Genomic DNA, 144,179 nt, shown 5'->3' with positions numbered 1-144,179 from the left:
GAATCTTTTCCCTACTGAATGTTTTTAATTGGCTTGTCAAAAATCAAATAGCGGTAAGTAGCTGGATTCATCTCTTGGTTCTCTATTCTATTCCAGATATCTACTTCTCTGTTTTTGTGCCAATACCATGCTGTTTTAATCACTATCGATTTGTAGTAAAGTCTGAGGTCTGGTAGTGTGATTCCTCCTGTTTTGTTTTTATTTCTGAGTAATGTCTTGGCTATTCGAGGTTTTTTCTGATTCCATATAAAACGAAGTAATGTTTTTTCAAGATCTTTAAAATATGACAGTGGAGCTTTAATAGGGAGTGCGTTGAAATTATATATTGCTTTGGGTAGTATGGACATTTTGATAATGTTGATTCTTCCTAGCCATGAGCATGGTATGTTTTTCCATTTGTTAACATTTTCAGCTATTTCTTTTCTTAGAGTTTCATAGTTCTCTTTATAGAGATCTTTCACGTCTTTTGTTAGGTAAATTCCCAAATATTTCATCTTCTTTGGCACTACTGTGAATGGGATAGAGTCCTTAACTGCTTTTTCAATTTGACTGTTGTTGGTGTATATAAAGGCTACCGATTTATGAATGTTGATTTTGTAACCTGAGACTCTGCTGTATTCCTTGATCACTTCTAGGAGTTTTGTAGTAGAGTCCCTAGTGTTTTCCAGATACACAATCATATCATCTGCGAAGAGCGAGAGTTTGATCTCTTCTGACCCTATATGGATACTCTTGATCGCCTTTTCTTCCCTAATTGCGGTGGCTAAAACTTCGATTACAATGTTGAAAAGCAATGGAGACAATGGGCAGCCTTGTCTGGTTCCTGATCTGAGTGGAAATGATTCCAATTTAACTCCATTCAATATGATATTGGCTGTGGGTTTGTTGTAGATAGCCTCTATCAGTTTAAGAAAAGTCCCTTCTAGACCAATTTTCTTGAGTGTTCTGATCATGAAGGGATGCTGGATATTATCAAAAGCGTTTTCTGCATCGATTGAGAGAATCATATGGTCCTTGTTTTTTAATTTGTTTATGTGCTGAATTACATTTATAGATTTACGTATATTGAACCAGCCTTGAGACCCTGGGATAAAACCAACTTGGTCATGATGCATAATTTGTTTGATGTGTTGCTGGATTCTGTTTGTTAGGATCTTGTTGAATATTTTTGCATCTATATTCATTAGTGATATTGGTCTATAATTTTCTTTTCTTGTTGGGTCTTTTCCTGGTTTGGGGATCAGGGTGATGTTTGCTTCATAGAACGTGTTGGGTAGTCTTCCTTCTTTTTCTATATTTTGGAACAGGTTGAGTAATATAGGTACTAATTCCTCTTTAAAGGTTTGGTAGAATTCTGACGTGAAACCATCTGGTCCCGGGCTTTTCTTTTTAGGGAGGTTTTGTATAGTTGATGCTATTTCTGAACTTGATATGGGTCTGTTCAACATTTCCACTTGATTCTGGCTAAGTCTTGGAAGGTGGCGTGCTTCCAAGTATCGGTCTATTTCCTTCAGATTTTCATATTTCTGAGAATAAAGTTTCTTGTAATATTCATTAAGGATTTTTTGGATTTCTGATGAGTCTGTGGTTATTTCGTCTTTGTTGTTTCTGATTGATGATATTAGAGATTTTACTCTTTTTTTCCTGATTAGGTTGGCCAAAGGTTTATCTATTTTATTGACCTTTTCAAAAAACCAGCTTTTTGATTTATTGATCTGTTGTATTATTCTTTTGTTTTCAATTTCATTTAATTCTGCTCTAATTTTGGTTATTTCTTTTCTTCTACTGGGTTTGGGGTTGGAATGTTCTTCCTTTTCCAGTTGCGTGAGATGTCCCATTAAGTTGTTAACTTCCTCTCTTTCCGTTCTCTTGAGGAAGGCTTGCAGTGCTATAAATTTCCCTCTTAGAACTGCCTTTGCAGTGTCCCAGAGGTTCTGATAGTTTGTGTCTTCATTGTCATTTTGTTCCAAAAAATTGGTGATTTCTTTCTTAATCTCATCTCTGACCCAGCTATCATTCAGCATAAGATTATTTAACTTCCATGTTTTTGTATGGGTATGCAGATTCCTGTTGTTACTCAATTCAAGTTTTATTCCATGATGGTCCGAGAAGATGCATGGAATAATTTCTATTCCTTTAAATTTACTGAGGTTAGACTTGTGACCTAAAATGTGATCAATTTTGGAGTAAGTTCCGTGGGTTGATGAGAAGTATGTGTATTCAGTTTTGTTGGGATGAAATGTTCTGTAGATGTCTGCTAAATCTAAATATTGGATGGTTAGGTCTAAATCTAAGATTTCTTTGCTCAGCTTCTTTCTGGAGGATCGATCCAACACTGCCAAGGGAGTGTTGAAATCTCCAACGATTATGGAGCTGGAGGAAATCAAGTTACTCATGTCTGTTAGAGTTTCTCTTATAAATTGAGGTGCATTGTGGTTGGGTGCATAGATATTAATAATTGAGATCTCGTCATATTGAGTATTACCCTTAACAAATATGAAGTGACCATTCTTGTCCTTCCTTACTTTTGATGGTTTAAAGCCTACTGTATCTGCAAATAAAATTGCAACACCTGCTTTTTTCTGATTACCATTTGCCTGAAATATGGATGACCATCCTTTCACCCTGAGTCTGTATTTGTCTTTTAAGTTGAGATGTGACTCTTGTATGCAACAAATATCTGGCTTGAATTTTTGTATCCAGTCAGCTAACCTATGCCTCTTTAGAGGACAGTTTAAGCCATTCACATTGATGGAGAGTATTGAGAAGTCTGGTGGAATTTTGGGTATCGAGTTTTTCAAAGGTCCAGTGGACATTTTTAATCCTTTCGCCATTGTGGAAGTTGGAGTTTGATCCGAAGTTTCTGAGTGAGTTTACTTTTGTGGTATAGGATTGGGTTGGTCATTGTGGAGGATAGGTCTGAGAATATCCTGAAGAGCTGGTTTACTTATGGCAAATTTTTTCAACATATGAATGTCATTGAAGTATTTAATTTCTCCATCATAGATGAAAGTCAGTTTAGCTGGATACAAGATCCTGGGTTGAAAGTTTTTTTGCTTTAGGAGATTAAAAGTTGATGACCAGCCTCTTCTTGCTTGAAAAGTTTCAGCAGAGAGATCTGCAGTTATTCTAATATTCTTACCTTTGTACGTTATAGTTTTCTTTCGCCGGGCTGCTTTGAGAATCTTCTCTTTCATGTTAACTTTAGTGAAGCTAATTATGATATGTCTGGGAGATGGCTTATTGGGGTTGAATCGTGCTGGAGTTCTGAAGCTGTGTGCTATCTGAATTTCAGATTCTCTAGGCATGTCTGGAAAATTTTCTTTCATAATTTCATATAGAAGGGCCTCTGTGCCCTTGGCAGCTACTTCATCGTTCTCCAAAATTCCTATAACCCTATGTTGTTTTTATTCGAATTATCTGAGAGTTCTCTGAGTGAGTGATCCGTTTTTGCTCTCCATTTCTCTTCCTCTTTGAGAGATTGGGAGCGTTCGAAGACTTTATGTTCAATGTCAGAAATCCTTTCTTCTGCTTGCTCCATTCTGTTACTGAGGGATTCTACTGTATTTTTCATATCTTTGAGGGCTGTAAGTTCTTGTTTCAGTGTGTCTAAGTCTTTGGTGGTTTTGTCTTTAAATTCGTTAAATTCTTGAGACAATTTTTAAATTTCTCCTCGAATTCCTAATTCCATTTTATTAATCTTGTCTGCAAACCAAATTCTGAATTCGACATCTGACATCTCAGCCAGTTGTTTATGAATGGGATCTTTAATCACATCTGCCGTATCTTTTCTTGGGGGGGTTGATCTATTCTGGTTATTCATGTTACCAGAGTTTTTCCACTGATTCCACCCCATGGTTTACTCCCTTTGGTTTTTCCCCTGGGGTTTTATCGAGGGCCCGTACAGTGTTGTGGCCTGAGAAACTGGGTCCCTGTCTGGTGTGGTGGAGCAAAGTGGTTCTGTCTTGTTTTCAGCTGGTTTCTGTTCGATCCTATTGCAACTTCTACTCTGGCTTGAAGTCTCAGCTGTGAGGAAAAATCAGCAATTAAGTCACCCCGCTTGCCCACCTCTGGCCCCAGTTGGAAAAGGAGAATCAAACCTTCCTACAATCGCACACCCAGGGCACCGCCAGAAAAGTCCTCAGTCTATTAGCCCAGTTCAAAAGGTCCGAATCAACTGTCTCAATCGGCACTTGTCTCGGGTGGAAGGGTTCAAGAGGTCTCTGGGAACTGGATCACAGGGGCCTGGGGACTCCTCTGACACAGCTCACCCCAGTGCAGTGTGGAGTCAGGAGGAGCCACCCAGAAAACAGAGCAGTCTGGGAAGGTTGACGTCTCCTTCCCCACTTTGCCCCTCCATCGGACCCAGTCACTGGTATCTCTGCAGATGGCTAACCCAGTTGCCTGTAGTGAACAGACACTCCAGGGGTTTGCACCTGCCTGAATCGCAAGGAAGTCTGCCAGGCCCCCGCAGACTGCCGCTATCTAGCAGGAGGAAATGGGGCCTGACATCTTTGAGTGTTTGATGCAGGTGATGGGAAGGAGGTGTTCACTCAGGCTTAGCCCCGTCCCTGATGGATGCTGCTAACAGAACAGAACAGAACAGACAACTTTGTGAGGTTCTGTCTCTGTTCCTGTCGTCGCCTACAGAAGACGGGCTGTTTTGAGTTCAAACATCTTTACTGCTGGAGAATTGCGTCTGAACACCTCTCTGGGTCGGCCCCGCCCTGGAAGCTTCCGGGTTTGTGAGCCTTGTCACCGGTGACCTCCTCTGGTTGCCCAGGGAGACAGGGGGTGTGGCCTCAGGATATCCAGAAGTGAGCGTTCTGCCCTTAAAGAAAAAACGGCTGTTCATCTACCTCCAGGGAACTGCTGCTCTGGTGTGGGCACTCAGGCGACCCTTTTCTCCTCTGTCCCGCGCCCCAGAGTCAGCACTGAGCGGCTGCAGTTTGTGCTGGGTCCACACCCCTTAAGAGATCCCCCAAGAATCAGAACTCTTGGGGGATGGGCCCCCAGACCCCGATTGGGAGTGGGGCGGGGGGAAGCTAGAGTTTCATTCAGTGTTACGCAATACTGCGGTCCGGGGAGGGCTCCTGCACTGCACCGCAGGGAAGTGCTGCCAAGGCTTGATTTCCCCTCAGCAGAGTGCCCTCTCCTCGCTCACGTATCCCAGAGTCAGCGCTGACCTGACGCAGCTCAGGCACTGTGCACTCACCTCGAGAAATCACCCAAGGAGCCGAACTCCTGGGGGATAGGCCCTCAGACCCCGAGTGAGAGTAGGGGTTCTCAGCTCTCAGCGGGGAGGCCAGAGTCTTATTCAGTCTTGGGCCCCGTATGCCCGGGGAGGGTTGGTGCACTGCACCGCAGGGAAGTGCCGCCAAGGCTTGATTTCCCCTCAGCAGAGTGCCCTCTCCTCGCTCACGTATCCCAGAGTCAGCGCTGACCTGACGCAGCTCAGGCACTGTGCACTCACCTCGAGAAATCACCCAAGGAGCCGAACTCCTGGGGGATAGGCCCTCAGACCCCGAGTGAGAGTAGGGGTTCTCAGCTCTCAGCGGGGAGGCCAGAGTCTTATTCAGTCTTGGGCCCCGTATGCCCGGGGAGGGTTGGTGCACTGCACCGCAGGGAAGTGCCGCGAGGCGTGACTCCCCCTCAGCCCGGTGCCCTCTCCTCACTTGCGCGCCTCAGAGTCAATGCTGACCAGTTGCAACTCGGGGATTGTCCACTCCCCTTGAGAAATTACCCAAGGATCCGAAGTACTGGGGGACAGGCCTCCAGACCTCAGTGTGCTTGAGGGGAGCACCGGGGATTCAGGGTTGCTGGCAAAGGATTCCCAAAGTTTTATTCAGCCCTATGTCCGGCAGGAGAACGCCATGGCACCCCAGTAGGGGAGGTAGGTCCAGTTTTTAGAAGGTCTCTCCCATGGAGTGTAGTGGGAGGGCCTTTAATTTCTGCCCGCTTGTTCAATTGTGGGGCTCTAGAGCCGGTCTCATGGGGGAGGGGGACTCCCGTCCGCTTGGTGGTGGATTTTGTACAATTTGTTTGCGTCCTTGTGATCACAACTTGCCTCAGCGGTGTTGATGTGCATTCTTCAGCCTTCTCTCTTGGTGAGGCTCAAGTCCACCAGGATACTTACTAAATTCCTGTCCCTTAACTCTCCTTCTGGACGGGACCCTTTGTTGAAAGCTGGCTTCAGTCCGCCATCTTGTCTCACCCCCATAGTTTTCTTTATAGAGGTCCTTCACCTCCTTCGTTAGGTATATTCCTAGGTATTTCATTTTCTTTGAAACTATGGTGAAGGGAGTTGTGTCCTTAATTAGCTTCTCATCTTGACTGTTATTGGTGTATACAAAGGAAACTGACTTGTGGACATTGATTTTATATCCTGAAACATTACTGTATTTTTTGATGACTTCTAGGAGTCTTGTGGTTGAGTCTTTGGGGTTCTCTAAGTATAAGATCATGTCGTCAGCAAAGAGGGAGAGTTTGACCTCCTCTGCTCCCATTTGGATTCCCTTTATTTCCGTGTCTTGCCTAATTGTATTGGCTAGAACTTCCAGCACTATGTTGAATAGTAAAGGTGACAGAGGACAACCTTGTCTGGTTCCAGTTCTAAGAGGAAAAGCTTTCAGTTTTACTCCATTCAGTAAAATATTGGCTGTGGGTTTGTCATAGATAGCTTCAATCAGTTTTAGAAATGTGCCACCTATGCCTATACTCTTCAGTGTTCTAATTAGAAAAGGATGCTGGATTTTATCAAATGCTTTTTCTGCATCTATTGAGAGGATCGTATGATCTTTATTTTTGCCTCTGTTGATATGGTGGATAACGTTTATGGACTTGCGTATGTTAAACCAGCCTTGCATTCCTGGGATGAAGCCTACTTGATCATGATGAATGACTTTTTTGATGGTAAGCTGTAATCTATTGGCTAGGATTTTGTTGAGAATTTTTCCATCTATATTCATGAGTGAGATTGGTCTGAAATTCTCCTTTTTGTTTGGGTCTTTTCCTGGTTTTGTTATCAGGGTGATGTTTGCTTCATAGAATGTGTTGGGGAAGATTCCTTCTTCCTCAATTTTTTGGAATAATTTCTGCAGTATAGGAATAAGCTCTACCTTGAAGGTTTGATAGAATTCTGGAGTGAAGCCATCTGGACCAGGGCATTTTTTAGTTGGAAGCTTTTTTATTGTTTCTTTGATCTCAGTGCTTGAAATTGGTGTGTTCAGGAGGTCTATTTCTTTCTGGCTAAGTCTAGGGAGAGGGTGTGATTCCAAATATTGATCCATTTCCTTCACATTGTCAAATTTCTGGGCATAGAGTTTCTGGTAGTATTCAGAGATGATCTCTTGTATCTCTGTGGGATCAGTTGTTATTTCCCCTTTATCGTTTCTGATTGAGGTTACTAGAGATTTTACTTTTCTATTTCTCGTTAGTCTGGCCAATTGTTTATCTATTTTATTTATTTTTTCAAAAAACCAACTCCTTGTTTCATTAATTTTCTGAATGATTCTTTTGTTTTCGATTTCATTGATCTCTGATTTGATTTTGGATATTTGTTTTCTTCTACTGAGTTTAGGCTTAGATTATTCTTCTTTTTCCAATTCCATAAGATCTCTTGTGAGATTGTTGATGTGCTCTCTTTCTGTTTTTCGAATGTAGGCATCTAAAGTGATGAATTTTCCTCTCAAAACTGCTTTTGCAGTATCCCACAGGTTTTGGTAGCTTGTGTCTTCATTGTTGTTATGCTCAAGGAAGTGAATGATTTCCTGTTTTATTTCTTCCTGCACCCATCTGTTATTCAACAGAACATTGTCTAATTTCCATGCCTTTGGGTGGGGTCGAGCATTTTTGTTAGAGTTGAGTTCCACCTTTAGTGCCTTATGGTCTGAGAAGATACAAGGTAAAATTTCAATTCTTTTGATTCTGTTGATATTTGTTTTGTGTCCCAGGACATGATCAATTTTGGAGAATGTTCCATGGGGTGATGAGAAGAATGTATATTCTATATCTTTGGGACGGATTGTTCTATATGCGTCTATGAAGCACAGTTGTACTAGGGCCTCATTTAAGTCTCTTATATCCTTGTTTAATTTCTGTTTAGAGGATCTGTCCAGCTCTGTAAGAGGAGTGTTAAGGTCCCCTGTTATGATGGTATTATCAGATATCATATTGCTCAGACTGAGTAAGGTCTGTTTCAAGAATCTGGGAGCATTTAAATTGGGTGCATAGATATTTAGAATTGAAATGTCTTCTTGTTGTATTTTTCCCTTGACCAATATAAAGTGACCATCTTTGTCTTTTTTGACTTTAGTTGCTTTAAATCCACATGTATCTGAAAATAAGATTGCAACTCCTCTTTTCTTCTGAATTCCATTTGCCTGAAAAATTGTCTTCCAACCCTTGACTCGGAGCTTTAATTTGTCTTTTAAAGCCAGGTGTGTTTCTTGCAGACAGCAAATGGATGGCTTGTGTTTTTTAATCCAGTCAGCCAATCTATGTCTCTTCAGTGGGGAATTCAAGCCATTAACATTTATTGAGATAATTGATAAGTGTGGTAGTATTCTATTCATCTTATTTGGTGAGAGTCCATTGCTTAGTTTCATCTTTTGCATCAGTGTGGAGGTTAGGTTCTGTCCTTTGATTTCTGAGTTCTTACTTTGCTGCTGATCCATTGTGGTGGTCAGTGTGCAGAACAGGTTGAAGTATTTCCTGTAGTGCTGGTCTTGTTGTGGCGAATTTCCTCAATGTTTGTATATCCGTAAATGATTTGATTTCTCCGTCAATTTTGAAGCTTAGCTTAGCAGGGTACAGAATTCTGGGCTGAAAATTGTTCTGTTTAAGTAGATTAAAGGTAGATGACCATTGTCTTCTTGCTTGGAAAGTTTCATTAGAGAAGTCTGCAGTCACTCTGATGGATTTGCCCCTGTAGGTCAACTGGCGCTTACTCCTGGCAGCTTGCAGAATCTTTTCTTTTGTCTTGACTTTGGACAGGTTCATCACAATGTGTCTTGGAGAAGCTCGGTTAGAGTTGAGGCGACCTGGGGTCCGATATCCCTCTGAAAGCAGTGTGTCAGAATCTTTGGTGATGTTAGGGAAATTTTCTTTTATAATATTCTCTAGTATGGCTTCCATTCCTCTGGAGCATTCTTCTTCCCCTTCTGGAATTCCTATAACTCGTATGTTGGAACGCTTCATAAAGTCCCATAGTTCAGTTATCTCAAGAACTTTGTCTTCTACCTCTGAAATTCTTTCTTCTGCATGGTCTAACCTGTTGCTGATACTTTCCATTGCATCTTTAGGTTCCCTAATTGACTGTTTCAGTTCCTTCAGCTCTGCTATATCCTTTTTATATTCTTCATATTGTTCATCTCTTATTCGATTCTGTTTTTGGATTTCCTTTTGGTTATTTTCCACTTTATTAGCAATTTCCTTCATTGTTTCCATCATTTCTTTCATTGTTTTCAACATGTGTATTCTAAATTCCCTTTCTGTCATTCCTAACATTTCTTTACTGGTGGAATCATCTGCAGTAGCTACCTCATGGTCCCTTGCTGGGGTTGTTCTAGACTGGTTCCTCATGTTGCCTGGAGTTTTCTGCTGATTCTTCCTCATGAGTGATTTCTTTTATCTGTTTCCTTGCCCTAATTTTCCTTTCACTTCCTCTTGCTCTTTAAGGTCTCATGCCTGTGGACTAAAGGTTACAGGACCATAAGTGTGAGAAGGTTGAAGAGCAAAAAAGGGATGAAATAAAGGAGGACCGAGTGATAAGAAAAAAAAGAAAGATAGAGAAAGGAGAGGGGGTGGGTAAAAGGAATATTGACAAAAAGAAGAGAGGCACAGAAAGAGGGAGACAGGGCAATATACGTGTACAGTAGTGTACTTTGACACAACCTTAAAAAACCCCACCTTCTGGCGGTGCCCAGTTGGGTGGTTCCCTTGAGGTCAGCAGCTCTTTGCTAACCTGATCAGACACAGTACCCCACCTCCACCAAGTAGAGAGGAAAGACAAAAATGCTATAAATCAAACCAAAACAAGCAAACAGAAAACTTTATGGGGATAAAATTGGGTGAAAAACCAAATGAGAGCGGTAGAAACACTAGCAAAAATGAAGTTGTAGTTATTAAAAAAGGCAGCAATGGGAAATTATAATTAAACTAGAAAAATTGAAAAAGAAAAAGGGATCTCTATGGAAAAGATTGAAATTAAAAAACAAAAGAACATCAACAATGTCAAAATAAACAAACAAAAACAAACAAACAAACAAAAAATAGAAAAAAAATACACAACCAAAAACAAAGCAGTTTGTATATGTTATTGAATATTGTCTGGGCAACACGTGGTCTTCTGGGGTAAGAGATGTTAAACACGGTTCCGATACGACTGGAGGCTGCTGATTTCTCAAACCCCAGCAGGTAGACACCCTAAATCTCTCTTCAGCTCACTTAAAAGGCACTTTGAAATTGCAAACTTGCTGAGCAGAAGCTTTCCCAGCTTTCTCGCTGGAATCACTGCTGAAGTGGCTATCCACTTACCCAGTGTGCCAAAACCGGTCTCACTCTGCCCCTGAGGGTCAGGGCTGCAAGACGGCTCAGACCCCACCCTTAGGCTATTTGGTTGCTGGGTTACCAGCTCCCACCCGTTTCTAGCTCTGCGACCCTGAGGGCGGAGCTTGCCAGGGCAGATCACTGACAATGGTTCCTTGTGACCCACCGCCAAACACTATTAGCTCCGTCTGGCTCAGCGGCTCAGACTGGGGCCCTAGATAACGGCCAAAGTTCTCCGCACTCCCACTCAGGCCTTCCCCAAGGCAGTTCAACTCAGTGCCAAGTCCAAGGACATCAAAACAGTTCACAGGTAAGGCCTTTCTGGTTTGCAGTCTCGCTGCTACTGAACTTACAGTTGCGGGCGGGTTTAGACGGACTGAACACACGCAACCACTTGCCAGTTTTCCACTGTTTTAGTCCTCCTCTTGGGGTCCAGAAGTCTCCTGCTGACTCCCTGTATCCTCATAGGAGTGATGATAGGCAGTTCCCACCAGCCAGAGATGCCTGGAGTCCTATCTCCCCAGACTCATGGTGTCCAGATGCAAGGAAGCTGTTACTCAGCTGCCATCTTGCTCCGCCTCTCCCGCATTGGTCTTCTTTAGAGAAGTTTCTCTTCAAGTCCCTTGCCCACCCTGAGATGGGGTCACGTGTTCTTTTCTTGTTAATACGTTTGAGTTCTCTGTGGATTCTGGTTATTAGACCTTTATCGCAGGTATAACCTGCAAATATTTTCTCCCATTCTGAGGGCTGTCTGCTTGCTTTACTCACTATGTTCTTGGCCATGCACAAGCTTTTTAGTTTGATCAGGTCCCAGTAGTGTATTTTTGATACTGCTTCAATTGCCTGGGGAGTCCTCCTCATAAAATATTCACCCAGGCCGATTCCTTTAAGAGTTTTGCCTGCACTTTCTTCAAGCATTTTTATAGTTTCATGTCTTAAGTTTAAATCTTTTATCCAGTGAGAGTCTATCTTAGTTAATGGTGAAAGATGTGGGTCCAGTTTCAATCTTCTACAGGTTGCCAGCCAGTTCACCCAGCACCATTTGTTAAATAGGGACTCTTTTCCCCAGTGAATGTTTTTAATTGGCTTGTCAAAGATCAAATAACAGTAAGTAGCTGCATCCATCTCTTGGTTCTCTATTCTGTTCCAGACATCTACTTCTCTGCTTTTGTGCCAGTACCATGCTGTTTTGATCACTATGGATTTATAGTACAGTCTCAGGTCTGGTAGCATGATTCCTCCTGCTTTGTTTTTATTGCTCAGTAATCTTTTGGCTATTCGAGGTTTTTTCTGATTCCATATAAAATGAAGTATTATTTTTTCAAGATCTTTAAAGTATGACAATGGAGCTTTAATAGGAATTGCATTAAAATTATATATTGCTTTGGGCAGTATGAACATTTTAATAATGTTGATTCTTCCCAGCCATGACCATGGTATGTTTTTCCATCTGTTAACATCTTCTGCTATTTCTTTTCTAGAGTTTCATAGTTCTCTTTGCAGAGATCTTTCACACCCTTTGTTAGGGATACTCCCAAGTATTTCATCTTCTTTGGCACTACTGTGAAAGGAATAGAGCCCTTGACTGTTTGTTCGGCTGGTTATTGTTGGTATATATAAAGGCTACAGATTTATGGGTGTTGATTTTGTAGCCTGAGACATTGCTATATTCCTTGATCACTTCTAAAAGTTTTGTAGTGGAATCCCTAATGTTTTCCAGATATACGATCATATCATCTGCGAAGAATGAAAGTTTGATCTCTTCTGACCCTATGTGGATACCCTTGATCGCCTTTTCTTCCCTAATTGTAATGGCTAAAACTTCCATTACAATGGTAAAGAGCAATGGAGACAATGGGCAACCTTGCCTGGTACCTGATCTAAGTGGAAATGATTTCAATTTAACTCCATTCAATACGATATTGGCTGTGGGTTTGCTGTAGATGGCCTCTATTAGTTTAAGAAATGTCCCTTCTATACCAATTTTCTTAAGTGCTCTGATCATGAAGGGATGCTGGATATTATCAAAAGCTTTTTCTGCATCAATTGAAAGAATCATATGGTCTTTATTTTTAAGTTTGTTTATGTGTTGAATTACATTTATAGATTTACGTATATTGAACCAGCCTTGAGACCCTGGGATAAATCCGACTTGGTCATGATGTATAAATTTTGATGTGTTGCTGGATTCTGTTTGTTAGGATCTTATTGAGTATTTTAGCATCTATATTCATTAGTGATATTGGTCTATAATTTTCTTTTCTTGTTGGGTCTTTCTCTGGTTTGGGGATCAAGGTGATGTTTGCTTCGTAGAATGTGCTGGGTAATATTCCTTCTTTTTCTATATTTTGGAAGAGGTTTAGTAGTATAGGTACTAGTTCTTCTTTAAATGTTTGGTAGAATTCTGACATAAAGCCATCTGGTCCTGGGCTTTTCTTTTTAGGGAGATTTTGTATAGTTGATGCTATTTCAGAACTTGATTTATGTTGCGTGACCTGAGACATGAACGAGCAGCAGCTTTGCTGTAGGTGTAAACTCGCTTCTGTAATTATTAAGTCAAGAAACAGACTATACACCGTGGGATGGCATATAGCAAAGTTCTTTATTCCAAGTTTAAGTTTTATACTCTTCCAGTCACGTACACACCTAATCCATTATTTATTAGCTGAACTTTAACTTGAAAGGAAATATTTATCATATCAATGTAACCACTTGTGTAGTAAATCCCGTCCTCTAAACAGTGACTAGTTTTCCAAGCAGGGCACAAAGACGAAAACAGCTATAGGGGAACAGAGTTAATAGAAGAATATCTTCAAGCATTCACTCAGTTTATTCAGTATGAATTAACGACTGTGACCTTCCTTCAGGGCAGAGCACCTATAGACCTCTGACAATATATTGTTAACATATGTCAACCCTCTGGCCTGTATCTCTGAGGAAGGGCGGCATGCCCTTGGATCTCAGGCTTCACGGGGTGTACTGCTTCAGAGAAAAGGCCTATGGAATTTTTACAATTCCAAAAAAGCCTAACTCTGTGAGTAACCCAGGGGGGTCCAAGCCTCTTAAGCCTCTGGAAGAAAAGCATGTCAATTTAAAGTCACACTGAATTTACTTTGTGTGCTCGATGTAGGATAAGTTTATTTCTAAATATTACCCTACAGATTTAGGCCTGCTCAACATTTCCACTTCATTCTGGCTAAGTCTTGGTAGGTGGCGTGCTTCCAGGTATTTTTCAATTTCTTTCAGATTTTCATATTTGTGAGAGTAGAGTTTCTTGTAGTATTCATTAGGATTTTTTGAATTTCTGAGCGATCTGTTGTTATTTCATCATTACCATTTCTGATTGATGAAATTAGAGATTTTACTCTTTTTTTCCTGGTTAGGTTGGCCAAAGGTTTATCTATTTTATTGATCTTTTCAAAAAACCAGCTTTTGGATTTATTGATCTTTTGTATATTCTTTTGTTTTCAATTTCATTTAATTCTGCTCTGATTTTTGTTATTTCTTCTCTTCTTCTGCATTTGGGGTTGAAGTGTTCTTTCTCCAGTTGCTTGAGATGTTCCATTAAGTTATTGACTTCCTCTCTTTCTGTTTTCTTGAGGAAGGCTTGCAGTGCTATAAATTTCCCTCTTAGGACTGCCTTTGCAGTATCCCAGAGGTTCTGGTAATTCTTGTCTTGATTGTTGTTTTGTTCCGCAAATATGGTGATTTCCTTCTTAATCTTGTTTATAACCCATGTATCCTTCAGCATAAGGTTGTTTAGCTTCCACGTTTTTGTATGGGTATGCAGGTTCATGTTGTTATTTAGTTCAACTTTTATTCCATGATGGTCTGAGAAGATGCAAGTATTAATTTTTATTTTTTTAAATTTGCTGAGGTTAGATTTGTGGCCTAGAATGTGGTCGATTTTGGAGTATGTTCCGTGGGCTGATGAGAAGAATGAGTATTCAGTTTTTTGGGCATGAAATGTTCTGTAGATGTCTGTTAAGTCCAGATGTTGAATGGTTGAGTTTAAATCTAAAATTTCTTTGCTCATCTTCTTTTTGGAGGATCTATCCAGGAATGCTAAAGGGGTGTTAAAATCTCCAACTACTATGGAAGTGGAGGAAATTGAGTTGCTCATGTCTGTGAGAGTTTCTCTTATAAATTGAGGTGCGTTGTGGTTGGGTGCATAAATATTAATAATTGAGATCTCATCATATTGAGTATTACCTTTAACAAATATGAAGTGTCAATCCTTATCCTTAATTATTTTGTTTGGTTTAAAGCCTATTGCGTCTGCAAACAGGATTGCAACGCCTGCTTTTTTCTGCTTTCCATTTGCCTGGAATATAGATGACCATCCCTTCGCCTTGAGTCTATATCTGTCTTTTAATGTAAGATGTGATTCTTGTCTGCAGCAGATATCTGGCTTGAGTTTTTGTATCCAGTCCACCAACTATGCCTCTTTAGAGGACGATTTAAACCATTTACATTAATTGAGAGTATTGATAAGCCTTTCGAGAGACTGGTGGACATTTTTAATCCTTTTGCGACTGTGGAAGTTGGAATTTGATCAAAAATTTTTTGGATGGGTGTACTTTTGTGGTGGAGAATTATGCTGGTCTTTATGGAGGATAGGTCTAAGAATGTCCTGGAGAGCTGGTTTAGTTGTGGCAAATTTCTTCAACATGTGAATGTCGTTGAAGTATTTAATTTCTCCATCATAAATGAAGTTCAGTTTAGCTGAGTACAGGATCCTGGGTTGAAAGTTATTTTGTTTTAGGAGATTAAAAGTCGATGACCATCCTCTTCTAGCTTGAAAGGTTTCAGCAGAGAGATCTGCAGTTATTCTGATATTCTTCCCCTTGTAGGTAATGGTTTTCATTCATCTGGCAGCTTTCAGAATTTTCTCCTTCATATTAACTTTAGAGAAATTGATTATGATGTGTCTGGAGGATGTCTCATTTGGTTTGAGTCATGCTGGAGTTCTGAAACTGTCTGCTATCTGAATTTCGTAATCTCTTGGCATGTCTGGAAAGTTCTCCTTCATAATCTCATGGAGAAGAGACTCTGTGCCTTGTGAAGCCACTTCGTCACTTTTGGGGATCCCTATAAGATGAATATTGGTTTTCTTCAAATTATCCGAGAGCTCTCCGAGAGAGTGGTCTGTTTTTTCTCTCCATTTCTCTTCTTCTTTGAGGGTTTGGGAGCGTTCGAAAGTTTTGTCTTCAATGTCAGAAATCCTTTCTTCTGCTTGCTCCATTCTGTTACTGAGGGATTCTACTGTGTTTCTCAGATCTTTGAGGGATGCAACTTCTTGTCTCAGTGTGTCGAATTCTTTGGTCATTTGGTCTTTGAATCCATTGAATTCTTGAGATAACTTTTGGAATTCTAATTCGTTCTTATTTGCTATCCAGATTCTGAATTCAATTTCTGACATCTCAGCTCTTTGTTTGGGCATGGGGTCTTGTGCTCTTTCTGCCCCATTGATCCTTGGGGGAGTTGATCTACTCTGATTATTCATATTGCCAGAGTTTTTCTGTTGATTTCACCTCATGATTGTTTTTCACCATTGCCTCTGGCTGTCCTCAGAGTTGGGGGGGGTGTCTCTCCAAGATTAGACCCCAGCAGGATCACTCTATTGTTGCTGGATCTTTGTAGGGAGTGACCCTGTGTAGTTCCTCTGGGGTTGCTCTAGCTAGGGAGTTCTGGTTGTGGAAGGAGCTCTGGTTTTGACACACCCGGATCCAGCAACAGGGCTGGGGGTGGTGCGCATGGTTCTGGGAGTGCCAGGCCCCCATTAACTTTGGCACAGGGAGCCCAAGGCTTCAGCAGTCTCTGGCCAGGAGAAGAGCTCTGCGCAGAGGCAGGGAGGGCTCCAAAGGGTATGCAGTTACCAGATTCCCTGTCCAGATAAATGGGCTAGTGTGGAAGCTGGGAGGACACAGGAGGGAGGATGCAGGGTTGCGTGGCTCCCGAAGTTCCTGGTCAGGGAATGTGGAGGCCCGGTGGGTGAGGGTCACTAGTCGGGGGTCGCTGCACGGCTCTTATGCAGGTCTGGGCGGTGCCAAGCCCAGGAGTTTGAGGTTGCTATGAGCTGTGAGGTCACGGCACTCTACCCAGGGCAACAGCCCAAGGCTTCAGTGTGCCAAAACCATCTCACTCTGCCTCTAAGGATTAAGGCTGTAAGGCAGCTTATCCCCCGCCTGTAGGCTGCTCAGTCAGTAGGTTGCTTTGACCGGCCCAATCCTTGCTCTGAGACCCTGAGGGCGGAGCTTGCTGGGACAGTTCTTTCACAATGGCTTCCTGCGCCCAGCTCAGTGGATCAGTCTGGGGCCCCAGACAATGCCCGAAGTTCTCCACACTCCTGCTCAAGCTCTTCCCAAGGCAGTTCAACTGAGTGCCAAGTCCAAGAACACCGAAACAGTTCACAGGCAATGCCTTTCCGGTTTGCAGTCTCACTGCTACTTGTACTTACGGTTGCCGGCATGATTAGGTCGATCGAACACAAGCAACCACTTGCCAGTTTTTCACTGTTTTTGTCCTCCTCTTGGGGTCCAGAAGTCCCTTGCTGGCTCCCTGTATCCTCAAAGGGATAATTATAGGCAGATCCCACTGGCCAGAGATGCCTGGAGTCTTGTCTCCCCAGACTCACTGTTCCCAGTTGCAGGGAAGCTGTTACTCTGCTGCCATCTTTAATCTCTCCAACCACAGGCACTTCTAGTCACAATTCCCAGTTACTTTTTTTAGTGAGATAATTAAAGATACCTGCTATTTGCTTTTTCCTTTATTTTCCTAAGTGGCCTACTAAACCATTCTTCTTTTAAAAAATTTTAAATAACTAGGCATTATGCTAAGTGATGGCTTCAAAACCATAGTGAACTAGATAGTTGTAACCCCTGACCTCACTTTACACTGATTATTGGGAGAAAAAATTAGTAAGTGCAGTACAGAATAAAAACACAGAGTCATCTAAGACTACTGGCATGGTCATGGCTAACTTAGTTTAAATGTGTTGAAAACATCCACTAAAAGAATTATCATTAGTGTTATTTTTAGTTATAATATGAAGGAGACAGCTGAGAAGAAGCTAGGTAGGCCAATAGGGAAAGGAGTAATAGAAAGAGTGTCAAAGGCAGAGAAGAGACAGGGTGGGGAAACTGGCCAGTCTCACAGAGCTGAAGTCCAGTGTGTTGGAGAGAAGCCAAGAGGAGTCTAGAAATGTGCTGGAGTGAGAAGACTTTGTAGTTTATGTGAAAGATAGCAGAAGGCCACTGGAGAGTTTAAGACGATGTGATCCCTGTATGTTTTGTAAGGTCACTCTGGTTGGAGACCAAACAGTTGCATGACTGAACATTTTGATAATTCACCTTTGTTGGGAAGAAATGATAAGTACCTATCTCCAATTCATTTTAATATATTTATTTATAAATGATATGACTGTACTTTCTTGGCCAATAACTGAAGCCACTGGGCTGCTGGGGCAGAGCGTGTCCATGAAGCAGCTCTGGAGGAAAGAAGCATGCTGTTTGTCTCCAGGGTAAGAGGGAGAAAGAGACTGAAAAAAAAGAAGGAATTAAAAATGGGAGAATGTAAGAAGATAAACTGAGTGGCTCAAGGGCATTTAGAGGCAAGTTCTCCAGACTGGGCAATCAAAGTCTGGCCATTATGGCTTTCCACATGTCTTGTTTCTGAGCGTTTAGGTTTGGACTCCTTTCTACAAAATAACTGGTGTATCACTGTCTGCTTTTGTCTCCTGACAGTCCTTAGCCATGTTAATTTGTGAAATCCATCCCTCTGCTTCTAAATCTGTTACATTTACTCATTCTTCTTTACATGCATTCTCTTTCAGAGAAAAAATAAGGGGAAGATTTCTTTCCAGTAGTCCTCTTACCGCCTTAAAATCCCATTATACCTTCTTTACAGGTGTACTCCACTCAGCCTACAGCTGTACTTTTACTGTCTTTTTTTTTTTTTGGTAGAGACAGAGTCTCACTGTACCACCCTCAGGTAGAGTGCCGTGGCGTCACACGGCTCACAGCAACCTCTAACTCTTGGGCTTACGTGATTCTCTTGCCTCAGCCTCCTGAGCAGCTGGGACTATAGGCGCCCACCACAACGCCCGGATATTTTTCTGTTGCAGTTTGGCTGGGGCTGGGTTTGAACCCACCACCCTCGGCATATGGGGCCAGCGCCCTACTCACTGAGCCATAGGCGCCGCCCTTTTTTTTTTTTTTAATTAATATAAGAGTACATACAATTGGGCTACACCGTTTGCCTTTGTCGGGTAGCATTGAGCTGTAGTTGAGCCCTTCACCCAGGAGGTGTGCCAAATATCCCTACATTGTACCCTGTATCCTTTAGGTAGGTGATTATTGAGCCCCCAGTGTACCCCCCACCCACACAGACACACTTGAATTTACTTGTGTTTTTCTCTAGTCAGGGCCAGTAGTTGTTCATCTGCTAGTTTCAGATTAGTATTGAGTACATAGGCTGCTTTCTTTTTCATTCTTGAGATACTTAGGGGAACGTTCTTCAACTCCATCCAGATTAATACAGAAGATGGGAAGTCTCCATCTTTTTATGGCTGAATAGTACTCCATGGTATACATGCACCACAGTTTATTAATGCATTCCTGAATGGATGGGCACTTGGGCTGTTTTCACATCTTTGTGAATTGAGCTGCTAAAACCATTAGAATGCAAACATTTCTCTTTCTCTTTTCATGCTCATGCTTCCTAGGTTTCTTCTCTTGCACAATCAGTACAACAGTTCTGGAGCCAAGAGGGGAGGCCTTTGCTCCACTTTCTCACTTCTTTTCACTCCTAGACCCTGATTCTGATACACACCCTAGTCTATTAACACCACATCCTACCTCCCACTTCAAACGTATCCTTCTCCTGGCTCATCCTACAAGATTTCTTTTTCCCACTGGAGCCTGCTAACTACCCTTTGGGTTATGACACAGAGTTAATCACTTGTTCACATTTATTTTCTTTTCTCCTAGTGGCTTATTTTCTCTGTCCTGGCTTCTGTGTCTTCAAAGGCAGCAGCCCATGAAAGGTTCCACCCTCTATTCTCAACTCATTATTTCATACCACTGTTCTAGTATTCTCTCATCTATCCAAAAGCTTCAAAGTGTGTCCCAATCTGTACTGCCCAGCCTGTGTCCCCAGGCCTGCCTTCTCTCTGCCCTTCTTCCACCACCAGTGGTAAATCATGACACCCCACAATCCTCAACTATCCTAGGATATCACAAAATTTCACCTCTACCCTCCCTGCCTGTAATTACATTCTCCTCTTGCCTGAAATGTCCTTTTCTTGTCCCTGCTTAAATTCCTAGTTCTATTGTACTTTAGTGGAAACTTCTCTGGGGCATTTTATAGCAGGGCCTTTTCCTTGTTTTTAAAGAAAGAATGCAGCATCTATGTTCTTTTGCTTCCACATCCTCTATTTTTATTACCAGAATAGCACTAATATTACATTATAATTAACTATATGAGTATATTCTTTTTAGAATTTTGGGGGGGAGAGACAAGATGGCGGACTGAAGCCAGCTTTCCACAGAGGCCCCCGTCCAGAAGGAGAGTTAAGGGACAGGAATTTAGTAAGTATCCTGGTGGATTTGAGCTGCACCAAGAGAGAAGGTCAAAGAATGCACATCAACACCGCTGAGGCAAGCTGTGATCACAAGGACACAAACAAAAGCAAAACGGGTCACTTCTGGATATTCTGAAGCCACACCCCCTGTCTCCCTGGGCAACCAGAGGAGGCCACCAGTGAGCAAAGGATTTGCCTGACACTGCTCACAAACCCGGGAAGCTTCCAGGGCAGGGCCAACTCAGAGAGGTAATCGGACACAAACCCCCAGCAGCAAAGACATTTGAACTCAGAACAGTCCGTATTCTGTAGGAGATTTTAGCAGAAACAGAGACAGAACCCTGCAAAGTTATCTGTTCTGTTCTGTTAGCAACATCAATCAGGGACGGGGCTAAGCCTGAGTGAACACCTCCCTCCCACCACCTGCATCAAGCACTCAAAGATGTCAGGCCCCATCTCCTCCTGCTAGATAGCGGCAGACTGCGGGGCCTGGCAGACTTCCTTGCAATTCAGGCAGGTGCAAACCCCTGGAGTATCTGTTCACTACAGGCAACTGGGTTAGCCATCTGCAGAGATACCAGTGACTGGGTCTGCTGGAGGGGCAAAGTGGGGAAGGAGACATCAACCTTCCCAGACTGATCTATTTGCTAGGTGGCTCCTCCTGACTCCACGCAGCACTGGAGTAAGCCATATCAGTGGAGTCACCAGACCCCTGTGATCCAGTTCCCAGAGACCTCGTGAACTCTCCCACCCGAGACAGGTGCCGATTGAGACAATCAATTTGGACCTTTTGAACTGAACTAATAGACTGAGGACTTTTCAGGCAGTGCCCTGAGTATGCGGTTGTAGGAAGGTTTGATTTTCCTTTTCCAACTGGTGCCAGAGGTGGATGGGTGGGGTGACTTAATTGCTGGTTTTTCCACATAGCTGAGACTTCAAGCCAGAGTAAATGTTACAACAGGATCGAACAGAAACAGCTGAAAACAAGACAGAACCACTTAGCCCCACCACGCAAGACAGGGCCCCAGTTTCTCAGGCCACAACACTGTACAGGGCCTTGATAAAGCCCCAGGGGAAAAATCAAAGGGAGTAAAATAACCATGGGGTGGAATCAGCAGAAAAACTCTGGTAACATGAATAACCAGAATAGATCAACCCCCCCCCCCCCAAGAACAGATACAGCAGATGTGATTGAAGATCCCATTCATAAACAACTGGGTGAGATGTCAGAAATCAAATTCAGAATTTGGATTGCAGACAAGATTAATAAAATGGAATTAGGAATTCGAGGAGAAATTCAAAAGTTGTCTCAAGAATTTAACAAATTTAGAGACAAAACCACCAAAGAATTAGACACACTGAAGCAAGAATTTAGCCCTCAAAGATATGAAAAATACAGTAGAATCCTCAGTAACAGAATGGAGCAAGCAGAAGAAAGGATTTCTGACATTGAAGATAAAGTCTTCGAACGCTCCCAATCTCTCAAACAGAAAGAGAAATGGAGAGCAAAAACGGACCACTCACTCAGAGAACTCTCAGATATTTCGAAGAAAAGCAATATATGAATAATTGGGATTTCGGAGAATGATGAAGTGGCCTTGAAGATCACAGAGGCCCTTCTGCATGAATTTATGAAACAAAATTTTCCAGACATGCCTAGAGAATCTGAAATTCAGATAGCAGACAGCTTCAGAACCCCAGCACGATTCAACCCCAATAAATCATCCCCCAGGCATATCATAATTAGCTTCACTAAAGTTAACATGAAAGAGAAGATTCTCAAAGCAGCCCGGTGAAAGAAAACCATTATGTACAAAGGAAAAAATATTAGAATAACTGCAGATCTCTCTGCTGAAACTTTCAAGCCAGAAGAGGGTGGTCATTGACTTTTAATCTCCTAAAGCAAAATAACTTTCAACCCAGGATCTTGTATCCAGCTAAACTGAGTTTCATTTATGATGGAGAAATTAAATACTTCAATGACATTCATATGTTGAAAAAATTTGCCATAAGTAAACCAGCTCTTCAGGATATTCTCAGACCTATGCTCCACAATGACCAACCCAATCCTATACCACAAAAGTAAACTCACTCAGAAACTTCGGATCAAACTCCAAATTCCACACTGGCGAAAGGATTAAAAATGTCCATTGGACCTTTGAAAAACTCGATACCCAAAATTCCACCAGACTTATCAATACTCTCCATTAATGTGAATGGCTTAAACTGTCCCCTAAAGAGGCATAGGTTAGCTGACTGGATACAAAAACTCAAGCCAGATATTTGTTGCATACAAGAGTCACATCTTAACTTAAAAGATAAATACAGACTCAGGGTGAAAGGATGGTCATCCAAATTTCAGGCAAATAGTAATCAGAAAAAGGCAGGTGTTGCAATTTTATTTGCAGATACAGTAGGCTTTAAACCATCAAAAGTAAGGAAGGACAAAAATGGTCACTTCACATCTGTTAAGGGTTATACTCAATATGATGAGATCTCAATTATTAATATCTATGCACCCAACCAGAATGCACGACAATTTATACGACAAACTCTAAAAGACATGAGTAACTTGATTTCCTCCAGCTCCATAATCGTCGGAGATTTCAACACTCCTTTGCAGTGTTGGATCGATCCTCCAGCAAGAAGCTGATCAAAGAAATCTTAGATTTAAACCCAAGATTTAAATATTTAGATTTAGCAGACATCTACAGAACATTTCATCGCAACAAAACTGAATACACATACTTCTCATCAGCCCACAGAACTTACTCCAAAATTGACCACATTTTAGTTCACAAGTCTAACCTCAGTAAATTTTAAGGAATAGAAATTATTCCTTGCATCTTCTCAGACCATCATGGAATAAAACTTGAATTGAGTAACAACAGGAATCTGCATACTCATACAAAAACATGGAAGTTAAATAACCTTATGCTGAATGATAGCTGGGTCAGAGATGAGATTAAGAAAGAAATCGCCAATTTTTTGGAACAAAATGACAATGAAGACACAAACTATCAGAACCTCTGGGACACCACAAAGGCAGTTCTAAGAGGGAAATTTATAGCACTGCAAGCCTTCCTCAAGAGAACGGAAAGAGAGGAAGTTAACAACTTAATGCGAAATCTCAAGAAACTGGAAAAGCAACATTCTGACCCAAAACCCAGTAGAAGAAAAGAAATAACCAAAATTAGAGCAGAATTAAATGAAATTGAAAACAAAAGAATAATACAACAGATCAATAAATCAAAAAGCTGTTTTTTTGAAAAGGTCAATAAAATAGATAAACCTCTGGCCAACCTAATCAGAAAAAAAAAAAGAGTAAAATCTCTAATATCATCAATCAGAAACAGCAAAGATGAAATAACAACAGACTCATCAGAAATCTAATAAATCCTTAATGAATATTACAAGAAACTTTATTCTCAGAAATATGAAAATCTGAAGGAAATTGACCAATACTTGGAAGCATGCCACCTTCCAAGACTTAGCCAGAATTAAGTGGAAATGTTGAACACACCCATATCAAGTTCAGAAATAGCATCAACTATACAAAACCTCCCTAAAAAGAAAAGCCCGGGACCAGATGGTTTCATGTCAGAATTCTACCAAACCTTGAAAGAGGAATTAATACCTATATTACTCAACCTGTTCCAAAAGGTAGAAAAAGAAGGAAGACTACCCAACATGTTCTATGAAGCAAACATCACACTGATTCCCAAACCAGGAAAAGACCCAACAAGAAAAGAAAATTATAGACCAATATCACTAATGAATATAGATGCAAAAATACTCAACAAGATCCTAACAAACAGAATCCAGCAACACATCAAACAAATCATACATCATGACCAAGTCGGTTTTATCCCAGGGTCTCAAGGCTGGTTCAATATACATAAATCTATAAATGTAATTCAGCACATAAACAAATTAAAAAACAAAGACCATATGATTCTCTCAATCGATACAGAAAAAGCTTTTGATAATATACAGCATCCCTTCATGATCAGAACACTCAAGAAAATTGGTCTAGAAGGGACTTTTCTTAAACTGATAGAGGCCATCTACAGCAAACCCACAGCCAATATCATATTGAGTGGAGCTAAATTGGAATCATTTCCACTCAGATCAGGAACCAGACAAGGCTGCCCATTGTCTCCATTGCTTTTCAACATTTTAATGGAAGTTTTAGCCACCGCAATTAGGGAAGAAAAGGCGATCAAGGGTATCCATATAGGGTCAGAAGAGATCAAACTTTTGCTCATTGCAGATGATATGATTGTGTATCTGGAAAACAGTAGGGACTCTACTACAAAACTCCTAGAAGTGATCAAGGAATACAGCAGCATCTCAGGTTACAAAATCAACATCCATAAATCGGTAGCCTTTATATACACCAACAATGGTCAAGTTGAAAAAGCAGTTAAGGACTCTATCCCATTCACAGTAGTGCCAAAGAAGATGAAATATTTGGGAATTTATCTAGAAAAAGACATGAAAGATCTCTATAAAGAGAACTATGAAACTCTAAGAAAAGAAATAGCTGAAAATGTTAACAAATGGAAAAATGTACCATGCTCATGGCTGGGAAGAATCAACATTATTAAAATGTCCATACTACCCAAAGCAATATATAACTTCAATGCACTCCCTATTAAAGCTCCACTGTCATATTTTAAAGATCTTGAAAAAACATTACTTCGTTTTATATGGAATCAGAAAAAACCTCGAATAGCCAAGACATTACTCAGAAATAAAAACAAAACAGGAGGAATCACACTACCAGACCTCAGACTTTACTACAAATCGATAGTGATCCAAACAGCATGGTATTGGCACAAAAACAGAGAAGTAGATATCTGGAATAGAATAGAGAACCAAGAGATGAATCCAGCTACTTACCGCTATTTGATTTTTGACAAGCCAATTAAAAACATTCAGTGGGGAAAAGATTCCCTATTTAACAAATGGTGCTGGGTGAACTGGCTGGCAACCTGCAGAAGACTGAAATTGGACCCACACCTTTCACCATTAACTAAGATAGACTCTCACTGGATCAAAGATTTAAACTTAAGACATGAAACTATATAAATACTAGAGGAGAGTGCAGGGAAAACCCTTGAAGAAATCGGTCTGGGCGAGTATTTTATGAGGAGGACTCCCCAGGCAATTTAATCAGCTTCAAAAATAGACTATTGGGACTTGATCAAACTAAAAAGCTTCTGCACAGCCAAGAACACAGTAAGTAAAGCAAACAAACAGCCCTCAGAATGGGAGAAGATATTTGCAGGGTATATCTCTGACAAAGGTTTAATAACCAGAATCCACAGAGAACTCAAACGCATCAGCAAGAAAAAAACAAGGGATCCCATCGCAGGCTGGGCAAGGGATTTGAAGAGAAACTTCTCTGAAGAAGACAGGTGCACGGCCTTCAGACATATGAAAAAATGCTCATCATCTTTAATCATCAGAGAAATGCAAATCAAAACTACTTTGAGATATCATCTAACTCCAGTGAGACTAACCTATATCACAAAATCTCAAGACCAGAGATGTTGGCGTGGATGTGGAGAAAAGGGAACACTTTTGCACTGCTGGTGGGAATGCAAATTAATACATTCCTTTTGGAAAGATATATGGAGAACACTCAGAGATCTAAAAATAGATCTGCCATTCAGTCCTGTAATTCCTCTGCTGGGCAAATACCCAGAAGAACAAAAATCACAACATAATAAAGATATTTGTACCAGAATGTTTATTGCAGCCCAATTCATAATTGCTAAGTCATGGAAAAAGCCCAAGTGCCCATCTATCCACGAATGGATTAATAAATTGTTGTATATGTACACCATGGAATATTATGCAGCCTTAAAGAAAGATGGAGACTTTACCTCTTTCATGTTTACATGGATGGAGCTGGAACATATTCTTAGTAAAGTATCTCAAGAATGGAAGAAAAAGTACGCAATGTACTCAGCCCTACTATGAAACTAATTTGGGGCTCTCACATGAAATCCATAACCCAGTTACAACCTAACAATAGGGGGAAGTGGGAAAGGGAGGGGAGGGAGGGAGCTGGTGGGTAGAGGGAGGGGGATCTGTGGGATCATACCTGTGGTGCATCTTACAGGGGTATTTGTGAAACTTGGTAAATGTAGAATGTAAATGTTTTGGCACAGTAACTGAGATAATGCCAAGAAGGCTATGTTAACCATTGTGATGAAAATGTGTCAAATGTTCTATGAAGCGAGTTTATGATGCCCCATGATCATATCAATGTATATAGTTATGATTTAATAAAAAATAAAATAAAATAATAAAAAAAAATAGAATTTTGGTTCCTTGAGGATAAGGATTGTGTTTGAATAATTTTTACTCCTAAGAACTACAGTAGTACCTAACACAGTGTAGCTTTATCAAACATGTGTTTGCCTCTCTGTGTGTGGGAAATAAACACATTAATTTTTACCTATTATGTTTCCTAAATACAGGAGATACTATATAAATGAAATTTCTGGTGTTAGCCTATATTCAATGGATTTAATTCAATTCAACCAAATATTTACTACATAGTAACATTTAATTTGTAAGATCTCATTTATATTAGCTATAAAGGCAGAAATTTGAGGAAGACAAATACGATCTGCTTAAAGAAAGATACACTTTGAGAGATCAGATTTATAGGCTATTTCTATATTTCAAAGTTCATTAAATTATAAATTATATTAGATATAAACTTAGTTCTTTAGACTTCTAACCTGACACTTCAATAAGAAATGTCTACATAGGATAATCAGTTATATTTTAGTATCTTTTCTTTTATTAAAGTACAACAAAAACTTCTTTCTATATGTCATGCTTCTTTAAAAATATCATATAGATATATAGATAGATACATATCATCAAAGTTTTCTACAACTCACTTATTCTTCTAATGCAATTTGTTTTACATTCTCATTACTGAAATTATACTTTTAATTAAATATAAAAATAAAAAATGCACAAATCGTAAGTATACACCCTGATGAAACATTGTAAAGTAAACACACCAACATAAGTTGCAAGTAGGTTAAGAAATGGAACATTAGCAGCGCCACAGAAACCACTCTTCTGACCCTTCATAACCACTAATGTCTTTCTGTTTACCAAAGATAACTGCCATCACGACAACTCATACCGTAGAGTAGTTTTGAAATTTCTATAATTTAAAACTTAGAGGGTGAAAATCATGGAGAAGTCCTGCTTAAATACCACTTCCAGAAAGGACTCCCTGCCAGCTGCAAGAAATGAGGTTAGCTGCCGGCTTCCACTTGTGAGCTTCTACATGGCCTGTTTCAGCTTCTGAGCCAAGGCCACACTATTTTTGGCAATCCCCAGTCAATGACTAATTCAGGTGGCAGTAACTTAAAGACACATTCTTCTTGGACTATCCCCCAGGCAATTACTGAACAACTTGGTGGTACAAGGGCCCAGCTATTTCCACCCAAAGCAGGATTGTACTAACTGTCAGTCTTTACTCCAGAGCTCCCCATGTCAGATTTACATCAGCCTCTAAGGGCTTCCGTTGCCCAGTGGGGTTTTCTCTTTTTTCTTTTCCAGGGATTACCCTAGTAAGCCATTTACTGCTGCACAGAAACTGTATTTTGTTTTTTTATTTTGTTTGATATTGTATGAGTGATATTTATACTACTGACGGTAGACTTTTGTAGTTCTTTACATTTTGTACTACTGTAAGTAAAGATGCATACATATAAGATTCTGGGCACGTGTTTTCAGTTCTTTAGGTGCAAACTGTTGAGTCACGTGGATCCCCAATAAACAATATAGAGAGTTCCAGTAGCTTCGTGCCTTTACCAACATTTTGTGTTGTCAATCTTTTTAATTTTCCTTCCAGAGGATATACAGAGATATCTATGGTGGTCTTATTTTACATTTTTGTGCTGACGAATAACCTTCAGACCTTGCAATATGCTTATTTTTTGTTTTTAATCTTTTGTTCATGTACAGGGTGGTCATAAAGTTCATATGCAATTTAAAATAGTAGGCTACTATTTTAAATTGCACATGACCTTTATAGCAACCTTGTATTTCACATACTTTTATTATATTGTCCTTTGACTTGTAAAAGTTATTTATATATTCTGGGCACAAGAATTCTGTCAAGTCTATTGCATTGTGAATATTTTCACCAGTTTATGTTGTATGTTAATTTTCCAATGACTTTTTTTAATATGCAGAAGATTAAATTTTGGTAAAGTTCAAATTATCTATTTTCCTTTTTTTCTTGGAATTTGTGTGTGTTCTGTCTAAAATTATCTTTGAGAATCTAAAATAATGAAGATATTCTGGTTGCTCTTTAGATCCTATAAATCTTTAGCTTTTTACTAAGGTAACAAAGATTGTCTTCCAGGTTTTCTTTAAGAGCCGTACTGGATTTAGCTATTACCTTTAGATATCAACTATCTCTAATTAATATTTTTTGTGGGGAATAGGGGATTAAATATCTTATTTTTAAAGAAAAAGATTATGTGGATACAAACTTTTCCAGCATTTTTTCTTGGAATATTTTCCTATTATGGAGGAGATTATTATGGGAGGACAAATGTTTTAGATACATAGATTGCTTTTGTACTGCTTAAGTCAGGGTTATAAGTGTGCCTGTCGTCCAGAAAGTGTTCATTGTACCCATTAGGTATAATTTCACCCATTCCCTCCTCCTCCCCAATCTGCTTGATTTCTGTTGAGTTTTCTTCCATCTGTGCACAGGGGTGCCAATCAGTTAGTTTATTTTAATAGCAAGTACACATGGTGTTTGTTTTTCCATTATCAGATACTTCACTTGAGAAAATGGTCTCCAGTTCTATCCATATTGTTGCAATGGAGTTAAGTCACCTTTCTTCATGGCTGAGTGAGATTCTATGGTATAAACATATACCACATTTTGTTAATTTACTCCTCAATTTATGGACACTGTGTTGATTCCATGTGTTTGTGATTGTGAATGCCCTACAACAAACAGTCAAGTGTAGGTGACTTTTTGATGAAATGATTTCCTTCCTTTTGGGTAAATGCCCCAGTACACAGATTACTAGATAAAATTTTGGTGAACTTTCAGTTCTTTGAGGAATCTCTACATTGTTTTCCAAAGAAGCTGTACTACTTTGCGGCATTGCCAACAGCATACCAGTCCTCATTTCTCTATGCATCTTACATACATTATTGTTTTAAATTCCAGAACAATACTATGCAATACATATTCCTATTTTAATAATAAAAAAACACTGAGGCTCAGAAAAATTTAGCAACTTATTTGAAGATACAAGACAAAAATTTCAGACTTGAAATTTGATGCTTAGGTCATCTCTCATTGAAGCCTTTATGTTTACTACTAAGCTGTGCTACAGCCAAAATATTGTTCTCTTTCTTCTTTACCAATTATATTTTCTTAGTCTTGTTAAGAGTAATATAGCTTCTCTCAGCCTTTTTATTTTATTGATTTTTATTTTCTCTTCTTTAACCATGATTTTGGGGTAAAGGAATTTTAATTTCTTTTAATCTTCTAATTATGGGAGGCGGAGCAAGATGGCAGCCGAGTAACAGCTTCCTTGAATCTGGGCACAGTGAGTCTGGGGAGATAGGACTCCAGGCATCTCTGGCTGGTGGGATCTGCCTATCATCACCCTGGAGAGGATAGAGGGAGTCAGCGAGAGACTTCTGGACCCCAAGGGGAGGACTAAAACAGTGGAAAACTGGCAAGTGGTTGTGTGTGTTCAATCCGTCTAAACCCGCCCGCAACTTCCACAGGCATGAGAGCTTAAAGAGCAAGAGGAAGTGAAAGGAAAATTAGGGCAAGGAAACAGATAAAAGAAATCACTCATGAGGAAGAATCAGCAGAAAACTCCAGGCAACATGAAGAACCAGTCCAGAACAACTCCGCCAAGGGACCATGAGGTAGCTACTGCAGAGGATTCCACCTATAAAGAAATGTTAGGAATGACAGAAAGGGAATTTAGAATACACATGTTGAAAACAATGAAAGAAATGATGGAAACAATGAAGGAAACTGCTAATAAAGTGGAAAATAACCAAAAGGAAATCCAAAAACAGAATCAAATAAGAGGTGAACGATATGAAGAATATAAAAAGGATATAGCAGAGCTGAAGGAAGTGAAACAGTCAATTAGGGAACTTAAAGATGCAATGGAAAGTATCAGCAACAGGTTAGACCATGCAGAAGAAAGAATTTCAGAGGTAGAAGACAAAGTTTTTGAGATAACTCAGATAGTAAAAGATGCAGAAAAGAAGAGAGAGAAAGCAGAACGTTCACTGTCAGAATTATGGGACTTTATGAAGCGTTCCAACATACGAGTTATAGGAATTCCAGAAGGGGAAGAAGAATGCCCCAGAGGAATGGAAGCCATACTAGAGAATATTATAAAAGAAAATTTCCCAAATATCACCAAAGATTCTGACACACTGCTTTCAGAGGGCTATCGGATCCCAGGTCGCCGCAACTCTAACCGAGCTTCTCCAAGACACATTGTGATGAACCTGTCCAAAGTCAAGACAAAAGAAAAGATTCTGCAAGCTGCCAGGAGTAAGCGCCAGTTGACCTACAGGGGTAAATCCATCAGAGTGACCACAGACTTCTCTAATGAAACTTTCCAAGCAAGAAGACAATGGTCATCTACCTTTAATCTACTTAAACAGAACAATTTCCAGCCCAGAATTCTGTACCCTGCTAAGCTAAGCTTCAAAATTGACGGAGAAATCAAATCATTTACGGATATACAAACATTGAGGAAATTCGCCACAACAAGACCAGCTCTACATGAAATAATTCAACCTGTTCTGTACACTGACCACCACAATGGATCGGCAGCAAAGTAAGAACTCAGAAATTAAAGGACAGAACCTAACCTCCACACTGATGCAAAAGATAAAACTAAGCAATGGACTCTCACAAAATAAGACGAATAGAATACTACCACACTTATCAATTATCTCAATAAATGTTAATGGCTCGAATTCCCCACTGAAGAGACATAGATTGGCTGACTGGATTAAAAAACACAAGCCATCCATTTGCTGTCTGCAAGAAACACACCTGGCTTCAAAAGACAAATTAAAGCTCTGAGTCAAGGGTTGGAAGACAATTTTTCAGGCAAATGGAATTCAGAAGAAAAGAGGAGTTGCAATCTTATTTTCAGATACATGTGGATTTAAAGCAACTAAAGTCAAAAAAGACAAAGATGGTCACTTTATATTGGTCAAGGGAAAAATACAACAAGAAGACATTTCAATTCTAAATATTTATGAACCCAATTTAAATGCTCCCAGATTCTTGAAGCAGACCTTACTCAGTCTGAGCAATATGATATCTGATAATACCATCATAACAGGGGACCTTAACACTCCTCTTACAGAGCTGGACAGATCCTCTAAACAGAAATTAAACAAGGATATAAGAGATTTAAATGAGACCCTAGAACAACTGTGCTTCATAGATGCATATAGAACACTCCATCCCAAAGATAATCTTCTAATTATTTCCAACATATTAATATTTCCATCTGAAATCCTTATGTCAAATTCAACATAAACTCAGTTATCGATTTCTTCAATTGTTTAGTGCGACTAGTTAAATTTCAGGTGGGCAAAATTTAGATTGCACCCATGTCTGCGTCATATGTCTCAATTTAGAGGCCCTGCTAAGAAGGGTATCAAACCATGCTAATAAGGCATGCTCTTTCCATGGTGATCTTAGGATCTACAGTGTGCTTAGAAAGCATGTAACAACTGTGAAATTACTATCTGAGAACTTCCAAATGGTCTGTCCCATTTACATTCTATTGTCTAAAGAAAGTCACAAAGCCAAACCCAACATTCACTAAGCTGGGAAGTGTATTTGCTCTCAGAGAGAGGTTCTGAAAAAAGTAAATTGTATGAACTTCAATACTAAAGAGGAAAAAATTGAGGACAATGATCCCATCTTTTGTAACTTCTCTGTTCCCTTTGTCAAATTTTATTAGTGGGCCTCCACCTTACCTTCAGGTTCAAAGTCAAAATTTCAAAGATGTATTTTTCCTTGTCAGCAACCTGTTGCCCCACTTGATATTTATTCTGAAATACATACATATTTCTCATGCCCTTTCCATACCCCCCTTTTCTACCATGAATCAGGATCTTGTCTGTCATCTCAGCCTAGATTATTATAACATTCTTTACCTGGATTCTTAGTCTCTAATTTTTTTCTCTGAAAATAGCATGTACTTAACAATCTTAAATCAAAACCCTTAAGTGCTGAACTGAATATTTCATCCTTTTAATCATATACCTTCCTTTTGTTTACCTAATCACATTTACAGTTCTTTTCCTGGCAATCAAGGAATATCACGCCCTGCCCAACCTGACTTAAGAGCCACTACACGTATAGATTCAATATATTTTGCTATGTTAAAATATTCCCTATTTTTAAAACTCTGTTTTTTTCTATGCTGCTAATGCCATTTTTTTTTTTTTGTTTTTGCTTCTTGTAATTCTGTACCAATCTATCTACTTGTTATCCTCAAGACTTAAGAAAATATTTACACTGTTGTTTTTTCCCTGAAGACTGAAACACATCTATAAATCCTCAGGATATTTTATAGAATTCATATAAACGCTTTTAACACATTGCCTGGAATTTTTAATTTTTTTCTTGTAATTCTTATTTGCCTTAAATAATTGTATGGATTTGGCATACTTAAATAACTTTTTTCTTTTTTTTTTTTTTGAAACAGAGTCTCACTTTCTCGCCCTCGATAGAGTGCTGTGGTATCACAGCTCACAGCCACCTCCAACTCCTGGGCTTAGGCAATTCTCTTGCCTCCACCTCCAGAGTAGCTGGGACTACAGGTGCTCGCCACAATGCCTGGCTAATATTTTGTTTCCAGTTCTGCGGGGGCCAGGTTTGAACCTGCCACCCTCAGTATACAGGGCTAGCACCCTACCCACTGAGCCACAGGTGCTGCCCAAGAAATAACCTTTATTATTCAATTTGTAATGGCTGCTACAGTGTTTTACATAGACTATATATTGAGTGAATTATGCAGTTAAATTGTGTTTGTGGTTTTCTGAACTTCTCCTTGAAATTATAAATTATAATTTACACTTGACTTGAGGGAAGGGGTAAAATGAGTTGAGAGGTAAAGACAGCATTCCATAAATAAGAGAGTTATACACAAATACACCTTTAAACACTCACTGATATATACACACACTGAGAAAAAGGAACATAAATTAATTGAGTATAAGGCCAAATGTCTGATCTACAGTCAGCTGATGGAAGAAATGAGTTCCGTGATGAGAATGAAAAGGAGACTTGGAAAAGACAAGAGAGAAATGTAACTAACTCCACTAGTTCAGACAAAGTGAGAGGACACAGAGAAAAAGGACCTTAGAAATATCACTTCTTATGATACATGTAGCAGTGAGTTCCAAAGATCTTATTTATTTGCTGAATAAAAATATAGAATCAGGCTTCCAAGTGAGTAAGGATCCCCAAATAGGGGCTCAGACATACATTGTTGCTTAAAAGGGAGGAATTATTTTTTATTTAAAGGTTCAAAGATTAATAAAACAAAATCAGCCCTTATTTATTTTGGAATTGTGCATTTGGGAATTTTTAACTTTTTGCATAAATGTAATTTATTTATTTTCAGATTAGACCATTCAGAAAAGTCTTAAGGTCGATCCTCTCACCTTTCTCCTCAAAAATTCCCCTCCAGAGATCAAAGAAAGAATAATGCATTTCCTGCCTTTGATGAAAAACATGCTATTGCTTTGTCATCACAGAGACAAAGAACATTAGATCAAAATGATTGGGAGTAAATCCCTCGGGACAGCTGCCACGTCAAACCTGATATACTTTGGGTTTAATGAAAGAGACGAAAAGAGAGAGAGAGGAAGAAAGAAAGAGGTGAGGGGGGGAGAGAGAAAGTAGAAGGAGAAGAACAGAGGAAATCAAGTAAAAATCAATCATGATCCCTAAAAATTCTACATATTTAAAGCTGTTTTTAGATAAATAATGATTAATTATTATGAAGCAAAAGTGTACAAAATTAGTTTTTATATTTTGTGGATATGTAATAAAAATATTTTGAAAGAAATTAGACCTGCAATTTTCTCCTCCAAAATAGGATATTATTATATAGTAGTATGCTACCTTTAAATTCATATTATCTTTGTGAATGTTAGCTATTCAATCAATCAGTACGTTGTTTTGATAGTGTGTTGTCCAACAGCGCAAAATCAGGATGCAATGTGGAAGGTTGGCGCACAGCAGCATGGTATGTGGGTCGTTGGCTTCCAACGCATTTGCTTTCTGGCTTCTTTAACAAAGCTGGGAATTTTTTTTTTTTTTTTTTTTTTAAAGTAAAAGTGACTGAGATAGTTGGGCTGGCTTGTAAGTAACCTTTACTGTTTAATTTAATTGCCTTTGAAGTACATTTATTTTCTAGGTCTGAGCTTCAGAGACCAGAAGGGAAGTGGATGGACATGGTGTTGTGACAGAGCAATGAAAGTTATGTACTTAAAAAAAGAAATCAGAATCAATGAAAATTCATTTTATAATTTTCTCCGTGAATGAGCATCACTTTTCAGTTTGTTGTTTTTTTTTTTTTCCTCCTTTTTTGGTCTGCTTTTTTCTACAAGGAGATCAAATTAAAACAAAAAAAACACCATATACCTATTTTGTATTTTAAGTGTATGAAATAATAACCTGAGAAGTAAAAGGACTTTGGTGCAAAGATGGGGGGATTTAGGGTATGAGGAATTAGCAGGACAAGTACAATAAAGTGGGATAATTAGGGTACGCTGGCAATTAAGGGCTGCTGAGGACTGAAGGGAAGAGAAAGGCAGGCAGAGCTTGGCTTTTAGGCAGCTGCAGGGCACAGCACAGCTCACATCAGAGCTGAAAATCAGACACTTACTCATCCTAAGAACACATTCTGGTAAATACAGGGTGTCCCAAAACTCGCCCATGAAATTGCCATATAAGAGGAAATGGGGAATTATAGCCACAAGTATCTTTATTTACAAAATATTAATTATTAAATTTTACAAAGAGGTGGCCAAAGCATAGAGGATATTTTGTAAATATTTTGTAATGTGTATTTTGTAAATAAAGGTAGATTTAGCTACAATTTTCCATTTTCCTCTTACTGGAGATTTTATAGGAGAGTTTGGGGCCACCTTGTAGTGCTTGGAACCGTTATAGTGCATAAATGAAATGCTTTTTTTAAAATCAAGTTTCCATATTGCGTAATTTGACATTCTCACAAAGTTTATAAAGGCAAATGGATCTCTTAAAATATATTTTCTAATTTATATCTTTATTATTATTCTAAGTCACATATCACTAGTATTTATCACATTTCCTTAGAAACTATTACATATAAATAGAGTGCTACAATTTGTTCATATTATGTGAAGCCTAAATTGTCATCAGGGCACCACGACACAGGGTGTCCCATTCAACTGGAGCTAGGTGCTCAGTTTGCAGGACTAGAGTTGAGAGGAAAAAGATCCAGACTTTCAGATCCAACCCTGTTAATGGTTGGCTTCCATCAAGATGAACTCGTGATACATTTGGAGAAGTTAACAAAAGTAACTGAAAAGACTGATGATATTAGAAGGGAAATTATTGTCAGTTCCATGTCTTTGTTCAGCAGATATTTACTGAAAGCATTATTGAATGCACCAGGGAACATTCAACTCTGTAGGGACAGTACTGAAGCAAAGAAGGATTTTAGTAAACCTATACCCTCAGGGAGCAACCATTCTACATGGTAAACAATGTGCTTTCAATGTTAATGGAGAATTTCAGAGAAGTAGGAGGCCTGGGAGAACTGGAAGAAGTCGGTAAGGTTTTAGAAGACAAAGGAGAAAGTATTTTAGTAAAGAATTCTAGAAAGATGAGTGATAGGTGAGGTTGTGAGGAAATGGTGCAAGTGATTACCAGAGACAGGTAGAAAAGGGAGGCAGGAGAAGAGACTAGAAGTTAAGTTAAGCCAAGGGGTTGCAGTGGTGATACAAATTAAACCACAGTGGGATTGGGGGATTAATTTTACACAATTAGAAAATATAATTTATATCATTTTTAGAAAAACCCTGCTTAGAATGATTGCATTGACTATAACAGTGAAACTAAACAACAATATATTTTAAACCTAAACATATCCTAAACACTAAGTAAAAGTGCACATTTATAAGACACTTAGCATTAAGTTTGTGAGAAAGGACACAAAGGAAGGGGCTTCAAGGGGGGCTGGGAGGAAAGCTTGGGCTGCTGAGCAAGGAAGTCTGGGAGGACCTATAGGAACCCACCAGAACAGCTCAAGTCGAGAAGAACAGCTCTAGTCAAGAAAACAGAACTCAACAGAACAGCTCTTGTCAAGAAAAGGGAAAAGAATGTGGGTATGAGATGACCTGGGTAACCAAGGACCAATAGAAACAGACAATAGTCAATGACCAGTAGAAAAGGGCAATAATTCCTGGAGTCCCAAAGAGGCCAATGAAAGAGTTGCAGCCAGTTTCAAATGGAGAGAAAGAGGGTGTTTACACCTCTGCAGTTTCTTTGCATCTCTGTCTCTCTCACCTCTTTGGATTCATGAGAGCGACCACTTACAACTCTCTTTGAAAGTGATCTAAGCTATCTCTTTGTTCTTAAATAAAAATTTTCTTTGTTATAATGGAACTTGTGCAGGTTACCTTTGCTCTCTAGTTATCCTGCCTCTGCTGCTTCAGTTTTATTTTGGGTTTCCACCCACTTTTGCTTTTGATTTCCACCATGTCTTGGTTGAACTTTGTAGTTCAGCCCAGTAATTGAACCAGGTCAGTTGGATTCAGGGAACTGGGACCCTGACCCTCAACAATTTGCATTATCATTTTAGTACAAATTATTGAATTATACTGTTTCAGTCAAAAATTCAAAGTAAATAGTATATAAAAGGTGGATAATTTAAATAAACATGAAAGATGAAGAATAAAATATTTCTTTTTTTTTAAATCAGAAAATATCTATTAAAAAAAACAAAGTAAATCAGTAGAATCCTTGTTCTGAGTTTTGTGTAAATTTCTCTGGCTGCTTAAAAAAGTTATTTTTGACCTTATAGTGGTCAGAGGAATACAGAGAAGATGGTTTTGTGCAAGTCCAAATAATTTTATTTGACTTTTATTCTTTAGACAATTATCTTTTTTTATGACTTTGAACAGGTATTTTGTGAATAGGCATCTCCCCTTGCAATATTTTTATTAAATAGCAAACTTATATTTTGTTTCCATGAAAGCATTACTACTTTTCTTCATCTTTGAATTAATTATGCATGAAAGCAGATTCTCATGCACAAAATCATAATATTTATATTTCTCTCATTTGGAACATCTTTGAAAAAAATTAAAATTCCTCTTGCAATTGATGCGTTGCATAATCAACTCTCATTTTTTTCTTTCCCTTAAAATTCATATCTAGAAAGAAATACTTTATCCTTTTTTTTAAACTTCAGATTAATGTGAGGGTACATATGATTAGGTTACATTGTATTCATAAGGTAAAGTCCCAGTTGTAGTTGTGACCTTCACCCAGGAAGTGCACCAATTATCCATACATTATACCCATTAGTTGTGAGCTTACCAAATGCTTTCCTACCCCTTCTTGAATTTAATTGTTTTTTTTTCTCTCATAAGTGCATGTTGTTGTTAATCTGTAAGTTTCAACTTAGTATTGAGTGCATGGGGTCTGAAATTTCATTATATGATACTTTCCCTAAATCCATCCAAATTGTAACAAATGATGCAAACCTCCATCTTTTTATAGCTGAATAGTATTCCACAGTATACATATACCACAGTTTATTAATCCATTAATGGGTTGATTGGCACTTGCATTGATTCCACACGTTTGTGATTATGAATTAAGCTGCTATAAACATTTGAGTGCAAATGCCCTCAAGATAAAATGACTTTTTTTTTCCTTTGGGTAAATACCTACTAAAGAGATTTCAGGATCAAACAAAAGGTCTACTTTTAGTCCTATGAGGATTTTTCATACTTCTTTCCAGAGAGGCTAGTTTGCAGTCCCACCAACAGTGCAGGAGTAACCCTTCTCTATGCAACCATCAAGCATCTATTGCTTTGGAACCTTGTGATGTGGACCATTCTCACTGGGATTAGGTGGTATCTCAAAGTGGGTTGATTTGCATTTCTCTAGTAATCAGAGATGATGAGCATTTTTTCATGAGTTTGCTGGCCATTCATTTGTCCTCATGAGAAAAGATTCTGTTCATGTTTCTCTCCCAGATTTTAATGGAGTTCTTTGCTCTTGATTGATTTGCTTGGGTTCTTTGTATATTCTGGTGATTACCTTTTTGTCAGATTCATAGCATGAAAATATCTTCTCCAATATGGAAGGTTGTCTTTTTGTTTTGTTGATTGTGTCTTTAGCTGTGCAGACACTTTTTAACCTGATCAGGTCTCATTTATTTATTTTTGTTGTGGCCGTGTTGGAGTCTTCTTCATATATTTTTTCCCAAAGCTGATATTGTTAGGAGTTTCTCCTATATTTTCTTCTAGAGTTTTTATAGTTTTGTGTCATAGGTTTAAATCTTTAATCTGTTGTGAGTTAATACTGTTTAAGTTGGTTTACTTTTGCTCAATCCAAATGTTGATACAGTTAACTATGGAGTATGTCTCAACATTAAAGCAGTTCATAATTTTAAAATGCCAATTTTTCTGTATAATATAACATGGTAATAAGAGTGCCAATAATAATTAATGAAATAATTAGCCTTAATAAAATTTAGGAATTTGGTGCTATTGGAAATAAAGTGGAACTGAAAACAAGGTGATTAAGGAAACAATAAAATCCTTTTTTATAAGTGCTTGAAGACAGGTAACTCTGCAGTAGCATGTTGGGCAAATTGTAGAAAGGAAAGGAAAACCTGAAAAACAAATCTGACTGTAAATATGGGCGGAGATCTATGCATTGGCAAATATAAATATGCTTTAAACAGGGTTTAGTTGTAATGTTGAAGGCTTCTGACAATCTTTTTGGTAAGCATATGAGTATGCCCAAGAAAATTTTGGAATCTTATTAGCATTAAGACATTATACATTTAAATGTAGAAATCCTCTCAGGTTAAAGGTAACATATTGTGTACTTTGATCATTACATTTTTGTATTCATTCTTTTAGGTAATTTCTAATATGAATTATGAATATACATGATGATGAGAGTTACGTAAATACCTTTACCCTTGGTATTTGCCACTTTCCATTTTCAAGGTGCTATGTAATTCACACAATGCTTTTAATTCGCTCAGTAGTTTTCACCGGTTTTTTGTATGTCAAACACTGGGATATGATAATAGGCAAATAAGAGACAGCAAGCAGATTGCTCCTGGTCCTCTCTGGAGGCATAGATAAATATAAATATACAGTTGAATTTGTGTATAAAATTGTTGTAAGGGTGATCAAGGCAGTGGTAGGATCTTACAAAAGAGAATGATCAGAGAGACATTTTCAGAAAGTGAATATTGAGCTGAAATCTGAAGTTTGAATAGGAGTTAGGCAGGGAGCGGCAGGGGGTACTGAATGGGAGAGAGTTATAAGTCAAGGGAACAGTGTCTGGGAAGCCGAGAAGCCTATTAGTTATTTGAGCTGAAAGAAATCCAGCCTGATCTGCACATGCTTAGCGAGACGAATCTTCAGGGCAGGGGTTGAAGAGGTGGCCAGACCAAATCATGCAGACCATAGTAAAGAATATGGGATTTATAGGAAGTTATATACATTTTTTCAGTGGAAGAATGATTTGCAATTAGTGATTTCCTTTACTATGAAAAGATTGGGTTGGTGGATGAAAAGATGAGCTGTGAGAAGACTGTTTAGTACTCAGTGTTAGTTTTTAAGTATTTAATAGAACATTTTAGCAAAGTTGTGTGGCAAACTGTTCATAAATAAAAATTATGTTAAACATTTCATGATGCCTAAAATATCACATTGCAAAAATTTTATTTTGTGGGCATCAAAACATATAAAACAAAGAGGTCTTTTTATGTATGGAAATTGTAAGAATTTTTTTTTTTTTTTATATTTTATTATATATATATATTTTTTTAATTTTTTTATTAAATCATAAGTGTATACAATGATATGATTATGGGGCATCATACACTCACTTCATAAACCATTTGACACATTTTTATCCCAGTGGTTAACATAGCCTTTCCGGCGTTATCTCAGTTACTGTGCCAAAACATTTATATTCTACATTTACCAAGTTTCGCAAATACCCCTGTAATATGCACCACAGGTGTGATCCCACCGATTCCCCTCCCTCTACCCACCCCCCCCTTTCCCACTTCCCCCTATTGTTAAGTTGTAGCTGGGTTATAGCTTTCATGTGAGAGTCCCAAATTAGTTTCATAGTAGGGCTGTGTACATTGGGTATTTTTTCTTCCATTCTTGGGATACTTTACTAAGAAGAATATGTTCCAGCTCCATCCATGTAAACATGAAAGAGGTAAAGTCTCCATCTTTCTTTAAGGCTGCATAGTATTCCATGGTATACATATACCACAATTTATTAATCCATTCGTGGATCGATGGGCACTTCGGCTTTTTCCATGACTTAGCAATTATGAATTGGGCTGCAATAAACATTCTGGTACAAATATCTTTGTTATGTTGTGATTTTTGGTCTTCTGGGTATATGCCCAGCAGAGGAATTACAGGATTGAATGGCAGATCTATTTTTAGATCTCTGAGTGTTCTCCATATATCCCTCCAAAAGGAATGTATTAATTTGCATTCCCACCAGCAGTGCAGAAGTGTTCCCTTTTCTCCGCATCCACGCCAACATCTCTGGTCTTGAGATTTTGTGATATAGGCTAGTCTCATTGGAGTTAGATGATATCTCAAAGTAGTTTTGATTTGCATTTCTCTGATGATTAAAGATGATGAGCATTTTTTCATATGTCTGAAGGCCATGCGCCTGTCTTCTTCAGAGAAGTTTCTCTTCAAATCCCTTGCCCAGCCTGCGATGGGATCCCTTGTTTTTTTCTTGCTGATGCGTTTGAGTTCTCTGTGGATTCTGGTTATTAAACCTTTGTCAGAGTTATACCCTGCGAATATCTTCTCCCATTCTGAGGGCTGTCTGCTTGCTCTGCTTACTGTGTTCTTAGCTGTGCAGAAGCTTTTTAGTTTGATCAAGTCCCAGTAGTGTATTTTTGAAGCTGCTTCAATTGCCCGGGGGGTTCTCCTCATGAAATACTCACCCAGACCAATTTCTTCAAGGGTTTTCCCTGCATTCTCCTCTAGTATTTTTATAGTTTCATGTCTTAAGTTTAAATCTTTAATCCAATGAGAGTCTATCTTAGTTAATGGTGAAAGGTGTGGGTCCAATTTCAGTCTTCTGCAGGTTGCCAGCCAGTTCACCCAGCACCATTTGTTAAAAAGAATTTTTAAACATCATCTTAATTTAATTCCTGAAAAATTTTTTGGGTAAACAAAATATTTTTTGTATCATCATTTTTCTGTATTGTCAAAACAAATATCCTCTATATATTTCTCATGTTCACAATTAAGGGTTACAATATTGGATTGCAAAATAAATTGATCAGCAATGTGGAAGTTGAATGTCTTAGGAGAAAATTTACTCAGGTGTGAAACATTAATTACAGCCCTGGTAAATTTCACATGTGAGAACTAGAGATGAAAGTGCTGCCCTTCATCTCTGTGGGTTTGGGCTTTTGTTGGTATTTTCTGTATTATTTCAGCCTTTGCATACAAAGCACAAAACACCTGGCAAAATGGGCAATTAATTCATTATGTCATTAATAATTGACATGGAAAAACTCAGCATGCAGTCCCAAAATCTACTTTGAGGATTTGTATTATGTGGATATTTTTTACATGCTCATATTAAGCAAAATGTTACCACTGGCAATGATCATCAAACTTCAGTTTTGCTTGGGGATAGCCTAATAGAATTTTGAAAATATCTGGATTTCTTTGCATTCCTTTAAGTTGATCTCTAACGTTTATTATATTTAACAAATACAAAGAATATGATTTCAGATATCTTATACATACTGAGATTTTCATATAAAGCTGTTAAAGCTCCTTTATAAATGTATACAGTGGAGTTTAAGAGTCAACAATTCTACTTTAAATTTGAGTTTAAATTAACTCTACTTCAAATCAATTGTTGTTGATTTGGTATTCTATAACATTTACTTTAAAAATGGCATCTAGTTTGAAATCTCTTCCTCAGCAACTGAAAGATTTATTAATACATTTGTTCTTTGTTCCCTTGAAGTTACATTTAGGTAAAACTTCCTAGTCTTTTGCATTAACATATATATTTTTATCATTGCTAATCTTGTATTGGCTGGCTGTGGTGGCTCACGCCTATAATCTTAGCACTCTGGGAAGCTGAGGCAGATGGGTTGCCTGAACTCACTGGTTCGAGACCAGCCTCAGCCACATCTCTAAAAATAGCCGGGCATAGTGGTGGGCACCTGTAATCTTAGCTACTCTGGAGGCTGAGGCAAGAAAATCACTTGAGCCCAAGAATTTGAGCTTGCTTGTGAGCTGTGACACCACAACACTCTACCGAAAGATACAAAGTGAGACTCTGTCTCAAAAGAAAAAAAAAAAAAATGAAAATCTTGTATTGATTACCTGTAGAACTATCTGCAGCAAAAACAATATACGTGTTTTCAAATTTTAAAATAGCATATTTTTATAAGACTGTAACTTTTTTATGATTGAATTATAATTACTAGTTGCATATAATATTTCCCTTTTATTATAAACAATAAGCAGTATTACTGGAAATCTCTAAATGAAACTGATTGGAAAAGGTTTTGTGTTGGTTTGTGGACACCATTAATTCAATTTTCTCTATATTTTATGACCGGGAGCTCTTTATACCTTTGGAGGATGCCATATGGTGAGATGGGTAGGAAGTATATACTTCCTTTCTATTATGAAGGGAAAGAAAGGGCCACTATCAGCAATGAGGGGGGAAAGGAGACCCAGGGGAGATCAGATTTCAACCAGGCCAATTTTAGTAAAGTCCACAGATGGAAGTTGGGTGCTGTGAACTGGAGTCCTTAAACTCCCCTTTCCCTTAGGAAGTTCTGCTATCTACAGAGTTCCTTACCCTTGACTATTAAATTAAATAGTCATTGACTATTGACAATTAAAGTGACATTAAATTAACCATTTGATGTTCACATTCCCTATTTCTATTATGGTTGTTAGTCACAAGAAATGATTTGCAAAACAGCAAATCCTATGACATTACAGAGGAACAATTATGCCTATTTTAAAATGTAATGATTTTCATTCAACATAGCTGGTTCATTTTTTAGAGTCTAAAATGGATTAATATTTTTCTTACATGTGGCAATGGAAATATATTTGTTTTAGTAGAAATTCAAAACATTTATTAAGCCAGCTACAGTTTTGCCTGCAGAATTATTATGCTATTTTTTATATTTAATGTTAGAAATTTTATCTAGTATACAGCTGTGTCACTGTGGCTGTGGACTTTTCCTCTTTGTATGATAGTTTTGTTCCTTGCCTTATTTTACTGGCCTGTATTGCCCCTAAGTCCACCACTGCTATTTTACCATAGCTATACAAATGTTAATAATGTGGACTCATTTTGCAGAAACACTGTGAAGAGTCATTTATTTTTCTCAGTCCCTCAAATACGTTCAATATCTTGGAAAAATATTTTATTTAAATGTTTGTGGTTTGTTTTTCCTTCTTGTGCCTTTTCCCAAAGGTCAGCCTGAGTAACATCCCTCTTGAATATGCACAGATTTGCAATATATTAGTTGAAATGTTAAAGAAAATATACACACTATTGCTGATAGGGAGAAATACATAGAAATTCCAAAGGCTTTTAAATGTATATGACTATAGTGCTACCATTTCTGAAATCGGTGCTTTTTATAAGGTAGAATATAGAAATGTTAAATTCCAATTAATTTAGTACATAGTGAATAACTTTAAAACATTCTTTCCTTTTATATGGCTTTTGCTTTATCCCATTCCTCCCAATACCCTAATATAAAAGTCTATTATTAAGCAGGTAATAAAGTTGGAAAAAGCTTCTTTACTTAATTGGCAATCTATCTTACATTCTCTTGTCTTTTTTACTTTTCTGGGCCAAGACAAAACAAGTTTTATCAAGTACAACTTCATTTTACCTCTTTTAAGGAATAACTGTATCTGCAATTCAGCAAGCAGGCACTCTTGCGTATTATAGTTCTTTGAAATTTAAAGTTCACTCTTACTTATGTGTGCATAATTATAGATTTATTTGTAGAAAAAAAATTTCCTGTAGAACTCTTACTAAAGGAGAAAAAGGCAACCATAAAGATAGAACAAAATCAAGCATAATACTCCGTATTATTTTCAGGAAAGTATGCCAACATACCATTTAAGAGAAAGTCAAGATATATGGTCATAATAATAGTCCCTACTATGTGACAACTAATATCCCTACAAATAAGAGGAAAATTTAATCAAGTTGGCAACATTAAACCCAAACAAGACAAAAAGAGCAAAATAGCCCAATAATAAACATCTATTAAGGCAATATAGAAAAATTCTCTCCTGAGAGATTTCCAGTAGCTAAAATTATTGCATAAATAAACATGCATCCAAAGCAATCTACAGATTTAATGCAATACCAATACTTTGAAGAACTCAAAAATTTATTTCTTTGTTTTGTACGCAACCAAAAAAAAAAAAATCCTATATAGCTAAGGCAACTCTTAGTAACAATAAAAAATCCAGAGACATCACTCTATAAGACTTCAGGTTATCTTGTAAGTCCACAGTGATCAAAACAGCATGGTATTGGCCCCCATGTAGAGACATAGACATAGGGAACAGAATAGAAAACCAAGAGATGAAACCAGCCACTTCTAGCCATCTGATCTTCAATAAACAAACAAACAAACAAACAAAAAAAGAGAATACACTGGGGAAAAGAATTCCTATTCAATAAGTGATGCTGGGAAAACTGAATAACCACATGTAAAACATTGAAATAAGACCTTACCTTTCACAGCTTACAAAAGTTGACTCACAGGGTGGTGCCTGTGGCTCAGTTGGTAAGGCGCCGGCCCCATATATCGAGGGTGGCGGGTTCAAACCTGGCCCCGGACAAACTGCAACCAAAAAATAGCCGGGCGCTGTGGTGGGCGCCTGTAGTCCCAGCTACTCGGGAGGCTGAGGCAAGAGAATCGCTTAAGCCCAGGAGTTGGAGGTTGCTGTGAGCTGTGTGACGCCACGGCACTCTACTGAGGGCCATAAAGTGAGACTCTGTCTCTACAAAAAAACAAAAGTTGACTCACAATGGATAAAAGATTTAAATCTAATACATGAAACAATAACAATTCTAGAAGAAAGCATGGAAAAACCTCATGATGATACTGGACTCGGGAAAGATTTTATGAAGAAGAGTTCTGTGGCAATTGTAAAAACAACAAAAATAACAAATAGGACTTAATTAACTGAAAATCTTCTGCACAGCTAAGGACACAACAAGTAAATCAAATAGACAACCTTTAGAATAGGAAAAGATATTTGCCTGGTATGAATCTGGCAAAGACTTGATATCTAGAATTTATAGAGAACTTAAATTAATCAACAGAAAAAGAGCAAACAATCCCATCTATCACTGAGCAAGAGACATGAACAGAAACTTCTCTGAAGAAGACAGCCATATGGCCAACAAACACATGAAAAAATGCTAATTGTCCCTAATCATCAAACAAATGCAAATCAAAATCAATTTGAGATATAACCTAACCTAAGTGAGTATAGCACATCATAATATCGTAAACCTGCAGATGCTGGTGAGGGTGTGGAGAAGGTCGACCACTTTTACCCTGTTGGTGGGACTGCAAACTAATACAGTCTCTTTCAAAAAAAGTAATGAGAGTCCTTAAAGAATTTGAAATAGATCTTCTATTCGAACCCTTAATCCTATTTCTAGGGCTCTACATAGAAGAAAAAAACATCATTTTATCATAAGAACATTTGCATTAGATTGTTTATTGCAGCTCAGTTTACAATTGCTAACATGTAGAAACAACCCAAGTGCCCATCAATCCATGAATGGATTAATAAACTGAGAATATGTATACCATCATGGAATACTATTCAGCCATAAAAAACAGAGACTTTACATCTTTTGTATTAATCTGGATACAGTTGGAGAGTGGTCTGTTTAGTAAAGTATCATGTGAATGGAAAAGCAAGTAGCCAATGTACTCAATATTGATATGAAGCCAGTACCCAAACTAATACACTCTGACATAAGAAAAAAAATTCAATTCAAGTTGGGGGGAGGGGGCGGAGAGGAGTGATTGGTGTGCTCCCACTTAGTGGGCACAATCTAAGGCTATATGGCACACCTCCTGGGTGTGGGGCACAACTACAATAGGGACCTTACCTGACAAATGCAAACATTGAAACCTACTTGTTGGTACCCTCATATTAATCTGAATAAAAAAAATATTTTAAAAAGTAAATGCACAGATGAAAAGAATAAAATAAGCTGTAATAAGAGATGACAAGTTTTACACATTTTGTTACTGACTAGTCAGCAATGACCATTTTTCACCTTTTTTATCCCATCTTTTTACTAGTGAAGGAATTTTATTTCTGTCTCCACTGAGAAGTATAAACACTTATTACTTTAAGGAAAGATGATTATATTTGTTATATTTTTAGCTGCAGTCATTGCCAATGGCACCAGAAACTTGTTGTGAAAAATCCTAATATAATGTTTGATGCCAGGGCTTCTTGTTCCCCTCCTAGGGAAAAAGTCATGAGTGCTAACCCCAACCTTTGAGATATTCTTTGAAGTCTTTGAGATGGAAATGAGTGGATTACAAATATCGCTTGTCTGTTATGATCTTGATTATGCCTATTGAACAGGCATAATAATTAATAGGTCCTCCTTTCTCTCTTCACAGGTATCCTAATTTGAGCAATAAATAACACAATGATCCTACTTATAGGTGGTAAGAGGAATGATATCTATTCCAATAAAATTTCAATTGCTTAGAAATAAAATTTTTATATATTATAAAATATGCACATTAGTTGAGGAATAAAAAATACTACTTATTTTCTACTTCGTTAGCGTAATCTATTCTAATAATTTTCCTAGTTATTTATCATATACATATGTATATAAACCCAAAATGGTTGTTTATCTCAGATCATGAAGTAAGCCCCCACAGATTAAGAAACATAATATTGTAATACAGAGAATGGAAATTGTCCCATTCTTCATATTCAAGAAAAGTAATAACCAGGAAATGTATTCTTTGACAGCTTTTCAAGATGTATAAATTTACATGTCTAAACATGTATAATTTACATGTCTAAACATGTAGGGGATGTATAAATTTACATTCCCTAAACAGCACCAAGCTCAGAAATGATAAACATGTTCATCTATTAAAAGGAACTTCTATTACTTATCTCTTTGATCTACAATTGCTCCTGCTTTTTCTCATGGCATGTTACACATGTTTGTGTGCTGAAAAAAGTAAGAATTGAGTAGATAGTGTTTACCATTTTGTTTTCTTCATAGGATAGTACCTGACACAGAGATGGTCTTTAAATGTTATTTAAAGGAAGATTGAAGGGAAGTATCGTGAATGTCATATTTCCATGGACCCTGTATCTCTCCCTCTATCTCTATGTGTCAAAAGCTCTCCCGGACACTGAACCTCTATCTTTCCAGCACTGCACTTTGCATATGCCCATATGGTAGTGTCAGCCTATTTTAAAATCTCGGTTGTGTCACTTCCTAGAAATGCAGCCTCTGGCAAATTGTCCTCCTTAAGCCTTGATTTCCCTAGCTGAGAAGCAGAGTAGTTGGAAGGCGTATGTACTGAAACACATGTTAAAGCTAAGCATTGTGTCTAGCACGGTGTAAATTTGTAACAGTGTCTGTCTTGGTACAGATCTTATTTTATCCTCTGATTTCATTCTAGGGGGAATATCTTACATCCTCACTAGGAAAAAGCTGACTTGGTTTTAGTTCTTGCTCCTCTTAATTCCCCAGGGGTGAGTTAACATTAGGAGCTTTTCAGAAGTAGAAATGCCATATTTAGCAATAAAAGTAGAAATGTCAAGTTAAATTTGAATTTAGGATAAACAAAATAATTTTTTGGTATAAGTTCTGTATTTTATCTGGCTACTCTTTTTCTAAGGGCTACTTCAACCTGCTACAAAATACTTTAGTTATATTCTCCATGAGAACTTGGAACTTGGGAGAAGAAAGTTTAGTTATTTATCTCACACTATGTTATATATAAAAATAAGTGATTTTTTTTTTTTATATAACTATCTTTTTTTTTTGCAGTTTTTGGCCAGGGCTGGGTTTGAACCCACCACTTCTAAGCGCCCTACCCCTTTGAGCCACAGGTACCACCTTATATAACTGTTAAGATATTATCAATACATTATGAAATGCAACACTGTTACATACTATGGCATTAAAATTTTGAAAAAATGGAAAAGATATAAGAGTTATCATTATAATACATTGATTGCCAAAGAAAAAAGACAGGAAGACTTACTATGTATAATAAGACATGAGGAATAAAGACTTTCTATGATAAGCAAATACTGAGCGACTCCATCAATGCTAGATCTGCCTTAAAAGAGATGCCAAAAGGAGTCCTTCAAGTTAAAATGAAAAAGAGCACATAGTAACATGAAAATATATGAAAGTCTAAAGCTCCTGGCTAAAGGTAAATAGGTAGACAAATACACAATAATACTATAATGGTTCTACATAATCACTTTTAATTCTGATAGAAGTTAAAAACCAAAAGTATAAAAAATAAATGTTAAGATAACTATAAAATATGTCAGTGTTGCAGAATATTAAAAGATGTGATTTGTGACTTCAATAACATAAAGTGTGTAGGGGAAGTAAAAGAATAGTTTTTATGTGCAATTGGAGTTCATTATTCTCAGCTTAAAATAACTGTGTCTTGTTTTCTGTAAGTCCCATAGTAATCACAAATAAAATTTCTTTATAATATACATAAAATAAAATGATAAAGGAATGAAAAATTAAATAATTAAAAATAATTCCCATGTTATTTTATTAAAATAAAGTCAATGAAGATAACATGGGAAAAACAGGGACAGAGGAACTGCAAAACAGACAGCCATTAAAAATTGATAATAGTAAGTCTCTTTCTGTCAGTAATTACTTTAAAGGCTAATAGTCCCCCAATCAAAAGACATAGAGCAGCCAAATGAATAAAAAGCCCAAAATACAGTATATACAGTTCACAAATGACTTACTTTAGATTAAAAGATGCAAGTGCATTGAAGGGGAAAGAATAGAGGAAGATATTCCTTGCAAATACCACGTTTTGCCATACATAATGTGTATTCCCCCCCCCCAAGTGTTTGATGGAAAAATAAGAATGTACATTATACATTATACATGGACGGTCCTAATTCCAGGTGTATATATAAATGTTTCTAATTCTTGTATTTATGCTTATAATATGTTAAAAGTGTAACTTTTTTGTACATAATATGTTAAAATATTAGTGCTAAAATTAATTCATAATCCAAATGTAAGTACCTAAATATAAACAAAGAAAAATTTGAATGAAAAAAATTTAACAAAATATTTTTTTCCTGAAAGTTTGGGCCAAAAACATAATGCATATTATACATGGGAGTACATTATACGTGGGAAAATACAGTAATAACAAAACAAAACAAAAGCAGAAGTGACCATACTTACACCATAAAAAAATAAACTTTGAGTCAAAAATGATTGAAAGAGACAAAAGAAGGACATTATATAATAATAAAAAGTTTAATGCACCAGCAATATCAAAACAATTATAATTATGTTCCTATAAAACATCAGAACAATCCAAATATGTGAAGCAAATATTGATAGAACTGAAGGCAGAAATAGAGAGTAATACAATAATAGCAGGATATTTTAATATCCTACTTTTATTAAGAGACAGAACATCCAGACATAACATTAATAAGCAAAAATAGGGCTTCAACAACATGAAAGACCAAATGGATTTAACAGATGTATACAGAACATCACATCCAACAAAAACAGCACACACATTCTCCAGTGAACACAGACTGTTCTTTAGAACAGAGCACATGTTGGGTCACAAAACAAACCTTAAGAAATTGAAGAAGAGGAAATTATACAAAGTATCTTTTTATGTCAGGAAGGAATGAAACTAAACCCAATAGAAGGAAAAACAGGAATGCACAAATAAGTGGAAATTAAACAACACACTCTTAAACAACCAATGGATCAAGGAAGAAATCAAGGGGAAATTAGAAAATATCTTCAGATAAATGAAAAAGAAAACACACCATATTAAAGCCAATGGTATAAAGCAAAAGCAATATTAAGAGGGAAGTTTAACTGTGTTAAATACTTACATTTTAAAGAAGAAAGATCCCACCGAAACAACCTTACTTCAGTGAAGCAGGAGAAAAGAGCAAACTAAATGGGAAGTTAGCAGAGGGAATTAAATAAAGAAAATTAAGGCAGAAATATATGAAATGGGGAATAGAAAAATAGTAAAAATGATTCATGAAATTGAGTTGGCTCTTGCAAACATTCAGCAAAACTGAAAAACCTTTAGCTAGATCAACAAGAAAGAAAGAAAGAAAGGCAGGCAGTAAAAGACGCAGATAAAAGAAATCAGAAATGAAAATGGAGACATCACAACTGATGCTACAAACAAAAAGGAAAGGAAAGAGACTACTATGAAAAATTACAACCCAACCAATTAGCTAACCTAGAAGAAATGGCTAAATTATTAGAAACATGCAAGCTACCAAGACTGAATCACGAAAAAATTAAAAAAAAATCTCAACAGACTTATATCTAGTATGGAGATTGAAGCAGTGATCAAAAATCTTCCAACAGAGAAAAGCCCAGAATCGGGTGGTTTCACTGGAGTATTCTAGCAAACATGTAAACAAGAATTAACAGCAATCCTTTCCAAATTCTTGCCAAAAATTATAAAGGATGGAATACTTCCAAACTAATTTTATGAGGCCAGCAATTATTACTCTGTTATAAAATTCAGACAGAGGCATTACAAGGAAACAAAAATTACAGGACTATATCTTTGATGAATACAGATACAAAAATTCTCAACAAAATGGTAGCAAATGGAATTTACCAGGATAATACAACATGAACAAGTGGGATTTATCCCTGGGATTCAAAGATGCTTCCATGTACACAAATAAATGGATGTGATAAACCACTTTAACAGAATGAAGGATAAAAGTCAATGTTTTTTTCACCACGTGCAAAAAAACCCTAGTCTGTCAAAATTTAACATTTTTCATTATTTTAAAAATACCTCTTAACAAGTTAGTTAGAAGGAATGAATCTCAGCCTACTAAAGGTCATACGTTAAAAGTTAATATACTCAATTAGGAAAATCTGCAAGTTTTTTTTTTTGTTGTTGTTTCTTTGTTTTTAAGACCAGGGACAAGGCACGTATGCTTAGTCTGGCCACTATTGTTCAACATATGGTAGGAAGTCCTGGTCTGAGTCAAGAAAAAGAGCTAAAAGGCATTCAGAGTAGAAAAGAAGAAGTAAAATGATCTCTGTTCACAAATAGCATAGTATTTTGCATAGAAAAATCCTAAAGATTCTACTAAAAATATTTAGAACTAATAAAGAATTCAACATTTCAAGATACAAAATCATCATATGTACATCAATCACGCTTCTACCTACTGTCAATGAACAATCTGAAAGAGAAATCAAGACAGCAATCCCATTTATGATAGGATCAAAAAGAGTAAAATACATAAGAATAAATGTCATCAAAGGGTAAAAGCCTTGTACACTGAAAACTACAAAACATTGTTGAAATAAATCAAAAAAAGATATAAATGAGTGGAAACACATTCAATGTTCATGAATTAGAAATATTTATTTTAACAATAATACCCAAAGTGAGCTGGGCATAGTGGCTCATGCCTGTCATCTTAGTACTTTGGGAGGCTGAGGTGGGATGATTGCTTGAGGTCAGGAATTTGAGACCACCTTGGCAAGAGTGAGACCCCGTCTGTACTAAAAAAATAGAAAACACTAGCTGGGTGTTGTAGTGGGCACCTGTAGTACCAGCTACTTGGGAGGCTGAGGCAAGAGGATTGTTTGAGCGTAAGAGTTTGAGGTTGCTATGACATTATAGCACTCTACCCAGGGCAACAGAATGAGAGTTGTCTCAAAAAAAAAAAAAAAAAATACCCAAAGTGATCAACAGATTGAAGGCCAGCTCTACCTATCAGTCAAAGTTTGTGAACTCATCCTAGAAAAAGTGCTACACGCTTCATTGCTTAGTATCACTGCAATCACCTTGAAGTTCTCCCCTCAGCCATTTGGAGACAAAGGTGTTGTTCAGCAGTGAGATATGTAGCACTATTGTCTACATGAGCTTAACTGTTAGACTGCATACGATGATGGTTCAGATTACCATTGCAGAAAAAGAGTTCCAAAATGCTTTGAAGGGTGGACTAGGCCCTGGCTTTGGTGTATAGCTTTTCAAGGAGATTATTATGAAGATGACTATAGTGATTTTCAGCAATGCACCACTTTTTCTTGGGATAAATTCACAAACTTAATTGTCCAACCTTGTATACAACAATGAAAAAGAATAAAGAACTCAGAAAAAAACTCACATGTACATAGTCAACTGAGGGACAAGAATACATAGGGGAAAAGGATAGTCCCTTCAAGGCATAGTGTTGGTAAAAATGGATATCTACATACAAAAATGAAAGAAATTGGACCCACATCTTACACATACTTGAAAACCAACTCAAAAATAGATTAAAGATGTAAGATCTGAACCTATAAAACCCCTGTAAGAAAATACCGGGGAAGATCTTTATAGCGTTGGTTTTTATATTAACTTCTTACATATGATACCAAAAGCATGAGCAAGTAAATAGCACATAGATAATGAAACACCAGCAAAGCGAAGAGGCAGCCCATAGAAGGAATGGAAATATTTGCAATCCATATATCTGATGAGATGATAATATCCAAAAGATATGAGAAACTCCTGCAACAAAACAAAACAAAACAAAACACAAATATCCTGATTGAAAAATGGATACAGGACTTAAAAAGGCATTTCTCCAAAGAAGATATACAAATGATCAGCAAGTATATGAAAAGAGGCCCAACCAACATCACTGGACCTTCCGAATCAAAATCACAGTGAGATGTCACCCATACCCAGTAGGAGGGCCACTATAAAAGCAACCAAAATAAAATAAAATAACAAATGTTGGTAAGGATCTAGAGAAATGAGAATCCTTGAATATTGTTGGTAGAAATGTAAAATGCTGCAGCCACTGTGAAAAGCAGGATGGCACTTACTCAAAAACTTAAAAATAGAATGAGAATATGATCCAGCAATTCCACTTCTGGGTATTTATCCAAAAGAATTGCAAACGAGATCTTGAAGAGATGTTTACCCCCTGAGGGCAAACATTATTCATTGCAGCGTTATTCACAATAGCCAAGAGATGTTGGTATACACAATGTGATATATACATGGAATGGAATATTATTGAGCTTCAAAAAAAGAAGAAAATCCTGTCATTTACTATAACATGCATGATTCTTGAAAATATTATTGTAAGTGAAATAAGCCAGTCACGGAAAGACACGAACTGCATGATGATACTTATTTCATAAAATAAAATGGCAGCAGCCAGTGGCTGGGGGATAGAAGAAAATACGGAATTGCCAAATTGCTTTTTAATGAATATAAAGTTTCAATCTTGCGAGATGAAAAAGTTCTAGAGGTTAATGTGCCTACAGATAATAGTATGTACTGCACACTTAAAAAATTAAGATCTCCAAATACGTGTTTCTCGCCACAATAAACAAAAGAAACGAGTGGAAATGATTAGCTCCTTATTGTATCTCATTCTGCTTCCTCTTTCCCAGGAAAGTAAAAGGGTCCTTTATTTGGATTCAGTGTATGGCACATGTCATACTGGTTAGTTGAATCTAACTGCCAAACAATGAGATTTTAATGATGGATAATCAAATGTGTATAAAAGCAGCACTTATGGCCATGTAAAATCACTGGGCTACTAACATCAACACATTAGTCACACTCTGGGGTTGCTACTACTCTTAAAACTGAACTAACACAATCACAAAGAACGAAATCATCTAAAGATGGAAGTAAATTCACAGTGACTCAAAATAGCAAGTGGGCTTTTATTGGCTTCATATTCTGGCCACATAATACAATAATGATGGATGTTTTATTGTTCTTGAGTTTGACTTTAATCAGTATTGCAACTTGGTTGGTAAAAATAAGCATGAACGGATTCTTACTATTTAATCTAGATGGTCCCAGTAGAATATTTAAGAACAATTCATCTTATTTAGAAAATAGTAAGATGGAATGAAAATGTATACCAAGTTGTTCCAAAGATGTTAAAAATGAAAATCCTTATAAATCAATCATTGTATGCTCTTTTCCAAGGTTAAAAACATGCAATATTTCCTCCTATTTCAAAGAATATAAGAAAAACTTGACTAGTTGGAGTGATAACAGTTAAGTCTTTGTCTCCAAGAAACATTTCTTAGATGCGATTACCGGTATCTATATTGTACACACAAAATAATTTTGATTAAAGAAGTATGAACATTGGTCTTATAATTTGGTTATACAATTAGGCCTTGGATTTATCTGCAGTTATTGTCAGGACAGATCCAGCACCACGTGATCAGGGGCTCTTCTTGTAATCTTAAAATAAAGGAGAGAGGAGAAAGAGAAAGGGGAGGAAGACGGGAATGAGATGGAGAGAGGGAGTCACTCCGGTAAACAGTGTTATAAAAGATTATTTCTGTTTTTGAGTCATATGGCAGAGTATCTATGAGGTAATCGGAAGAAATGAAAACAACATATACTACTAGGAAATCTCAGCAGTTCCGATAAAGCACATCAAGTTAGAATATAGCACAAGGTCTGAATTCCAGTACTTTCCTCTACTAGCTATGTGACCTTAGGCACACGACTTAAGTTTTTAAAATTTCAGTTGTTTTCATACACAAAATGGGATAATAATAGTGTTGACTTATTAAGTATGCTATCATCCCAATTTTATAAACGTGAGAGTTGCAAAAATAACAATGGCAGTGGGAACAGATAATGTTTTGTGAAATTTTGTGAATGTTTACCCATCTTATTCCACATGGGAAGGACAATATTTCTTTCTTGATTAGTTACTATTTTGTAGAGTTTAGACAAAGGTAGTTATGAAAATTAACTTTGCAAATGCGAGTAGAAATCATTCCCTCTTCCTTCTTTAAAGCCAGGCCATTTACTAACCCACAGACTGAATGAAATAAGCCTGGGTGAAGTTGGGTCAGTCTTTTAGAGTAGATAAGATCCTCCTCCCCCATCTTCTCTCTCTGTGCTGCACAGACTCTTGGCGGCAACCACATAGAGAAATGTTACTGTGCTTCCTGTTCTGCAAACAAAAACTCCAAATTCTTAGCACTTGTACATTTATCATTCTGTCCTGTGCAAGCATGTCTACCTATTTTGCTCTTTGCAGAAATAAATCCCTGTGATCAGCTCCATTCAATGACAAATACGTAATGTGTGCCCACTATGTGCCTTTAATTTGCATTAGATACAGATAATTTGTATTGCTACAGATGGCATGGTTAGAGCTGATATGGAGATCCTGGCAATAAGGAGTGTATGATATAGTAGGTGGATAACACAGCCAAAGATAATAGTGTGAATACAAGGGATTGTAGGAGGATGCAGAAGCAGAGCCCCAACTTGGGAATGAAGGCAGTAGTCCCTGACACAGTTCAGGAAGTAGTATCTGAGCTTATATTTGAAGAATGACTCAACATGACTCAGATGAGATGTGGTATGTGTTTTAAGAACATTGGAGTTTGTGGTAGGAAGAGCTCCAGCCCAGAAAAATAGCATGCCTGGGGCCTCAGCGTTCACAGGACCGGTTCACAGGACCAGATGTGTTCAGGGAACCAAAAGAACTCGTTCAGTGGGAGCAGAGAAACAGAGAGGGGGAAAGAATAAGGAAGAAATGAGGCTGAAGAGGATCAGTGTCACATCATGCCACAAACAAGAGAGATTGCCTTTGTCAGACTTTATGTACTGGAGTGAAATGATTAGACTCGTATTTTAGGATCTTCTGGTGGCAGATGGAAAAATTAACGGCAGTGGGTTACCATTGACTCAGGAAGACATGTAAGGAGAGGATAGGAGTAATTTGTCTCGGTTGAAATAGTGCCCTAATGTAGGGCAAATGCTGTGGGCTGGGGAGAAGGAGACGGGTGTGAGAATCAGAGAAATTAATTAGGTTTGGTAATTAAACGGGTCCAGTAGATGGGAAAGGGAGGCCTAAATCGTAGCATGAGCTGGACATAACAAAGCTTATGAGTGTGTATGTTCTTAGCATTCAACAATGCTTTCCTGAGTGGGAAAAGTCTCTCCGTGCAGGGAAGCAGCTTTGCAAGTTCTAGTTTGTCCTGACATTTTTGCCTCAGCCCTGGTGTAGTCACCAAATGTTTATTGAGAGCCTTGTAGGTAGAGAGATAAAGTCAGAATGATTGAGATCCCTTTCTCACAAAGTTAATAGTCTTCTGGGAGAACCTGACAAGCGAGTTAGCAACAGAGCAGGATAAGTACCACAAAGGAGATATTCCTGGAATTTTCGATAGGCACTTACTTGCATATGAGAGAAAGAGAGCCTTGCGCCTGCTATCTCAAGCAATTGCCAGTCACTACCAAACGCACCTCCGGGAACTGGAATTGAGCTGGCTGCCTCCCCCACCTCCCTCTCTCCACTTTGAGCGCTGTGTAATCTTCACTTGTTTTTGCTTCTTTCTGGGCATCTGCTCTGCTCTCATCTGTATCTTCAAATAAGCTTCTCCTCCTTATTTCTTTCTCTTCAAAACTTGGTCTTATCATGGACCCTCAAGGCCCTTGTGGCCTTTTATTTCAAAACATAATGTGCCACTTGAGCCAGCTTTGCTAAGCAACTCGCCTCCCTGTACTTCTGTTATTAAAGCTGTAAACAAGAGTTTCATATTCCCATCTAACATTTGACACTGTGGACAGTAAAGACCCTTACAAAGTCTATGCTTTGGCTTTCCTTTATCTCTCTGCTCAGCCCTGACCTCATTATATGCCTGGGCTGAAAGAAAGTATATTACCATCATATGGTCCAGAATTTGACTATAAAGAACAGGGTCTGGGCTCAGGTGGAGCTGGAAATGGTGTGTGTAGCAGGCCTTTCCAGGGACAGCTCAGTCAGGCTGTAACACAAGTACACAGGAGCCGAGCAGTGGGACCTCCAATAGAAGGTGTGTGTGTGTGGCATGTACACGTGTGTGTGTGTGTGTGGGGGGGAGGTTAGGCTTGGGGCATGGGAGCTGTGGAGGAGAAGAGGCTGGAAGAAGGAAATGGGTCCCAGAGTAGAAAATACTTCGTTGATTCTTGAACAAAAAAATAGAACAGAGTGGTGAGAAGAAATGATGCACCCTTATTTGTAGTAATTTCAATTGTAAGAACATGAAAGAGCCAAAACTGTGGCACCATCCACAAAGAGCAAAGTCAAAATGGCTGTGCTCTTTATTTCAGCAAAGGAAACGGAATTGGTTGATTGTCATAGTGTTTCTCCAACTGGAGTGCGGGAGTCTCTGGGGAGTATGATTCTGTTGCTACAGCAGCGCCTCCGAGACGAGCAAGTTATAATCTCCTTTTCTGTTTCCAAGTGAACAGAAAACAGAGGAGACACGGTCTCTCCCCTTTTGTATTTGCTTTTCTATTATACGTCTGTTGATTTCCTCTGGGCTGTAGACATGTTTTATGTTGATGGCTGCAACAGCAATTAAAGCAACTATCTGGCCTGATGATGTGCCTTATGGAGATTACCCTGATTTATTGAAAACAGAGATACCAACCAGGCCATTCATAAGAGAAGCATGAATGAAACCATGAGAGCCACATGGCTGCACCGTGTCAAGTGGAAGGAGAACATTCAGAAACACAGTGTGAGAGAGGAAGCTGCAGCAGTGTAGTGTCTGGGAGCCTCGATCCTCTGACACAGCTGACGACAGCAGGGCTGCGATGTAAGACAAGCCACAGCAGGCGGTAGGTATAAGAAGAGCAGTAGCTCAATCCAAATGTGGTCTCCAATTAAAACAAAGACACTCCAAGAAACAGAAGTTTCAGAAGCGCAGTGATAGAAGTCACGGACCTTTCAAAATACCCTTTTAGCTTTGCACAGAGGGCTGAGAAGGGAAGCTGAGGGCCTGGCTCTCTCTGAATTTTCAAGAAGTTTTTTGTTGTTGTTGTTTTACCACCAACATAGTTCATCTGTGGCATTATGGGTTTTCCCTGTGAGGGATCTTCACAGAGCAATTCCCAGAATAAATATCAAATTAAACGACAATAATCCTTGTTGACATGTAAAGTGTGCCAGCCTTATGTCTGGCACTCAGCAACACAACATAAATTCTCATATCTCTGAAGGGGATTATTCTGTGTTTCTAGTTCATAAAGATGTTTTTACTGGACATGTTGGCTTTCAGAAAGGAGTTTGCCTCAAAAACGTCTGATAGAAAATCCTTCCCTAAAATAGAAGAGATGAAGTCATTTCGTTTCTAAACATAGTTTTATCTCGTGTATTCCTCTAGCAGCCATACAAATACAGGCTTTCACCGAACAATTCTTAGTCTAATCAGTAGCATATTATAATCTTACATTAGAATACATGAACTTAATTCTGGAAAGAAAAAAGTTTAATTGAATGTTTAATCGCCTTCACAAATTTAACATTTCTAAAACTTAATACATTTCCTACATATTAGAACTTTCTATAATCTTGCAAATTCCTTCCCTCATTTTCTACAAATTCATTCTTTTGAAGTCATCTTGACTCCTCTCTTTCTATTAGAATTCAGACAGGATTTTCATCAACCCCTTTCAGCTCTCTGGTTTTTTTTTTTTCTTTTCTTTTGTTTTTGGAAGTATAAGCAAAATGCAGCACTAACCACCCTGCTCTAAGTCACCATTATCCTCTCTCTATGGAAACATTTTAACTTATATCTCTGCTCCTACACCAGCTCCCTATAGTCTTGGTGCCTCGAAGGTAGAGTTAATTTACTACATGTCACATCCTGTTAGTTTTTTGTTGAAAATTGTTCAGGGCATTCTATCTCCGTCAAAGTGAAGTCCAAGTTCTTGCTGTGAACTATAGGTCCCATGGGAGGCCGTCATTGTCCCTTCCACCAGCATTTCTCTGTTCTCATCATGCAGCCCTCTCCCCTATTCTCTGTTTACTCTGCCCCCATTCACCTCCATCCTTCTGTTTTCTTCCTTTTCCTTGGACAAGCCAAGCACCTGCCTCTCTCCATTCTTGATTCCTTTCCAGATACACACATGCCTCTCTCCTTTATCTCCTTCTGTGTCTACCTCACGATGTCTCATCTGAGGCCACCACTGACCCATAATGTAACTGCAACGTCTGCAAGGTCAACTCTTCACTTTACAACTTCGTTCCCCTTATTTGTCATTATTTTTCTTTGTAGCATTTATTTTCTATGTTTTACATACGTATGCTTTTTGTTTGATTATTTTCCATATACTCACTGGAATGTAAGCACTAGCATAGCAGGAACTTAATTTTGCTTATTGCTGTGTTTCATTCTTTAATGGCTATGAGAGCACTTGGCACAGAGGTTCATGTTTATGGAATAAATGAATAAGTAAGTTATTGTTTAAATAAATAAATACTAAAAGGGAATTCTTTACATACACTAGAATTGTTCCCTTATAATTTAGTGCAAGAGGGACATCTATAGGTACGAAGAAGATTTAAAACGCAAGGCTGGCATAGAAATGCTATACTTAACTGTGATATTTTCATTAGGAAATATTCAGGAGTCTGTGAGTAGGGTTCCAATAAGTCTAAGAAGTTCATAGCCCCCATGCAACCTTGCAGGTAACTATTCACTTAAAAATTTAAGGTAAGTAAAACTTTGATTCTTGAAGGTTGAAAACAATGTTGTTTTTATTTGAATAATTTTATAACCGAGAGATGTTTACAAGTGCATGCAAAGTGCCATCTGAAGCTACACCCAACGAAGGAGAAACAAGCCGGGCATTGTGGTGGGCACCTGTAGTCCCAGATACTTGGGAGGCTGAGGCAAGAGAATCGCTTAAGCCCAAGAGATTGAGGTTGCTGTGAGGCTGCGAGCTATAATGCCACAGCACTCTACTAAGGGCAACATGGTAAGACTGTCTGAAAACCAAATAAATAAATAAATAAATAAATAAAAAGGGAAGAACAAGTCTTTGCTTTCAAAAAATTTGCTTGCAGAGGTGACAAAATACAAAGCACATGACACAAATGAGAAGCAACATATTTGAAATAATGAAAACAGAATAGAAAATAAATTCTGATGAGTCATCAGATTAAATTATCACATACATTTTGAACTCATAAAATTAAACATAGTAATGCAATCCATAAGAATGGAGAAGAGGAAAGGAAAACAGTGGATCCATTGCTTCAATAAGTATTTATTAAGCACTTACTGTATACCAGACCCTCTGTTAGGCTCTGGGGTAAACTTTAGCCATGGTAACACATGTGTGAAAGGAAAGAAGGAAAGGCATGTGATTAGCTTTCTTTAAGCTAGTGTAGATAAAACCTGTGCTTATAAATTATTCTTATTAAAATTCACTTTTTTCTAAACCTGATTTAAGCTATTGTTTTTTACGGCCATATTTTAAACTATTTTGGGGGGGGGGAATCATGTTAGTAAGTTCAATTTGAAACTTTATATTCAATTAGATCTTAAGAAAATCTATAATTTTAACCTAGTATGGGTGGAAAGCTATAGAGGTTTGCTTTTACGAAAACTATACACTCTTTTTTTGTTTTTTGACAAGTCCTATTATTTAAACTAAACTAGGCTAGTTTAATAAGAGTAAACATTTTTCTAAGTTTTTGAAAACAAATTTATCCAATCTTGTAATTAAAAGACTGCATTCTTGGGGGTGGAGCAAGATGGTGACCAAGTAACAGCTTCCTTGCAACTGGGCAGGGTGCGACTGGGGAGAGAAGACTCCAGGCTTCTCTGGCTGGTGGGATCTGCCCAGAAACATCCCTTTGGGGACACAGAGAGTCAGCCAGAGCCTTCTGGACCCCAGGAGGAGAGAACTGGCAAGTGGTTGCGTGTGTTCGTTTGGTTTAATCCCACTGGTAGCTATAAGTACAGCAGCAGTAAGATTGCAAACTGGAAAGGCCTTACCTGTGAGCTGTTTTTTTTGGACTTGGCACTCAGTTGAACTACCTTGGGAAAACTTGGGAGTGTGAAGACTTTTTAAGCATTGTCTAGGGCACCAGACTGAGTCGCTGAGCCACACGGAGCTAATAGTGTTCGGCTGTGGGTCCTGTGGAGCCACTGTGGGAGAATGCTCTGGCAAGTTCTGCCATCGGGGTCACAGAGCAAGAATCCTGCAGGAGACCTTGGGTGACTAATCTAGTGACTGAGCAGCCTAAAGGCAGGGACTGAGATGCCTTACAGTCTTGGCCCTCAGGGGCATACAGTGAGACTGGGTAAGTGAACAGCCACTTCGGGAGTGATCCAGTGACAAGTGCTTTCCTGGGAAAGCTTCTGCTTAGCCAAGGTTAATAGTTTAAAGTGCTTTTTAAGCAGTCTGAGGAAAGATTTAGGGTCTCCACCCTGCAGGGTTTGAGAGATCAGCAGAGGCCTCGAGTCTCCATCTAATATAGACCTATCAGAATTTTGATTAACATTTCATAAACCAGAAGATCACCTTGTAGCCCCAACAATATTCAGCAAGATATAGATACTGATTTATTATTTTTTTAATTTCAACATTTTCCCTCTAGATTTTTCTTTTTTCTGTCTTTTTTTCTTCATTTTTCTAGTTTAAATATAATTTTCCATTGATGCTGTCTTTAACAATTAAAATTTCATTTTTGCTAGTGTTTCTACTCATATTATTTGGTTTTTCCCCCAATTTTATCCTGTTAAGTTTTCTGTTTGCTTGTTTTGGCTTGATTTATAGCATTTTTATCTTTCCTCTCTACTTGGTGGTGGTGGTGGGGGGAGTGGGTTTCCAGTATCCAAATAGGCTAGCAAAGAGCTGCTGACCTCAAGGGAACCACCCCAATTTGGCATCCCCAGAGGTTGGGGGGTTTTAACGTTGGGTCAAAGAACTCTACTTTCACCTATATTGCTCCTCTCTCCCTTTTTCTCTGCCTCTTGTCCTTTTGTCAATATTCCCTTTTAGTCACCCTCTCTCCTTTCTCTTTTTTCTTTTTTTCCCTTCTTGCTCTTCAATCTTCTCATCCTTCTGGTCCTGTACCAAAAGGACTCATCAAAACCCTAGTCCAGAGGCACGGTAACTTAAAGACCAAGAGGAAGTTAAAGGAAAAGTAGGGCAAGGAAACAGATAAAAGAAAACACTCATGAGGAAGAATCAGCAGAAAAATACTGGCAACATGAAAGGCCAGTCCAGAGCAACCCACCCCCCCCATTTAAAGCGAACAATTTACAGCCCAGAATTCTATATCCTGCTAAGCTAAGCTTTAAAATAGACAGGGAAATCAAATCATTTACAGAATACAAACATCAAGGAAAATCGCCACAATAAGATAAGCTCTATAGGAAATACTTCAACCTGTTCTATATACTGACCATCACAATGGATCAAGAGTAAAGTAAGAACTCAGAAATTAAAGGACAGAACCTAACTACCACAATGACACAAAAGATAAAATAAGCAATGGACTCTCACAAAATAAAATGAATAAAACACTACCACACTTATCAATTATCTCAGTAAATGTTAATGGCTTGAATTCCCCACTGAAGAGACACAGATTGGCTGACTGGATTAATAAACACAAGCCATCCATTTTCTGTCTGCAGGAAGCACACCTAGCTTCAAAAGACAAATTAAAATTCTGAATTAAGGATCAGAAGACAATTTTTCAGGCAAATGGAATTCAGAAGAAAAGAGGAGTTGCAATCTTATATTCAGATACATGTGGACTTAAAGCAACTAAAGTCAAAATGACAAAGATGGTCACTTTATATTGGGCAAGGGAAAAATACAATAAGAAGACATTTCAATTCTAAATATTTATGCACCAAACTTAAATGTTCCCAGACTTTTGAAACAGACCTTACTCAGTCTGAGCAATATGTTATCCTATAATACTGTAATAACAGGGGACTTTAACACTCTTCTTCCAGAGCTGGACAGATCCTTTAAACAGAAATTAAACAAAGATATAAGGGAGTTAAATAAGACCCTAGAAGAACTGTGCTTGATAGACACATATAGAACACTTCATTCCAAAGATAAAGAATATACATTCTTCTCATTGTCCCATGGAACATTCTCCAAAATTGATCATATCCTAGGACACAAAAGAAACCTCAACAGAATCAAAAGAATTGAAATTTTACCTTGTATCTTCTCAGACCACAAGGCACTAAAGGTGAAACTCAACTCCAACAAAAAAGTTAAAAGTTCAACCACACACAAAGGCATGGAAATTAAACAACCTTCTGTTGAATGACAGTGGGTGAGGAAGAAATAAAACAGGAAATCATTCACTTCCTTGAGCATAACGCAATGAAGACACAAGCTACCAAAATCTGTGGGATACTGCAAAAGCAGTTCTGAGAGGAAAATTTATCACTTTAGATGTCTACGTTCAAAAAAGAGAAGGATAGCGCATCAACAAACTCACAAGCCGTCTTATGAAATTGGAAAAAGAAGAACAATCTAAGCCTAAACCCATCAAAAGAAAAGAAATATCCAAAATTAAATCAGAGATCAATGAAACTGAAAACAAAAGAATCATTCAGAAAATTAATAAAGTAAGGAGCTAGTTTTTTCTTTTTTTAGGAGTTAGTTTTTTTAAAAAATAAATAAAACAGATAAACCACTGGCCAGACTAACTAGAAATAGAAAAGTAAAACTTCTAGTAACCTCAATCAGAAATGATAAAGGGGAAATAACAGCTAATGCCACAGAGATGCAAGAGATCGTCTCTGAATACTACCAGAAACTCTATGCCTAGAAATTTGACAATGTGAAGGAAATAGATCAATATTTGGAGTTTTTGGCTGGGGCCAGGTTTGAACCCGCCACCTCTGGTATATGGGGCCAGCGCCCTACTCCTTTGAGCCACAAGTGCCACTCTAGATCAATATTTGGAATTATATCCTCTCCCTAGACTTAGCCAGGAAGAAATAGAGCTCCTGAACAGACCAATTTCAAGCACTGAGATTAAGGAAACAATAAAAAAATCTTCCAACAAAAACATGCCTTGGTCTGGCTGGCTTCACACCAGAATTCTATCAAACCTTCAACGAAGAGCTTATTCCCGTACTGCAGAAATTATTCCAAAAAATTGAGGAGGAAGGAATCTTTCCCAACATATTCTACAAAGCAAACATCACCCTGATACCAAAACCAGGAAAAGACACAACTAAAAAGGAGAATTTCAGACCAATTTCACTAATGAATATAGATTCAAAAATTCGCAACAAAATCCTAGCCAATAGATTACAGCTTATCATCAAAAAAGTCATACATCATGATCAAGTAGGTTTTATCCCAGGGATGCAAGGCTGGTTTAATATATGTAAATCCATAAATGTTATTTACTGTATCAACAGAAGCAAAAACAAAGCCCCTATGATCCTCTCATTAGATGCAGAAAAAGCATTTGATAAAATCTAGTGTCCTTCTCTAATTAGAACACTGAGGAGTATAAGGATAGGTGGCACATTTCTTAAATTGATCGAAGCTATCTATGACAAATCCACAGCTAATATTTTACTGAATGGAGTTAAACTGAAAGCTTTTCCTCTTAGAACTGGAACAAGACCGTAATCTGCCACCATTGCTATTCAACATAGTGCTGGAATTTCTAGCCAAATATTGAACTCTCCCTCTTTGCTGATGATATGATGTTATACTTAGAGAACCACAAAGACACAACCACAAGACTCCTGGAGAGCACCAAAAAATACAGTAATGTATCAGGATTACAATGTCCACAAGTCAGTAGCCTTTGTATGTACCAACAACAGCCAAGATGAGAGGCTAATTAAGGACACAACTCCCTTCACCATAGCTTCAAAGAAAATGAAATACCTAGGAGCGTACCTAACAAGAGAGGTGAAGGGCCTCTATAAAAAAAATTATGAAATCCTAAGGAAATAGCAGAAGATATTAACAAATGGAAGAACATATCATGCTCTTAGTTGGGAAGAACACTGTTGTCTATACTTCTGAAAGCAATTTACAGATTCAGTGCCATCCCTATTAAAATACCAACATTATACTTTCAAGACGTGGAAAAAATGACTCTGCGTTTTGTATGGAACCAGATAAACCACGTATAGCTAAGGCAGTTCTTAGCAATAAAAATAAAGCTGGGGGCACCAGCATACCAGATTTTAGGCTATACTACAAAGCCATGGTGGTCAAGACAGCATGGTACTGGCACAAAAATAGAGACATAGACATTTGGAATCGAATAGAAAACCAGGAAATGAAACTAACATCTTACAATCACCTAATCTTCAATAAACCAAACAAGAACATACAGTTTGGGAAAGACTCCCCCTTCAATAAATGGTGCTGGGAGAACTGGATATCCACTTGTAAAAGACTAAAACTGGACCCACACCTCTCTCCACTCACAAAAATTGATTCAAGATAGATAAAGAACTTAAATTTAAGGTATGAAACAATAAAAATCCTCAAGAAAGCATAAGAAAAACACTGGAAGATATTGGCCTGGGGGAAGACTTCATGAAGAAGACTGCCAAGGCAAGTGCAACAACAATATAAATAAACTAATGGGACTTAATCAAACTGAAAATCTTCTGTACAGCTAAGGAGACAGTAACCAAAGCAAATAGACAACCTACACAATGGGAAAGGATATTTGCATATTTTGAATCAGACAAAAGCTTAATAACCAGGATCTATAGAGAATTCAAATTAATCCACATGAAAAAAGCCAACAATCCCTTATATCAATGGCAAGAGACATGAATAGAACCTTCTCTAAAGATGACAGACGAATGGCTAACAAACATATGAAAAAATGTTCATCATCCCTATCTATTAGAGAAATGCAAATCAAAACCACCCTGAGATACCATCTAACCAGATTATAAAATCTCAAAACTGCAGATGCTGGCATGGATGTGGAGAGAAGGGAACACTTTTACACTTCTTGTAGGACTGCAAACTAATACAACCATTTTGGAAGGAAGTAAGGAGAATCCTCAAAGAACTCAAGCTAGACCTCCCATTTGATCCTGCAATCCCATTACTGGACATCTACCCAGAAGGAAAAAAAATCCTTTTATCATAAGGACACTTGCACTAGACTGTTTATTGCAGCTCAATTTATAATTGCCAAAATCTGGAAACAGGCTAAATGCCCACCAACCCAGGAATGGATTAACAAGCTGTGGTATATGTATTACCATGGAATACTATTCAGCCATTAAAAAGTGGAGACTTTACATCTTTTGTATTAACCTGGATGTAAGTAGAATATGTTATTCTCAGTAAAGCATCACAAAAATGGAAAAGCATGAATCCTATTTACTCAATTTTTTTTTAATTAATGACAATTAATGACATGGTTGGGGGGAGGGGATAGCAGAAAGAGAAAGAAGGAGGGAGGAGTCAGGGAAAGGAATAGCAGAGGGAGGGAAGTGGGGTGTAGGTGTGAATACCAATGCTGCAGAAGGACAGCCCTGCAGCCATCAGGGGTAAGCTCACTCCTGCAATTTTAAGAAATAAGGGCAAGAAACAGAGGGTGGGGTCTTGGTGTGTGCCACACCTTTTGGGGGCAAGACAGGATTGTCAGAGGGAATTTACTTAACAAATGTAATCAGTGTAATCTGATTTCCTGTACCCTCAATGAATCTCCAACAATAATAAAAAAAAAAGACTGCATTCTATTGCATTTCATTTGGTATAAACTCATGTTTACAATTAGCTTCAATTAAAATCTCAATTATCTAATTTTGATTTGAGAGTCCAAGAGAATTTAAGTTAGTTTGGTTAAAAATTCATGTGTATAAGCTTCATTTGTGGACGTTCATGTATTCAATCTAGTTTTAATTGTTCTTCTGTGCTAAGGTGGTTTAGATTAAATCTCATATTTAAAAACCAGCTCTGGTGGAAATTTTAGAATTTTCTTTGTTTGAAAAACTGAAGTATTTAATCCATTTTTATTACAATTTATGTTTAGAGGCTACTTATATTAGAATGTATATATTTAATGTATATATACAAATGTATATAAATGTATGTATAATGTATATGTATATTAATGTATATATTAGAATGTATATATTTAAACATATGTGATGAAATTTACTCTATTTCACAGATATATTAATGCAATTTTATAATGAGGAAATGCAGAATTTAAAGCATCTTTGTGATTCCAATCATGAAGTTACTTTATGATTCTAAGTGATACAGTCAACTTTTTGAAAATGCAATTCTTAGTGTTATAAATGAAATAGAGTCACATCATCATGGAAACTTGATTTGAGATGTTCCCAGTGACTTTCATAACCTGGAAACTTTTACAGATTTTTTTTCATTTTCTGTTTTATTTACACATTTTCTTCTCCTATTGTTTTTTTTTTTTTTTTGATGTGGGTATTTCTTAAGTTTCAATTCTTATTTCTTTTCTTCTCTATTCTCTTTCTATTAATTTGCATTCATTTTTGGATTCATGGGATTGGGATTCATTTTGATGGAATTGAGTATCTTTGTGCGGTTGGATCAGAGTTAATTGGTATGTTTCCTTGACATCCAACTTCATATATTTAGCTCTGCTGAAAATGTTCATCAAAGTATACATAAATGACCCCTGGATTCCCTGAAGTTAATGTGTCAAAATTCTGTCTAATTCTCTCAGAATCCTTACCTCCTAGAATATTCCCCACCTAGTAGGAAATATTTCATAAATGAATAAGACACTCTTCCAACTCTAATCACAATCACTAAGTTTTTTGTAGACTTTATTAATATTCTACAAGATGTTGTGGCATATTTCTACTTTCTCCTCTCAGCCCCAGCCTGGCTCATCTCTCATCATTCTTTGCCTGGGGAATATGTCAATAGCCTTCTCACAGATGGCTGTTTTACCTAATAACCATGCCAATTCTGTTTAGAACCCATCATTGGTTCCCTAAGAGAAAGTCTTGGATTTTTAGTCTGACATCAGAATTCTCCACGATTCAGTGTGTGCTATTTTTGTAGCATCATATTTTGCCACTCTCTGCCTTCACTTTATCTTCTGCCTTATTAAACTTAGACTCTTCCTTTTGTCCATACTTTCCCCCAGAGTGAACAACGATCTCAATCTACCCAGAAGTGAAGGAGTGCCCAGGATGCAGAATTTTCAGTGCTAAATTGCAAAAGTCTGGGGAACACCGGGACCCCCTACATACTCTAGAGGGTTTCTAGCTTCTGTGCTTTTAGACCATAGTTACCGTTCTCTGAAATTCTCCCTTCCCTTCTTTGTCCAAGTTTTCCTAATCTTTCAAAATTATGTCATGCAGCATTTTTATAAGTCCCTGCATTAACCTGAACCAGGATGGCCAGGCGATGACTTCCCGAAGCACCAAAACTATCATGTTTATCTTTGAATTCCTAGAGAGTCTTGGTGTGCTTGATTTGTATTAAGAAATTAATAAGTATGTATTAAGAAATTAAATAAGTGTATTACTTTCCAACAGAATAATCTCTGAAATCCATAGTTTGACTTTCAAGGTCCTATAGGAACAAGTACTACCCTCAACTATTAATTCATTTCCCTTAGATTCAATGGAATTATATTCAATTTAACCAAGATTTTTAGAGTGTCTGCAAGTTTTAAGGCTTAATTCTCTTTCATAGTACTTTCTACTGTTTACTCCTCATAGAATCATTTTTTAAATGTGCCTTTATTTTGGTCTCCATCTACAGAATATATTTCCCTGCACCTCCACCTCTTCAAATCTATCAAATCTGCTAGACTCGTTTGATGATGAATCTAGGTATTCTCTTTATCTGTGGACTGTAAAAGTTCTTGCAAGGGACTGTCTTACCCTCCTCAGTACCCTTTCGGGTGATACTTTATTATTTGTAATCGTTGTCTTTTATTCCTTACCAGATACCTACTGATCTCTGCATCTTCATTATCTAACTCAGTGCCTTGTGAATTTATTGAACTGAATGTTAATTTGTGTTTTAAGAACACGAATGAAAAACGTGACATGGTCTTTGAAATCCAAATAGGCGTGCCAATGTCTATGCCCACTGAACATGAAATTATTGTGTTAAGGACCATCTGGTGAGGCACAGGCAGAATCAAAAGCATTTTACTTATTTCTTCTAGGTACGAATTAGGAAATTTCTGCTCTAGGTCGCTAAATGCAGTGGCAGCAAGCTTTCCCTTGTTTATTTCAAACCATAATTCATACAGAAAAAAATCCTTCTTCATCATTTAGCAACTAAAAGTCAAAAATACTTCCTTTGGATTTAATGTTGTCTTTGCTTATTAAGTTCCTGCAGCCTCTTTTATAAATCGTTGCCATGGCAACAGCATTTCAGACTTTTGTCTTCCTCTAAATGTCACATCTGTTATCTTGCTATATATAACAACATCACATACACACACACAAAAAGCCTTACTGCTTGTGAAAATCAAAGTTAATTTTTTATATTGTGAATACACTATCCTTTATACTGTGACTAATATTTGGAAAATAACTGGGAACAATAAGATACGTTTGATTCAAAATATGTGATGGAGGTAACTCACAATTTGAAAACTCAATTATTTTTGTTTTACCCAAAATATTATTTTGAAGCATTCAGCAAGTTGCCACATAGTTCTGTCATTCTGAAGTGTCTTATGAACTCACACTTCTCGATTTACTCATGTAAATAACAGCCCCTACAAGTAATGTCAGTTCTGTTAAAGGGCTTCACTGTTCCTTAAATTCCTAAGTTAGCCTTTGTACTTTTCACCTACAAAATGAGATGACGGAATCCATCCTTTCCCCTCCATTCTGCCATATAATTATGTTCTTAATCCCTTTCATAAAGACATTGCCTTAGCTGTTTATTTTTCTTTCAGACAAAGAGTATGTCATCCTTGCCAGGTAAAACGTGTTGAAGAAAGAGCCAAAGAATAGAGGTGAAGATTCCTGACTGGTGGCGGTTGCCCTGAAAAGTGAGTTTTCACTATTCAGAGGATTCAGCAAAGATTAATACGATTAATACCTGCAGGGCCTTTTCTTTAAAGTCAGTTATGTGACCAACAGCACAGATTCATATTTTCAACCTTGGGTCAGAAAATCTGCAATTTTTCCAAATCCTACTTCTTACCTGCTATCTGCCCTGGAGTGAATCCTATAGCACTACACCTTCTCCTCAGCAAGCTCCCTCTGCAGGGCTGGTATGGCTGTAAATGTTTTAGAAAGATCATGAACTAGTGCAGAATTAATTTTTCCTTCTATGAGTGCCTTTCTGTGTAAATAGAATGAAGTAAATTATCAAATTCATTTACTTGGGTAACATATATCATCTGAACACTTTCTGGAGAGAGAACCCTGTGTTAGGAAAACATGATATCGGACATAAAGGGTTTCAGTAAAGTATGTAATAGGGAGCCAAATAGCATAGTAAATCAAACCTTGATAAGCATCACAAAAATATTCAAAAAAAAATTGGGAATTCAGTGGCGTGTTTCTGGCTGAACCCTCATGCATGGGCAGAGACTCAGAGGCAGGGCAAGGCTACCTCTTGAGGCTTGACAGGATATTGATGTCAATTACAGACATGCCACGTCAGGAGGAATTTATGGCTAAGAGGATATCCTTTTCTATGTCCTGTTAGACATGCTAAATTTGATTTGCTCATGAAGCATTCAGGGAGCTCTCTCCAGCCTGCAGCTATCAAAGCAGAAGTGGAGCTCAAGAAAGAGATTAGGAAAATATATAAAAATGTGATGATCAACGGTGCTGACATGTGGTCGAAACACGAGAGACTGCTAGATGGTGAAAGAAGTTGGTATCAAGATCAGTCAGAAGACAGTGTGACAGTTGTTCAGGAAGTAGAGAATTAAAAGCATGAAGACAATAATAATAATAGTATACAAAAGAACAACTTAGAGAATGCTTACAGTAATGAGAAACAAAACATTTACACTTAGAATGAACAAACACCAGGACAGTACAGTCTAATAGAAGTCAACAAAAGCTGGGGAAACTCGTAGAAAAAAAAGGGGTTGCCTGGCCCTTCAGTAGGAGGTCAGGGTAAGAAGTGACTGAGATGTTGGGACCTTTGGTGATGTCTTACATATCAGGTTTCCTGACGTGCACAGTAAAAAGGGTTGTATAGAGCTATAGTCTGTGTGAAGAAGCAAGTACACACTGTCATTTAAAAAGTTTCAGTGGAAAGAGAAAATGGTAACAGGCTTGTGTGAATAAGAGAAGTCAAAGGCCATAGGTTTAAAGATTTGCAGGATTCAAGACTGTTAGATAACAGTCTTGTGTTTTAACGTTTGACTCCTATTGTGACTGCAGTGAATAAATACAGTTTCGGTGATAACTTTTTCAGGGGGATCTGTGTCATTGTAGCATGGTTATTCTTTTGGGAGGGTACAGCTGACATGGTCTCATCTAATGGGGCACTCTCAGGAGAACCACAGCAACTCTTAACGCCAGTCTAATGCCTGCAAGGAAAGGCCAGTTCTCCAAGTATATCTAATATACAAAATTATAACATAGGCTTAACCGGCTAAGAGTGTGACAAGCACCCCCTGTCCTTTTTCTGAAAAATGTATCCCTTCTTCCTAGCTGACTATTTCTTTGGTGAATGCTTAAAGAATGAATTTATCCTCTTGTTTGACACTCTACTGTGGATTATAAGAATGTAAGGCTTTTTTCAACAAGACTTCTAAACAGATTTTCTGTATGAAGACATCTATACAGCGTAGGCAAAAAAATCACATTCACAGTAGATAAGGGGAGAAGAAGGAAGAGGAACTGGCCATCATATTTCCCCCAATTTTCTCTTAGAGCTCATGAAAGTTTTAATTAACAGCAAGTAAGTCAATTCCTCAAACCCCCCCCCCCAACGCCCCCACAGGCCTCAGGCACTTGAGAGAATCACAAAAGACAGATTTTTGAAAAGCCCTAGAAAATGGCTTCATGAAGTCAGCTTGCCCTCTCTGCAACCTGAAAGCAGCTTCCTTTTCTCTTTGAAGCTTCCCTCAGGCCCAGAGCCAGGTGTGACACAGGCCTCATTCCTTTTGCAGAGATCGGCTCTCACTGAGTTTGTGCTTCAGGGCACATTTCAAAACTGAGAGATAGATCAAGTTCTTGGTTCGGCCCATCTTTAAAAAACAGGCAATTTATAAACGAGCTTTCTCAGCCCCGAGAAAGAAATTTTGTTGGATCATTACTTATGGAATGTTCTGATCTTCAATTCTTTGCATAACAAATTTTGTACTGTTCCTGAACCCTGAATTATTAACTGGATTTGATAAAGAAGGAAAGAGAATGAACAATCAGCTAAAGGTTTTGCTCTGATTTATACAGTCTGACAGAGAAAGTATTACAGACCTTTAAAAATCTACTTTTAGAGAAAAGACTTCTAAAAGTGTGATTCAAAATCCACGCTGTAAATTTAAATTACGCAATTTCTGATAGTCTAGTCCTTGCCTAAGTGTGACTTGAGAGGAAAAGGGGCCATAATGTAAAATAAATTATCCTTTTGCCTTTCAATATGAGAAAAAGAAGGCGTCAAGAAAGTGCTTAAAGGTACATGCATTAAAAAATCAAGGAAGCTCAGCGCCCATATCTCAGTGAGTAGGGCGCTGGCCACATACACAAAGAATGGTGGGTTCGATCCCGGTTCGGGCCTACTAAAGAACAATGATAAGTGCAACCAAAATATACCCGGGCATTGTGGTGGGTGCCTGTAGTCCCAGCTACTTGGGAGGCTGAGGCAAGAGAATCTCTTAAACCCAAGGGTTTGAGGTTGCTGTGAGCTTTGATGCCACTGTACTCTACTAAGGGTGACATAGTGAGACTGTCTCAAAAAAAAAAAAAAAAAATCAAGGAAAATAAAATGAGCTTTGAAAAAATTTACATAATACTTTGAAGTACTTACTAAATTAGAAAAAAAGATAAAAATATGAACTTCTTTTATTGTCTTTAAAAGGTATGAAATGACATGGAAATACCTTGGACAATTTATGATAAGATGTAGGTGAAGTCAAAGGTTAATAATACTGAGATTTATGAAATCTCTTGAATTCCTTAAAACTCTGGTTGCTTTGACCCATACAAGTGCCATCAGAGCCAGAGATTTGTTTGCTTCACCAAAATGGTGTGCGCTAATTTATTTTCAAATATATTTTGCTATCATATTATCTATAATTTTGAAAATCTAAGTTTTATGTTTATTTAAGGGCAAGATCTCAAACGTAGCATGGTTAAATCTAGGCGGAATCAATGATTACTTCCTAATAGGTTCTACATTGTCATCTCATGTGCTTTTGATTTGAATTTTCAGACACCATTCTTGTTGAATCCTTGGAGCTAAGGATTCTGCTGTGAGCCATGCTGCAATCATGTCAAACATGTATTGTGAGGTAGAATCTTGACAATTCAGGATGAGTTATTCAATTGCAAACATTAGTAAGGGAAACCAAAACCCTTTTTCAAATATATCAAAGTTTAATGAAGGTGTCATCTATAAACTCGAATCACTACCTGATCCTCCTTATCCTCACATCAGTGGTTTAATATTATGGTTATCCAAAATGTCTAACACCTTGAAGTTTCTATAATTTTTGAATTGAAGCATGATATTTTTTGATCATAGTCACTGGAATCCTAGTCATGAATGTTAATTTAGGGACTGCATCTAAGATTAGTTATAAAGTTTGAAGATTCTAAATAAAGTCCTGACCCTGAATAACACAGGCTTTTTTGGCAGCAAATCTAACTTAAGATAACTTAAGAGCTATAAAAGGAAATAAGTAAAAGCAGAAAGAGGTTGTCTGAAACTTGCATATTTTTTATTTTTAATCTCCCTCTTGGTAATATTAAAAAAGGATCAGTAGCAGCAAAATTCCAATAACATTTTTTTTAAAAGAGATGTTTTTTCTCAATTCTAAACTTTCTTTTGTTATGTATATTTCCTACTTTTTTAGGAAATACTTTATTCATACTTTTTTTGCACCATCTTTCAGTTCATTTTGCGTATTATATTTTTCTTTGATTCTTGAATATCCTCCAGTGATTTACATTTACTGAGAAGGTTAACAATGCATGGGTAACCTACTATGTCACAGTGTTGTTATCCAAAGTTCCTGAAACTAAATCCCATCTTTGGGTAGCATAACTTAAGAGAATAAAGTAAAAGATTTGTAAATTCAGCAGGTATACACTGAATAACTACTGTGTTCAAAGTTCTTTGTTTAATGCCACAGGTGCAAATAGAAAAGAAATATAATTGAGTAATAAAGTTCTTAATGAGTCATTCAGAAAGCTTATGACCTAGGTAGTTGGGCATTATATCTGAAAAACAAGTTAGAATAAGCTAGCTGCCATCACATAAGGGTTTTAAAATGATTGAGAGGATTTGAAAAGACAAATCTGAAAGAGGTGAAATTTGAACTGGTGGTCTTTAGAGATAAGTAGAATTTTGACATGATGTCTGGGAGAGAGAAAGAGGTGGTAGGAATTCCTGGGAGTGGATGAAGCATGAGTAATTTGTTAGAAAAGGAAAATGATGGGGGCACACGGATAGCTGAGGATAAGTGGATTATCTGATACTCATTGGTGAGAAGTGGGACATAAAGCTGGAAAGGAGGTAAAGACCACCTTGTATAAAATCTTAATATGTGATTATATACACTCAAAGGGGTAATTGAGTCTTTTAAGAGAGACCTGGTAACTTCAAAAAATATAATAATTGGGCATTGGTATTTTCAGTGGACTAGAGCACAAAGGCCTGTAAGCAGGAAGGCAGTTGGTGAAGATTTGCAATAAATGGTTTAAATGGGTTCAGAAGCTCTGTGGACATAGATTTGCCAGGCTCTTTAATTGCGAAAATACAGTCCACTTTGGAAAAGACATAAATGATAAATGTGCCTGGGTGAATGAGCAAATTGGGCATTTTAGAAGGAAATGGATTGGTTCGAAGGAGGAGTGAACATTGAGGGAGGTGTTCAGCTTATGGCGGAGGTAGCTGCACCTAGGAGGCAATGTGTATGTAAACTATCCTGAAATAACAGGTCTAGGGCATGAGAGAGAGGACATGTGAACTGGACACATGGATGAGGGAGTCATCCCAGTAGCTAAGATTGCTGAAGACCATGAGGGATGGGAGAAAGCTGAGCACAGAAGGAAAGAGGTGCATATTACGAGTGTAAACCTTGACAAATGTCTTTAAATGAGTGTGGCATGAAAGACAGTGAAGTTACACAGCAATAAAAAAAATTGCATGAAAAAAATCAAATGATTCTATCATGGAGGACAGGGAAAGATAAACCACAGGGAGAACAAGGGTTAAAAGAACCAGGAAAATCATTACGGCATTAGAGATTAAAAGGCTTTGGGTACATTAGTAGGAGGAGTTTTACCAGATCAATGGAAGAGAAGCCAGATCACAGACAGGTAATAGAAGGAGTGGGTGGTGTGGACCAGGAGTACTGAGTGTAGACACCTTTGAACTGATTTGATCATGGAGAAAATTGACTGAGTGACAGCTGGAGAATAAAGGATTGAATGAATGCATTTATTGGATGAAGATATTTGAGCAGGTCAGAAGACAACACATAAGAAATACATAGAATTAAAAGATGTGAGAAAGTAAAACTGAATAACAAAGTTATTAAAAAATGAAAGATCAGAGCACAGGCAGATGAACTACATGCATGTATCAGCACCATTTTGGGGGGTCAGAGATTGGGTAACTAGGAAGAGGTGTTTGGGTTTATATGTAATTTTTTTTTTTCTTTTTCAGTTAATGACATAAAGTCCTACTGAGATTGTTTGCATCCAGATACTGTTGAGCATTTTTGGGCTAAATTTTTAAAGGTGATATAAGAGGCAACAGTCTAGGGTCACACAGAAGATACATGTTTGTTCTTGACTTTGATCTTTAGTATTTTTTCTTTTTCATTGGTGTTATGTGCTTCTGCTTAGTCTAGAAATAAAAACTTGGTCTAGAAACTAAAACTTGGTTTTAAAAATAATCAATTTAATATTTTAGTAAAGCCAATTAATGAAAAAAAACAGATTTACTGATAAAACTATTGATCTTATTTCTCTTTGGTAATTTCAGTCAAACTTCAAAAATATATTTCATTCCACTTTTCTTTGTGTATATGTTCTTCATGTACTTAATTTTTAGAATGGATAAAGTCACTATTAACAACATTAAAACAACTAGCCATGTAATATATTATGATTATCCTTTTAAATAATGGTCTATGCATATGTATATCCATATACTATGTAACTTTGTGTATATGTAAAATATAACCATATAACACAATTATCAATTTATGTACACTGTATCTAAATTAATTTTTTTCAACATTATTTAATTGCCAGGCTTTCAAAACTATCATCATGATTTATCAGGTACTCATAAGTAAATGCTGTTAGATTTGTTAGATTTGAGAGATTTTAGTAAGAAAGTTTTTTTTTTTTTATTTTATTTTTTTATTGTTGGGGATTCATTGAGGGTACAATAAGCCAGTTACACTGATTACAATTGTTAGGTAAAGTCCCTCTTGCAATCATGTCTTGCCCCCATAAAGTGTGACACACACTAAGGCCCCACCCTCCTCCCTCCATCCCTCTTTCTGCTTCCCCCCACTCATAACCTTCATTGTCATTAATTGTCCTCATATCAAGATTGAGTACATAGGATTCATGCTTCTCCATTTTTGTGATGCTTTACTAAGAATAATGTCTTCCACTTCCATCCAGGTTAATACGAAGGATGTAAAGTCTCCATTTTTTTTAATGGCTGAATAGTATTCCATGGTATACATATACCACAGCTTGTTAATCCATTCCTGGGTTGGTGGGCATTTAGGCTGTTTCCACATTTTGGCAATGGTAAATTGAGCTGCAATAAACAGTCTAGTACAAGTGTCCTTATGATAAAAGGTTTTTTTCCTTCTGGGTAGATGCCCAGTAATGGGATTGCAGGATCAAATGGGAGGTCTAGCTTGAGTGCTTTGAGGTTTCTCCATACTTCCTTCCAGAAAGGTTGTACTAGTTTGCAGTCCCACCAGCAGTGTAAAAGTGTTCCCTTCTCTCCACATCCATGCCAGCATCTGCAGTTTTGAGATTTTGTGATGTGGGCCATTCTCACTGGGGTTAGATGATATCTCAGGGTTGTTTTGATTTGCATTTCTCTAATATATAGAGATGATGAACATTTTTTCATGTGTTTGTTAGCCATTCGTCTGTTGTCTTTAGAGAAAGTTCTATTCATGTCTCTAGCCCATTGATATAAGGGATTGTTGGCTTTTTTCATGTGGATTAATTTGAGTTCTCTATAGATCCTGGTTATCAAGCTTCTGTCTGATTGAAAATATGCAAATATGCTTTCCCATTGTGTAGGTTGTCTCTTTGCTTTGGTTATTGTGTCCTTAGCTGTACAGAAGCTTTTCAGTTTAATGAAGTCCTATTTGTTTATTTTTGTTGTTGTTGCAATTGCCATGGCAGTCTTCTTCATGAAGTCTTCCCCCAGGCCAATATCTTCCAGTGTTTTTCCTATGCTTTCTTTGAGGATTTTTATTGTTTCATGCCTTAAATTTAACTCCTTTATCCATCTTGAATCAATTTTTGTGAGTGGGGAAAGGTGTGGGTCCAGTTTCAGTCTTTTACATGTAGACATCCAGTTCTCCCAACACCATTTATTGAATAGGGAGTCTTTCCCCCAAGGTAAGTTCTTGTTTGGTTTATCAAAGATTAGGTGGTTGTAAAATGTTAGTTTCATTTCTTGATGTTCAATTCGATTCCAAGTGTCTATGTCTCTGTTTTTGTGCCAGTACCATGCTGTCTTGACCATTATGGCTTTGTAGTACAGACTAAAATCTGGTATGCTGATGCCCCCAGCTTTATTTTTGTTACTAAGAACTGCCTTAGCTATACAGGGTTTTTTCCGGTTCCATACAAAACGCAGAATCATTTTTTCCAAATCTTGAAAGTACGATGTAGGTACTTTGATAGGAATGGCATTGAATAGGTAGGTTGCTTTGGGAAGTATAGACATTTTAACAATGTTGATTCTTCCCATCCATGAGCATGGTATGTTCTTCCATTTGTTAATATCCTCTGCTATTTCCTTTCTGAGGATATCATAGTTTTCTTTATAGAGGTCCTTCACCTCCTTTGTTAGGTATATTCCTAGGTATTTCATTTTCTTTGAAACTATGGTGAAGGGAGTTGTGCCCTTAATTACCTTCTCATCTTGACTGTTATTGGTGTATACAAAGGCTACTGACTTATGGACATTGATTTTATATCCTGAAACTTTACTGTATTTTTTGATGACTTCCAGGAGTCTTGTGGTTGAGTCTTTGGGGTTCTCTAAGTATAAGATCATGTCATCAGCAAAGAGGGAGAGTTTGAACTCCTCTGCTCCCATTTGGATTCCCTTTATTTCCTTGTCTTGCCTAATTGTATTGGCTAGAACTTCCAGCACTATGTTGAATAGTAAAGGTGACAGAGGATAACCTTGTCTGGTTCCAGTTCTAAGAGGAAAAGCTTTCAGTTTTACTCCATTCACTAAATATTGGCTGTGGGTTTGTCATAGATAGCTTCAATCAGTTTTAGAAATGTGCCACCTATGCCTATACTCTTCAGTGTTCTAATTAGAAAAGGATGCTGGATTTTATCAAATGCTTTTTCTGCATCTATTGAGAGGATCATGTGATCTTTATTTTTGCCTCTGTTAATATGGTGGATAATGTTTATGGACTTGCGTATGTTAAACCAGCCTTGCATCCCTGGGATGAAGCCTACTTGATCATGATGAATGACTTTTTTGATGATAAGCTGTAATCTTTTGGCTAGGATTCTGTTGAGAATTTTTCCATCTATATTCATGAGTGAGATTGGTCTGAAATTCTCCTTTTTGTTTGGGTCTTTTCCTGGTTTTGGTATCAGGGTGATGTTTGCTTCATAGAATGTGTTGGGGAAGATTCCTTCTTCCTCAGTTATTTGGAATAATTTCTGCAGTACAGGAATAAGCTCTTCCTTGAAGGTTTGATAGAATTCTGGAGTGAAGCCATCTGGACCAGGGCATTTTTTAGTTGGAAGCTTTTTTATTGTTTCTTTGATCTCAGGGCTTGAAATTGGTCTGTTCAGGAGCTCTATTTCATCCTGGCTAAGACTAGGGAGAGGGTGTGATTCCAAATATTGATCCATTTCCTTCACATTGTCAAATTTCTGGGCATAGAGTTTCTGGTAGTATTCAGAGATGATCTCTTGTATCTCTGTGGGATCAGTTGTTATTTCCCCTTTATCGTTTCTGATTGAGGTTATTAGAGATTTTACTTTTCTATTTCTAGTTAGTCTGGCCCATGGTTTATCTATTTTATTTATTATTTCAAAAAACCAACTCCTTGTTTCATTAATTTTCTGAATGATTCTTTTGTTTTCAATTTCATTGATCTCTGATTTGATTTTGGATATTTCTTTTCTTCTACTGAGTTTAGGCTTAGATTGTTCTTCTTTTTCCAATTCCATAAGATCTCTTGTGAGATTGTTGATGTGCTCTCTTTCTGTTTTTCGAATGTAGGCATCTAAAGCAATGAATTTTCCTCTCAAAACTGCTTTTGCAGTATCCCACAGATTTTGGTAGCTTGTGTCTTCATTGTTGTTATGCTCAAGGAAGTTAATGGTTTCCTGTTTTATTTCTTCCTTCACCCATCTGTTATTCAACAGAAGATTGTTTAATTTCCATGCCTTTTGGTGGGGTTGAGCATTTTTGTTAGAGTTGAGTTCCACCTTTAGTGCCTTATGGTCTGAGAAGATACAAGGTAAAATTTCAATTCTTTTGATTCTGTTGATATTTGTTTTGTGTCCCAGGATATGATCAATTTTGGAGAATGTTCCATGGGATGATGAGAAGAATGTATATTCTTTATCTTGGGGTGGAGTTTTCTATATGCGTCTATCAAGCATAGTTGTTCTAGGGTCTCATTTAAATCTCTTACATCTTTGTTTAATTTCTGTTTAGAGGATCTGTCCAGCTCTGTAAGAGGTGTGTTAAAGTCCCCTGTTATGATGGTATTATCAGATATCATATTGCTCAGACTGAGTAAGGTCTGCTTCAAGAATCTGGGAGCATTTAAATTGGGTGCATAAATATTTAGAATTGAAATGTCTTCTTGTTGTATTTTTCCCTTGACCAATATAAAGTGACCATCTTTGTCTTTTTTGACTTTAGTTGCTTTCAATCCACATGTATCTGAAAATAAGATTGCAACTCCTCTTTTCTTCTGAATTCCATTTGCCTGAAAAATTGTCTTCCAACCCTTGACTCGGAGCTTTAATTTGTCTTTTGAAGCCAGGTGTGTTTCTTGCAGACAGCAAATGGATGGCTTGTGTTTTTGAATCCAGTCAGCCAATCTATGTCTCTTCAGTGGGGAATTCAAGCCATTAACATTGATTGAGATAATTGATAAGTGTGGTAGTATTCTATTGGTCTTATTTGGTGAGAGTCCATTGCTTAGTTTTATCTTTTGCATCAGTGTGGAGGTTAGGTTCTGTCCTTTGGTTTCTGAGTTCTTACTTTGCTGCTGATTCATTGTGGTGGTCAGTGTGCAGAACAGGTTGAAGTATTTCCTGTAGAGCTGGTCTTGTTGTGGCGAATTTCCTCAATGTTTGTATATCCATAAATGATTTGATTTCTCCGTCAATTTTGAAGCTTAGCTTAGCAGGGTACAGAATTCTGGGCTGGAAATTGTTCTGTTTAAGTAGATTAAAGGTAGATGACCATTGTCTTCTTGCTTGGAAAGTTTCATTAGAGAAGTCTGCGGTCACTCTGATGGATTTGCCCCTGTAGGTCAACTGGCACTTACTCCTGGCAGCTTGCAGAATCTTTTCTTTTGTCTTGACTTTGGACAGGTTCATCACAATGTGTCTTGGAGAAGCTCGGTTAGAGTTGAGGTGACCTGGGGTCCGATATCCCTCTGAAAGCAGTGTGTCAGAATCTTTGGTGATGTTTGGGAAATTTTCTTTTATAATACTCTCTAGTATGGCTTCCATTCCTCTGGGGCATTCTTCTTCCCCTTCTGGAATTCCTATAACTCGTATGTTGGAACGCTTCATAAAGTCCCATAATTCTGACAGTGAACGTTCTGCTTTCTCTCTCTTTTCTGCCTCTTTTACTGTCTGAGTTATCTCAAGAACTTTGTCTTCTACCTCTGAAATTCTTTCTTCTGCATGGTCTAACCTGTTGCTGATACTTTCCATTGCATCATTAAGTTCCCAAATTGACTGTTTCAGTTCCTTCAGCTCTGCTATATCCTTTTTATATTCTTCATATCGTTCATCTCTTATTTGATTCTGTTTTTGGATTTCCTTTTGGTTATTTTCCACTTTATTAGCAATTTCCTTCATTGTTTCCATCATTTCTTTCATTGTTTTCAACATGTGTATTCTAAATTCCCTTTCTGTCATTCCTAACATTTCTATACTGGTGGAATCATCTGCAGTAGCTACCTCATGGTCCCTTGGTGGGGTTGTTCTAGAGTGGTTCTTCATGTTGCCTGGATTTTTCTGCTGATTCTTCCTCATGATTGATTTCTTTTATCTGTTTCCTTGCCCTAATTTTCCTTTCACTTCCTCTTGCTCTTTAAGTTTTTGTGCCTGTGGACTAAGGGTTACAGGACCATAAGGGTGAGAAGGTTGAAGAGCAAAAAAAGGGGGATGAAAGAAAGGAGGACCGAGTGATAAGTAAAAACAGAAAGATAGAGAAAGGAGAGGGGGTGGGTATAAGGAATATTGACAAAAAGAAGAGAGGCACAGAAAGGGGAGACGGGGCAATATAGGTGTACAGTATTGTACTTTGACACAACCTTAAAAAAACCCACCTTCTGGGGGTGCCCAGTTGCGTGGTTCCCTTGAGGTCAGCAGCTCTTTGCTAACCTGATCAGACACAGTACCCCACCTCCACCAAGTAGAGAGGAAAGACAAAAATGCTATAAATCAAACCAAAACAAGCAAACAGAAAACTTTATGGGGATAAAATTGGGTGAAAAACCAAATGATATCAGTAGAAACACTAGCAAAAATGAAGTTGAAGTTATTAAAAAAGGCAGCAATGGGAAATTATGATTAAACTAGGAAAATTGAGAAAGAAAAAGGGATCTGTGTGGAAAAGATTGAAATTAAAAAAACAAAAGAACATCAGCAACGTCAAAATAAAGAAAGAAAAAAAACAACCAAACAAAAAAAAAAAAAAGAAAAAAATACACACCCCAAAACAAAGCAGTTTGTATATGTTATTGAATATTGTCTGGGCAACACGTGGTCTTCTGGATATGAGATGTTAATCACAGTTCTGATACGACTGGAGTCTGCTGATTTCTCAAACCCCAGCAGGTAGGCACCCTAAATCTCTCTTCAGCCTACTTAAAAGGCACTTTGAACTTGTAAACTTGCTGAGCAGAAGCTTTCCCAGCTTTCTCGCTGGAATCACTGCTGAAGTGGCTATCTACTTACCCAGTGTGCCAAAACCGGTCTCACTCTGCCCCTGAGGGTTAGGGCTGCAAGGCGGCTCAGACCCCACCCTTAGGCTACTTGGTTGCTGGGTTACCAGCTCCCACCCGTTTCTAGCTCTGTGACCCTGAGGGCGGAGCTTGCCGGGGCAGATCACTGACAATGGATCCGTGTGACCCACCGCCAAACACTATTAGCTCCGTCTGGCTCAGCGGCTCAGACTGGGGCCCTAGACAACGGCCAACGTTCTCCGCACTCCCGCTCAGGCCTTCCCCAAGGCAGTTCAACTCAGTGCCAAGTCCAAAGACACAAAAACAGTTCGCAGGTAAGGCCTTTCTGGTTTGCAGTCTCGCTGCTACTGAACTTACAGTTGTGGGCGGGTTTAGACGGATTGAACACACGCGACCACTTGCCGGTTTTCCACTGTTTTAGTCCTCCTCTTGGGGTCCAGAAGTCTCTCGCTGACTTCCTGTATCCTCATAGGAGTGATGATAGGCAGTTCCCACCAGCCAGAGATGCCTGGAGTCCTATCTCCCCAGACTCAGGGTGCCCAGATGCAAGGAAGCTGTTACTCGGCTGCCATCTTGCTCCGCCTCCGAAAGATTATGAGTAAGAAAGTTTTTAAATTTGCACATCTAGAATGTTCAGTCTTAAACTACACACACACACATACACAATCTTAAAATTTAATGGGACCATATATTTAAGGAGACCTAAATATAATTTTCTTTCTTTATCTTTGAACTGCAAATGCTTTGATATTCTCATACTTTCCAAAGACAACATTTAAACTTAAAGTAATTACTGATTGAATCACACTTTAAGGAGTCAGCATGAATCATTTTTGTTAATGATTATAAATATCCAGTTCTTTTCAACTTCTTAACTTATCTACCTTATATAGTCTTTCCTGAAACCAAGTAAAACAACGCGTATTAAGTTTTGGTACATAGAACATGAGGAAAACTGACATGTCCCCCCATTTCCATGGACAGCTGTGAAACATCCCCTGTAATCTTCCATGCTTTCTTTTTACTTGGGTGGCCTGAAAGAAAACAAAGGACTTTGCCATGTTGGAGATAGAAGGATGGAAGGATACCAAACCACGGATATGCCATTTAGATAAAAGACACTGAAAAGAGATATCAACTTTGAATTTGTGCTAACAAGAAATAAATATTTGAGATGCTAGACTACTGTCATTTCAGAGTTGTTTATTATAGCAACTAGCATTACTTAATCTGACTAATATAAAACTAATTCAGTTTCTTATAGGAAAAGAACTTTTGTATTTCATAGTTTAGTTTTTCTAAACTGAACACTTTTAATTATGTTTGTTCCTAAAATAAGCCTGAAAATTATAAGAAAAACAAAGTTAAACATGTTTCTTGACTGTAGGACTTACTGGAAATTTTCAGGAAGGAAATATATTAACATGCCTAACCGTATCTGCCTATACCTGGACATAGAGACACATTTATTAATATCTATCAGAACAATATTTTCCAGGAAACAGTTTATGGTATGAAAATAGCGATAAAATAATTTTATAGGTTATCCAAAGTTTCTCTATTTTCAATATAGCAGAATATTTAATTATACCAAATAAACTTTTCTAATATCTTGGAAGTAAAAGTTCCATTGAGAATGTTTTCAGTTAGTTATGTTTTGAAATGGTACAAAACACACACATATGAAAAGATTTCCGTATAGAAATAATAGGTGGCACCTATGGCTCAGTGAGTAGGGCCCTGGCCCCATATATGGGAGGTGGCAGGTTCAAACCTGACCCAGACAAAAACTGCAAAAGAAAAAAAAAAAAAAGAAGAAGTTTGTGGTGGCGCCTGTGGCTCAAGGAGTAGGGTGCCAGCCCCATATGCTGGAGGTGGCGGGTTCAAACCCAGCCCCAGCCGAAAACTGCAAAATAAATAAATAAATAAATAGAAATAATATACACAGCAAACACATGATAAAATATAATTGCAAACCAATAGTAATCAGGCCAAAAAAAAAAAAACATGCTGTAATCCACCAGGGGGATGAGCAGTCCTAGTTGGTAGCTTCCACGTGAAGATGCTTTGTGTTCCTTGCATTATTCAAGACATTTTAAGGATTGTTTCAAATAATTGTTTCAAATAATAATTGTTTCAATAATTTCAATAATTTCAGTGATTAGTTAGAAAATCAATCAAACATACCATAACCAAAGTTTCCATTTCCAATCCTATGATTTCCCTTAACTATCCTGAAGCATGAAAATACCATTTCTACACTCAACGCTGCCACCTCCCGACACTTCAGTCAGAGAAAAAAGCATCACTCAGCCCATTACGGGAGACTATTTCCTCCATTCCAGTTACAGGCTATACGGAGTTTTAATGGAAACAACTGAGAAATTTATCTTGATTTGTTCTTATTGTTGACTGACTCTTATCTACAGAAGAAAAAAAAATCCTTTACCTCGTAAATTTCCTCTAGTGGGATAGCTCCCCAGTTGAATATTCAGGACAACATAATACCCCAACTTAAAAAAAAAAAATTACATGTTTCCTTTCTGTATTTTACAGGATTTTTCTAAGTATTTCTGTGAACTCTTTAAAACTCTTCAAATATCTTTCAATCCGTGAGTTAAAACTAATTCATAATTTAAATTGATAATCCAGGAAGTAAATAGTCCCTAAACTTCGTAATACTTGGTAGTGAGGGAAGGGGAGGCAAATACACCAGAAGTTAGAGAGAGAGAAATTGTGAGCATACTAATCACAGGTAGCTAACTTACAGATATCACACAATTGTAGCTTCATCATCAACTGAAAATGCACAAATCTTCCAATAACGGTAAGAAAGGTTTCAGATATACCAGCAGGCATTGCAAAGAACATTGATGCAGAATCTGTCCACAGGACAAGGTCAGTACAAAGTCTTATTGTAATCAATGTTGCTGTTTGCAGCTCTGCTTGATTGGAACTTGGTGATGAGATAGCGATTTCTCATCATTTACACGTTACACATCAAAAATTTACACATTTTCTGCATCGATAGCTTTAAAAAAAGTCACATTGCATTTTAAATACTAAAACCAAGGAGAGAAACCAAGGACGTGCTGAACTCCTGAATCAATCACAGAATTACTGTTACCTATTATGCATACCAATATTAATGTCCAAATACTTTGTTTCTTAGGTTCCATCATAAACTTTAAAAAAAAAAAAACAACTGATCAGCTATTGTGCTGGGAAGGTGGCAAGAGCAAGATAGGTGATAGAGATTAAATTCTTATTATTAACAAAGGACTATGGTGACATTCAGTCTAGAAATTAAAGCTTGGTTTTAAAAAGAACCTTTCATGATTAAGAGAGTTGATGATGTGAGTTAGGGGTTGGGGATCCCAGTTCCCAAATTCAGTTGACCTGATTTGATAACTCAGCTGAGCTAAAACGTTCGTCAGAGGCAGGGTGGCAGCAGAAAGCAAAAACAAAGGGTCAGTAGAAGTAAAAGTAGAGTGGCACAGGCAGCGTGGAGAGGAAGCAAAAGTAACTTGCACAAGTTTCAGGGTAACAAAGGCAGATTTGATTTAGGAAGAAGGAAGAACAAGTTTAGAGCACTTCCAAAGAGACATGGAAGGGAGTCCCCCTATGAAGGAGCGGAGGTGAGAGAGACTCAGGACGCCTCTGGACAGGTATTTAAATACTCCATTTGAAACTGGCTACAGAGCTTCTCTGCTCCTCCAGGCAGCACTGCCCTGTCCTACTGGTCACTGGTTACCTAGGTTACTGCACAGCCACATTCTCTATTGGCCACTGGTTACCTAGGTTACTGTACAGCCACATTCTCTATTGATCACTGGTTACCTAGGTTACTGCACAGCCTCAGACTTCCTGGTTCAGCAGGCCTGGGTTTCCTCCCATGCCCTTGAAAGTCCTTTCTCAACATTAATTTCATCAGCCTCTAAACTCAGAGAATTGTACAGTTGAATAGAAACTTAGGAGTCGTGCAGTGACATGCAAGGTTTCCTGGACCTGCGATTGTGCTGACTTTCAGGAGCTGGGAGCCGGACTCGGCAAGTTGGGGAGTGCTTCGGAACAATGGATAACTTCTTCTCCGAGAGGCTCCGATCTAGTAGGAGAGTCAAAGGACAAAAATTCAGCAAGTAACCTGGTGGATTTGAGCTGCACTAAGAGAGAAGGTTGAAGAACGCACGTCAACCCCGCTGAGGTGAGCTGCGACCACAAGGATACAAACAAAAGGTACAAAATCCATCACCAAGCGGACGGGAATCCCCTCCCCCATGAGAATGGCTCAGAGTGCCCCACAAACAATCAGGCAGAGTTCAAAGATCCTCCCACTACACTCCACGGGAGAGACCCTTTAAAAACTTGACCTACCTTCCCTACTAGGGTGCCACGGCGTCTTCCTGCCAGGCATAAAATTGTATAAACTGTATATAGTCTCTACCTGGAATTCTGAGCTCCCAGCACTCTCTTTCACTCACACTGGGGTCTGGAGGCCAGTCCCGGTTGGCGGAGAGGGGACCGTACCAGAGTGACGGTTCTCTGAGGCACAGTGCGACAGCCGTCTTTTGGTGACAATACTGCCAGGCATAAAACTGCGTAAAGCTGTGTGTGTTCTCTGCCCGCAACCCCAGGCTCCCAGAGCTCCCCGCAATCCTTTCTGATCTCGCTCCAAGGTCTGGAGGCCTGTCCCCCAGGGGTCCAGACTCTTGGGCGATTGTTCGAGGGGTGTAGAAAGTGCTGGGCTGCAGCCGGTCAGTGCAGACTCTGGGGGTACCGAGCTGAGAAAGGATGGCTGGAGGGGAGCTGCACTGGAGCAGTGGTTGCCTGAGCCATAAAACAGCACCCCTATTTTGCTAGCAATATGGCTCACTACCGAATATTCTGAAGCCACACCCCCTGTCTCCCTGGGCAACTAGAGACTCTGAGTATAGGATTTGCCTTAGGCTACTCCAACTTGCAAACTGGGGAAACTCCCAGGGCAGGGCTGACCCAGAGGTCTGCTTTACTAAACCTAAGACGCATCTGGCCCTCAGGGGATCGTCAGCCTATAGACAATACAAGAGCAAATACAAGCTGATTTAGAACTCAATTCAGCTTCTCTTCTGCAGGGGAAACGCAGAGTTGTTCTGTTCTGTTCTGTCAGTAACATTAATCAGGGGTGAGACTGGACCTTAGTGAAAACCCCCCAACCTTCGTCAAGTGCCTGAGGTTGTCAGGCCTCACCTGCTCCTGCTAGAGAGAGGCAGAGCGCAGTGGCCTGGCAGACTTCCTTGTGATTCAGGCAGGTGCAAACTCCTGGAGTACCAATTCACTACAGGCAACTGGGTCAGCCAACTGCAGGGCTATCAGTGACTGGGTGTGACAGTGGTGCAAGGTGGGGAAGAAGGCATCAACCTTCCCAGACTGATCTATTGGCTGGGTGGCTCCTCCTGACTTCACACAGCACTGGAGCAAGCCACACCAGAGTAGTCACCAGACCCCTGTGATCCAGTTCCCAGAGACCTCTTAAACTCTCTCACCCGAGACAGGTGCAGACTGAGACAATTGATTTGGACTTTTTGAACTGAACCAATTGCCAGAGGACAAATCAGGTGGTACCCTGGGTGCACGGTGGTAGGAAAGTTAGTTTTTTCTTTTCCAATTGTTTGCTGGGGGTGGGGTGGGGTGACTTAATTCCTGATATTTTTCCACAGCTGAGACCTCAATCCAGAGTTTCTGTTTCACTAGGGTGGAACAGAAACCAGCTGAAAACAAGACAGAACCACTCTTAGCCCCACCACACCAGACAGGGCCCCAGTTTCTCAGGCCACAACACTGAACAGGCCCTCGACAAAGGCCCAGGGGAAAAAATGAAAGGGAGTAAAACAACCATGGGGTGGAATCAGTGGAAAACCACACCAGACAGGGCCCCAGTTTCTCAGGCCACAACACTGTACAGGCCCTCGACAAAGCCCCTAGGGGAAAAAATGAAAGGGAGTAAAACAACCATGGGGTGGAATCAGTGGAAAAACTCTGGTAGGGCGGCGCCTGTGGCTCAGTGAGTAGGGCGCTGGCCCCATATGCCGAGGGTGGCGGGTTCAAACCCAGCCCCGGCCAAACTGCAACAAAAAAATAGCCGGGCGTTGTGGCGGGCGCCTGTAGTCCCAGCTGCTCGGGAGGCTGAGGCAAGAGAATCGCGTAAGCCCAAGAGTTAGAGGTTGCTGTGAGCCGTGTGATGCCACGGCACTCTACCCGAGGGCGGTACAGTGAGACTCTGTCTCTACAAAAAAAAAAAAAAAAAAAGAAAAGAAAAACTCTGGTAACGTGAATAACCAGAAAAGATCAACCCCCCTAAGGAAAGATATGAAAGATGTAATTGAAGATCCCATTCATAAACAACTGGCTGAGATGTCAGGAATCGAATTCAGAATTTGGACTGCAGACAAGATTAACAAAGTGGAATTAGGAATTCGAGAAGAAATTCAAAAGTTGTCTCAAGAATTTAACGAATTTAAAGACAAAACCACCAAAGACTTAGACACACTGAAGCAAGAATTTGCAGCCCTCAAAGATATGAAAAATACACTAGAATCCCTCAGTAACAGAATGGAGCAAGCAGAAGAAAGGATTTGTGACATGGAAGATAAAGCCTTTGAACGCTCCCAAACTCTCAAAGAGGAAGAGAAATGGAGAGCAAAAATGGATCACTCTCTCAGAGAGCGCTGGGATAATTTGAAGAAGGTGAATATCTGAATCATAGGAGTTCCAGAAACAGATGAAGAGGCCTTGCTGGGCACAGAGGCCCTTCTGCATGAAATTATGAAAGAGAAATTTCCAGACATGTCTATAGATTCTGAAATTCAGATAGCGGACAGCTTCAGAACCCCAGCACGAATCAACCCCAATAAGACATCCCCAAGGCATATCATAATTAACTTCACTAAAGTTAATATGAAGGAGAAAATTCTCAAAGCTGCCAGGAGAAAGAAAATGATTACCTTCAAAGGGAAGAATATTAGAATGACTGCAGATCTCTCTGCTGAAACTTTTCAAGCCAGAAGAGGGTGGTCACCGAATTTTAATCTCCTAAAGCAAAAAAACTTTCAACCCAGATCTTGTATCCAGCTAAACTGAGTTTCATTTGTGATGGAGAAATTAAATACTTTAATGACATTCATATGTTGAAGAAATTTGCCATAACAAAACCAGCTCTTCAGGATATTCTCAGATCTATCCTCCATAATGACCAACCCAATCCTATAACACAAAAGTAAACTCACTCAGAAACTTTGGATCAAACTCCAATTCCCACACTTGCAAAAGGATTAAAAATGTCCACTGCACCTTTGAAAAACTTGATAACCAAAACTTCACCAGACTTATCAATATTCTCCATTAATGTGAATGGCTTAAACTGTCCTCTAAAGGGGAATAGGTTAGCTGACTGGATACAAAAACTTAGGCCAGATATCTGTTGCATACAAGAGTCACATCTTAACTTAAAAGACAAATACAGACTCAGGGTGAAAGGATGGTCATCCATATTTCAGGCAAATGGTAATCAGAAAAAAGCAGGTGTTGCAATTTTATTTGCAGATACAATAGGCATTAAACCAACAAAAGTAAGGAAGGACAAGAATGGTCACTTCATATTTGTTAAGGATAATACTCAATATGATGAGATATCAATTATTAATATCTATACACCCAACCAGAATGCACCTCAATTTATAAGAGAAACTCTAACAGACATGAGCAACTTGATTTCCTCCAGCTCCATAATCGTCAGAGATTTCAACACTCCTTTGGCAGTGTTGGATCAATCCTCCAACAAGAAGCTGAGCAAAGATATCTTAGATTTAAACCGAACCATCCAACATCTGGATTTAACAGACATCTACAGAACATTTCATCCCAACAAAACGGAATACACGTACTTCTCATCAGCCTACGGAACTTAATCCAAAATCGATCACATCTTAGGTCACAAGTCTAACTTCAGTAAATTTAAAGGAATAGAAATTATTCCATGCATCTTCTCAGACCACCATGGAATAAAACTTCAGCTGAGTAACAATAGGAATTTGCATACTCATACAAAACCATGGCAGTTAAATAACCTTATGCTGAATGACAGCTGGGTCAGAGATGAGATTAAGAAAGAAATTACCAACTTTTTGGAACAAAACAACAATGAAGACACAAACTATCAGAACCTCTGGACACCGCAAAGGCAGTTCTAAGAGGGAAATTTATAGCACTGCAAGCCTTCCTCAAGAGAACGGAAAGAGAGGAAGTTAACAACTTAATGGGACATCTCAAGCAACTGGAAAAGGAAGAACGTTCCAACCCCAAACCCAGTAGAAGAAAAGAAATAACTAAAATTAAAGCAGAATCAAATGAAATTGAAAACAAAAGAATAATACAACAGATCAATAAATCAAAAAGCTGGTTTTTTGAAAAGGTCAATAAAATAGATAAACCTTTGGCCGACCTAATCAGGAAAAAAAGAGTAAAATCTCTAATCTCATCAATCAGAAACAACAAAGATGAAATAACAACAGACTCCTCAGAAATCAAAAAAATCCTTAATGAATATTACAAGAAACTTTATTCTCAGAAATATGAAAATCTGAAGGAAATTGACCAATACTTGGAAGCACGTCACCTTCCAAGACTTAGCCAGAATCAAGTGGAAATGTAGAACAGGCCCATATCAAGTTCTGAAATAGCATCAACCATACAAAACCTCCCTAAAAAGAAAAGCCCAGGACCAGATGGTTTCACGTCAGAATTCTACCAAACTTTTAAGGAGGAATTAGTACCTGTATTAATCAAACAGTTCCAAAAGGTAGAAAAACAAGGAGGACTACCCAACACGTTCTATGAAGCAAACATCACCCTGATCCCCAAACCAGGAGAAACCCAACAAGAAAAGAAAATTATAGACCAATATCACTAATGAATATAGATGCAAAAATATTCAACAAGATCTTAACAAACAGAATCCAGCAACACATCAAACAAATTATACATCATGACCAAGTTGGTTTCATCCCAGGGTCTCAAGGCTGGTTCAATATATGTAAATCTATAAATGTAATTCAGCACATAAACAAATTAAAAAACAAAGACCATATGATTCTCTCAATCGATACAGAAAAAGCTTTTGATAATATCCAGCATCCCTTCATGAGCAGAACACTTAAGAAAATCGGTATAGAAGGGACATTTCTTAAACTGATAGAGACCATCTACAGCAAACCCACAGCCAATATCATATTGAATGGAGTTAAATTGGAATCATTTCCACTCAGATCAGGAACCAGACAAGGCTGCCCATTGTCTCCATTGCTTTTCAACATTTTAATGGAAGTTTTAGCCACCACAATTAGGGAAGAAAAGGCGATCAAGGGTATCCATATAGGGTCAGAAGAGATCAAACTTTCGCTCTTCGCAGATGATATGACTGTGTATCTGGAAAACACTAGGGACTCTACTACAAAACTCCTAGAAGTGATCAAGGAATACAGCAGCGTCTCAGGTTACAAAATCAACATCCATAAATTGGTAGATTTTATATACACCAACAACGGTCAAGTTGAAAAAGCAGTTAAGGACTCTATCCCATTCACAGTAGTGCCAAAGAAGATGAAATATTTGGGAATTTACATTGAATTTACATTGAATTTTACATTAAATATTTGGGAATTTACATTGAATTTTACATTAAATTCACATGAATTTACCTAACAAAAGATGTGAAAGATCTCTATAAAGAGAACTATGAAACTCTAAGAAAAGAAATAGCTGAAAATATTAACAAATGGAAAAACATACCATGCTCATGGCTGGGAAGAATCAACACTGTTAAAATGTCCATACTACCCAAAGCAATATATAATTTCAATGTAATCCCTATTAAAGCTCCACTGCCATACTTTAAAGATCTTGAAAAAACAATACTTGGTTTTATATGGAATAAGAAAAAACCTCAAATAGCCAAGACATTACACAGAAATAAAAACAAATCAGGAGGAATTACACTACCAGACCTCAGACTATACTACAAATCGATAGTGATCAAAACAGCATGGTATTGGCACAAAAACAGAGAAGTTTATGTTTGGAACAGAATAGAAAACCAAGAGATGAATCCAGCTACTTACCATTATTTAATCTTTGATAAGCCAATTCAAACCTTCAGTGGGGAAAAGATTCCCTATTTAACAAATGGTGCTGGGTGAACTGGCTGGCAACCTGTAGAAGACTGAAACTGGACCCACACCTTTCACCATTAACTAAGATAGACTCTCACTGGATCAAACATTTAAACTTAAGACATGAAACTATAAAGATACTAGAGGAGAGTGCAGGGAAAACCCTTGAAGAAATCGGGATGGGGGAGTATTTTATGAGGAGGACCCTCCAGGCAATTGAAGCAGCTTCAAAAATACACTACTGGGACTTGATCAAAGTAAAAAGCTTCTGCACAGCCAAGAACACTGTAAGTAAAGCAAGCAAACAGCCCTCAGAATGGGAGAAGATATTTGCAGGTTATGTCTCCGACAAAGGTTTAATAACCAGAATTCACAGAGAACTCAAATGCATCAGCAAAATAAAAAAACAAGGGATCCCATCGCAGGCTGGGCAAGGGATTTGAAGAGAAAATTCTCTGAAGAAGACAGGCACGTGGCCTTGAGACATATGAAAAAATGCTCATCATCTTTAATCATCAGAGAAATGCAAATCAAAACTACTTTGAGATACCATCTAACTCCAGTGAGACTAGCCTATATCACAAAATCCCAAGACCAGAGATGTTGGCACAGATGTGGAGAAAAGGGAACACTTTTGCACTGCTGCTGGGAATGTAAATTAATACACTCCTTTTGGAAAGAGATATGGAGAACACTTAGAGATCTAAAAATAGATATGCCATTCAATCCGGTAATCCCTCTACTGGGCATATACCCAGAAGACCAAAAATCACATCATAACAAAGATATTTGTACCAGAATGTTTATTGCAGCCCAATTCATAATTGCTAAGTCATGGAAGAAGCCCAAGTGCCCATCGATCCACGAATGGATTAATAAATTGTGGTATATGTACACCATGGAATATTATGCGGCATTAAAGAAAGATGGAGACTTTACCTCTTTCATGTTTACATGGATGGAGCTGGAACATATTCTTCTTGGTAAAGTATCTCAAGAATGGAAGAAAAAGTACCCAATGTACTCAGTCCTACTATGAAACTAATATAGGGTTTTCACATGAAAGCTATAACCCAGTTACAACCAAAAATAGGGGGAAGAGGGAAAGGGAGGGGACGGAGGGGGGAGGTAGGTAGAGGGAAGGGGATTGGGGGGATTACACCAGCGGTGCATCTTACAAGGGTATATTTGAAACTTGGTAAACGGTCTGTGAAACTAGTGAATGATGCCCCATGATTATATCAATGTACACAGCTATGATTTAATAAAAAAATAAACAAATAAATTAAAAAAAAAAGCAACTTAGAGTATCCGATCTTCTAGTTAGTAATTGAATATATCTCTGAGATATTTCAACAAGTGGTCACAGAGACTCCTTCAATACCTAAAGGTGTTCAGGTAGGAATAATACCGTTGATGGCTAAACCATCTACGAATTTCACTGGGGAGCAACTGCATTTGTTAAAAAATTCGTTCTGGGTCAAGGGAAAAATACAACAAGAAGACATTTCAATTCTAAATATCTATGCACCCAATTTAAATGCTCCCAGATTCTTGAAACAGACCTTACTCAGTCTGAGCAATATGATATCTGATAATACCATAATAACAGGGGACCTTAACACTCCTCTTACAGGGCTGGACAGATCCTCTAAACAGAAATTAAACAAGGATATAAGAGATTTAAATGAGACCCTAGAACAACTGTGCCTGATAGATGCATATAGAACAATCCATCCCAAAGGTAAAGAATATACATTCTTCTCATCACCCCATGGAATATTCTCCAAAATTGATCACATCCTGGGACACAAAACAAATATCAACAGAATCAAAAAATTGAAATTTTACCTTGTATCTTCTCAGACCATAAGGCACTAAAGGTGGAACTCAACTCTAACAAAACTGCTCGACCCCACCCAAAGGCATGGAAATTAAACAATCTTCTGTTGAATAACAGATGGGTGCAGGAAGAAATAAAACAGGAAACCATTAACTTCCTTGAGCATAACAACAATGAAGACACAAGCTACCAAAACCTGTGGGATACTGCAAAAGCAGTTTTGAGAGGAAAATTCATCGCTTTAGATGCCTACATTCGAAAAACAGAAAGAGAGCATCAACAATCTAACAAGCCATCTTATGGAAATGGAAAAAGAAGAACAATCCAAGCCTAAACTCAGTAGAAGAAAAGAAATATCCAAAATCAAATCAGAGATCAATGAAATTGAAAACAAAAGAATCATTCAGAAAATTAATGAAACAAGGAGTTGGTTTTTTGAAAAAAATAAATAAAATAGATAAACCACTGGCCAGACTAACGAGGAGTAGAAAAGTAAAATCTCTAGTAACCTCAATCAGAAATGATAAAGGAGAAATAACAACTGATCCCACAGAGATACAAGAGATCATCTCTGAATACTACCAGAAACTCTATGCCCAGAAATTTGACAATGTGAAAGAAATGGATCAATATTTGGAATCACACCCTCTCCCTAGACTCAGCCAGGAAGAAATAGAGCTCCTGAACAGACCAATTTCAAGCCCTGAGATCAAAGAAACAGTAAAAAATCTTCCAACCACAAAATGCCCTGGTCCAGATGGCTTCACTCCAGAATTCTATCAAACCTTCAAGGAAGAGCTTATTCCTGTACTGCAGAAATTATTCCAAAAAATTGAGGAAGAAGGAATCTTCCCCAACACATTCTATGAAGCAAACATCACCCTGATACCAAAACCAGGAAAAGACCCAAACAAAAAGGAGAATTTCAGACCAATCTCACTCATGAATATAGATGGAAAAATTCTCAACAAAATCCTAGCCAATAGATTACAGCTTATCATCAAAAAAGTCATTCATCATGATCAAGTAGGCTTCATCCCAGGGATGCAAGGCTGGTTTAACATACGCAAGTCTATAAACGTTATCCACCACATTAACAGAGGCAAAAATAAAGATCACATGATCCTCTCAATAGATGCAGAAAAAGCATTTGATAAAATCCAGCATCCTTTTCTAATTAGAACACTGCAGAGTATAGGCATAGGTGGCACATTTCTAAAACTGATTGAAGCTATCTATGTCAAACCCACAGCCAATATTTTACTGAATGGAGTAAAACTGAAAGCTTTTCCTCTTAGAACTGGCAGCAGACAAGGTTATCCTCTGTCACCTTTACTATTCAATGTAGGGCTGGATGTTCTAGCCAATACAATTAGGCAAGACAAGGAAATAAAGGGAATCCAAAAGGGAGCAGAGGAGGTCAAACTCTCCCTCTTTGCTGACGACATGATCTTATACTTAGAGAACCCCAAAGACTCAACCACAAGACTCCTAGAAGTCATCAAAAAATACAGTAAAGTTTCAGGATATAAAATCAATGTCCACAAGTTAGTAGCCTTTGTGTACACCAATAACAGTCAAGATGAGAAGGTAATTAAAGACACAACTCCCTTCACCATAGTTTCAAAGAAAATGAAATACCTAGGAATATACCTAACGAAGGAGGTGAAGGACCTCTATAAAGAAAACTATGAAATCCTCAGAAAGGAAATAGCAGAGGATATTAACAAATGGAAGAACATACCATGCTCATGGATGGGAAGAATCAACATTGTTAAAATGTCTATACTTCCCAAAGCAATCTACCTATTCAACGCCATTCCTATCAAAATACCAAAATCGTACTTTCAAGATTTGGAAAAAATGATTCTGCATTTTGTATGGAACCGGAAAAAACCCTGTATAGCTAAGGCAGTTCTCTGTAACAAAAATAAAGCTGGGGGCATCAGCATACCAGATTTTAGTCTGTACTGCAAAGCCATAGTGGTCAAGACAGCATGGTACTGGCACAAAAACAGAGACATAGACACTTGGAATCGAATTGAACACCAAGAAATGAAACTAACATTTTACAACCACCTAATCTTTGATAAACCAAACAAGAACATACCTTGGGGGAAAGACTCCCTATTCAATAAATGGTGTTGGGAGAACTGGATGTCTACATGTAAAAGACTGAAACTGGACCCACACCTTTCCCCACTCACAAAAATTGATTCAAGATGGATAAAGGAGTTAAATTTAAGGCATGAAACAATAAAAATCCTCAAAGAAAGCATAGGAAAAACACTGGAAGATATTGGCCTGGGGGAAGACTTCATGAAGAAGACTGCCATGGCAATTGCAACAACAACAAAAATAAACAAATAGGACTTCATTAAACTGAAAAGCTTCTGTTCAGCTAAGGAGACAATAACCAAAGCAAAGAGACAACCTACACAATGGGAAAGGATATTTGCATATTTTCAATCAGACAAAAGCTCGATAACTAGGATCTATAGAGAACTCAAATTAATCCACATGAAAAAAGCCAACAATCCCTTATATCAATGGGCAAGAGACATGAATAGAACTTTCTCTAAAGATGACAGACGAATGGCTAACAAACAAATGAAAAAATGTTCATCATCTCTATCTATTAGAGAAATGCAAATCAAAACAACCCTGAGATATCATCTAACCCCAGTGAGAATGGCCCACATCACAAAATCTCAAAACTGCAGATGCTGGCGTGGATGTGGAGAGAAGGGAACACTTTTACACTGCTGGTGGGACTGCAGACTAGTACAACCTTTCTGGAAGGAAGTATAGAGAAACCTCAAAGCACTCAAGCTAGACCTCCCATTTGATCCTGCAATCCCATTACTGGGCATCTACCCAGAAGGAAAGAAATCCTTTTATCATAAGGACACTTGTACTAGACTGTTTATTGTGGCTCAATTTACAATCGCCAAAATGTGGAAACAGCCTAAATGCCCACCAACCCAGGAATGGATTAACAAGCTGTGGTATATGTATACCATGGAATACTATTCAGCCATTAAAAAAAATGGAGACTTTACATCCTTCGTATTAACCTGAATGGAATTGGAAGACATTATTCTTAGTAATGCATCACAAGAATGGAGAAGCATGAATCCTATGTACTCAATTTTGATATGAGGACAATTAATGACAATTATGGTTATGGGGGGGGACAGAAAGAGGGAAGGAGGGAGGTGGGTGAGGCCTCGGTTTGTGTCCCACTTTATGGGGGCAAGACATGATTGCAAGAGGGACTTTACCTAACAATTGCAATCAGTGTAACCTGGCTTATTGTACCCTCAATGAATCCCCAACAATAAAAAAAAAAAAAATTCGTTCTGTTGTTGAACAGAAATTTTGCATTAATTTTTTAAAATATAATGATTTCCACTTCAGGAACAGTTGAAGAGAAATCTGATCTATCCTTCAGAAAATCGTTACTGTATCAGAAGACAGCTGTGTGGTTTTTGAAGTCTTCCTTTCTCCAGGTTAAATTGCCCTCTGCTTTGACCCTATTTCTATGCTGATGAGATGGCCCCATTATCTCACAACACCAGCAATGCTCTTGTGTATGATCACCTGCTTGCAAGGCACTTTTCAAATGAAGTTTCCAGGACATGACACAACACTCCAAGTGCGGTTTGACCTGGGCAGTGTTTTATTTGGTGCTTCTCTGGCCACTGGTACAGCATAGCGCTGTCTTCCATGGCAGATAAGTTAAATGGAGGAATGTGGAGCCTCCATTCATTTTATATCCATGCGATTAAGCTAAGGATCTTTCCTCCTAAAACTTGTAGGTTGAATTGCTCACTGGAATGCAAAATATCAATATTATATCTATTGAATTCCAATTTCATAGATTGAGCCCACTGTTCCAAACCACTGAATCTTTATGTCCACTTCTGACAGTCTGTGTAAAATAAGCAAGGATAGTTTGAATTATGAACATCTCTCAGAACTTAGAAATGTATAGTTTCATTTTTAAAATGAATGCTGGTTTTGCTCTGTTTTATATGAGCTTACTAGGCTAAATTGAAACTTGCAGTACTAACAAAAGACTGAATAATGTCTCCCAATTATATAAGAGCAGTTATTTATTAATAATCAATAAGCATAAACATAAGAAGTAAAGCATATTAAAAATACGAAACTTTCCATATGAACTAGTGATTTTTTTATGTATTTGTATACTTGAAACTCATTACTTTGAAAGTATTAATAGTTATACTCATTAAATTATTGTTGAATGAATTATCAAATGAGTAAAGGCATACATTTTATACTGTTATGATCCTACCTACTTTTCATGTAATAAAGATGTTTCTATGTTCCTGGTAAGGTAGAAAAACTTCACTATTTTAAAATCATTTTTCCATAGAGGAATAAAAGTGAAACTCAGGAATCACCAAATTATAACATAAATGTAATGAATCTCACCTATTTTGTAAAAACAAAGTTTTATTTGATATAATCTAAATAGTTATGCTCAGTGTTTCAACATTCTTAACCTTTAGGGGCAGAGCAAGAGGATCAATAAACACTTTTTGTATAACTTTTTCAGGCTGAAATTTAAAATATGTATGTGGGTCATTGTGAAATTTGAGATACACACACAAAAAAATCAAGAAACATAAAATCTGCATGGATGGAAACAAGTGAAGCCCTCCCAGGAACAATGATAAGCCGAGCATGTTGGAACTTTTATAGGTGAATCAGAAAGGATGCTGTCTACATTGTCTCTTGGAAGTGAGATAATGGACCACAACACAGTCTGCTCAAAACTTTCATAGTGACCTGCATAGAAGTGTGAAGAATAAAATCAGAAACAAAAATGAAAATGTCTTAGGTAAGGACTTACAGATGTCTTTGTAAAGCTGCCTTGGAAAATAGTCAACATTGGAGTATACTTTTTAAAAAGCGTATTTAAACACACTGTTTAAAAATAATTATCGATCACCAGTATACCTTTTAGGAAACCATTGCAACAGGGAAACCCATCAAATCATTGTCCTAAAGAATATTTTGATATCTTTAGTCCTTTATGAAGTGACAATAACTTTCTAAACCACCTATATAAGTGTCATACTCAAATATTAATGGGGGCATATTTACTTATTTACTTGATTCTGAATTTTTCAGTGAGGGAATGGATATGGTTGTGAGTTTTTTTTGTTTGTTTTTTTTATAAACTGTCCTAGAGACTGCTAGGCTATCCCTTCTGACGGATTGTGACATTGATACTCCCCTGGTGCATAATTTGAACAACTGACTGGCTTGGTTAAATCAAAATACATTTATTTATATCACATAATCCTGTTATGACAACTTTTTCTTAAAATAAGCCAATTTGGCTTCTGATCATCATCATACCTTTAAAAATTATTAGGAAACTCTTATTTTACTTTTCCCCCCACATATATTATGACATTTTCCCATCAGTATTAAGTTTTGTTATTTTGCTATGGCAAGGTTTTTCACCTTTACATTAAATTTTATTTATACTCATTTTCTCAGGCAAATTTTCAACTGATTAAAACATGTAATATTTTTAGAAGTTAATATATTTGTTTTTTCCATGAGATTATAATCTCCTTAAGCTCTGGCCCTATACTTTACTTATCTTAGTTTATCTATGTATACTTACATATCTTCCTATCTTACAAATAGTAGTTTCTCAAAAATATTTCTTAAGGAGTAAGGAAAGACATATGTACAGTCACTGTGTTAGCTTTGGCACTGAACCTATCGAAGCTAAATATCCTAATCTAAAAAATAACCTTTGTCAGGTTTTTGTCAGGGTTAAATGATTATGATACCTTGTGCCTACAGAAATGATTCTATATATTTCATATTTCAGTATGAAAGCTATTGTACTTTCTTATACAAACTCATAATTTTTTAATTCAAATTCATGTTTTCTGACATGTTCAAATACTTTTAGTGATAACATTTTCTAGGAATGTTATGATTTCTTAAAATCCTACCCTGTTTCCCCGAAAATAAGACCTACTTACAGGAAGATAAGACGTCCCCTGAAAATAAGATCTAGCGCATCTTTGGGAGCACACCTTAAAATAAGACACTGTCTTAGTTTCGGGGAAACAGGGTAGTTGCCTGTGAAAATAGCCTATTTTTTATTTTTATTTTCTCTATACATATACATGTGTTTATTTGATCTCCACGTTTTGCCTTCACAAAATTAAAAAGGCTTAAGACTTAGTAACAATAACAATGTTTAAGATAAGGACTAGAAACAAAAACCTCGTAAAGAACAAACTAAGATAAATACATTTGGAAAAGAAATCAGATGATTGCTGCAATGAAATATTGAGCAATAATAATAATAATGCAAAAAAGTAACATTCACATTGTCAGATAAAAGTATGTCTATCATAGAATGCTTTGACTCTGAGGTTCAGTATGGAGTCATCAGTTAACTTCTTTTTTTTTTCAAAGTCTCAAAAAATAGACAACTAATATCTATAAATAAAAATAGAAGATAATTTCAAAAAACAGATCATGCCAAATCTTATAGACAATAGAAAAAGAAGAAATAATTCAAAATCGTTCTACTTCATCTGGATATACCTGATATTAAAATTGGAAAAAATATATTATTATAAAGGGAAATTACAAACATATTTCACTTATAAATGAGGATGCAATATTCTAAACAACATATTAACAAGTTGAATTAAAAAGTATTGTTCAAATAATGTACTTTGGTCAAAATTAAATCCAATTTATGTGAGAATTAGTCATTATTTTCTTTTCTTTTTTTTTTATTTTCCTTTCCCTCACTCCCTCCCTCCTTCTCTCTGTCTGCTCTCCCCTTCCCCCAACTCCGTGTCATTAATTGTTCTCATGTCAAAGTTGAATTCATAGTATTCATGCTTCTCCATTCCTGTGATGTTTCACTAAGAATAATGTGTTCCACCTCCATCCAGGTTAATACAAATGCTGCAAAATCTCCATTTTTTAAATGGCTGAATAGTCTTCCATGATAAACATATACCACAGCTTGCCAGTCCATTCCTAGGTTGGGGGGCATTTAGGCTGTTTCTACATTTTGGCAATTGTAAATTGAGCTGTAATAAACAGTCTAGTAGAAGTGTCTTTATAAAAAAGGTTTTTTTTTGTTTTTGTTTTTTTCCTTCTGGATAGATGCCCAGTAATGGGATTACAGGATCGAACGGGAGGTCTAGCTTGAGTTCTTTGAGGTTTCTCCATACTTCCTTCCAAAAAGGTTGCATTAGTTTGTGGTCCCACCAGCACCAGAGTAGGAGTGTTCCTTTCTCTCCACATCTGTGCCAGCATCTGCAATTTTGAGATTTTGTGATATGGCCCATTCTCACTGGGGTTAGATGATATCTCAGGGTGGTTATTTTATTTTATTTTTTGTAGCTTTTGGCCAGTGCTGGGTTTGAACCCACTACCTCTGGTATATGGAGCCGGTGCCCTACTCCTTTGAGCCACAGGCGCCACCCTCTCAGGGTGGTGTTAATTTGCATTTCTCTAATAATTAGGGATGAATAGCATTTTTTCATGTTTGCTAGCCATTCATCTATCTTCTTTAGAGAAGGTTCTATTCATCTCTCTTCCCCATTTATGTATGGGATTATTGGCTTTTTTCATGTGTATTAATTTAAGTTCTCTATAGATCCTAGTTATTAAGTTTTTGTCTGATTCAAAATATGCAAATATCCTTTCCCATTGGGTCGGTTGTTTATTTGCTTTGGTCATCATCTCCTTAGCTGTACAGTAGCTTTTCAGTTTAATTAAATCCCATTTGTTTATTTTTGTTGTTGTTGCAATTGTCATGGCAGTCTTCTTCATAAAGTCTTTCCCCAGGCCGATATGTTCCAGCGTTTTTCCTATGCTTTCCTTGAGACTCCCTAATCAGTAAATGGTGCTGCGAGAACTGGATATTCACATGTAAAAGACTGAAACTGGACCTTTCCCCACTCACAAAAATTGATTCAAGATGGATAAAGGAGTTAAATTTAAGGCATGAAATGATAAAAATCCTCAAAAAGAGCCTATTTTGTTCCAGATTCTGCACCTTAAAGTCTCCAGAGCCACCAATGGGAAGGTTCAGTAGGAAATATTCCTTTTTCTCTTGATTACTTTTATTTTGTTTTAGCCATCAAACTTTTGACATTGCTCCTTTCCAACTACTCCTCAGATCTTATAATAAGCTGCATATTTCTACATCCAAGAGTAAGCACTTACCAATATTTTGTCACACTGTTTTATGGATATTATTAAAGGTTACTTAACACAGCATCCCTAGCCCCATCCTTGCACAGAATAACAGCTATCCTAAATTAGTGTATGTTCTTCCATTTTTATTTCTGGGCATGTGTATGTGTATTCCACAGGAATGAACAGCAATATTTTGATTTTTGTGTTACATGAATGATTTATACTTCTTACCTTCCACTTGCTGTCCCCCATCACCATGTTATATCTTAGAGATTTTCCAGTGAGTTCCATAGCTATTACTACATATTAAAATGTTGACAGCTATATGAATATGTAGCTATGACCATTGGTATCGATATCATGTCATTGTCATGCCAGTATCACATCTAATATTATGCCATTGTACTGTTTGTAATGTTTCGTTTAATTAACAAATCCAAGTTTATATAAAACTTCCTTTTATTTATTTATGGATCATTAGGCTATTTATAATTTCATAATTTTACTAAGAATACTGTAGTGATGTAATTGCCCCTGGTACACTGTATGACAGTTTTCCAAAGTCTTAAATATATATCTGAATAGAATGTTTGAGCCATACTAATATGCCTGTTGTTAATGTTACAAGATGATTGTCTTATTTCTTATTATATAAACCACAGTGGTCTAGGTTACTTTGTTGGATTTCAACCTAAAACCAAGACTAAGTTCTCAGTCTATTTTAGGACAATATCTGGCAATGAATAGCCTCAATCAATTTCCTTTTTAACTTCTCAAGTGTCAATGGATAGAATTCAGTGGTACATGGAAAAAATTATACCTAACCATTAAATGAAATTGATATTTATTATAATAGATCATAAATATAGTTTAAAAATCTTTCCAAGCTGTATTGGTAGTATCTGTGATTTTTGTCATCAACGGAGGTCACGAATACTTTCATATCACATTATAGCTGGCTCAGATGTCTCAAAATATCTCTTACACTTATTACTTCTTGAAAATCAGGGTAGTTGTTAGAACTGCCCTGTATTTTATTATTTAATGTCTTAATAAAGAAGTACACACATTAGAATATCACAATTTCAAAAATGCATTTCGATAACTATATTTCAGTGTTCTTGTAATCCTCTGCATTTTTATGCATTATGCTGATAAGAAGATCATAGGATTCACTAGAGGCTTATGGAACCAAACAGTTCAGAACTTTGTTAAGTATTAGTTCTTAATCCTTCTCTTTGCTTTTTTTCTTTCCCTGGCAGGGCTTACTTGAATCTCTTAATGTACTTAGGAATGTCAAGTCTGCAGGGACAATTTGTTAATTGAAAATGAAGCAATGCCACTTTGCTGATAGCCCGATGCTTAGTGATCTGTTTTCGCCCAGATCTGCTTAGGGATTACACTTCTAAATGTGAGTAGCAGTCACAGAATTCAAAGAACCACATTCTAGCTCTCAAATGTAAGTAGAAATAGAAGGAGAACATTAAGGACTTACAGAGATGCATAGTTCTAATTCCTTAGTAACAGCCCACTGAAGAAAACCGTCTCTCATTTTAATCTCTTTTTCCCCACTTAATAATGTCTTTAATTCTTCCTTAATCTCATTATTTCAGGTGGATATTATTATGTTCATGGATTTTTCAGTAAATTAAGATACATGTGTGTTTCTATTTGCAGTGATTCAATTGTAAAGGGTATATATTGTCTCCCCTTCATCATGGGTGATGTTTGGCCTTCTTATACTAAGTCATTTGTAATTTCCACTTTTAATTTTTTTTTTTTTTTTTGGCCAGGGCTGGGTTTGAACCCACCACCTCTGGCATATGGAACCAGCGCCCTACTCCTTGAGCCACAGGCGCCGCCCAAAACCAATTTTATTTATTTGTTTATTTATTTATTTTTATTTATTTTGTGGTTTTTGGCTGGGGCTGGGTTTGAACCCGCCACCTCTGGCATATGGGACTGGAGCCCTATCCACTTTTAATTGTTAAGAATCAACAGAAGGAGTAGAAAATTCTACCAGAGAACTCCATCTAAGAAACCAGGTCAAATTTTTAGCAACTCCTAAGTAGAAGTTTGAGCACTATCCTATTTAAAACATGAGCAAAGCTTAAACTCTGATAACTCAGTAAGACTTGGTCTGTAGCTAAGACTGTGTGCCTAGTGAGCTCAGCAACTTGCAGAAAGACTATCACATTAAACATCTCATTCTTGGGTCTGCATAGCTATGTAATCCCACAATCACTTTTTTTGCTGTGTCTCTGTCTCTAGTCTCTCTTTTATTTATGACTTCTTCCTATTTCTATTAGTCTGGTTCTTCAGAAAAAACAGACTGATAGAAGTTCCATGATCTGCAGTTGGCAAGTTGGAAACCCAGAAAGGCTGATGGTAGAATTCCAATCTGAATATGAATCTGAAGGCAGGAGAGACCTGACATCTCAAGTCAAAGACAATCTGGAAGAGAAAGTGAATTATTCTTTACTGAGCTTTTTGGTTTATTCAAACTTCAATAAATTGGATGAGGGCCACTTACATGAGGAAGGCAAACTTCTTTATTCAGTCTGCTTATTCAAATGCCAGTCCCACCCAAAACATCTTCATAGGAACATCCAGAATATTCTTTTTTTTTTTTCTGAGACTTCTCAGAAGTAGGCAGGCTTTCTTTTTCTTTTTTTTTGGCCGGGGCTGGGTTTGAACCCGCCACCTTCGGCATATGGGACCGGCGCGCTACCACTTTGAGCCACAGGCGCCGCCAACTAATTTACACTCAAAAGATCCCAGAAAGAGGAATTCTTTACTCTTTTTTTTTTTTTTTTTTGAAATTCATTGAGGGTACAAAGAACCAGGTTACACTAATTGCATTTGTCAGGCAACGTCCCTCTTATAAATGTGTTCCTCCCCCAAGAGATGTACCAAATCCTGTGACCACCCACCTCCCTCCCTCCTTCCTTCTCTCCTCTCCCCCATTCCTCCACCCCCCACTGTGAGTATAGGCAATCCTCAAAGAACTCAAACTAGACCTCCCATTTGATCCTGCAATCCCATTACTGGATATATGCCTAGAAGGAAAAAAAATCCTTTTATCATAAGGACATTTGCACTAGACTGTATGTTGCAGCTCAATTTACAATTGCTAAAATGTGGAAACAACCTAAATACCCACCAATCTAGTAATAGATTAACAATTTGTGGTATATGTATACCATGGGATATTACTCAGCCACTAAAAGGATGGAGACTATACATCTTTTGTACTAAGTTGGATGGAGATGGAACACATCCTTCTTAGTAAAGCCTCACAAGAATGGAGAAGCAAGAATCCAATGTACTTGATTTTTATATTAGAATATTCTTTAACCAAACATCTAATCACCTCATGGCCCAGCCAAGCTGACATAAAAATAACCAACACCTACCGTGGATGACCATTGTAAACAGGTTCACTGATAGCAAACATTCCTACATTATTCTATCTTTAGTTTTTTCAGAGAATAACCCCCAATATACCCTCTCCTCACTCATTCTTTTTCTATTTTGAGACCTTGATCTTTTCTAATATCCAGACCTTCTCCTTGAAACTCAATTAAATCAACACTGTTCAATTTTTCACACAACACAGGGGAAATTTGGTTATTCATGTAATTCTCAGTTGAGAATTCCAAACAATTACCTTTTCTTCCTTTCCTTTTACCATGATATAGATAGATATTTCTATCTCATCTACTCACTTACCAACTTCACTCCTCCCCATTCATTTAGAATTTTGGCTTCTAGTACTTGTTTTTTTCTTTTCTTTTTTTCATGATGAATCACATCTCTTAAGTGACTTGTACATAGCTCAACCTGGTTCAAAACTTGCTATGCTGTTTAACTCCCAAATTTGGCTTATAGTCAATCTTAATAATCCACTCTCCTTTAGTAGATCGTGAACCTTGTTATTAGTTTAACTGAGCTGTTTATGAAGTTTTAAAATGTATCAGATTAATAATTGATTTATCCTGCTGTCCTTCCAGATCTTCCAGAAGATCTTTTCTTTATTCCTTTGACATCTGTGCTTGGTCTTCTATTACCCTCTATCCTCCTTTTTCTCCACTAGCATAAGTAGGCTCCCTTTCGTGATCTGATCCAGTTGATCATTAATTAATCTCTTTCTTGCCTACATATTCAATACTTTCACCCTCTAGTTTTCAAGACTACATTCTCTAAAACTCTTAAACTTCAATCGTTCTTGCCGACATATTCAATAATTTCACCCTCTACTTTTCAAGACTACAATCTTTACAAACTCTTTAACTTTAATCATTCTTCTTACTTGAAGTCTTTGTCTTTATATATGGGTATATTAAAGGATACTTAAGAAAAATCACATTTCTAATGTGGACTTGTATCTCTAAACCAGTGGTTCTCAACCTTTCTAATGCTGCAACCCTTTAATACAGTTCCTGTGGGTCACAACCCACAGGTTGAGAACCACTGCTCTAAACACATATTGTCATAGTGGGCTGAAGGTTGAAGTTCTGCCTCCTAGTAAAACATGAAAGGAATCCATGATATGCTCTTTGTTTTTCTTCTTTTTGAGTCATAGAAAATCCATGTAAATCCTTCTTTATATTCCTATCAAAAAAACCCATGAAGGGTCTTGTATTTTACCCTAATTGCAAGCTAACAACTTACCTTACCTTGCCACAGTTTCATTATTATTTCCAGAAAACACGAGAACCCTGTAGTAAAGAATTTAATGTTTCTCAAAGAGAGGTTTGGCTTTTGCCTTCCCTTCTAGGGAGGGTAATCTCTAAACACTTGAAATTCCTGCCTGACTGAAATGTCTTCATTTACATGGGGACTTCAGACCATGCTAGGTAGTGTAATAACATGATTTATAGTGGGGCATAAGGATCATGCTGTTTCAGCTAGACCTCCAGCCAGTGCCTGGAGACTGAGGACAGCCAAGTGAGGGGTAAACAATATCCCCATGATAGAGCCCCAAGAAGACTATGGCTCAGATGAGTGTCTGTGTTTAGTGACACTCAGTGCACATTATTACACATTGGTTCTGGAAGAAATGAATGCTGATTGTGACTCCACTAGGTTCGGACAACTGGAGGCTCCTTACTTGGAAGTTTCTTAGACTCTGTATCATGCATTTCTTCCCTTGGCTAATTTTAAGCTCTATTCTTTTGGTGAAATAAATCACAGTTGTGAGTACAACAGTTTTCAGAGTCCTGTGAATCCTTCTGGCAAATTATCAAAACTGAGGGTGCTCTACAGGGCCCCTGAACTTTACATTGAGGTCAGAAGAAAGGGTGATCATGTGGACTCTTCCCTAACTTTACAGTGAGATAAAGGGCTATGTTATAAATCCAAGCATAGTAAGCAGTCTGAATTTCAAGTAAGCTTCAGTTCTCTGTTCCCCAATTTCCATGGGGTCATTGTTGAGGGGCCTGGTAGAATGCTGCAATCAGTGTTCATACTTCATAGCTGAGGAAACTTGAACTTGGGGTACATGAATCTAAATAATACCAGATAATGCGCAGGCCTACACAAAAGACACTATCTTTATCTTCAAATGCTATACATGTCATTTTCTCTGGAAAGAATCATAATCTCTAACTTCCAATGTTTTTCTATAGAAGTATCCTTGCAAAGGTAGCTTTGAACAAGAGGAAAATTAATGCCTCTTTTGCATGATGTTCAGAAACAGGTGAAACCCATGAAGAGCTGTCTTCTAACAATTTCATGCTACCTACACTTGTTCCAAAGTACTTTCATATCATGTAACTGTGTTGTGTTTATGTGCCCCTAAAATAAATTATTGTGAAGAATGTTGTTCATTTAAGACTCTTCAAGGATATCATACAAAAAAAAAAAATCATTCTTAAATTCTCTTTTACACCTGCCCACTCTGTCATTAACCATCTACCCCTCTTTGTGTCTCAGAGTACCCTCTTCAAACTTCTAGCACAGGAATGACGATTTGATTGCCTTTCTTGCTTATATGACTTTTTCTTTCTACTAAAACTTATTGGGACTACTTTTGATTTGTCCTTTTATACCCTTGGTAGCATTGTGACTGCCACAAAGTAGCCACTGTGAAATTGGTTAAAATTAAAAAAACTATTTCATATTCTGATGATAAGGAATTTCTATTTGATTCAGAATATTTAAAGATTAAAACAGAGCACAAATGAAGTTAGCTTTGATTTTTCTAACTATATTCATACTATTGAAGAGAAAAAATGGAATTAGGAACTCAAGGTTCTACTTCGTATTTCTTTAGGATCCTTTCTATGGAGCCTAAAGAATTAACTTCTTATGATCTATTCCCATGACCACTTATTTCCTGGAATTTAGCCATTACTCACTATCTTCACTTCTACCATCCCAGTTTAAGCCATTATTATGGTTTACCTGCTTTACTTAACACCTTCTAGCTTATTATATTTTTTTCCTACTCTTACCCATGAGAGCAGTGATTTTCAACCGGTGTGCTGTGAGAGGACCTTAGGTGTGCAATGAAAAAATTTAAAGACATTTAATTAAATTATTTTTGAAAGAAGTTCAAAGCACAGTAAGTATATACCTTTTTTACTCTTTTTTTTTTTTTGATCCACATAATTTAAGTGTGTTATAGAAGTTTAACTATAGGTTCAAGAGTGCTATGAAATAGACAAGATTGAAAAGCATTGATCTGGAAGCTTATTACAGCAGCCGGAATGATCATTTAAAAATAAAAATAAGACCATGTCTCTCCTTGACTCAAAACCTTGCAACGGTTTCCTCTCATCCCCTAGAGTAAAAGGCAAATTCTTCACGATGACCTTCTCAGGGTGTTTTTCCTGGCTGTTTTGTCTCCTGAAATGCTCTTCTACAGGTGAATCCATAGGATCAACTGCTGACCTTTAAGTCCTTCCTCAGGTTTCACGTCCTTCATAGTCCTGCTTAGCAAAACTACCCCAAATGTGCTATGTGGAACTAGAAACTGTGCCCACTCTGCAAGCACCCTTATCTCTCTTATGTTTGACTTTTGCTTTTTTTCCTTTTCAGTCACAGTTACAACTTTCCAACTTCTTCTGTAATTTACCAATTTCACTTATTTGTGCTTTGTTTCAGGTTTCCCTCATGAGGGCAGGACCTTTTCCTGCTTTTCCCATTGATAATTACAAGGAGCTTACAACAGTGTTTAACCCATAGTAGTTGATCAGTAAGCATATCTTTTTTGGTGAATGAATCAATGAATGACTCAGGGAACTTTGCATAATTAGTACTGTTCTGCTACTTTATGCTGTGTCCAGTTGGAAGAGGGGGCAGTGAGGGATTTGGTGAGGATAATGTTGGATAAGAATGCCATGGGGAGGCCAGGCATTGTGGCTCATGCATGTAGTTCTAGCAATTTTGGGAAGCTGAGATAGGAGGATTGCTTGAGCTCTGGAATTTGAGACCAGCCTGAGCAAGAGTGTGACCTCATCTCTAAAAAATAAAAAAAGTTAGCTGGGCATATTGGTGCACACCTGTAATCCCAGCTACTCAGGAGACTGAGGCAGGAAGCTGAGGTTGCTGTGAGCTAGGCTGACACTATGGTGCTCTAGTAAGGGACAGAGCAAGACTCTGGCTTGAATGCATTTGGCAAGGTGAACGTAAGGTTCATTCAGGACCATGGGAAACTATAGGCATTCAGCATCTTGACCCACTTAATCCCCTCTGAAGATCAATTGAAGGTGATATATGTTAGCATGGCATTAACTCTATAAGCATGAGTGAACTGATGTGTATGGAATATGGGGGTCTGTTTCGAGAACAGATGAATTGGTGCAAAGAAGGAAATGATTTCTAACCACATTAAGTATGCTGTTAATTTAATATTCTAATGTTACTATTGTATCTATAACATAATTATATATATATAATTTTATATTTATTTTCCTATAAAGCAAATTGTTTAACATTTCCCACAATATTGCAATCCGTCCTCTTCCTTTTCACTGAAAATCATAGATTCCAGTTCTTGCTTTTGTTTTGTTAACTGTAGGAGGACCCAGAACAGAAATCTGTCTCAATTGAGCAGCAGCAACACATAAAACATGGTGTGTTTTCTTCTGTACTAGATAACTGTACCTTTGGGTATTACAGAACAGGAAGATTCTGAGATCTTGATGTTTTGAGTTATGTGGCTTTTCCATGAATAACATATTGGAAAGGTGTAGGTATATGGTAGTAGGAGGGCAAATATTGTGACCTTTGGACACTTAATTACAATAAGTAGCTCTCAATGAATCGTGGAGCCAAAATGTCCATATTGTTTTAATAGGTTTTCTAACAGTGAGATTGATAAATAGTTCCTTTGTGAGACTGACCTGATTATTTTTTTTGTCAGTTTTTATCTCACTCTTTCTTCAAGCAGGAAATAAGATTAACTTTTAGCTATTTTAGGGAGTTCCTAAAGGTAAGGCTCTTCTTTACCTTTTATAAAGTGCCATCGTAATGTATTTTAATGATACTTCTATTTTCATCAATGTGCGTCTATTTTCCCACACCAGATGCAGAGTTCATAATAAGTAAGTGAATTGTTGAATTTCTTGTCTATCGTTTTCCTATGTGTACTTAAATGGCAGGTTGCCAAGTTTAAATTCACTGTATTAATATATTGAGCTAAAATCTATCAGGGATAAAGCTGAAAGACAATAGTGCAAGCAATACTGGAAATAAGACCACAGAGGGAGAATGTCTAGCCAGGTTAAGAACAAGTCTGTGCGTGAATATGTTCTGCAAACAACTTGGTACTTAGACCTAATGAATATTTCCTATTTTGAACTTAAGTTGCTGAATATGCTTCCTGGCAATGTCCTGCTGGTGCCAGAACATATCACATTTTCTCTTTGAAATATTTTTCATGAAGAGACAGCTCCTTCAAGTCAATCTGAGACAATCTTTATGTGTCGGTTTCCATTATTGCCCACTAGAGAAAAATAAACACTAACTTTTATACTTTTATAAAAATGAGCCCCTTCGTATTCTTTTGTTAAATTTTTTTTTGCTCCTTCCTTCCCTCCCTCTCTCCCTCCTTTCTTTCCTTCCCTCTCTCTTTTCCTTCTTTCTGCTCTCTCCTCCTTCCTTTCTCCCTCTCCATTTTTTCTTTCTCTTTACCTTTCTCTTTTTCATATTTCTGAATTTAAAAGAGTCAAAAACACCTCACCTTGCTCTGTTGCTCTCATATATATATGTATGTGTATATATATATATATATATTTTTTTTTTTTTTTCAGACAGAGTCTCAAGCTGTCACCCTGGATAGAGTGCCATGGTGTCATATATCACAGCAACCTCCAACTCTTGGGCTCAAGGAATCCTCTTGCCTCAGTTTTTCTATTTTTAGTAGAGACAGGGTCTCCCTTTTGCTCAGAATAGTCTCAAACTCATGAGTTCAAGCAATCCACCCACCTTGGCCTCCCAGAGTACTAAGATTTGAGGTGCGGGCTACCATGCCTGGCCACTCCCATTTTGAAGATAGGATAATATTTCCACATAGGTAAAAATTCCTGCCCCTCTTCAGATCTCGCATGCTGTGCTTAACTCTAAATAATAAGGGTGTTGAGGTAAATGTAATGATAGCATTCTGTCACCTTATTATTTCCATTAGTTGCACAGGTTAACATATTGATTTAGAAACAGAGGATAAGAGGTAAATAGACTCTAGGGGTTGAAAGAGAATATCTCAATATACGCCCTGAGAATTCAACTCTAAGGAGAGTATAGTGGCTTAAACATTCAAAATGTTTTATGATTCATCACAATTATTTTAAAATAATATGTTTGATAGGGTGCTGGGTGACTAAGAGTAGAAATTGCCAGCTCTTAAGTACACTACAAATATCCTTGTTTCACATGTACCACCTCAAACAATCATCACAGCAATCTGGCGAACACAAGCAAAAGATTTGCCCTAGATAAAATAATTAGGCAGTGCCAGAAATGAAGGTCTTCTCTGGATCATCTGACCTGGAGTCAGGAGATGCCATCTCTATATTTAGTAGCAGCATAAAGGCACATACACGCTCATATGTGTACACATACAGGTGTATTAGTGCAATTAAGGTTGTATTAAACCTCCTCTAACAACAATGTGTGGTTGACATTGAAAATATTTATGTAAATAAGAAATAGTAGATTCCTAAACTATTCTGACTCCCTAAAATAATTTTTCTCAACTAAAGTAATTTGTTTCTCAATTTAAAGCCAAGATATTGATATTTTAAGACAAAGAAAATTCATGTGCAGAATTATAACCTAGAATACAATGCTTTATTGATTTACTCAGTAAGATTTGATGGACTGTACCTTAAGACAATGCTAGACTTGAGGATACCAGGCAAGTATCAAGGGGTTCCCAGCAGAATAAGCTGGAGACATTTATCTACTATCATACTGGGAAGCAATGGAGCAACGTATGGAGCGTTTATAATGTTCCACGTCTTCTCCTCTTATTGAAGTCTCTCCTTTCCCAGTAGCAAATGTTCAGTAGTTAACTCATTTACTGTTAAATACTTTTTAGAAGAACTCTTCTATCTTTGGTTCTCAAAGAAGTCTGACTTTTTCAGTTAATGTAATAAAATTCCAAATTTTATTCAAAATTTTGTCCTCCTCCTCCTGCATTCCAGCTCATTCTGTAATAGTTTCCTTTTTGAGGTCAAAAAGATGGATGTAATGAGGTTCTTCTTTTCTTATTCTCCTAGATCCTTCCCCCAACTTGCTAGCTCCAGCGCCAGCCCCTCCACGTTTGGGGGAAGGGTGGAAAAAGCCTTATTAGGCAGTTTTCAAACTGAAATTGTTTTTGTTGGTTGCAGCCCCCTTTAAAAATGACCCCCTCCTACTCACTTGGAGATCCTTTCAACCCTGAGGATCTTTCTTCCGCAATTTTCTGGATACAGGGAAACACCTCTCTTCCCTCTAGGCCTTCCACACCCCTCTTATCTTTCAGTCTTGGTCATAAACCCTTTCTTGGTGCAGTCTCGCTGCTCTTTTAGGTCCACATGGCAGAAGAGATTGCCATCACTGCTGGTCTTGAGAAGTAGGAGCCACCTGTAAGGATGGAGTGAGGCCCTTTGGTGAAGAGTCAGCAAGGGAACAGGGAGCTCAGTGCTTTAATCACAGAAACTGAATTAGGTCAACAACCTGATTGAGCTTGGGGACAGATTCTTCCCTGGAGCCATGCGTACACTTTGATTTCAGTTGTCAGAACCCAGGATAGAGGAACAAGCTGAGACATTATTTGCCCATATTTAAGACCCACAGAAAATTGAATAATAAATGAGTGTTGTTTGATGCCTCCAACTCTGCTCTATTGAGTTACATGGGAGCAGTAGAAAACCGATACAAACACAGGGAACAGTCAAAGTGAGTGTTGCAAATTTTGGATCTGTGGAATCTCAGGAGACGTGTGGGGAGGCTGGCCGTAGTGAAATGTATGGGTGAATGTTGGTCACTTGGGCTGGAGTGCTGGTGAGCTGCTGAGAAGCAGAAATGTTTGAAAGATAGTTAGCAAATGAAATCTATAGAATATGATAGATTTAACTGGTTATAATGAGAAAAACCAGAAATTCAAGAATTTGCCAAAGTGATTACCTTGTACAACAAGATTGTTAATGTTGTTATTCCTCCAATCAGGGAATGCTACAGGAATGTCAAGATTCTCTGGACAGAGGAATGGTGGAAGGAGTCCTGAGTCTAGTTTTGGACATGGTGTGCTGGAGGTATCTTTAAGACAAACAACAGGAGACATCATGTAAAAAGTTACATATCCTGATCTGGAATTCAGAGGAGTGGTATGTGATTTAGTTTTCAATTTGTGAGATCTCCAGTTGTCACTTCAGGGGAAAATAGAAAATAATAAAAAGAAAGGATTCTTTCATTTGAATATTGAGCAATTTGAATAAGACTAAAAAAAAAAAGTTACAGAAAAATTCCAAGGCATGGAGGACAATAAAGAAAGTATAATTTCAAGTAAGACAAGGAAAGCAAGTGTATGACTCTGTTGAATGTTGAATGCTGCTGAAATTGAAGACAATAATTTCTGAAATATATATCTTGGATTTATTGTCAAGAACTAGTTTGGTGTAGAATTATGAGGATACAAACCAGACCCAGTGGTCAGAAAGAGTGGGATGTGAAGAAATGAGAGAGACAAACCTAAGATAGAAGGAGAAAAGTCTTTCTTCATTGATAATTTGTTGTCATCTCCTACGAGCACTATCTTTGGAATAAATACAGCAAGAACATGAAATTCCTCTTCCTCATGGTCTCTGTTTTAATATTTGAAGATCTTATCTTCCCAGTCTCTCTGTTTTTTGCTCCTTCAGACTTAATATTTCCATTTCCAACACCTCCCTGTCCTGTTTTCTTCAGTATCTGGCCATTCATCTTTGCTCTCTCACCAGTTTATCAGTGTCCTTACCAGAGATCTCCAGCCAGGAGTCACTGCTCTAGTCACCAGCAGTCTGCCGGGTATACAACAGAGCTTCACCCTCATCGCTTCCACTCTGGACGTTCTGTTCACAGGCTATGTTTACGTTAACATTTCTGACGACTCTCCTGTACTTTTGACTCATTTTGACTTTATAGTCAATTTAACCCCACAGACATTCATTTTCTTTGCTTAGTACTTTTTAAAAGTTATTATTGCTCTTATTCAGGGTCATCCTACTCTTTTGTACACTTCTTTATGTGTATCCTCATCTTTTTTTTTTTTTTTTACTATAGCCCACAATTCAGCTAAACCAAATTTTTTGGCTTCTTCAAAATATCCAATGTATGTAGCTACAGCATGTATATCACACTCATCTGTAGCATGTAGCTACGTGTTTACTCATATAATTGCCATCTACGTTGAGGATGCCTTCCTGAAGCGTGCTAAAAGTCTTAAATAGGCAGGACAAGTTGGTGGGGGAGTCTATGGCAAACCAATAACTAATCCCCTTCACATCAAATTTTAAATAAATTAGAATAAAAAATACACAAAACAAAATATACTAATAATTATACAGTGCTGGACAACCATTTTGACATTTTGTTATATGTTTTCAAGTGCATTCATTCATATAAAAAGCCTATGGTTTGGGCAGCACCTTTGGCTCAAGGAGTAGGGTGCTAGCTCCATATACTGGAGATGGTGGGTTCAAACCTGGTCCTGGCCAAAAACAGCAAAAAAAGAAAAAAAAAAAAAAGCTGCCTATGGCACTATCCTTACAAGCTATAATCAATACCTACAAGAATTTTAAATTCTTGCTATAGACTGTATCCTCAACTTATCCAATATTCATCTTCTACTAAAAGATTGGTTATAAAGGAGGACTATTTTAAAGGACATGAAAATCTATTCATTTTATTCTTGATTAATTGGGCAACAGGTAGGTGTATATTTAAGCCTCATTTCCTACTTCCATCAAATTTCTTCCACTGAGTTATACTCTTATTCATTGTTGAAATGTATAGTTATTTGGGTGGTGCCTGTGGCTCAAGAAGTAGGGCGCTGGCCCCACATGCTGGAGGTGGTGGGTTCAAACCTAGCCCTAGCCAAAAACTGCAAACAAAAAAAAAAAAGAAAGAAATGTATAGGTTATTTCCCTATACAATATGATGCTGTATTGATTGTCAGAAGATTTTTGAGAAGACCATTCACTATATCAACCATAAAAATAATTTTTATAGAAATAAGTGAAAAAAATCTTTATTATCCTTGTGTACCTATTTCTTTTTTAAAATAATGTTAAGATGTTGGCCAGGCATGATGGCCTATCCTATAATCTCAGCACTCTGGGAAGCTCAGGCAAGAGGATCACTTGAGTCCAGGAGTTCAAGATCAGCCTGGACAACACAGCAAAAGCCTGTTTAAAAAAATATTAAAAAATAAATAATGCCTTATGTGAATTTTATAACTAATTAACTTTCTCTTTACTTTTCTAGCTAAAAGGCTCATTGCCCATTTTGTATCAATATTTTATAATTGTATAGCATCCTTTGTATTATATTTCTGTATGTTTACTTCTGGTAATAACGCTCACATGTAGTTAAATTTTCATACCTCTGATTTTATTTTCTGTTTTATCAAAAACCACATTAAGTCTTTAATATGTAGCAGAAGAATAGACTTCAACATAATAACTCAATTGGTAAATAGGTAAACATCTAGAACTTGTTACTCAATAATTACAGAATGATTATTGCCTGAGAAACACACACATCTCATTGTCTCTACTTTTTAATGAGAACTGAATTTGTTGAGACACCTGCTCTACCAAGATTCACTAATTTGATCTTGTTGGTTATTCATCATCCTCACTGGTAAACATTACTGTCTAGGACCTGGTGTATGCTCAAGAAATGTTGATTCTCATTTTGAGAGACTGTCCTTTGCTGTAAGATAAGGGGATTGTTTTTCTCTTTATATTTAATCATTATCCACATATTCCAAAGGCATTTACACAATCTATGATTCCTTTTCCTTAGGGTCCCTTCACTTCCATTTTTTTAAAGATCAGAAAGGTATTCTTTAAATGCAGTATTATCTCTTGCAGCACTAAGCGATGTTATTTAACATTTCCTTTATATACCCCTCTAGCAATTACAGCTGTTGGAAGTGAAGGATATTCTGTAATCCTAGCATTCTAGGAGGCTGAGACAGGTGAATTGGTTGAGCTCAGAAGTTCCAGACCAGCCAGAGCAAGAACAATATCCTATCTCTACTAAAAAAATAGAAAGACTAGCCAGGCCTGGTGTTACACACCTGTAGTCCCAGCTATTTGGGAGGCTGAGGCAAGAGAATTGCTCAAGCCCAAGAGTTTCAGCTTGTTGTGAGCTATAACTCCACAACATGCTACCTGGAGCAACTGAATAAGACTCTGTCTCAAAAAGAAAACAAACAAACAACAACAACAAAAACAACAAAAAAACAAAGAAAGTGAAGGATATTCTGGAATAGAAAAGAAAAATAGATTGCTAGTTAAAACTATCTGAAGATGGACTATTCAAGCTTCTGTGCTGCTGAGGGTCTAGAATTCACCTGATAACTTAAACTTGGAGAGCTTAATTTCTCCTCATCAAAAAGAATATTAAAATTTTGTAGTTCTAGGATTAATACCGTAAGAAACAAGGAAGAAGAAGAGAGGGAAGGGAATAGGAAGAGGAATAAAAAAAATGATCAGTGGATTTGAACGCTACACACGGTGGTGTAGTCTGTGAAAAGTCCCCAGTGGTAGATGGGCCAATGACTTTTTGAAGAGGGACAACTAAGTTTCACAAGCAGTTTGCATTGTTGCAGTCTAACTCACCTCTCCTGTTTAAATTTTAATAACATTCATACATAGACTTTGTGTATATATGTATTTGTGAATAAAAAAATCAGAATTCTGTGTTTAAGTTTCCTTTGTATAAAAAAGGATCGATTCTTATGGTATCTAGGTAACCAAATTATAGTAATATCTGAAACAGGAGCTCTAGGTTCAGATATCTTCACTATATTGTAAGTTTCTTGGGGGTGGGACTTCCCACAAACCAGGGTAGAGATTCAATCCACTGTGTCAATGGTATCTTACTCTTAAAGGAGCATTATGGCTCAGCCGACATTTGCCTAGAATTGTGGAAGGATTTTAGATATTTAAAAATAAGTGTATTACAGCAATCAACAATTGTTCGAAAGATCTTAGGGAATACTCATTAATATCTTAAATACTGTATTAGGGACCTTAGTCATCCTAAATCTTTTTGACCTTAAGGACCACAGGAAACAATTTGGGATGATAATCATGATTCTAGAGAAGCAATTAGAGGATAATTAAGTGGTAAACTGGTGTTGTGATTTGAATGTTTTGTCCCCTCGGAAAATTTATGTTGAAACTTAATCCCCATAGCAACAGTACTTGGGTGGTGTGTGTTTTGAAGGTAATTGAGCTATTTGGGCTTCTCCTTTTGAGGGGGAGTATGAGTGGGAGGTACCTTTATAAAAGAATGTGATGGAAGGGGGTTGACCCTATTTGCCCTCCTGCCTTCTGCCATGTGGAAACCCAGTGCTCCTCACCGCTGGAGAATGTAGCATTGGATGTACCATTGTGGGAGCAGAGAGTGGACCTTCACCAGCCAGTAACGCTGCTGGCTCCTGGATTTTGACTTCCCTCCTTCAGAGCTGTGAGAAGTAAATCTTGTTCTCTATGGGTCACCCAGTGTGTGGTGTTCTGTTATAAAAGCACAAAATGTACCAAGACAATGGTGTTAGTTGACTGAAAGTGCAGATGAAACTAGAAGTAATTTTGTTCATGAAAACTCTTCCAAAGCTGGACTTCCACTATCTAGCCTTGACCTAAGGTTTTAATTTGACAGCCAGAATGAGGCACATGTGAATATGTTTATGACATCTGAATTTCACAGTCTTTTAATAGATGCTGAAACAGGCAAAGGAGGCTGAAAAGCAGAAAAAAATAACATATTAAAATGCAAACACAAATTTAATATTAGATGCCTTTGAATCTGAAAATCTGACTACTTGGAGTTTTACATAGTAATTGTTTTTATAAGAATTAGGGACAATCAGTTTATGACACAGGCATCCTCTGAATTTTCTCATTGACAATCTTCAGGCTTCACCAACACTTGGGAAATTAAAGAAAAATAAAATGTGTGGATGATGAAGAAGACAATATTTTCTGAAATAGCCCTGACACAAGGCAACCAGTAGTATTTGAAGAGACGGCCAGGAAAAACATAACTGGGCCAGTTTAGGTCGGCCAGAAGTACGGCTTTGAAATTAAAGCACTGTAGCATCATTTTCGAACTATTCATCGTGGGTTCCAGCAAAGTCTTCATCAAATTTATGGCAACAAGTTTGTCTCTATGAATAACCTTTTTTGATGTTGTAAAAAATATATTTGTGGGTTTTTTTATTTCAGTGGTATCCAATGAACTAACATTTAACAAGTGTGGCAGTAATGGAGCAAGTTTGCTTGGGATGATGTCACATGAGGAGTACACGGACTGTGGAGATGGTCAGGGCACTCACTGGTCTCACTGTGAGACCAAAGCAAAACCGTCTTCCTCCTTTTACAACTTTCTTCTTTCTTCATTCACCGTGGCTCGCATTAGCACCGCTGTAGCTCATACCTGCTGCTTGTTTCTCTCTGTTTCTTTTCTCTTGGTCTAGTATATGTACTGATGAAAGTGTAGGTGAAGACTTATTGATTATAAAAACGGTTTAAAAAAAAAGAATAACAAAAGAAAAGAATATCCTCCATTTCCCACAGTAGAAGGATGAAATTGGAGACAGCAGGTGGTAAAAACAAATGTCCGAGGTTTCCAGGTAAAATGGTATGAGATAAAGACCTCTCACAATCAACAATGGTAATGCTTGCTAATTATTATCGCATTGCCAAATTACTATGAAGTAGAAGTAAAAATGTGCTATACAAACTCAAGAAACTTACCTTCTACTTAGGGTGTCCATTTTAACACATTTAAAATAAATTGAAAATGAATGGTAGGAAATTCCATATGTATGTGGATTTCTTACTCTTAGTGCTCATGACAGGGTCAGTTTGTGCAGAAGTCCTTTTGTTTTCTTCTCCTCTTTTCTCTTGATGATAATCTGTAGTATTTTCACAGGTAGAGTACGGCAAGGCAAATCACATGCTTATTTACTCACTTCCTAGTGTGACCAGGTGGGATCATGTGGAATTGCAACAGGCTGCGAGCAAAGTTGGACATGATTGTACAGTGAAAACCTCAGTCTTTCCCCATTTCCCAGATGCTGGTAGGGAAAGAGGAGGCAAACACCATTTCCAATAAGTGCTTTTTGTTTTCCAGGAAGAATTGTGCCACCAAAGAGAGAACAAAAGGTTAAGTCAACTGGTGCACTTCATTTTCTATTTGTGAATAGGAATCACGATATGTTTTCTGTTAGAACATACATAATAAAATGGTTACTGCCCGAAAGAGATATAAATGCTAAATTTTTAGCCACATTGAAAAATGTTGAGATTAGTGTTACCAAAATTGCTGCTGCTGAACCCCCACATTTATCCCATTTATTAATAGCAAGGATAGTGCAGAAAGACCAGATATTTAAGTCTTCTTTTCAAAACCCTTTAGAGTGAATGATCTTGTCTCCCGATTGTTTTGAAAATTCTCACTGAACTAAAAATGTAGAGATAATGATAGCAGGTAGCACATGACAATATGGAAAAGTTTCATTAAACACAGCAGTGATACTGCATTTGTAGGCTTCAAAGATCTTTACTACTTTTTCATGCAAGTTTTGTATTTACCTGTTCAGGTGAAGAGACAATGGGCAGCAGGTCCTAGGTGGCCTTAAAGAAAGGGAGGAGGGAAGGTGATTGGTGGGATCTCACCTAATGTGCACAATGTGAGGGTGTTCAGCACGCCCCCTGCATGAAAGGCCCAACTGCGACTTGAACTTTACCTTAGAAAGGAAAACAATGGAACCTAAATATGTGTACCCTCATATCAATCTGAAGTAAAAAGAAAAGGAAATCATCTGAGTGGCTAATTACATCATCAATGGGAGTTTCTTATAAATGAGGCACATTGGGAAAATGGTTCAAAGCTGAAAAACATTTCAAAGTAAGTTGCTTTTTCAGAGGAAAGCCAATTAAAAATACTGCCTGTCAAATTGCATGAAAGTGGAAAATGTTTCTCAATGACACTGATGACTGTCTCAGAATACATAGTGGCTACAAAAGAAAACAAAATTTTAAGAGAGTAAATTCAAGTTTACTCTCTTATGGTGAAGTTATGAACTTGTACTAAAAAGACATCTGCCTGCCAAGGGACAAAACACTACCGGGGAAACACAGTGGTTTTTGCGAAAAGGAAAAAACAAAGGGATTCATTTTCTCTAAATTGTACATTGAATGTAAATAAATCTCTTACAGCAGAAATGCTTTGTTTTCTGTAAGTGACGGTTCCTTTTGGAAATATATCGATTATATCCTAGGATCATTTAAACATGCGACTAGATTTAGATAATTTTATTAATGTTTTGTTTTCCTTAAAATTTCCAGGGGGAAAAGCAAAAAATTATACATGAGAATATATTTAAGATGCTTGTGATTCCTAACTTTTGGATGATAAATATTCTAAAACATTGTGAGGAAGGTTGAATGATATAGCTATTTGACCCAGTTCGTTTTCTGATAGTAGGTTTTTATAAAGTGAAACACAGGCACACACACACAGACACACACACACACACAGACATATCCTTCTTTCCTGATAACACACTATGGATTTGAAATCTCTTTGAAAATGAGGACAATTTTATATATCTCTGCATTTCTCTTACCATCTATCATAGGTCAAGATTTTTAATAAGCATCTACGTAAGAAATAAATCAGTTATATGATACATGGTTATATATTGCTCTTGCTATAAAAGTCAAATAGTTACAAATCACATTGAGTAATTTTCTTTCATTTTGATTTTACTATGAGCAGGAATTAGACCAGCTACACTTTATTAATGTTCTTTCCTGGGAACAAATGAAATTAACTTCTAAGCCCCAGCTTCTGTAAAATGAGAAACATTTAGTGAGAGAAAATCGTTTGAAAGCTGGAAATGCACAGGTAATATAATTTAAAGTTATTTTTTCTTCTTAGGTTTACCATGATTTGAGAAATATATGACTTCTCTTATAAAATGACTAAAAAGGGAGAAATTAATGTTAAGGGTTCTATCGCATTATGTTTGGAGTGATTACTAAAAGTAATAAAGTTACAGTCAAATTAACAAGAAGACACTGAGTCAGAATTCCTCTGAAGTGAGTTGGGAAAGCACTTGGCTAAAGAATGAGTGTTTGCCTCCTCAGTAGCTGAGCCAGGGCATCCTTGTACAAGTTTGCTTCCAACAATTCAGAATCAAACATTCATCTCAATAATAATGTGAGATGTGGGACATAATGTATTCTCATAGCCTTGGGAGATCAGAGGTGTGTGACTACCCTTATAATATTGCATCATCTCCCTTAGAATGGAAAAAATAGTTGCTTTCACAGCTCATTTAGATATTCATTCAGTGAAGATTGATTTTTTCCCAACATATGGGTGTCAAATGTATGAATGTCTAGTATTTGAGTTCATGTGTGAAGAACATAAAGAAAAATGCTACTTGGAATTAGTGACTGTCAAGAGCACCCATGGAAACCAACATACTCTATTCCAAAATTTAAATTTTAATGAACACTTTTGTATATCTAATATGGTTTATTTCTTTAGAATATTTTGATGGTAAGTTTGCTTTTGATCACTATTAATTAGTTCTGAGAGTCTCTTTAGAGATTTGCTGCTTTAATTCTGCATTTTTCAAAGAGATAGATGATTTTACTAACTGGAAGAATGTCTCAGAGAGCACTGGCAAATTATTATTACTAAAAGAGATAGTTCCTAATTTGATTTATTTTAATGCTCCTTGACTGTAACTTTGAGGATACTTTCCTCAGATTTCTGTCTTTCTCCTTGTCATGCTGAATATTATCCTTTATTGTAGTACTTTCAGTGGCAATAGTCAGATCTTTCCAAAGAATAAATTTAATAAATTGAATTGAATCCTTTCTTAAGGTATGGAGGTGTATCTCTCTTCAGAGTTTAAAATTCCAAACTCCTTAAGATATACCATTAAAATCCTCCTCGTCTGTCCACAGATAGCTTTGTATCTTATTGTCTACTGTTCTGTCCAAGTGCCAACCTCACAGCCTTCCTGAGCTACTTGCCAGCCTTCAACACCCAAATGAATACATCACTACATAAAACCCCATGCATGCAGTTACCAACAAAAACATAAACACGATGTACTTTGTCAATAATGTCTTCCCAACATAATATACTGAAATTGATTTTTTATACTTCTGCTTTGTGGAAATTAAAGAAAAAAAAAAAGGAACCACTAGCATGTGTTGAGGCTTACTGTTTTCTATACATATGTTAACTGAATTGATCTCTATAAAAACTCTTTTAAATTATTCTCATTTTATAGAAGCCCAGAATACTTCAGTGACTTTCTGAAGGACACAGAATAAGAGAGTGACTAAATTATAATTCAAAACCAAGCAGTCTGATTTGAGAAACTACGCTTTTTGCATTCTAAAAGAATATTGCAATTTACTCCTTAGAAATGTTTTGCCTAGAGGGCTCTATTCCTATGCTAATGTAACAAATAACAATAATATGTTTAAATACTGTAGTAAAACTTACCTTTCCAAGTTCATGTCTGTGTCAAATAATTAAAAAGTAAATTTTTTTTAAATTATTTTTTATTAAATCATAACTTTGTACATTGATGCATTTATAGGGTTCAGGGTACTGCTTTGATATACAATGCGAAATTCTTACATTGAACTAAATAACAAATCCATCACAATTATACTCATTTCTTAATAGTTTTGAAATGTACCATTGCATCATGTAAAATTTTGTTAATGAGCTGTATTAATATCTAAGGTATTCAATTGGATTTAAAATTCTATCAAACAGAATCAGCTTCTAATAAAAGATTTTGAAAATGATTTATTCACTCTTTAGAAAGTCCTTTATTTTCGAAAGGATTAGAGATAAAATAATCCATCTAGTACATTGAAGTGAAAAGGAAAGGAAGGAATTTGGACTCATCTAACCCAAGATAAGGTAAACCACTATGAAAAACAAGGTGAGTGCTGCTTAGAATTTCGTAGAAAACAAAGTAGAAGGAGGGAAGCCCAAGGACCTATAAACCTGGGAGGCCCACTGCTCATGATTGCCCCAAGCATCATTACTGAGCTCATTCATCTTAATGTGCTGCTCTCAGCAGCATAATGTTGGTGTTACGACCATCTCTCAAGATGTGAGAGATGTACAGAATTCAATCTGATGACCTAAATTGACCTGCCAGACAAGGAAAATGTGAAAAGAATACTAAATACAGAATTCTGCTTACCCAAATCAGGTAACTAATTTAAGAGGCTATGAAAGAATAATGAGTATGAAGGATCCTATTGAAAAGAATTAAAAATTTGAGTCAAATAGAAAGATACTCAAATGAAGTTAAAGATTTGCAATATTCAAGCAAGTAGTAAAGTCCTTAATTACCATTTCCATGTGGCTACAGAATTCTTTAGCAAAAGGAAGAATAATTTGATTAGGTAAGAAAAAGAATGTGGTAATGGTATTTTGAACCACCTAAAGGTCATGGAGTCCCTGTGATTACAGATTATGAAAAGGGGCCTATCTGATTGTGAATAGTTCAACTGAATCAAATTTCATGTATTTAGGAAACATTTCTAATAGATGAGCAATCTCAGTATAGTTATTTCCTTGGAATGTCTTTTAACACCATAAAGTTTAGAGTTATATATACCAAAAAAGGAGAAGTTAATCAAATTAAAAAAAAAAAAAACAACTTTCTGTATTAATTTTGGAACTAACTTGTGTGTATGTTCTGTGCTATTTATTGTGATGAACTGTTCAAAAGAATTTAGTGTATTAGCTGCTAATGTTAATTTAAATTTAACATGTTATTGGAATTTGAGTATAGACATGAGATAGTATATTTAGAGATTAAGTATACATTTATGTACTTATAAAAGCATTAAATGTATATTATAACTTTGATTATACATGTTTAATTTACTAGATTACTAGAAATAGTTCAAATATTTGAAAAAGTTTTTTTTTTTTTTGGATTGGAATGTAAGGTATTTGACCAATCAGTAATAAAAAGACTTGTTAAAAATGATGAGTATTAATCCATTCCTGAGTATTAACAAGCTGTGGTATATGTATACCATGGAATACTATTCAGCTATTAAAAAAAATGGAGACTTTACATCCTTCGTATTAACCTGGATGGAAGTGGAAGACATTATTCTTAGTAAAGAGTCACAAGAATAGAGAAGCATAAATCCTATGTACTCAATTTTGATATGAGGACAATTAATGACAATTAAGATTATGGGGGGGAGGAAAAGCAGAGAGAGGGAAGGTGGGAGAGGGGCGGGGCCTTGGTGTGTGTCACACCTTCTGGGGGCAAGACATGATTGCAAGAGGGACTTTACCTAACAAATGCAATCAGTGTAACCTGGCTTATTGTATCCTCAATGAATCCCCAACAATAAAAAAAAAAAAAAAATAGCTCGCTCATCACATTACCTATGAATTACCCTGATTAAAAAAAAAAAAATGATTATATTTGTTAAATTTATAAAGTGTAAAAAATTTTATAACTGTATTTAATGATTTAGAAAAACCATGTCTTTGATTGATGCTTTTAATAAATGTAGCGTTAACCTAAAAAACACTCTATTAAATGTAAGGCCATAAAAATTACATGATTTTTGCACATAGAACAGTATTCACTCCATGACTATTCATTGGTCAAAATCAGAAGGAGAGAGCAAGAGAGAACATGTAAGATTAGGAGTGCTCTTCTAAGCAATAATTTATTTAAAAGGCATTAAGTAAGCTCACTAACAGGAAGTTTTTAGGTAGATATTTATTTCTCCAGAACTGCAATAGTAATAAGGATAAAATTGTTGATGACAATTTATAAAATTATTAAGACCCAGTTTTCCTACATCTTATTATATACTGGACCTCAGTTCAATGTATGTTATATTGTGTCCCTGTGGCCCTGGACTCCATTGCTGCAGGAAGGAACCAGGCATCACGTGGATTAGAAGTAAAGTATCTCAAGAATAGAAGAAAAAGTATCCAATGTACTTAGCCCTACTATGAAACTAATTTATGGCTTTCACATGAAAGCTATAACCCAGTTATAACCTAAGAGTAGAGGGAAGGGGGAGAGGGAGGGGAGAGGATGGGCGGAGGGAGGGTGATTGGTGAGGTCACACCTGCGATGCACCTTATAAAGGTACATGGGAAACTTAGTAAATGTAGAATATAAATGTCTTAACACAATACTAAGAAAATGCCAAGAAGGCTACGTTAACCAGTGTGATGAAAATGTGTCAAATGGTCTACATGATTGCATTAATGTACACAGCTATGGTTTAATAATAATAATAAATAAGTAAATAAATAAATAAATAAATAAATAAATAAAAAGAAAGAAGAGAATACTAGTACTTTGGGGAAAAAAAAAGAAGTACAAGCTTGCAGGAGGTGGGCTAGCCTCAATTGTAGGGTAGCCCGGAGCAACCTCCACAGTAGCCTTTTATTGAGACGGTACAAGACAGGTGAGGGGAGTATTAGACAATGACTACATGCCTAAGGATCTCCAGGGGCTCAGGCTCTTTCTCCACAAGGAGCACCTGCAGACCAATCACCCCAGGGTCTGCCTCCCAGCTGCAAATCATCTTGCTCAGAGGTTGTCTGGCTCTTGACATCCTCTACAATATTGTTCATTCTCAGCATTATATGGAGAATTAAAATAATGCAACAGACATATTTCACTCTAACAATTCATAAACAGTTTTAAAGAATACAAAGTTAAGATTTCACATATGTTTACTGTAGCTGGACTTTTGGAAGGCACACCACAGTAAGTAACTAATACTGAAATCTCTATTGCTCAAAGTGTGAGGTTTCTGCATTTGAGGAAGCACAATTTACATTTTGTTGAAAAATTAAGGTGCTGACATACATTACTGCCTCACTTAGCACTATTCAATCTTTTGTGAAAGTGTGATAGAGACTTTTTTTCTAGATAGGGTCATTAATCTTTTGTTGAAATAGTTTTCTATCTCTTCAAATTATCAAGTAAGTGCTTGTTTTAAATCATGTCTTCCATTTTTAAGCATTCAACTATGTATTCAAAAATGGCCCTGAGAATTTTGCGAGGAATTATATTCAAATATCTTCATGTATTACAAAAGATCTTGGGTAAAATTCTTATAAAAGTTTTTATTTTGAATAAATTGGCCTACCAAGAAAAATGAGCTCAAAACTAACCCCTCAGATAAATAAATTGCCTGGCAAGTTGAGTATAGTTATTTGTCATATTGCATCCATTAAATAAAAAAGACAGTCTTAAAAATTATAGTTTTTGTTTTTGCATGAATGTTTCTGAGCTGTTTTAATTTTTTCTGACAGTAAATAAACATTAGCTGCTGTATCTTCTTTAGAACCATCACTCCACTGTGTCGTTGAAAGTCAAGTGATCATTTTACTCCCACCCTCTCAGATGCTCTACTCTGTGAAGCTTAGTGGCAACTTGTTATGTGCCAGACTCACACGTAGTAGAGATAGGGCTAATCAGGAAGAGGGAAAAGGAAATCTAGTCCTTCTAATCCTAGTTCCTAGAGAATTGCTAAAAGAAGAAAGAGCAAGAGTAACACATCTCACCTACCCTGTTTCCCCGAAAATAAGACATCCTCCGAAAATAAGACCTACTTACAGGAAAGATAAGACGTCCCCTGAAAATAAGACCTAGTGCATCTTTGGGAGCACACCTTAAAATAAGACACTGTCTTATTTTCGGGGAAACAGGGTAGGTTGAAGCCCCAGGGAGGAAGAATAGAGTTACATGTAGGAAGCAATGAAAGAAGAACTTTTAAGAACCCCGTTTTACAAGTGTTCTTCTGGGAGTAGACCATGTTCCAAGCTGCCTCACACCAACTTCCATCAACATCATTTGGTAGAAATTTATTGTTATGAAGCCTGGAGCTTTGCTTCCTATATGATAAAGATGGGTTAAGAATTCCTTTCATGCTTCTCTAGGGGATAGGGATGTTAAGATCTGGCTAATGGTTTTCTTCAGAGGGACTCATTAAGGCAGGCTGATATTTCATCATCAGCAGGGAAACCATATAACTCACACATCTGAGGGGTGCCCACAGGAACAGTTATAGCCAAGGCAAAGATAATCCACTGGGGGAATCAGAAGATACTGCCTCTTCAGGAGGACAAAGAGCATAAATAACAGTGGACCATAAGTTACACAAATGTTGTCTTCAGATTTCCTGAAGATCCCTTTGGACAAAGTCAGTTACTCCTAAGCTCAACTGTCACCAGTCTGGGGAGCATCCTCAATGGCTACCATTGAGAAAATTCCAGCAAGATCTGATCTAAAGGCTGCCAGGTGGATCCAAAAAACTCATATCTTCTCTGTAAACATACAGTCACATTCAAAGAACTGCCATCTCATATACCAAGAGGCCACCTCATGCCACCTCAAGAGAGTGAGGGTTCATGTGAATGTGGGCATGATGTTACCAGACTTCAAGCTATGCCACAAGGCTATAGCAACTAAAACACCCTGGTACTGGCACAAAAATAGAGACATAGATTTATGGAACAGAATAGAGAACCCAGAGATGATACAGTTTTCACATTCCTCTCTGATTTTTGACAAAGCAGACAAAAACATACTTGGGGGAAAAGAACCCTCTTCAATAATTGTTGCTGGGAAAATTGAATAGCTGCATGTAAAAGACTGAAAATTGAATACCCACATGTAAAAGACTGAAAGATTTGCCCCTCTCACACCTCACAAAAATTAACTCATGATGGATAAAACACTTAAACCCAAGGCATGAAACTATAAGGATTTTAGAAGAAAATGTTGGAAGAACTGTCATAGAATATCAGCCTAGGGAAGGAGTCTGTAAGGAAGACCCCAGTGGCGGTCACAGCAAAAACAAAAATAGACAAATGGAACCTGATCAGATTAATGTTTCTGAGCAGCCAAGAACATAATGAATCAAGTAAATAGACAACCTACAGAAAGGGAAAAAAAATATTTGCATGCTATATATCTGATAAAGGGCTGATAATCAGAATCTACAAATAACGCAAGCAAATTAGCACAAAAAATCAAACAAACTCATTAAAACTCATCAATCAAACAAAAGATGGGAACAGAAACTTTTCAAATGAAGATAGTCTGATGGGCTATAAACACATGAACAAACATTCAACATTTCTAATCATCAGGGAAATCTAAATCAAAGCCACAGTGAGATATTATGTAACACAAAAGAGAATGGGTTTTTATCTGAAAGTTCCAAAGCAAAAGATGCTGGCATGGATGCTGAGAGAAACACTCATTCACTGTTGGTGGGGCTAAAAAGTAGTACAAACCCTATGGAAAGTAGTATGGAGATAACATCAAGAAATAAAGTACACCTACCTTTTCATCCAGCAACCCCATTACTAGATATTTACCCAAAGGGAAGCAAAGACATATTATGAAAAAGATACTTTCACTTGAATGTATATAGCAGCAAAATCGATAATCACAAAGTTGTGAAAAGAAGTCAAGTGCCTGTCAAGACATAAATGGATTAATAAAATTTTGTGTGCATGTACCATGGAATATATTTCAGCCATAAAAAACAGTGGTTTAATATCCTTTATAACAATATGGATATAATTATAGACCATTCTCCTATGTAAAGTGTAGAAAGAATGGAAAAATAGATACCACATGTGTTCAATACTAAATTGGAACTAGTAGATCAACTCTGAAATAAATATATGGAAGTAAAATCCAAAGAAAATTAAGTAAGTGTAGGGGGAGGATGAGTAGGGTAAATTCACACTTATTCTGGGTGAAGGATGCTCTTATGACTCTGGCTTAAAATGTATAAAATCCAGTTATGTAATCACAATGTGTGCACTCCTGTAATATTCTGGAATAAAAGACAATTATTATGTATGCCCTTTCTTGGACTTACATCCTAACATAGGGGAGCCAAGATTCAGCAATGTCAACCTAAAGGTACATGAGGTCTGACAATTAAGTTCATGCACTCATCATGCACTCATCATGCATATCCATGAGGTATGTAAAGGTCTACATACCTCATTGCTGAATATCAATCACTACATACACCTTTAAAGTATTCCTTTTGGGAAGTTATACCCAAAAGCCAGCAAGTAGTTGACCCTTGAAAGCAATTTTGGAACTTTTTCTGCAATGGCCAGATAAGCCGCCATCATATAAATCTTAATATCTTGATTATCATAAAAATGTCCTTTTTTTCAATATTTCCTTTAACTTCTGGTAAAGAAAAAAGTCTTTTGGCCCCAGGTCAGATGATCAGGCGGATATTTCAATGCATTTGTTTGTTTACTGACTAAAAACTCTCTTTCAGACAGTGCCCTATGAGCTGGTGCATTGTTGTGATGCGAGAGTCACACCTTTCTCATGTCGAGATTTTCATTTAAGATGTTCCTGTTTCTCTATTGATGTTTACTTTGTTTACTATATTTATCACAGTCAGACAATGATTTTGATACATAATTAGACAAATTTTTGCAATGATTTATTATCAGTTCTGCTTGTTACTGGCTGCCCTGACATTTTCTCCTTCAGAAAAACATTTCATCCATGTGTACACTGCCATTATTTTCATGGAATTAGCCCTATAAACTTGGGACACCATGTCCCTGATTTCACTTCCACACTATTTCCAAGTTTAACAAGAAATTTTATGTTCATTCATTGCTCTAATTCAACCTCCAACATGCTTGCAACAGCACAAAAAATCATCTAACAATAGTAAACACCATGAAGTGATATTCTGCCAAATATTGACATGAACACAGCTGTGAGACACTGATATACCAAGCTTATGCTACCTTACTGAGTTTGTACACTGCTGACCATTAAAGTACACAGTGGCAAGTTCACAAACTTAATTGTCAGACATTTAAACATTTGGAAAGAGTGTATTCTGGAGGAGAGTAGACACCAGAACAAAACCTAAAATATCCACGGCTAGTATTACATAAGCCAGGACCAGCTTGAGAAGTCATGGGGATGGAGAGAGAAAAACTTGGCTATTTTCTTGAATATTGATAGTCATTTTAGTCATTTTCTCTCAATCTTAGTGTCTCTGGACAGACTCTGGTCATTTGTTCAGTGATTGGAACAGAAATGGATGGGAAACCAGGTGAGCTTTATTTTATGGGCTATCAGATTGCATTTAGGATAGCCATTTTATAGAGCCAGCTGCTGTCTTGGAGGCTTAAACCCACTTCTTGTTTACCTGTGATCACATCTGAGCTATCAATGGGATGGAACCAGTGCAAAAGGGAACTCAGTCTCCAAAAGGAACTCATCATCATTCATTGTGAATTGTGGAATTCCCCCCAGTATCCAGTGTGCTATTAGATTGTTGAGTTTTTAAAAAAAAGTGTTGAGGGAAACATTTTGAATAAAGACCCAACTTTTTTTTTTTTTTTTTTGAGACAGAGTCTCAGTCACTCAGGAGACAGTGTCATGGGGTCATCATAGCTCACAGCAACCTCAAATTCTTGGGCTCAAGTGATTTTCTTGCTTGGTTTACAGAGTAGCTGGGACTATAGTTACCCACCGTGTTTGTTACCTGGCTGATTTTTTTCCCTTGTAGTTTTAGTAGAGATGAGATTTCACTCTTGTTCAAACTGGTCTCAAACTTCTGGCCTCAAGCAATCCACTTGCTTCAGCCTCCCAGAGTTCTAGGATTACAAGTGTGAGCCACCACACTTAGCCAATACCTAACTTTAAACTTTTTTGAAGGAGATGGGCTCAAGTATCCAGTAAACAGTCATTACCAGACCACAATGATTTATGAAAGGGAGCATATAGTATGGGCTAATATTTTAAATTACTGCATATTAAAATGTGTCTCATTTACGTGTATGTATATTTTTTCTTTCTTCTTAATCAAAATGAGGTATTCATCCACCTCAGTGGGAATTTTCACTGTAACTACAAGAATGCAAAAGGAAATAAGCTAAGATTCATCATTACAAAAGTGTATGAATGCAGAAAAGCTAAGCATGTCTACTGCCTATCAACTACCAAGTGCTTTAAGTTCCATGTGCTATGTCAAGAGGACATGTATCCTAATCACTTAAAAATCTTGATCTGATTGTTTTAATAGAGATGAAGAAAGAAAAAAAAGCTATCACATAGACCTGACTTACACCACTTTGGATAGGAATTTACTTTGCCAAAGGCATGATTCCCAACATTCTGATCCTAAAATAGAGCAAAGAGAAGGGTTCTGATTATGCATAAGAATTGATGACTCCAACCAGATTACATTGTTGATCCTGGAGACACCATTACCTAGGTATAAATCATTGAAGGTATATCTTTAAATGTTTGGTAAATCTTAAACTGTAAGCATTTTCTCAACGAATTTCTAAAGTTGTTTTGCTCCACTATGATTTTATTTTTATTCTTATTCTTATTTTGATTCCTATTCTTACTCTTATTCTTATTCAATTTATTAAAAGAGTAAGTTGACATAGAGATTTGAAGGAAATGGTTCATTTGTCATTGGGAGAGCTAACTGGATACAGATATAAACAGAAGAAAACTACATAGAGGCATTAAGAGGCATACACAATGATTGGGGTCCCAATACCCCAAACAGAATTTAGACAGTTTGGGTGGCAGATCTTATCAAGTTAGTATTTTTCACATTTCAGGCTGTAAGTAGTGTGACTGTATTCCAGGACAGATTTTTTCTAAAATTTCTAAAGAACAGCATAAAAATTTTGAAAAAAAAAAAAAAAGATCTAATCTACACTTCATTGAAAATTATATCTTTAAAATTCCTGTTACTTAGCTAGGACATGATATTCAATATTGACCATTAGGTAGCCAATAAATGTTAATATGAGATTTATGATAATATGGACGTCTTATGTTAAAACATTAAAATAAAATAATTCAAAAACTTTTTAAGGTATGTGTACTTGTATTATAATTGTACAAAGCAGACAGACAAAAGAGAACTTCATAGAAAAAATTTAAAAACTCTCCATAAACAATTAAATGACTACAGATACTACTCAATTTGCTATGAGGTTATATCCTGAAAAACCCAACATGTATGGAAAATATTGTAAGTCAAAATACATTTAAATGTCCCATCAAATCTATCCTAAAGTCAGAAATACTTTAATCAAACCATTGTTAAGTTCAGAGTTGCTCCTGGACTTATAATGAGGTTATGTCCCAATAAACCATGGTAAAGACAAAAAACTGTAGTTAAACCATTCTAAGTCAGGGACTGTCTGTATATTGATGTGGCTCTAACTTTGGGTATAGAAATATTCTTGATTTTATTTTTAGTTTTCTATCTTCCAAAATTTCTGTAAATCCAGAATTTTTTAATGATCAAATAACTTCTCTCATTGAAGTTAAGGATGTCTATTTTGAGGTGAAAATGTATCAGTTTTTTTTTTTTCCTCCAGGTTTCCTAAGTAGTATCTAATAGCTGAGGTCATTCTGGAGTAAAATGGTTGACATTCCTCTGTCACTGCCTTTTTTCTTCTTTTTAACCTCTACCATTACTGTAAGTTGTAGACAATTCTACATTTAGTCCGGTGTTCTGTGTCTTCAGGTGGCCTCCAACATTCCCTGAATCCACAACCACATATGTCTCTCATTGGTGGTGGTATTTCAAAATAAAAACTTCTTTCTTTCTACATATTGAAATCCCTTTTCTTCAAGAATCCTCTTCCAGAAAAATGTATCATTTTTCCACAAGGACATTTGAACCAGAGTGTTTATTACAGCTCAGTACGTAATTGCCAAGATGTGGAATCAACCCAAATAACCATCAATTCATGAAGGGATTAACAAACTGTGGTATACATATATCATGGTCACTATTTAGCCATAAGAAAAGATGGAGACTTCACATCTTTTGTGTTTACCTAGATGAAATTGAAACACATTCTTCTTAGTAAAGTATCAGAAGAATGGAAGAGTATCCAATGTACTCAATAATAATGTGAAACCAATATATAAACAACTATAAACCCAAACAAAAGAAAAACACAAGTATAGCCTCGTGAGGGGGAGAGGAGAAGAAAGAGAAGAAGGAGGGCCATAGGTGGGATTTCACCTAATGCACGCAATGTGACAGTGTTTGGCATATACCCTGGGAGAAAGGCTCAGGTACAAATTGAACTTTACAATGTAACCTAAATATTTGTACCCTCATTTTAATCTGAAATTAAAAAAAAACGAATTCCCGTCTAGTTGTCTTGATTATAGTGCTTAATTTTTAACAGCATAACTAAAAGCATTAATGTATCATCATCTTAGGTCTATTATCACTTAAAACATTGTCAGGCAAAGCCAATTTGGGGGCATGCTGTTTTCCTTTCTTCCCATTTTTGTTCTTTTCTACTTTTGTTTTTCTTTAAAAAACAGAATGTGGGGCGGTGCCTGTGGCTCAAAGGAGTAGGGCGCCAGCCCCATATGCTGGAGGTGGCGGGTTCAAACTCAGCCCTGGCCAAAAACTGCAAAAACAACAACAAAAAAACCCAGAATGTGTCTGGCAGCACCTGTGGCTCAGTGAGTAGGGCACTGGCCCCATATACCAAGGATGGTGGATTCAAACCCGACCCAAGCCAAACTGCAACAAAAAAGTAGACGGGTGTTGTGGCGGGCACCTGTAGTCCCAGATACTTGGGAGGCTGAGGCAAGAGAATCTCCTAAGTCCAAGAGCTGGAGGTTGCTGTGAGCTGTGACACCACAGCACTACCAAGGGTGACAAAATAAAAAAACAAACAAACAGACAAACAACCAACCAACTCAGAATGTGTATGTGTCTGCATGAGTGTGTGTATATATGTACACATGTGCACAAGTATATGTTGTGTATGTCAGCTGAGTATTGTTCATGGAGCTGGAAGAAATTCTTGGACCTGGGAAGCCTTTTCAACCTGCCCCCAGGCAGTTGTCCCAGTAGCTACCAACCCACTAAGAGAGTTTGTTGACCTAGTTTTGGGGCTAATAAAGAAAGAGTTTCCAAATTAGGGGAGAATGGGGACTGAAGACCCCATTCTTGGCATGGAAAGCACCCCCGGAAAAAGAGGAAAATTAAAAGGTAGGCTGAGTGAGTGAGAACAAAGAAAAGTCAGCTAGTTTACGTTTAAGCCAGACATTGCTTGCAAGCTTCCTACCTTTTGTGAAATTCTAGCCTGTTGGGGATACAGCTTCAAACACCCCTGCAGGGTCTATGAGCACTCTGAGGAAAAATGGTCATAGGAGAGGCTATGGCAAAACCTAGAAAGATACATTAACTGGGTCATTTCCTGCCTAGTAAATAGGCATACCAGATACCCATTATGCAGATTTGCATTGCCTGGAGCAGAAATCAAAGGAGTAGCTCAAGCCCTGAGATATATCCATTATTGCAGAGGAAGATCCTTTGTGGTGGTGGGAGGAAAATTCCTCCTTTCCACCGATTCCTCAGAGGAGATTAATGTGGGTGGTATTTTACTCCACAGGGAACTAGCAGAGTTTAACACCTCTCTAGAAATCTATGTGCGTGATCTCAAGCAGGAGGCTCTCCCAATACAAGGCTCAGATTTCTCAAGGCTATCCTTAAGGTTAAGAATAATAACAATAGGAGCCGATAGGCTCAATCAGAGACACTGCTGGTGTCTTAGTTCCCTCCCTCATCTTACTCTCTGGGCAAAAAAGACTTCAATAAAAGCAGAGTGGAACAAACACTTGCAGCCATGGCCAGAAGCCCACAAATGGCCAATGGACCCCTGAGCTCTCATCTTTAATTCTACTCTATGCCTCATGTCTTTTTCTTTACCATCATTTCTATCTCTGTATTTCTTCAATTAGTCACCAATTAGTCACCACCAGTTTCCACAGGTCTTAGCAAACCCTGCTCCCAGGGTGGGACCCCGACACCAAATAATTTAAAAAATGTAGAACATGGAAATAATTTTTCTAAGGTTAAAAAGCATATAATGGATATACTGAAAGAAAAAGAAAGCATTACATTCTATACAGTAAGAACCAGAAGGACTTAGGTCTTAACATTTCTGTTGCTATAAGAAAACACAAGAGATACTTGCTCATGATGTGGAAAATAGAGGGAGAACGGGAAAAGACTTGACTGGATTTTTTTTGTTTTTATTAAGGGTTTTTGAGATGGATTTTCAAACCAAGTTCCAAAGAGGAAATGACTGGAATCCTCCTATGTGAGAGCTGAAACAGCTTGGACCCATTTCCTTCCTAAAACCTTGAGTTGAGCAGCCACAGAGACCTACTGTACTGGATAGGAGCATCAGATCACAAATGGTGATGCTGGTGTCTACTCATGCAAGAGTCTAAGAAAGTACCCTTTTACTCTAGTCTCTGAGTTTCCTTTGGTTTTCTGTGTTCACTACTTTACTCTGTACTCCAATCATGGAAGTGGGCTACCGTGGAAGGCCATGAAGTTGTCTGTAGACCCAAAGAAAGTTAATACTAGTCAAAGAGGCTAACACTAGTCAATAAAAGAACATAGCAAACCTCACACATCAGCAGAAGCAATAGAAGAGAAAGAAGAGAAAGACTAAATGCCAGGTGAAACTTTTTTCATTTCAGTGGGTGTCAGGGAACAACGTGCCTCCCCTAATGTTGTGATGACATGTAAGCTCATCCATTATGACAAAAAGTTAGCCAGAAATTCTCAATACACAGAATTGAGCCACCCTGCTAGGGAAAGGTAACAAGATAGAAGAATCCATGAATTTAATTTACAAATGACTAGTAAGGTACTAAATTTGCCTGCTTTTACTTGGAATTGTTTAAATGAATTATTCTATTATTAAGCACCAATGGGGAATCAAATATTTTATGTATTAATTCAACAGATATTTTGAACAGCTACTATGAATTATTAATTTTTCTAGTCACTGGGATAGAGTAGAGGAAGAAAAAATAAACAAAAGCAGTCATAGAACCAGCTCTCATAGATCTTTGAAACACAAACAGAGCATGTCAAGGAATATTAAGTGCTGTGAGTAGTTATATACCCAGGTAAGGCAGAGAGAGTAATGTGGATCTATTTCAGACAGACTAACTAAGGAAGAGTTTGCTTGTACTGAGTATTTCAGCAGAGATCAGAAAGAAGAGAGGAGAAATACTCTGTGGACATTCAGAAGAGGAGCATTCTGAATAAAGGAACAATAAGTGAATAGTCCCAACATAAGGGGTACCTATTTTTTTATAAGTTGAAAATAGTAAAGGCTACATGTAGTGCAAAGAAATCTTAATAAAGATAAAACTGAGTTAAATTTTGTGGTATAACATAACAAAGAATTTTAGAAAGAAGTTTGTTGGGTTACCTAAAGAATTTTGTTTAAGTATATATGGCTAATTGCTACCCAAACACAAACAACAAACCAATAAAAAAAAAACAAAAAACTGATGAATTAGGTGGTGATAAGACAAGCAGAATATGTTGGTAAAAGTATAGGAAGATTCGGTGCTCATATAGCTTAAGTATTATAAGTGTTCACTTTTGTTTAAAGCAAATGAAACTAGGAATGAATATCTGGTCATTCAGAGGACTAATACACAAACAATGAATGAATATTTATATTTCACATAAAATACAATTCAGGGACATGTATTTTACATCTTATATTGGGCCTTTATTAACAAATGATTTTTTACACTTTAAAAACCCTGGTCATGGGTGGCACCTGTGGCTCAATGAGTAGGACACCGGCCCCATATACCAGAGGTGGAGGGTTCAAACCCAGCCAAAGACTGTAAAAACCATGGTCATATACAGAAAGAGAACTCAGCCTAATTTTTTTTATTAGTTTTATATGTAATACACCTCAATAAAGAGTACACAATGATTTCTCTCTCCTTGGTCATTCAGCTTTGATGCAAATTTCCTATCTGAGTGAATCTTAATGTTGAGAACAGTAAGAAATAATGACAAAACACCCAACACTATTTTTCTAATTTACATGTCCTTTTTTACCTTTCAAAATGAAGTATTTCAAATGCAAGTAAAATAGAAAAGAGCAAAACAACAAGGAAAAGAGAGTAAATGATATTCTAAATCTCTGGAAATGCTACAGTTGAAACTTTAAATTCCTGAATTCTTTTTGAGACTGTTCAGCTATTATGCATATGTTGGTGGGAGTCAGACAGGTTTGTATACATGAACAACCCATTGTTCAGTCTACAGATTTTTCTATTTAGCTTACATCTAAGGGGAAAATAAGAAAGTAACACAAAAGGAAATGAGAACAGTATTCTCAATGCTAATTACATAGGAATGAGAAATTATTATACTGGGTCAGACACAGTCTATCAAGTCTATGTTTCTCAGCCAAAAGCAAGTTCATGGAACATGCTCACGAAGGGCTGTTACCCATCTGAAATGTTTTTCAAACTTGACCAAATTCTAATATAGTTCAGAAGTTATTCGAGGACCTGCGCAAACTCCTTTTACTCTCTTTTTACTTGAATTAGTAGCAATCTCATTGGATAGCACAGGGTCCTTTTTAAAAAGAACTTTTTTGTTGTTGCTTAACTATCTCAAATTACTTGTTTACCTTAAGTGGCATTATGAGACTTATGGAAAAACTTTCTAGTTATTTATATGCACTTTTCTTTTTACTTTTCAGATTTTTGTCATTGCCTATTGACCTTCACTATTCAGCTATGTTTTAAAAACCTCAGTTTTAAATTTCTTTGTATATTAATCTCTCCTATTGCCCTCGCTTTTCATTCCCCATTGCCTTTCTAAGTGCCTACAATAGTTGAACATTGTAGTGTTGAAACTATACACTGAACATATTGGAAAACTTAAAAAAAGGATAACAGTTGCCCTGGAAAAAGGTACAGATCTAAAGTAGATTATATAAAGCAATGAACAATCCCACTGAGATTCTTGAGAATATTTCTTACACAGCGTAACCTAGAATTTCCTGGCTGATACAGACATATTAATGTTGTGAATTAGATAATATCCTACCCAATAAAAAGGTGTAATAGTTTAAATACTGTATATTACAATCACATATATTAGCTTGAGGACCAGGTTTAAACTACATCTTCACAAAATGTAATTCAGAACATTATTATGTGCTAAGATACAGATATACATTTGCTAAAATAACAGGCTTTGTAGCAAGTTAGATTCTGGTGGCATCATTTTCATTAGGTGTATATTGAATAGTACTCAGCAAGATTGTTGCAAGAATTAAACAATACCTATTATCATGATGTCGATTACAAAGGAAATCAATTAATGTTAGCCAAAAAAAGTAAAAAAATTTACCATGTATGATTTTGAGTAAAAAACGTTACCATGTATGATTGTCTTAAAATCTAGTGAAATAAGTTTCAATCAAAAAGATTGCTATTAAGAAAATAGATTTTTTAAAAGAATTCTAGAATAATTTTTTTCATATGTAAGATTTTACATATGAAATTGTAGAATTCTAGAATTCTCTTTTCATATGTAAGATTTTAAATATGTCATTATTTCAATCAAATACAGTATACTTGGTAACCTAATGTGTTGGTTTAAAAATACATTGTATCCAACATTAAAGACAAACTCAATAGCAGCTGGATCATTTTCAGTGATATGCCTTCTAAAAATCCCTATAATTATGGCTTTGTAACATGTCATTTTTCTGTTGTATTAGGAACACATATAGTTGTTATGTTGCATATAATGTTTTTCTCTGAAACTGTTTTTAAAGCAAGTTACTGTAAACAAAAGCATGAAAAAAGAAAGGATCCAACAAGTTCTTGAAACAGAATATTTAAGTGTGAGTGCCTTTGTGTGTCAAAAATAAAACACAAGGTTTTCAAAACAGGATATATCAGGATTTTCCCCCTGTGACTTTCAAAAGGTCTCAGGTATGTTCAATCAAATAAATTTATACTATATGCGTCAATCTTTTGAAGAGAAATGTGTGGGGTTTTTTTTACACTTATGGAACTTATTTTGGCAATACAAACCAAATTTCGTAATACTTCAAAAATGTTTGAGATAACGTTTAATAAAGAAAACCATAAATGAAAAAGTGAATTTTCAAAAAAAAAAAAATTGATTGGCTTGTTAATTTCGCTTAATAGATAATGGAAGAATACAAATCATTAAGAGTTGTTCTTTTGTAGCAAGTCTATTTCTTTTCTTTCTTTTTTTTTTTTTTGTAGAGACAGAGTCTCACTGTACCGCCCTCGGGTAGAGTGCCGTGGCGTCACACGGCTCACACCAACCTCACAGTCTTGGGCTTACGCGATTCTCTTGCCTCAGCCTCCCCAGCAGCTGGGACTACAGGCGCCCGCCACAACGCCCGGCTATTTTTATGTTGCAGTTTGGCCGGGGCTGAGTTTGAACCCGCCACCCTCGGCATATGGGGCCGGCGCCCTACTCACTGAGCCACAGGCGCCACCCAGCAAGTCTATTTCTAAGTATTAGTTACACTTAAATCGGGAAACATATATAGTGGTTAAAATAATCCAAACAATGAAATGAATAATATGAGGATTTCTCCTATTCAGACTTTGTTTATAGTGAATGAAATGTATTGAGATTAAAAAAAAAAAAGTAGAAGCCAAAAATATCTTAAGTATTATCACTGCATTTATAGGTGCTGTAATATTTCTATTTTTTTGTAACTCATCTTCCTGTTTGTTTTATAAGGACAAGTTAAAGCCGTCTTCTTACCCTCAAACTGTACTGGGTTCTGATTGCTGCTGTAACAAATGACTACAAATCAAGTGACTTAAAACGACAGGCATTTATTTATTGTTGGAGTGTTTTGGAAGTCAGAATCCCCAAAAATGAGAATTATGGACCAAAATCAAGGTGTTTAGAAACCTGAATTTTTTTTTTTTTTTTTTTTGGAGGCTCTAAGGGAGAAGAATGTCCTTTCCTTTTGAAGCTTCTGGAAGCTGCCTGCATTCCTTAACTCACAGGCCCATCTTCCATCTTCAAACCCAGCAATATAGCATTTTCCAATTTCTCTTGCATTAAGTTTGCTTCTGTCATGACATTAATTTTAACTAAATTGCCTCCTTCTTATGAAAGCTCTTGTGAATATGGATTTAGGATAATTATATCTGGCACAATATCCCTATCTTAAGATGCTTTACTTAATCACATGGGTAAAAATCATATTTTGGCATGTAAAGTAACATCTTTGCAGATTCCACCCTTAAAAGATGGAACTCTTTAGTGGGCCATTATTCAACCTAACACATTGTTGCTTGATTTTTAGGAAATACTGGGTACAGGAAAAATATAGCAACTTTATCAAATAACATGATTGCATTTTAAAACAAAACAAAACAAAAAAATATTATTGTAAATTTATCAAAAAACTCCAAGTGGAACGGTCTCATAGGTATTATTTACTTTAATAATCATGGTGCCTATAACTATTCCATTCCTTTTTGATTAACTCCATATTCCATTGATGGGAGTCCGCTCAGCCTCAGAGCTGTCCTAGGCAATTCACCTAAAGGCAATCAATCCCTTAGAAGGTTAGCAGTTATAAGCTAACTTAAAAAAAAAAAAAATTGTCCAAACTGAGATGGTCTAGGATAATATGATTCTTGTTCTTTGGAATGAGATGGACAAATATGGGGTGAATTAGTCAGCTTACAATGAACAATTGAAATCGAAATTGAGATAAGTTTGCCACCAAAAAATGTAGGACATCCAATTAAATTTGAATTTTAATCAGATAAACAACACTTACTCAAGGAGTAGGGCGCCGGTCCCATATGCCAGAGGTGGTGGGTTCAAACCTAGCCCTGGCAAAAAAAAAAAAACAAAAAAAAAAACATTCAGATAAACAACACTTAATTTCATAGTATACTATGTTCCAAATATTGCATGGGACTTGCTGCCACTAAAAAATGTGGATTATTTATCTCAAGTTCAAGCTTAATTGGATATCTTACAATTTCATTTGTTAAATCGCCAAAGCCTATAGAGAAGATAATAGGAATAAGTGGCCACAACCTGGCAGAAATTATAAAGATATTGAAAATTTTGAGAAAGCATAAGCCATGAGATGGAGTATAGTTTGAGGGTAAGAAGATGGCCTTAACTTGTCCTTAATAAACAAACAGGAAAATGAGTTACAAAAAATAAAAAAATAGAAATATTACAGCACCCATAAATATTTCAGAAAAACTCAAATACTATAGTAGCACTGGAAAAACACAATAAGCAATTCATTAAAAGGGTACAAAGATAGCTAATAAATGTGTTCAACTGCTCCATAATTGAAGAAATGTCAGATAATGAGATTTTTTCACCAAGTTTTATAAATCAAGATAGAAAAGATTAACAGTGTACAAAGTTGTCAAGAACATAGGAAAATCAGAACCCCCCCTCATTTTTAGAAAACATCTAAATTGAGTTAGTATAAGAAGTTTTAGAGCAGTAGGTGGTGATATATATCTAAACATATGCATAAGTAATTGAGGTGCCAGGTCATAAGTCAGGAAATCTCCCTTCACCTTCCTTAGGTGGTATTGGGGGCTTAGGCCCTTGACCTAACTTCTTTTGTAGGATAGGGTTTCATCAACTATTAGGGAGATGAAATCATAGATCTATTCCCCCATGGAATGTCTGGACAGAAAAAAAATATCTTTCTCCATGTCTCAAAGTCCATCTTCTTTCTATTTTTATCCTTAAAAAAAAAATCCAAGCTCTCAACCTCTAATTCTTAACTAGTTTTCCTAGAACCACCTTTGTCAACCAAAATTCCCCTTTAATTCTAAACCCAAAATAATCTTCCCCAGAGTACAAATCCTGAAATGTTCTCCTCTTCCCCTCCACCATCCTTGTACTTGCTCAGAAACATTCATTGGCTTCCTCTTGCTTTTAAGATAAAGACCAAAGAGCAAAGACCAAAGTCCTTGGGTTACTGCTGGCACCTCAGACTTGTACCACAACATCTTCATCATTTGTACAATTGCAGCCTGAACTTCCTCAGTTACTGGAACTGATGGTGCTATCTTCTTGACAGGGCTTTAGACCCG

Source organism: Nycticebus coucang, chromosome 1 (genome assembly GCF_027406575.1).
Source record: "Nycticebus coucang isolate mNycCou1 chromosome 1, mNycCou1.pri, whole genome shotgun sequence".
In the NCBI taxonomy this organism is placed as follows: Eukaryota; Metazoa; Chordata; class Mammalia; order Primates; family Lorisidae; genus Nycticebus; species Nycticebus coucang.
This window is presented reverse-complemented; position numbering follows the sequence as displayed.